The sequence below is a fragment of the Mastigoproctus giganteus genome, chromosome 3 (genome assembly GCF_048544385.1).
Source record: "Mastigoproctus giganteus isolate SK-2022 chromosome 3, ASM4854438v1, whole genome shotgun sequence".
NCBI classification, from domain to species: domain Eukaryota; kingdom Metazoa; phylum Arthropoda; class Arachnida; order Uropygi; family Thelyphonidae; genus Mastigoproctus; species Mastigoproctus giganteus.
In genome coordinates, this window is record NC_143577.1 from 39,404,775 (window position 1) to 39,548,953 (window position 144,179).

Sequence of the window (144,179 nt, forward strand, 5' to 3'; positions counted from 1 at the left end):
AAACAATGCCATTGTTTCAGACCCCCTGAATCAGGAAGTTAGGGCATATTCAAATGGGGATGAGGAGACATAGTGATGTCCACGAAAACATCCCATAAACTGTGATACCACCACCTGTTTTCATCCAACCATGCAGTCTGGTTGCAGCTGTTCATCTGCTCGCTGTTCAATGCGCACCTGTCCATCAGCATGATGGAGCTGAAACCTTGATTAATTGGACCGGGTGACTCTTTTCAATCATTCAATGTCGAGGAATGGTGCTTTCATGGCCACTGCAGACATAGGTGTCAATAACAGTCAGTGAACATAGCTTTGTCTGAATGGTGTTATCGGAAATGTTTCTCTGTGCATCCTGGTTGTAGTCTGCCGTTAATTGAGGAAACATGAGCCATCTCTTGTCCTGGACAGAATGCCAATTGTCATTCACCTCTACTGTCAACCAGTGTTGGTCTCCCCATCCCAGCACACTGAGTGGTTTTGTGTGTCCCTCTTCAGACCATTTGCGACACGCCTTCACTGCAGTGGTTCTCAAACAGCTAACAATACCTGTGGTTCCTGAGATGCTGGTCCCCACCTACCTAGCACCACAAATCATTCCCCTTTCAAACAACATCATTTCCTCCCTCCCCATTGCTTGATGAACTGACAAGCACTACCCATGCCATCACTATATATGTTGTATCAGTCAATGATGTCACTCATATATTATATATATATAATACTTGTACCCACAAGTATTATATATCGGCTATCAAGGGGTATAGGCTTATATAATTTTAATTTTATTTTAATTTAGTCTTTATTTTAGATTTAACTCTGTTTACTACATAACTGACTTAAACATTTAGGGTCAGACATGAAATATACATTCACTTTCCTGTGCTTATCACAATGTGTAGGCCTAATTTCCTTTACTGCTAAATTCAAATATTCTTATGCCACTTCAGCCGCATGCTAATGTATATTTTGTGTCAGAAACAAAGGCCCCTATTTCTTGCTGCCTTTCCTGTGATTTTGATGGTTGACCCTTAATGAAGACGTTGAAATCATAGTTTTTCAGCAATAAGTACTTCTTTTTCATTTTCCTAAATCTTTCCATGTTTTCTGTAGTTCCAGTTTCCATTTGGTAGCTCATTCTCTATTCTCATCCTCTCAACTAACAATCTACTCACTGCAGTAGATGGTAGCATAATTGTGGGCTTGGCAAACCCAGGGTCCTAAGCTGGATATCATCATTATTCTCTTTCTTGCTTTCTTGATGATTCCCTTCTACTTCTTTCTCTCTCTCTCTCTCTCTCTCTCTCAGGGTAATGCGGGAATTTTTTTTTTTTTTTTTTTTGGCTGGTGCAGCATAAGCCTTAGGCTTCCATGCACCATATGACTAATAATAATAATAATAATAATAATTGCAAAATTGTAATCATAATGGAATTTACCCCTTCCAAGAAGGTGCAGTGTGTACTTTGGTCCAACAAGCTGCAGTCTGCTATTACAGTTATATTTAAATTTCAAACATAATTTAAAAAGGGGCCACTGAGTAAACCTGCAGTTCTACAATGCAGGATGACAGTGATGGCAACTTCATTTTCCTACAAGATGGAGCTCTATCACATTAGCATTAGCATTAGCATTAGTAAAGGTATTTGATGCAAAAAAGCAAGCTTATGCAGCATCAGCCAAAAAAAAAAAAAAAAAAACCACTTCCACTTCACCCCTCTGTTCGTTCGAAATACCTGTCCAGCTGATACTTAAACTTATTTAGGCTATCAACTTCCACGATAAGGGATGGAAGTCTGTTCCACCAACCAACCACCCGCTGGTTAAAGGCAAATTTCCGCACGTCTATCCTACATCTGTCTTTCCTCAATTTGAATTTATGCCCTCTCAGGTGATTATTCTGAGGGAGAGGAAGAATCCCATCAGCATTGAGCATGCTCAAACCATTCAAGGCTTTATACACCTCTATCAGATCACCTCGCTGGTGCCTAGTCTCCAGACACTGCAATTTGCAAAACTTAAGTCTCTCTTTGTAAGAGCACCCCTTTGTTCCATTCACTAATCTTGTTGCCCTTCTCTGTACTCGTTCCAGCAACTCTACATCCTTCTTGAAATGAGGCCTCCAGACCTGTATACAGTACTCTAGGTGTGGCCTGACCATTGCCTTATACAAGGGAATAATCACCTCCTTATCCCTGCTAGAAAAATTCCTATATATCATTGACAATACACCATGAGCTACTCTTGCACCCGTCTGCACTGCTCAGAGAACTTCATATCTGCCTGCACAACCACCCCCAGGTCCCTTTCATTCTCTACCACTGTCAGTGTAGTACCACAGAGTTAATACGTTGCTCTGGGGTTGCTGTTTCCCATGTGTAGTACTTTACATTTGTCAATGTTAAACTTCATTTGCCACCTCTCAGCCCATCTGCTCAACCTTTCCAGATCCTGTTGCAGCAGCATAGTGTCAGTAGTGTCCTTGACAACCCTGCCTACCTTTGTATCGTCTGCAAACTTCGACATTAATCTTGATATACCATCATCAATATCATTTATAAATACAGAAAACAATAATGGACCCAACACTGAGCCCTGAGGGACTCCACTAATAACATTAGTCCACAACGAGCAGTGTCCATTGATTACCACTCTCTGTCTTCTCCCCCTCAGCCACCCCTTTATCCACAGCAGCAATTTGCCTCCAATGTCACACTGCTCCAATTTGTGCAGCAGTCTTCCATGTGCAACAGTATCAAAGGCCTTTCTAAGATCCATATATACGATATCAAAGTTATTCTTTGCATCCAGTTCCTTTGTGACTACATCATAGTATCCAATCAAATTGGTCAGGCAAGACTTCCCCTTAACAAAACCATGCTGTGTCCGAGCTATAACTGAAGTCTTGTCTAAATGATCCTGCAGTACTTCTTTAACCAGTGCCTCCATTAATTTTCCTGGAACAGAAGTTAAACTCACAGGTCTATAATTACTTGTGTCAGCCTTTGATCCTCCTTTGTGAATTGGGGTCACATTTGCATATCTCCAGTCTGTGGGTACCTTCCCTGAGTAGAGGGAAGCTTTCATAATTATGGCTAAGGGTATGTTTACTTCCTTTGCCACTGCCATTAATATAACTGAATTGATTCCATCCACCCGAGGTGCCTTTCTTATGTTTATCTTCAACAATTGATCCTCTACTTTATTCTCAATTATTAGAAGATTATCTAGCTTACTGACAGAGTTTAATACACCTCTGGCATTTCCCTCCCTGAATAACTCCTCATATGTGAATGTAGATGCAAAATATTCATTTAGTTTGTTAGATACCTGAGCAGGATCATCAACATTTGAACCATCGATATCAAGTGGACCAATCTGATTCATCCCCTTCCTTCGAGAGTTTACATAAGTAAAGAACTGTTTGCTGTTTTTCTTTGCATCCTTTGCCAAAGATTTCTCGTAATCTACCTTTGCCTGCCTAACCTGCTTTGTGACTTAGTTACAGACCAGCTTATATCTATCATAGGCTTTTGTGTCACCTGTTATTTTATATGTATTCCATGCATTTTTCTTCTCTGTCACATGTCTAATTAATTCATCTGACATCCATTTAGGCCTAAATCTTGAACAATATTTCTTAGTTGGCATGAAAAGCCTAGTAGCTTCCAAGATTAATTCTTTGAATGCTTCCCATTTTGAAATTGCTGTTGGTAACATCTTCAGTTGGTCCCACCATATAGAATTTAAATACTGTCTCAGACCACCATAGTCACCTTTACAAAAGCAAAAACTCCTCTCTTTACCCTTGATGATAGTTACCTCTTTGAATAAATCCCACTTCAGCACACTGTGATCACTACTACCTAGTGGTTCCTTTATGTGCAGATTCTTAATGCATGAAGGGTTGCTACTGATAATCAGATCACGAGTATTACTCCCTCTAATTGCCTCTCGGACATGCTTCTGTAGAAAACAATCATCCAATAAATCCGCAAAAGCCTTGCTAGTGTGTGAGTGACCAACTCACAAATTCCAGTCAATCTCGGGGAAATTAAAATCCCCTATTATAAGACACTCTGATTTACTGGCCCATTTGTTCCAACAATCAGTTACTCTCTGGCTGAAAGCAAATATTTACACATCTACATCTGTCTAGTAACTACCATTTTTGATTTATTTCCAAATAACAATAAGCACATGAGAAAGCAAGTATACAGTTTGTTCAATGCTTTATTACTTAGAAATCCTTACACTTCAACAATGTTAGATGTAAAACGTGTATGCCTATTTATTACGAAAATGTTAATTGTGATCTCATATTGAGTTGGTAGTTAGTCTCATTTCTAAGGTTTCAGCAATTAGCAATTTTGTATAATTTTGTTGTACGTTTAAAACCTTAGTCTCATTGACCAGGAAAGTGTTACTCTCATTTATGGCATGGAAAGTCAATTCTGACAATTCTCTTATCGACGCAGCATATTGTTTTAGGCACATACCTTATCAATACCTTATCAATCCCACATAAGAAGAATCACAATCTCTGCATGAGATCCTATATACTAGATCATGCATTTCTATGGTCTAGTGTATAGGATCTCATGCGGAGATTGTGATTCTACTTATATGGGATCGACAAGGTATCTTTTGGATACACATCTAAAAGAACATGCTGTGTCGGTAAGAGCATCATGAGCCACGGCATTAGAATTGTCTTTCCACGCCATAAATGAGTTACACTTTCCTGTTCAATGAGGCTAAGGTTTTAAACATACAACAGAATTATACAAAATTATTAATTGCTGAAACCTTAGAAATGAGGCTACATACCAACTAAATAAACGTACAGCGGCCATTTTTAATTTTGGATTCATGGACTTTGACACACATGCGTATTAACGAGTAATCTCCCATAAATATTGTGGGAACACACACATATTGCACATTAGTATTCTGGCCTGTGAACATGACGGATTTCAAAAAGCTTGGTCCCCTTAAGGAAGGAAAGTTCCTTAAATTATTTCATCGCTGAATTTTATGTAGGAGATTTATTTTATTTCATGATATATTTTTATCAGCATCTATTTTAAATATATTTTAAATACCTGGTATAACGTTTTCAGACACTCGAGGTTATGTGGAAAGTTTGATGGGTCTGGTTGGGGCTTTCAATTATGATCTCGGGACGTTGGATCATTCATGTACTAAGAGTGATGAACACATTTAATAATAATTTTTAAAGAATTTTTATGAATTTTAAATCATTTTAAATTGGACTTGGGGAGTAGAGCATAGAAGTCATCCTATGAAGAAATATTGAGGTAACTCTTTTGTAATTTTCAAGTATTAATAACATAGGATATATTGTGCCATGATTGCTCTTAGGTTTATAGTAATCTATAATGATGATATTTTATTAACACTTCCAACTTTTATTCATAGAAATCTATCATCGAGATATCAGTACCACCAACATCCTTGTTAACAGTAAGGGTAGAGCTTGGCTAAGTGATTTTGGCAATTCAACGGTATGTTTTCTTAGTAACTATACACATTCAGGCATAAAATTCAATGTTTTCTTAAGTCTGTAATTTTAAGTGAGATATTTCAATTAAAAGATTAAAATTTTTATTATTCTAATAAATATTCCCTTAAAATTTGTAGATATTATTAGTTTTACTTTTTATGTTCAAGTTGCTTAAGCAGTTATAATACAGAAAGATATTATTCCTTAGCTTCGACAAGTATCCAAAGGACCTATTGGAACAATATACTTCATGTCACCAGAAATCCTTGATGGAGATTATTATAGTAAGGAAATTATTTCCTTTGTTCATTTATTGTGTATTATGAAATATAATAAAACCATCTGATATTTTAAATCTTTCTTTCTGTCTTAGTATTAGCAACAATAGAAAGGGATAAAAACCAGAAGAGTTTAATTTTTTAATGCTTTAGGAAGCTAAAATGAATATCTTAAATTTCTATCTTGTACCGGTCTAGAAAATCTTTTTCTTGTACTAATTTTTAAACTGAAACTAAAATGTTTACCAAATCATCATTATTTCATAATAAAAACTGATATGGGTATCCCACAAGGCAAATCTAATTCTGAGTCTCTGCCACCTGCCGAGCCCTCCTTTTCATATCGATTGCATTTTCCATCATCAGTTGTTCACCTTACAGTACATATCCAATCCAATCCAATTTCTCATTACTTCTAGCTAACATCTCTTCTTACCCACCTTTCTCCAAACCCCTTTTCTCACTTTGTTGAGCCATCTTATTTTTTCCATCTTCCTCCTTACCCACATCTCAAAACTTTCTAATCTTCTGTCTTCCATTCTCTATGTATATGTCTCTGCTTCATAAAGCACCACACTGCATACCAGACATTGTACCAATATTTTCCTTAAACTGATTCCTAATCTCTCATATAATATTTTTCCTTGCTTTTCAGAAGTGTTTTTACCCATTGTTATTCATAATCTTAAATCTCTATTGCTTTTTTTGCTTCTTCCTTCATTAGACTTTCCAAATACCCATACTTTCTTACCCATTCTATTCTCCCTTCCCCTATATCAACGATTTCCTATTTCAATTTTAACTTGTGCCTCTCTCTCTCTCTCTCTTTCACCTATCATAACATTTGTCTTTTCAGTATTTGTTCTCACTGTAAATCTCTCATAACTTACCTTTAGCTTATTAATCAATTTTTGCAATCCTTCCTGAGCATCTGCCACCAATTCCACACCAATTGCATCTACAAATTGAACACTCTAAGTAACTTTTCCAATCCCCCATCTTCACCCCATACAACTCTCCCTCATTTCTCATCCATATTTCCTTTATGAAATGCCTCCTTAACCATTTCTCCTACAAATATACACTGGTGTGCAAAACTTAAGACCAGTCAGGTTTTTCACCTTTAGCCTCTCATAGGAGTGGCCTGGATATGGGAAAAGCATACCAAAAGAACCTCGTGAGGTACAGAAATGATGAAGGAAACAACACCGATACAACAATGGAAACAAAACGATACAGAGGGACTTTATTCAAAAATGGCAACATAGCACTGGCTGCCACGATACAGATGCATCACTGCCCAACATGGAACAAAGGGAAGAGGTGGTCCTCAGTAGGAGATATGGACACGCCTAATATAGTTGCAGGCTTTGCACCACCTGTCCATACTTAGAACAATGTTGTTGATAAGTTCTTGCGGTAACATCGTCCATTCCACTGTCAGCACCATCTTCAGCTGGTGATCATTTTCTGGTGGGTGTGAACGTACCGCCAGGCATCTCCCCAGACCGTCCCATATGTGTTCGATGGGATTTAGATTAGGGGGGGAACGGGCAGGCCAATCCATACAAACAATGTCCTCACTTTCCAAAAACATATTAACAGCTGCAGTGCGAGGGGTTTGGCGTTATCATCCATAAACATGAACTCGGGGCCAATGGCACCCCAGAATAGATGCACATGGGGAAGAATTACCTCAGTACAGTAGCATGCACCAGTTACAGTACTGCCTTCCAGTATTTGGAATTGTGTACGTTCATCCAAGGTAATGCCTCCCCAGACAAGAACACCTCAGCTGCCATATTGATCCCTTTCAGTGATGTTTGCAGGGTGATACCATGTGCCAACCTCCCGCCAGATCAGCTGATGTCCAGAATCGCTGCTGAGACTGAATCTACTCTCATCAGTAAAGAGTACCTTACCCCATTGCACTGCTGACCAGTCCTTGTGTTCAATGCACCACTGTAAACAGTGTCTCCAATGGGCAGGTGTTAAAGGGACACCGCTTACTGGCCATCGGGCAAACAGTCCACCTTTGTGGAGTCACCTGGTCACAGTAAACCACGATATCATGCATCCTGTGCAGTGGGTTATCCACACTTACTGATTAATTTTTGTTCATTTTCTTTACCACTATGATTAGCTCTTACTGCATTATGACTGGTTCCAAGCTATCTTGATTCATTATTCCTACATTACTAAAATTATCTCCTTCTTCTTCCTGTTGCTCGTTGGATCCGTATAACTTATATATAACCCCAGGGGCTCACATCTGGTAAGTATGGGCTTGGCACACCCAGGGTCCTGAGCTGGATATCATCATTCTTCTCTTTCTTGGTGATTCCTTTCTACTTCTCTCTCTCTCTCAGGGTAACTCTCCCACTCTTTTGTTCATCTCCCACTTTTCTTGTTTTCTTATTACTTTCCCATTCCTTCCCTCTTTAACACCCTGACCTCTTCCCTTTTTTCCATGCTCATATTCCTTACTCTCTCATATGTTAAATCATATCTTCCCAAACTTTCTAAATTCTAATTTCCTACACAACCTATTCCACCATTCCTCTCTTGCTTTATTTATTATTATTATTATTATTATTATTATTATTAGCCATATGGTGTAAGGAAGCCTGAGGCTTATGCTACACCAGGCAAAAAAAAAAAAAAAATTGAATTACCCTGAGAAAGAGAGAGAAGTAGAAGAGAATTACCAAGAAAGAGAAGAATGATGATATCCAGCTCAGGACCCTGGGTGTGTCGAGCCCATACTCACCAGATGTGAGCCCCTGAGGGAATTTTTGTCACTCTTCTAAGCCTATTGTTAATCTCTCTGCACCTCCTCCTACCACCTTCAGCATTAGTACTTTTTCTTCTTCCTCCATTTCTCTTTTCATATCCTCTGTCATTCTCGGTTTCTTAGGTCTTATCCCGACTATATCCTATTTCTTTTCAACTATTTTCTTTATATTGTCTCTTAAACTTCTCCATTTATCATTTCTACTTTAATTATCCATCCGATCATCTCTTTCCAATAGTAGCTTTTCTTTTAATTTCTCCTCTATTATATTTTTCCTTGTTGTTCTTTTTCTATCCAAGTTCCATCTCTTATCTTTTTCAAATTTAATTTTATATTCCATATCCTTTTATTACAATATTATGATCAGAATACACGTCTGGTCCTGGGTATGCATGTGAGTTCTTTGTACTGTTTCTGTATCTGTTCTGGACAAAATATATTCCATTTAGAATCTACTTTTTACCAAATAAATTTATATAATACTTTTAGGTGAATTACAAGAAATATTTTAAAAAGTGCTTTTTTCTATTACAAAACTAGCAGTTCTTCTTGTCAGCTTCTAGTTATCAAAAAAAAAGACCTTTTTTCTTTTTTCTGTGCTTTTGTTACATAATATTATCCCAGGGGCTCACATGTGGTGAGTATGGGCGTGGCACACCCAGGATCCTGAGCTGGATATCATCACTCTTCTCTTTCTTGGTGATTCCCTTTTACTTCTCTTTCTCAGGGTAACTCAGGAATTTGTTTTTTGGCATAAGCCTCAGGCTTCCTTGCACCATATAGTTAATAATAATAATAATAATAATAATAATAATAATAATAATAAGGCACAATGGCCCAGTGGTTACGACACTGGACTACCAGCGTGATGGACCCGGGTTCAAGTACCGCTTTGGGGGAAGCGAACGCTGGGAGACCGATATAATTAATAGTAATAAATTAGAATAATAATAATAAATTAATTAATAGTAATAAAAAAATTAATAAAATAAATAACCATCGTGAAAGTTGCTCCGAGGGACCTACCTACCCCAAGGTCAGACTGGCGGCTGAGGCAGATTGTGGAGCCATCTGGCATCACTCTCGAGAACTACCACTGGACATAAGCCGAAGCTAAACAGGTCCACCTCCACAGATGGATGATGTTACAGAGAAATATTAATCATACTACATCGAGTGTGGCGCAGGATAAAGTCACTCGCATTCAGGCCTTAGGCGGAGGGGTTGGTTTGAAAAATCAGAGACAGTCTCCTGAGGAAGACAGTGGAGCGAGTGGCGCTGTCCCTCGTATGGCTACCACAAGAGAAGGGCAAGACCATCCAGTCCCACCAACTGGAAGTGCTTCCTGTGCAACTTCGCTAGTGACCACCCAGGAAGGGAGAAAATGCCAACGCATTTTCTCCCTTCAAGCTTATATGAAATAACGAAGCTGGAGACCGATATGACAACTTACAGGGCGAGATTACATACCAATGATTCCCGGATATTCGGGGCAAAGGAACAGCGAATAGTGGACCAGGGAAAGACCATCTTCATGAAGAACCTGATAGCTCCTGCAATCTTGGAAAAAATCAAGCAGGACATGAGCGATCAACTTCAAATGATAAGGAATACAGAACCAGAGGAGGAAGAACATACCACCACCGAACCAGAGGAGAAAGAGCAAGAAGAAATACAACCCACAGCAGCTAAAGTGGAAACACACGAGATCATGATATTCAGAATTGAGGACGAATGGAAGAAGGCCCTAACAGAATTCGAAGGAATGGACCCCACAAAGACTCACGTGATACTGAAGCAGAGGCCGAATAGAATCTTGTGGAGAGTCACAGACCACCTGAATCAGTACATAATATCGCAGTACTTCGACAGAAATGGTGCAACACTGGAGGCTATCCACACAGCCGTGTATTGTGCTGCAGTAGCAGCCACGAGGATTAAGGGAAAAGAAGTGAGAGACCAGCAGCAGAAGAACCGAAAACAGAAGGAACCACCAGCTTGGAAAAGAAGACTTCAGCAGAAGATAGAAGAATTAAAAGTCAAGATAGGTCAATTGACCCAGTACCAATGGGACAATAGGAGTAAGAAATTAATTGGAAAAGTGAAGCGCACCCTCAAGAGAGACAGCATCCACAGCAAACATGAGACAAAAAATCAGAGAATAGGAGAGTACTTGGACACGTTGAAGCAGAACCTTCTTGCACTCAGCCAGAGACTATGCTGATACAAAGAGAGTTCCCAGAGGAAAATAAACAACCGAATCTTCGATGATGACCAAAGAGGCTTCTACAGGAATCTCAGAGACAACGGGATAGAAAGGAATGGACCACCCGAAAAGAAGGCAATTGAGGAGTTCTGGGGAAACATATGGAGCAGGGAAGTAAGACATAACAGCCGAGCCACCTGGATAGAACTAGAATGCAAGGAAACCAAGGAAGTACAAGAAAATGAGAGGGTGAGAGATTCAGGAAGAAGTAAAACAGATGATCAAGATCTCTCACAACTGGCGAACTCCAGGAATAGATAACGTCCACAACTACTGGTACAAGAAGCTGACCTGCATTGTGGTTCTGTCTAGCACTAAACCCACTATCTACCATGCTCAACAGTAGCAAGTACGGATATAACCTCAAAGAAGGAAGGAAGAACCTGTACACCCTCACCCACCTAATGTACATGGATGACATCAAGCTCTACGCGAGAACTGAGAAGCAACTCCAGATCACCGAAAAATTCAGCAATGATATTAGGATGGAATTTGGTCTAGACAAATGCAAGACCCACGGATTGTGCCAGGGAAAATTAGTCAACCAAAACTACCAGCTGCAGAGTGGTAAAGAGATCGAAGCCATGGCAGAGGGAGTGACCTACAAATACTTGGGGATGATGCAGGCTCAGCAGTTAGAGCACAAGGAAATTAAGGCCTGCTTGACCGAAAAATATCATCAGAGACTCAGACGCCTGCTGAAAGCAAAGCTGAATGGAGGAAACACAGTTAAAGCCATAAACTCCTATGCAGTCCCAGTGCTAACATACTCCTTCGGAGTCATAGATTAAACTCACACCGAGCTAGAGGATATCGTGAGAAAGACAAGGACAACGATGACCAAGAGCCGCCAACACCACCCGAAATCTGCTGTGGAGAGACTGACAATTGCCCAGGAAGGAGGCTGATAGACCACGTTGAGCAACAGAAGAGAGCGATAGTTAACCTGAAGGATTACTTCCAGAAACACACAGCAGCACTCCACCGGGCCATAAGGAAGATAGACAAGCAGTATACCCCACTCAACCTAAGCAAGGAGTTCCCCCCAACCAGGAGGTACAAACAAAGCTAGAAGATGGGCAGGGAAGGCACTCCATGGCAGACACTACAATGATCTCCATCAAGATCACATAGATAAAATTGCTTCCAATGCATGGCTCACGAGCAGGACACTCTTCCCCGAGACTGAAGGTTTCGTGCTCACCATCCAAGACCAGATAATTAACACCATGAACTATAGAAAATACATCGCCAAGGAACCCGGAGTGTCCAATGATACTTGTCAACGATGCCACCTGGCCACAGAAACGATCCAACACATCACTGCCGAATGCAAGATGATCACCCAGACTGAGTACACTCATAGACACGACCAGGTAGCCAGGATAATACATCAGAAGCTAGCCAGGAAATACCAGTTGTTCGAAGAAAGTGTACTGTACTACAAGTGCGAACCCCAGGCAATACTAGAGACCCCAACCCAGAAGCTGTACTGGGACCACACCATAATAATGGATAGGACAATCCTGCCCAACAGACCGGACATAACCCTTGTGGACAAGAAGGAAAAGGCTACCTACCTGATTGACATAGTGGTACCGAACACTGGCAACCTGCAGAAAACCCATGGGGAAAAAAATCAGGAAGTACACAAACCTAAGACAGGAGATCAAAGAGATGTGGCATATGCAACAAGTAACGACCATCCCGATCATCATGTCAACCACAGGTATGGTGTCGAAGACCCTACATAACAGCCTAGCAGCAATAGGTCTCCCAGCAAACACCTACAAGAAATTCCAGAAAGTAACAATCCTGAACACCTGTAGGATAGTCAGAGAGTTCCTCAACCAACAGTAACACCAGACCTAACAACAAACCACCCTGTGTACTTGGTAGCAATACCCGTCACGAGGTGGAACCCCCAATCAGGGAGAAATAATATATAAGAGCAATAATAATAATAATAAAATCTTGCAGATTTACTTTTGAAGTAGTATTATCTGTTATTACTACTATCATTACTATTATCAATTATAACTATTACTAGTGACTGATCAGATCTTTCCTTCAAGACCACAACATGCACAATATGATTTATTTATGAAGATACTCCATAATAATATTTTTACTTTCTCTGTGTCTTAATATACTAAATTTTCTTATTGCGACATCACAGATTTATATTATGTAGTCAATTGTGTTTTCAGCTTTCAGTGTAATAAATCTAAATGCACATTCTTCACTGCCCAAAGATTACTTTATAGATTATGATACACTTGCCTTTCTTATTAACTCCTACATCATAGCATTATTTGTTTCAAATACAATAATAAAGCTTTCATTAGAAAAACTGATATGGGAATCCCAAAAGTCATCTCATTTTGAGTCTCTGCCTCCCCCCCTTTGCATCAGTTCTTCAACCTTTCTTATAATCCAGTCCTGACATTCTTATATATATCAAATGGCTAGTTTATTAGGTACACCTACTGTTTCGATGATATGAAGTGTATCTTCAGCATCACTTGTTTGTATTATGTGATATAAAACAGGTGGGGAACATGTTGAAATACTGCATCTCTGCACTTCAGTGCAAGAATAGGCAAGATGAACGATTTAAGCCACTTTGAACATGGCATTTAATTGCCACCAGACATGGCGGCATCAGTATTTTGGACACTGCAACCCCACTGGTGTGTTCATATGTGACTGTGTTGGGTGTATCAAGATTGATGTAACCAAATAATATTGAACCAACAACGATTTCCTGGAAACAGCCAGTTGATGCAAGAGGCACATCAAGAATGACAGACTTGCACATTTTCAATTTCATTTTATTGTGACAACAAAACAACTTATATGACATAAGAAAAATATGTAATCCAGAAGAATAATTCAGAAATAATACATACACTTAAACTAATAAGTATTTTTATACAACTTTATAAGGATTTTTCATGCTTTTTGGGCTGAGAAATTGTATATCAGTTCATTATAATCAATCCTGTTTGTGATGTCATTTTCAATATTGCCAAATTACTTAATTTTTCTTGTCCAAGTGAATTTGTAATATAATTCTTAACTGTTTTAAGCATAGAATTATTGTTCTGCTGATGCGTTCAAAACAGGAATTGACAAAAATATTTTTAAAATAATGTTCACATTAGGAAAAGTTGATATTAGTTTTTCTTGAATTGCTTCGTACATTAAAGAAGGTGAATATAAATTTCAATTTTTTGCAAAATGTATAAAATGTGTTAATTCTTTAAAAACATTAGCGTCAATGTCATCTGAATAAGTATTTATTAAATTACAGTGGCAGACAAAAAAACTGCATCACTTGTGAGTTTTGTAAATAATGTGTTTTGCGCTGCATTGTGGGTTGCAGAAATGTTCGAAATGCATTTGTTACATGGGATATATATCTCTGTGAATGAAATCCAATAAAAAGACTCCACCAAAGGGGTAAAATATGTAATTAATGGAAATATGAGAAATCATGCAAATTATTATTATTATTATTATTATTATAAGAATATGGTGAAAGGAAGCCTGAAGCTTTTGCTGCACCAGCCAAAAAAAAAAAAAAAAAAATTTTCTGAGTTACTCCTGAGAGAGAGAGAGAGAGAGAGAGAAACAGAAATAGAAGAAAATCACCAAGAAAGAGAATAATAATGATATCCTGCTCAGGACCCTGGTGTGCCAAGCCCATACTCACCAGATGTCAGCCCCTGGGGCCAATGGCAGTCATAACAACCAAACATACATTTTATTGCATTTACGTGTACAAACTGAAATGACAAGTTAACGTAATAGTATTATGTTATGTACTGTAAATCAGCAAAATAAGTCCTCAATATTTTGTTCTTCCTCCTCAAGCTGCAATTATAGCCTTGCAACAATCTGGCATAGTTAATCAACTTCTGGATATACGGTTGCCCAATTTCGTGGTACCACACCCTTACAGTGCTCTCCTGCAGCTGAACCTTACTTGTTGGCTTCTTCTGAGCAATTTTAGACGATATTAGGTAACAGCAATTTTTAATAGGATTTAAATATAGACTGTTGCAGGGCCAGTCCAACACTGAGGTATGACTGCACATTAAGGGAGAAAAAAAGAGGAAAAATATTGGTGTAAGTTTTAAGCCTTGTGAGACACGAAGACACACTCATCATTAAATCTAAATAGCATAAAACTTACCAGTTTTTCTGTGTGGCAAGGTGCCGAGTCCTGTTGAAAAATGCAGTTTTGGACATCTATGTGGTGGTCCTTAATAATGGATTTCAGGCACTCCTCCAAGATCGCAGTGTAGGGTTCTGCATTCACCATTCCATTAATAAACTTAATTTGCGCCACCCCTTTGCTTGTTATGCATCCCCAGACCATCTGACTGGCGGGGAACTTTACATGCAGTGTTATGCAATCAGGATGGTATGCCTCCGATTTTCGTTTTCTGGTATATCGCTTCCCATCCGAGCCATGCAATTTGAATTTTGGGTAGCACAGTGGTATCGTCACCGTCCACGCCACATCAGGTGGAAGAGCCCCGGGTTTGACTCCCGTCGATGACACGAGAAACTTTAGTGGGCTTTTTTTCACTCCATGGCTCAGTTAGTCGGTCTCAGGTGTAGATAGCAAGGTTTTATTCCCCAGAAACTGAGATTTTTTCGTCCAGCAAACAGACAAACCGACCAGAGAACCCACACACTTTTTACAGATAAAATAAATATATGGTTAGATGTAATCATTTACAGGGGATGATATTAGGGTCCCCCTAATTATCATAATTTTTTTTTTTTTTTTTTTTTGCAGGTTGAATTTCGATTTGTTAGAAAAGGTGACGGTGTCCCATTGCTCTTTTGTCCATGAAAGACTTGTTTTAGCCCAAGCAAGTCGCTTCCTCATTTGTTGGTTCAACAAAGCCCGACTTCTTCTTGGGCCGATAGGCATTCAAACCACATTCGAAAAGCCGTCTTTGGATAGTTGGTGCACTTGTTTCAACACCATCTCAAAGTCCAGTTTTAGATTAGGAGCACTAGCATGCTGATTACGAAGTTTCAAATATCGATCTTGGGAAGGTGTACTCACTCTCTTACAGCCTGATCCAGGTCTTCTCTTCACATCACATTTCACCCTTTAATTTCAGCACTCAGGACTGGTGTTGACTGCTGGCAGCCTATTTTATCAGTGATAGCTCGTGTCGAAAGCCCTTCCTGGGCCAGAGCAACAGCTACACTTTTTTTTTCTTAGTATCAACTGAACCTATGGAGCCATGCTTACACTTCCGCAAAACAGGATACTAATTAGCATTAGTATTAACATTAGTAGAGGCATATGATTCAAGAAAACAAGCTTATGCAGTATCAGCCAAAAAAAAAAAAAAAAAAAAAAAAAAAACCACTCCCATTTCACCCCTCCGTTCGTTCGAAATACCTGTCCAGCTAAGCCTTAAATTTATTTAGGCTATCAGCTTCCACAACTAGTGATGGAAGTCTGTTCCACCAACCAACTGCCTGCTGGCTAAAGGCAAATTTCTGCACATCTATCCTACATCTGTCTTTCCTCAATTTGAATTTATGCCCTCTCAGGTGATTATTCTGAGTAAGAGGAAGAATCCCATCGGCACTGAGCATACTCAAACCATTCAAGGCTTTATACACCTCTATCAGATCACCTCGCCGGTGCCTAGTCTCCAGACACTGTAATTTACAAATCTTAAGCCTTTCTTTGTAAGAGCAACCCTTTGTTCCATTCACTAATCTTGTTGCCCTTCTCTGTACATGTTCCAGCAGCTCTACATCCTTCTTGAAATGAGGCCTCCAGACCTGTATACAGTACTCAAGGTGTGGCCTGACCATTGCCTTATACAAGGAAATAATCACCTCCTTATCCCTGCTAGAAAAATTCCTGTATTTCATTGACAAGAACACCATGAGCTACTTTTGTAGACCATCTGCACTGCTCAGAAAACTTCATATCTGCCTGCACAATTACCCCCAGGTCCTTTTCATTCTCTACCACTGTCAGTGTAGTACCACAGAGTTGATACATTGCTCTGGGGTTACTGTTTCCCATATGTAGTACTTACATTTGTCAATGTTAAACTTCATTTGCCACCTCTCAGCCCATCTGCTCAACCTTTCCAGATCCTGTTGCAGCAGCATAGCGTCAGTAGTGTCCTTAACAACCATACCAACCTTTGTATCGTCTGCAAACTTGGACATTAAGCTTGATATACCATCGTCAGTATCATTTATAAATACAGAAAACAACAATGGACCCAACATTGAACCCTGAGGGACTTCACTAATAACATTAGTCCACGATGGACAGTGTCCATTGATTACCACTCTCTGTCTTCTCCCCCTCACCATCCCTTTATCCATAGCAGCAATTTGTCTCCAGTGCCACACTGCTCCAATTTGTACAGCAGTCTTCCATGTGCAACAGTATCAAAAGCCTTTCTAAGATCCAAATATATAATATCAAAGTTATTCCCTGCATCCAGTTCTTTTGCAACTGCATCATAGTATCCAATCAAATTGGTCAGGCAAGGCTTTCCCTTAACAAAACCATGCTGTGTCCGAGCTATAACTGAAGTCTTGTCTAGATGATCCTGCAGTGCTTCTTTAACCAGTGCCTCCATTAATTTTCCTGGAACAGAAGTTCAACTCACAGGTCTATAAATACTTGTGTCGGCCTTTGATCCTCCTTTGTGAATTGGGGTCACATTTGTACATCTCCAGTCTATGGGCACCTCCCCTGAGTCCAAAAAAGCTCTCATAATTATGGCTAAGGGTTTGCTTACTTCCTTGGCTGCCTCCTTTAATATAACTGGATAGATCCCATCCACCCCGGGTGCCTTTTTTATGTTTGTCCTCAACAATTTCTCCTCCACTTTTCTCTCAGTTATTACAAAATCATCTAGCTCACTGCCAGAGTTTACTTTACCTCTGGCATTCTTCTTCCTGAATAACTCTTCATGTGTGAATGCAGATGCCAAATACTCGTTTAGTTTGTTAGCCATTCACTGTTGAACCCATCAATATCCAGTGGACCAATCTGATTCATCCCTTTTCTTCTAGAGTTTACATAAGTAAAGAACTGTTTGCTGTTTTTCTTTGCATCCTTTGCCAAGGATTTCTCATAATCTGCCTTTGCCTGCCTAATCTCCTTTGTGACTTGGTTACAGACCAGCTTATATCTGTCATAGGCTTCCATGTCACCCATTAATTTATATGTATCCCATGCATTTTTCTTCTCTTCTATATGTCTCATTAGTTCATCTGACATCCATTTAGGCCTAAACCTTGAACAATATTTCTTAGTTGGTATGTAAAGCCTAGTAGCTTCCAAGATAAGTTCTTCGAATGCTTCCCATTTTGAATTTTACGTTGGTTACATCATCAGTTGGTTCCACTGTATAGAATTTAAATATTGTCTCAGACCATCGTAGTCGCCTCTACGAAAACAAAAACTCTTTCCTTTACCCCTGATGGTAGTTACCTCTTTGAGTAAATCCCACTTCAGCACACTGTGATCACTGCCACCTGGTGGTTCCTTTATTTGCAGATTCTTAATGCATGAAAAATCACTACTGATAATCAGATCAAGAGTATTACTCCCTCTAGTTGCCTCCCGAACATGCTGATAAATGAGCGTGTATCCCTTCCAATGCTGTATTTATATAAATGGCTGATGCAATACCTTGCAATTACTGTCTGTCTGATGCAACAAACAAAATGACTGTAATCATACAATATCTTATACATTTCACTACAAATGTTACTTTTTTTAAGGTGATGCAGTTTTTTTGACCGCCACTGTATGTAATGACAGTGATTTTAAAATATTTACAGCACGTTGTAAATTTGAATCTTTATTTTGAAGATTTTCAAATTTGTTTGCATAAATATTTTTCTCTTCCACTTTCAATTATTATTGTATCCTGTGAGAAGCTTTAGATGCATTTCGTTGCTAGTTCCAAATAAGTGGTCACCTGCATTCTATATGGGCACACCCTTAAGCATAAGGCTGTCAGGGGTGCTGGTTCTATACAAGGCAGTCTTTACTTTTTCAATTAACTCAACTATTTAAGGAAGAGCTAAATATAAAATTCCATCAAAATCGGTAAAACCATTTTTGAAGAAAATGTAATTTTCAAATTAATCTTCAAGTTCATCGACCTTCAGGTAGAAAGTCAGTTTCCGATAAAAATCACTTAAAAATATTAGTAAAAAACAGCAATGAGTTTTTCAAACAGTGATTGTGCCCCCCCCTCTGATCTGGTGTCCTAGGCAGATGTCTATTAGATAATGTGCCCCTGGTTGCAAGGTTATATGTTCTACTTGATGTATAGTGTGAGCTAATTATCATTAGCTCACACTCCGTAGCCGAGTGGGCAGGAGCGGGAGTGCAGTAGCACACGCTCTTTGAGTAGACCGGGGTTCAAGCCCCTGACTGCTGAATACGGTCGATCTGCCAACCCGCACTGGACCAGCGTGGCAGATTATGGTCCATTTCCCTCAGCATGAATTGTTGAGGAGGCTTCCACCCTGCAGTGGGTTGATAATGGCTGCACTTTACTTTTACTTTTACTTATACATCAAGTAGAAAGATATATATGTAGGATGGGATATTATGATATATCACTGATCGCTGCACTTTAATCCATTAAAAAGGACATAACTTCAAAAAGTTTAATTAGATGATTTATTTAGTTGTCCAGTGAGAAACCATTTGATTATTTGAACATTCTCCAAATAAACGGATAATATCCCTGTTGAAGCAGGGAAATTACTTTGTAGCCATATTATTGTCAGATAAACAAAAGGAACTTTGGAAATCATGCACATTCTTTTTAAATCTTTGTGTTATAGATACTTAAAAATACTGCTTACTATTTTTATATGCTTACTTTTACAGCTAGGCATGCAGATTGGTACTCTCTTGGAATGGTGGTTTATGAAATGCTAATAGGTTATACCCCTTTGAGGTATTATGAGAAACATGAAAGGCTGAAACTAATATCTCTAAGATTAAAAGAGCAAATAGAAGGTAAGTGTCTTATAAATATTTATATATTATAAATCCTTATATAGACTGTAAACAACAACAAATTAACAGCATCATGATAGAAATTTTCTTTGATCCATTTTTATCAAAACTTTGTTATTGTGGCCAGATTAGTACAACTGTTATTTTTAGTTTACCTGTTTGATCACTTCGAAGTCATTTACTTCTATCAGTATTTATCTAATTTCTGGTGTTCTGCTTTAACCTCTCATTTATTTTGGGCTGCACAGGAATTCTTGCACTGCTTCTATTGGGACACAGAGCAGCCTGGAAAAAATGGCATCGGAAATTTATAACCCTGCTGTGGATCATCATGAAGCAAGTAGATACGTGGGCTGGGATAGGGTAACTACAAGCAAGAACAAATGCATGTATACTTGCATGTACACTAATACATGCAAATTAATGCATGTATGCTAATGCTAGGAGCATAGTAAATAAATTTGATGAATTTGAAGTATTAATTAAGTCATCAAATGCAAGCAGTGTGAAAATATCAAAGGCATGGTTTTAACACAGATATAAGGAATGCAGAATGCATAATTTGAATAAGGCACGTACAATGAGTTTAGAAAGGCCAGACAGGACACTGGAGGGGGATGGATTAAGCTCTTAGTTAAGAAGCATATTAAATCTAAGATAGAGCATCCAGTCAACATGGGTGGCCAGTGCAATGTTGAGTCAGTTTGGTGTGACATAAGCACTGGGAAAATAAAAATGAGAGTAAGAGTGTATTATAGGCCTAATGACTGTGATGAAATAACAAACAACTATACAAAGAAATAGTGAACTTGTTTTTTTTTTTTTTTTTTTTTTTCGGTAGTTGTTGGCGCATCGGCTTCTGTGGCCATAATGCACCTCCCAAGGTTTTTGCAGTACTTTGATCCAAGCCCGAGGCGGGATTCGAACCCGCGACCTTTGGGTTGCTAGGCAGGCACTTTACCCACCTGGCTAGCTCAGTCGGCAGTGAACTTGTAAATCAAAATGTCTTATAATGGGGATTTTAAATTTCCAGATATTGACTGGAACTTGTAGATGGGTCACTCACACACTAGCAAGCCTTTAGTGGATTTATTGGATGACTGTTTTCTACAGCAGCATGTTAGAGATGAAAGGCTTTTGGTCTGATTATCAGCAGTGATTCTTCATACATTAAGAACCTGCAGATAAAAGACCTTTTGGGCAGCAGCTGTCATGTTGTGCTGATGTGGGATTTACTTCTATAGTTAGTGGTGTCATAAGTTTTTAAATTCTATACAGAGGGACCATCTGATGATGTTGCCAATAGCAAATTCTAAATGAGAAGCATTCAGAGAAGTAATCATAGAGGTTACTGGGCTTTTCACACCAACTAAGAAATACACTGTTCAGGCTTAAACCTATATGGATGTCAGATAAACTGATGAGCCTTGTAGCACAGAAGAAAAATGCATGGAATGTATATAAATGATCAGGTGATGCAGAAGCCTATGGTAGATATAAAGTGTTCAAGTCAAAAAAGGAAGTAAGCTAAGGCAGATTACGAGAAGTCTCTGGCAAAGAATTTCAAGAAAAACAGCAAAGACTTCTTTACTTATATTAACAGTAAAAGGAAGGAGTTGAATTACATTGTTCCAATTGATAACGATGGTTTAACTTTTGAAGATCCCGCTTAAGTTGCTGACAAACTGAATAGGTATTTCATATCTACATTCATGCGCAAGGAGTTCTTTTGGGAGATGAATGCCAGAGGTTCATTAAAATATAACAAGGAGCTAAATGATTTTGTAATAACTGAAGAGGAAAGTGGAAGACAAATTGTTGAGCTTAATATTAACCAGTTAGTTTAACTTCTGTTCCGGGTAAAATAATGGAGTCGCTGGTTAAAGATGCATTGCAGGATCATCTAGACAAGACTGCAGCAATAATTCAGACACAGCATGGGTTTGTTAAGGGAAAGTCTTGTCTGACAAATTTGATAGGATATTATTATGTGGTTACAAAGGAACTGGATGCAAAAAATAATTTTGATATCATATATTTGGATTTCAGGAAAGCTTTTGACACTGTTGCGCATGGAAGACTATTGTACAAATTGGAGCAGAATGGTATTAAGGGTAAGTTGCTACAATGGATAAAAGGATGGTTAAGTGGGAGAAGACAGAGGGTGGTAATCAATGGGTGCTGCTCTTCTTGGACTAATGTTATTAGTGGAGTCCCACAGGGTTCGGTGTTGGGTCCACTGTTGTTTTGTATATTTATCAATGATATTGATGAAGGTATATCAGGCTTAGTGTCGAAGTTTGCAGATGATACAAAGGTTGGCAGGGTTGTTAATGACAGTAATGGCAGTGTGCTACTGCAACAGGATCTAGATAATTTGGGCAGATGGGCTAAGAAGTGGCAACTGAAGTTTAACCTTGACAAATGCAAAGTACTGCATATGGGTAGAAGTAACCCCAGTTGTTGTTGTTATTTGGTTTTTAGGAGCATTAGCAACTAAGGCCATATTGCTCCGGGATATGCAGTGGTCATTTCCTGACCTTTCCGCATCCTCCGTATTTGGTGGTGACGGGCTCGAACCCCGGTCTAATCAAGAAGCGTGTGCTACGCACTGCTGCTCCTTCCCACCTGGCTACGGAGGCGCCAGTAACCCCAGAGAAATGTACCAACTGTGTGGTACTACACTTAAGGTGGTAGAAAATGAAAAAGACCTGGGAGTAATTGTGCAGTGAGATATGAAGTTTTCTGAGCAATGCAGACAGGCTGCCAGGGCAGGTCATGGGGTTTTGTCAATGATATATAGGAATTTTTCTAGCAGGGAAAAGGAGGTGATTATCCCTCTGTATAAGACAATGGTCAGGCCACGCCTTGAGTACTGCGCACAGGTCTGGAGGCCTCATTTTAGGAAGGATGTAGATTTACTTGAGCGTGTACAGAGAAGGGCAACAAGATTGGTGAGGGGAATGAAGGGATCCTCTTATCAAGAGAGGCTTAAGTTCTGCAAATTGCAGTGGCTGGAGACTAGGCACCTGCACGGTGATCTGATTGAGGTGTATAAGGCCTTGAATGGGTTCAGCACGCTGAATTCTGATGGGATCCTTCCACTTGTTCAGATTACGAACCTAAGGGGGCATAAATTCAAATTAAGAAAAGACAGATGTAGATTAGATGTGCGGAAATTTGCCTTTAGCCAGCGGGTGGTTAATTGCTGGAACAAACTTCCATCTGTCGTTGTGGAAGTTGATAGGTTGAATAAATTTAAGGAGGAACTGGAGAGGCATTTGGAGGGAATGGTGTGATTTTTTTTTTTTTTTTGGCTGATGCTGCATAAGCTCATACATTTGCTTTCTTGCATCACATGCCACTACTACTACTACTACTACTACTACTATATAAAAAGGGTATCTGGAATGGATGGGATTTATCCATTTATATTAAGCGAGGCAGCAAGGGAGATATGCAAACCCTTAGCCATAATTATAAGAGCATCCTTCGATTCAGGAGAGGTCTCCTGAATGTGCAAATATATCTTGAATTCACAAAGGGAGATAAAAAGGCAGCAACGTGAGTAATAACAGACCTGTTAGCTTAACTTCTATTGCAGCAAAAATAATGAATTTTAAGGTTAAAGAAGTAATGCAGGACCATCTAGGCAGGAATGCAATTATACTGCATTCACAGCATGAATTTGTTAAGGGATGATCCTGTCTGGCCAATCTGATTGATTACTGTGATGCTTTAACAAAGGAACTGCTTGCAAAAAATAGTTTTGGTATATCATATACTGGAATTTCAGGAAGACATTAGCATTAGTAAAAGCATATGATGCAAGAAAGCAAGCTTATACAGCAACAGCCAAAAAAAAAAAACTTCTCGTTTCACCCATCCACTCACTCCAAATGTTTGTCTAGTTAGGGTGTGATACTGTTGCACATGAAAGACTGCTCTACAGATTGCAGAAGTGTGGCATTAAGGGCAAGTTGCTGCTCTGGATAAAAGGATTGTTGAGTGAAAGAAAACTGAGAGTGATTATTAATGGATGCTGTTCTTTATGGACTAATATTATTAGTGGAATACCTCAGTGTTCAGTGTTGGGCCCACTGTTATTTTCTGTATTAATGATATTGATGAAACTATATTTGATTTAATATCTGTTTGCAGGTAATACAAAGGTTGGCAGGGTGGTTAATCATAGTAATTAGGGTAAGTTACTGCAACAAGGTCAAAAATTAGGGAGAGGAGTTGAGAAATGGCAGTTTAAGTTGAACATTGACAAACAAATGTACTGCATATGGGTAGCAGTAATCCCAGTACTTATGTACCAACTGTGTGGTACTAGAAATGAAAAATGAAAATGAATTAGACATGGGAGTAATTGTACAATCAGATATGAAGTTCTCTGAGCAATGCAGACAAGTAGCCAGGACAGCTCATGTTTGGGTTTGCCTCTGATTTACAGGAACTTTGTTAGCAGGGATAAGAAGGTGATTATCCCATTGTATAAGATAATGATTAGGCCACATCTTGAATATAGCATACAAGTCTGGAGGCCTCACATTAGGAAGGATTTAGATCTGCTGGAATGGGTGCAGAGAAGGGCAACAAGATTAGCGATGGGAGCAAAAGGGTGGTCTTTTTTTTTTTTTTTTTTTTTGGTAGTTGTTGGCGCATCAGCTTCTGTGGCCATAATGCACCTCCCAAGGTTTTTGCAGTACTTTTATCCAAGCCCGAGACAGGATTCGAACCCGCGACCTTTAGGTTGCCAGGCAGGCACTTTACCCACCTGGCTAGCCCAGTCAGCAGGGTGGTCTTACCAAGAGAAAGGTTTCAATTCTGAAAACTGCAGAATCTGGAGACTAGGCACCTACAAGGTGATCTCATTGAAGTGTTTAAGGCTTTGAATGAATTGAGCAAGCTCAGTGCTGATGGCATTCTTCCTCTTGCTCAGACTACACACAGAGGGGGGCATAAATTCAAACTGAGAGGTTTGCCTTCAGCCAGTGAGTTGTTGGAACAAACTTCTATCTGTTGTCATGGAAGTGGGCAGCTTGGATAAATTCTAGGAAGACTTAGACAAATAACTGGAGGTGATGGACAGGTGATGTGAGAGGATTTTTTTTTTTTTTGCTGATGCTTTATAAGCTTACTTTCTTGCATAATAAATCACTAATGTCACCCTCCCAATAACTACAGATTCACAAAATAAGCTGCACCAGCCTGCTTTAGGAATAATAAATATGATAAATATGTAATCAAGAATAGTATTAAATAAATGATAGAATTTAATAAATATTCAGAATTGTTAGTAAATATTCTTTAATAATGTTTTTGTAATTCTAGTGGCCAGAAATATAGAAATAACCTATCCAACTTCATTATCATTGGCTGCAACCAATCTTCTTCATGCTCTGCTTAAATCAGTGAGTGTTTCTTTTTTTAGTTACAAATTATCCTCGTACTCATTGCTAGTTTCCCATAATTTTATTAATTGACACTTCTATTCAATTTATTATGACGCTACATTTTACCTCCCATACAGAAATGAAAATTTGGTGCCCCCCAACACACATACACATAGTCATGCTGCTGCAAGAATGAATTCTAAAGGTCACTACTGGACATTCTGTATTATAAGTAAAATAATTCCTGGACTAGTATCTGATTAGTCTAAAGGATATCAACTGTTCTTTAGTGATTTTGTGTTGTTTGAAATTGCTATTATCACAAAGCATATCAGTATGGTTTACCTTATTTATTTCCGTCATATAAATTAGTGCATCAGCATCATATCTGTACACAGTAAACCAACCAAAGTTGTGCTGTGGTAACTTCCAGTGGTGCACTATGAAGGCTTCCCACACTCGCACTACTAGTAGTGTGATTAGAGTGCATGACGCATTTTTCATGACCGGTATGATATCTCGAGTCGGGGCAGATTCAGGGGAGTGGACAGATGGGGCTTATTACCCCCTTAACCAGGAGTATAAGTGTATGTGTATAAGGTTCCTAGGTCTAACTAAAAAAAAAACTTAAAAACCTAGTCGCCATGCCTCCCCTTACGGTGATACCTGGATACGATAGTGTCTGCAGTTCTAACTTTTTAGAATTTTTGAATAGTATGACATCACAATCATACTTCCTAAGGTTACTACTGCAGTAAGTATGATTGCAACGATACAAGTATTCTTGTTTTTATACTCTGGCACGACCACCAGGTCAGTGGAGTTTACAAGAAATCAATCAATACAAATGTTAATCATATTTAGCAGTCATGGGCTTGAAACCCGGTCCACTCAAAGAGCATGTGCTACTGCACTCACGCTCCTGACCACTTGGCCACGTCATTTGTCATATGACTGTGACAATACAAGTGTTTATCATATGACTGCAATGATACAAATATTTATCAAAAATTTCTTTTTTTCGTCTTGCTTTTTTCATTACATTCCATTGTTAGGTGCCCCTAACAGCTGCATATGTCGCTTCAATTACAAGATCGGTACTTCAATCGATGCTGTTTTCAGGGGACATTTAGATATGTTGCAATCGCAAATACACATCTCTTACTTTAGTTATCATAAATCCAATGTATCTTGTCTTCCAGAAATTATGAAAATTTGTGATGATCAATAAAATATATACAATAAAAAAGCTCTTTTATTTCGTAATCAATATATACAGATGAAAATGCCTAAAAGAAACGCAAAGGATGTTTCACATTATTATTATTATTAGCCATATGGTGCAAGGAAGCCTGAGGCTTATGCTGCACCAGCCAAAAAAAATTTCTGAGTTACCCTGTGTGTGTGCGTGTGTGTGAGAGAGAGAGAGAAAGAGAAGTAGAAGGAAATCACCAAGAAAGAGAAGAATGATGATATCCAGCTGAGGACCCTGGGTGTGCCAAGCCCATACTCACCAGATGTGAGCCCCTGGGGTTGAACATAAACCATCTACCGCGTGTGCTCGGCACACACGCAACGTTTTTATTCGTCTTTTTCTTAACAACTAGGGAAATATAATGGATACATTTTTTTAATGATAAAATTTTAATATTGCAAATAAAAAATAACATCAAATATTTCCCATATCACAAATAACATAAAAACTATCACAAAACATTCCACAATATAAAAATAAATATTACATAAAAAACAAACTATTCCAGATCAAATTGAAGCAATGGTTTTCCATTTAGATGTATGGTCATCATAATCTGCAATGTGTTTAATTGTCAACATTATTCATTCACACAATATTATTCATTACGCTGAAAGCTTGTTCAGCTTGAGCACTGCTAATCGCAATGGTTTCAAAGATATTTCTAGCTTTCTTAATTGAAAAGGGAATTTCACTTAATTTTAAAGATAAACTGTCTTTGACAAAATCTCTAAAATCATTAATTTTTATTTCATATTTTATCAGAAAACTTAAATTTCATATTCAATTTTCACCATCTTGCCACTGAGACAAAAGTTCTTTCATATTCTACGATTTCGGGTAGCATATGTTTAAAATTTAAAATTGAAATTGAAAGAAATTTGAAATTTTAAAATTGAAAGAAATGTTTAAAATTTCTTTCAATTCCTCATCATCAATGGTATCATTATTTTCATTATTTAATTTAAAATCACTCTGTTGCATTAATAACTTATCCTTTAAGGATAAAACAATGCATTTAATATCTTTAATGAGATAATTTTTTAAATGTGTTCTTACTTACGATTTTGATTCCTTCAAATCCTTTTGACTTTAACATGTTCTCAATTTTAGCTTCATAATTTCCTACAGAATTTTTCAAATTAGCAATAGCATTGATAGTTCAAATAATTAATTTATCTGTTTTTACCATAGTGATTCTGTGAAGCTTCTGAAAGGTAAGAGATCTCCCGCAAGATGTCAATCATTGGTGCTAAATCATTAAGAAATTCCAGATTTAATAATCCGGAATATTTAACTTCTGATTCAAAATGTTTGCACAAAGTGGGATAATTCCTCCAAACCACAATTGCCATCCACAAGCTACAAGCTGCTCATTGTGGCCGAACACAAGAGCGATATTTATAGTTTCCACATCAAGTTCTTTAGCAATCATCCTTAATTCGTGCTGGTTTTTTGGAGATTGGTGATAGTTTTTTTATTTTTTTTAATTATTGCCTGTATGCCATTATATTTTAAAACATTTTCTACACAGTGAAAGTTTCGATGAAGTTTCAAAATCTGCCAACATTTCATCTTCATAAAGTTTACTTAATATCTTAGTTGCCTCAATTCCCCCCCCCCCCCCACGTTGCTACTGTCACTAGTTCTTTGAATACTGTGCAAAATGCTGGAATCAGATGACTATTCAGCTACTGTGACCATGTAAACATAGACAGGAGAAATTTACTGGAAGGCATGGATCAGGCATTTCTCGGAAAAACATATGCCCATTTGTTGGAGTAAAGAGGAACCACAACATAGGTTGACCAGAGGCTATTATCCATGTCGGGAATCTCCTTAATCCTCTGACTCGCTATGGAAAGCATATTGACTAGCGTGACTTCTTGGTATCTGACTGCATAGGTTTTACGGAAACCACAAATGGTAATCCCTTTCACCCTTAATTCATGCTTTCTAATTACCTAAACTGCCTAAAGGCCAGAGGTGAGAATGATGCATATAAAATTGTCTCTCGTCCATTCTTTACATGGAAATTTTCTTCGTTCAACAGAAACTATTTTAAACCAAGGGGAATTCAAAAAAATTCGCTATAAAGAAATTGGTTATTATTATTATTATTATTATTATTATTATTAGCCATATGGTGCAAGGAAAGCCAGAGGCTTATGCTGCACCAGCCAAAAAAAATTTCCCGAGTTACCCTGAGAGAGAGAGAGAGAGAGAGAGAGAGAGAGAGAGAGAGAGAGAGAGAGAGAGAGAGAATCAGAAGTAGAAAGGAATCACCAAGAAAGAGAAGAATGATGATATCTAGCTCAGGACCCTGGGTGTGCCAAGCCCATATTCACTAGATGTGAGCCCCCGGGGTTAAACAGAGGTCCAACTGTAATTAAATCAAAAATGAAGCAATTTTAAAATACATAACTGATCGATTGTGCCATTGAAATGCTGGGGATGGGGACCAATTTGCCCCACTCTGGATACTCAATAATTGCATTTAAGATTTCATTTGTAAAATAAATGATCGTCTGAACAATGGGCTTGCAAATTTTCAAAAAAAATAACAATGGGCTCTCGCGAGCCCACTATAGCTCACAACTGGCAACATCGCATAACTTCTCATATTGTGAATTTCTTCACAATTTGCCTATTTCATTGTACCTCAAATAAGTAATGCTTTTCCAATAAAGAAGACCATTGTTACTTATTCTCAGTGGGCACCACCACCACCCAGACAGGTGTTTCTGGGATATTTGGCCCTTCACTGGTGAATGGGTAGGTACCTCAATGGTATAACAGCTGACAATCCAGTTGTAAATTAGTTTCACAATATGAGAGATGCCAAGTGAGGTACAATTTAATACATGCAAGATTTACAACTAAAATGCCTCAGACTGTGGGAAGAGTTTACTGTCATATACATCAATGTAATAAAATCATTTCTATACACAGTAAACCAACTGATGTTGTGCAGTACGATCATTACATAACATTACAGGCACCTCCGTAGCCAGGTGGGCAGGAGCAGCAGTGCGTAGCACACGCTTCTTGATTAGACTGGGGTTCGAGCCCATGAGCCACCAAATATGGAGGATGCGGAAAGGTCAAGGAATGACCATCGCATATCCCCAGAGCAATATGGCCTTAGTTGCTAATGCTCCTAAAAACCAAATAACAACAACAACATAACATTACATACAATGCACTCGTTGTATGTATGTTATGTATTGTGATTACATTACATACAGCACACTCGTGAAGGAATTCGCAGTATGAGATGTTAGATAATGATGTCACTACACAACTTCGATTGATTTACTGTGTACAGAAATGATGCTAATATTAACTTATATGACAGTAAAGTTTTTTAACCCTAATTTTACTCTTATTTATTTTCTTTAATACACCTGTAATATATATAATTTAGTAAATTGAATGCATACTTTTACTCTCTTTTCCTACTTCATGAATCCCTCTACTTCTGAAATAGACTGTGTCTGGCTACGATCTTGAGCTCATTCCCATGGTAGCAAGACGATAAACACTTTTTTTGTTTTGTTTGTTTCCCAGCTAATAAGTCCAGTGAGAACCTTTATCATTAGATCTCTCGCCATTAGATAACCTTTATCATTGGATCAGTGACATCAAGCAGAAAGATGTGTACAGCTTGGGCTATTATGTTACTTTGTGAATAATCAGCAAAACATTTAATGAGTAAGAGCAGAGGTGTATTACTAAAAAAAATAGCACCAGAATGCTCGTAAAAAAAAATAGTACCGGAACGCTCATTCTCCAGAAGACTATATGATAATGCCACATTGACTGCACAGTAACTGAATCAGACTTCTATGATATTGTTCTATGAACTCACAGTTCATAGAACCAGTTCTAGCATTCAGCTCATGGCAAATCAAAATGCAGCGTTCACACATATCACAGTATATCTCATTCGTTGGATCTCTTGATCTAACACATTGTACTTTAGTAAGAAATGTTCAAGTTTCATTGCAAAATTCATATTTTTGTTTTTAAATACATTTTTAAAGAAATTATTAATTTTAAAGATTACTATTAATATATATTTTTAGTAGCAATGGGTAAAATAGATATTTCTCCCTCCCCTTTGATTATGCCATGGTTTCATAATATTAGGTGTATAAATTTAATGATTTTCTATTATGACATTTAGAAAAAGTACCGGAACGTTGTTCAGGTGCGTTCCATCCCGAATACACCACTGAGTAAGAGTACACTTTGTAGTGTAGTTTGCAAAATTAAGTGTATTTAATCACAAACAGCAAGATATTTCTCAATTGGAATGAGCATATACTGTCATGCTGTGGCTGCTATGGTTAAAAAGCTCTGAGTGAGAAATACTGAAAATATATAACTGTGCTCCCTAGTGCCCTTGTCACCACAGAAATTTCCTAGCCACAGCTCCCTATGTCCAGCCTAGCTGCTGTACTTTATTATTTAATGGCATTACTTTATACTTTTATTGTTGTACTGGTTAATTGGGCATTTTAAATCAGATGCAGTCATTTTTATCATCCTTGAATAAAATGTTTCAAAAGATAAAATTCACTTTAATTTCAACCATTCCACTGGCAGTACTCACAATAAATAATGTGATCAAAATGTTTGGGGACTGAACTAATATTCGAGAACTGAAGCTTATCAGCTATTCAAATGGCTACATATATGTATGTTTTGTTTTGTTTTTTTTTTGAAAATAAAAGGGGCAAAAATTGCAGTATTTTTTTAAATATTTAACTTTTTTATTAAAAAATAAAGGCTACAATAAGCATTGCCATCCACTAAAAAAAGGATGAAATATTATTGTCAAAGCAGAATTCAAAATAACCAAAAACGTTTTACCAGAAATTAAAAAAGAAAGTTAGTTACCTATCAGGTGACCCACTACTGTGGTTGCTATGAGTGGGTTGAAAAGATGTCATATTGTATATGCTAATATAAATATTATTCAACTATTTTATTATGTACACATCAGTTTTCTTCATTTCTCCTTATACCTGGCATAATCAGTTTTATTGATTATTGCTTGGCACCTAAATAAATATATATAAATAACAAGTAGTATGTGTAAATTAAGGAAATCTTAGCAAAATGGTAAGCAAGGTAAGAAGCAAACACAAAGAAATCAATATTTAATTGTGGCAACAAAAGATGATCACTGTAAAAATAAGAAACTAAACTATTTGTACATGTGACAGTATGAAAAGTGCATTAGCATCTGAGCCCTCTACTGCTATGTAAAACATAAAAAAGGATAAATTTCGATTAAATAAATAGTAAAAAAGGAATTTAAAAAAGTAAAAAAAAAATACTAAGGTGGCTGAAAAGCATTCCCTACCATATGAAAGGGAATGATGCCAGAATGAAACATGAGTAGAATATATAAATTAAGAAAATATTAACAGAATGGTTTAGTTTAAGTTCTTAGTTCCACATCTACAGTTTAGTTTCTTATTTTTACACTTTTATTTAATGTGTTTTATTTTTCTTCATTAGTGGTTAGATATTGCTTTGTAGGTGCCTTGATCTGTTATTACTATACTTTTGCACTACATAAGGGCCACCATTATTCAATGTTGCATCAGTAGGCCAATTAGTTTATCTGTCAAGTTGGTAATGCATTGATTTGTTTAACAATTGAAATGAGATGATTTCACAGCCATTTTTAGCCTGGTAGCCTTCCAATGAGATGGAGCTCAATGGTCAGTCTATTTTAACCCTCTAGCTTCCATGATACCATGGAAATGTTTGGAACAAAAGCAATAAGTGATTTAAAATTGGACACTTCCTAAAACATTCTTATCTTGACAATATAGTGGATATATGAAAACATAACACATACTTTTTTAGTTATGAATGAATTTATTTATTTTTTATAAATTAGCATTAAACCAGAATTTAAAATCATCACAACAGCTAATAGCTATTTTCATAAGCATATAAATGCACACACGAACTTATATGCACAGGAAAATATCAAGAGATATTTTGTAGAATATCTTTTAAGCATATGTGACAAAAATCTATTTTTAAAAATTTTTAAATAAAAGGGAAAAGTTTAAGAAAAACTTAAAAGAATAAAACTTTAAAATAAAAGTCTTAAGTTTTTCAATATATGTTGTTGGTTTTTTTTTTTTTTTTTTAGGAGCATTAGCAACTAAGGCCATATTGCTCCGGGAATATGCGGTGGTCATTTCTGACCTTTCCCCATCCTCCGTATTTGGTGGTGACGGGCTCGAACCCCGGTCTAATCAAGAAGTGTGTGCTACGTACTGCTGCTCCTTCCTACCTGGCTATGGAGGCGCCTTTTAAATATATGCTTTGTTTTAATTTTTTTTAAAGAATTTAAGAGCCAGATTTGCTTCCACCACTTTCCTGCTCTTGATTGAATTTCCACAATCACATGTGTAACACATGTGAATTGGATCACAAATGAAAGCCAACAATAAATATGCACTGAAATCAATAATATTGTATATCAATGTAATAATAAAGGTTTACTATTTTATTTTTTAATATTGAACAATAACGGTCACATGTGGAATTGAAGTGCCAATGTATTTATAAATTTTATGTCATATCAGCAGCCCATTAGTGACTGCACCATTTGGTATGTCAAGCTGTGCTAGCTGAACACCGGCACCGAAACAATGTCAAGAAGACTTATAAAAATTAAAAAATAATTCCACATACACAATCAGCAGTGTAAAATGTAAAGTCCACTAATAACAGTGAAATAATAGTCAACCAAATAACATTGATCAGAAAGTTGTAATTCAAATTATGCTATCTACCAGAAAACTATAACATAACTAATACACTTCAAACTGAAACAGTGACATGTAAAGTATTATTATTATTATTATTAGCCATATAAATAAATAAATTTTCTGTTTATACTCTGGGACGACCAACGGTCAGAGGAGTTCACAAGATAGACAGATTACAAGAAACAGCACCATATTCAGCAGTCACGGGCTCAAACCCCGGTCACTCAAGGCACGTGTACGTATGCACCCACGCGCCTGACCACTAGGCTACGGCGGCACCTAATATGGTGCAAGGAAGCCTGAGACTTATACTGCACCAGCCAAAAAAAAATTTCTGAATTACCCTGAGAGAGAGAGAGAGAGTCAGAAGTAGAAGAGAATCACCGAGAAAGAGAAGAATGATGATATCCAGCTGAGGACCCTGGGTGTGCCAAGCCCATACTCACCAGATGTGAGCCCCTGTATGAAATCAAAACCAAATATAAATTAATATTAGATATCTACATTGCTCTAAAAGTAATTTTTCCAAACTACAATGTTCATTTTTTGTAGAAATGTGCTCTCAACAAATACTTTAGTCTATTGTTACCTGAACCTGGTACATAGGTATATGCAGGTCAACTAATACTCAGACCTGATTTTTTACCAACATACTTTTCAAATTCCAACAAAATCAGGGATGCAGATTGAAAGTCAAAACTAAACTAACTAAAGGAATATTAAAATTCACACTTACATCACTATGTAAGTGATGTGATTGTAAATGATAGTATTTAAAATTTTTAAGTTTTTCTTTTTTTGGCATTTTGCATGTGCTGACATGGCTGTTGATGGGTTAATTCTTTTTTTTCTTTTTTTTTTTTTCACAATAATTATCACATTGTTGTCATTGGTTTTTGGTTTCCACTTATAATGACACTCTGTGCAATTCAGCCTCAGTGTAACATTTTCTTAACTTGCACTCTTGTGGCAACTTGCTGTTATCTGGCTACTTACAGTAGATAACGCGTTGCAGCCACCAGTGTATGTATTATTATCTTATATTTAATATATAATTTAATTAAAATTTATTTTTCATATATATATATATCATACACATCATGATCCTTTAGTTCATTAGATTTGTAGTTATGAATATTGGAAAGGTTTCTTTTTTGTTTATATTTGAATAAAAGTTTATATATATATAGTGTCAAGAGTCCTATAGACTGAAAAATTCTGTAAAGAGGCACTGATCCAGATCCACGGAGGATGTGGGGCTGCCTGACTGAGTAGGTTTTTCTTTCCTACCTTGCATTTTTTTTTTTTGTTTGTTTGGAACCATATGGTTTCACTCGAAGCATATTTGCATCATCTGCTTTGTTTTCTCACTTAGTTACCCACACACTGCACAGACTTTCTATTAAATTTTTCCAAACTATTTTTTACATTATTCACGAGAGCTTTATTGCTTAAATTCTTCTCCTCTTTCCCTTTGTTGTAGCATTATTTTTATCCACTTTCAATTTAGTACTGCAAATAACCATCAGCATTATCTCAGCATTACCAGCAGAACTCACAGTTCTTTAGCATTAGCAGAGGCATATGATACAAGAAAGCAAGCTTATACAGCAACAGTCAAAAAAAAAAAAAAACCTCCCATTCACCCATCCATTCTCTCCAAAAGTTTGTCTAGTTCTGCTTTGAATTTATTTAAGCTGTCAACTTCTACAACAACAGATGGAAGCTTGTTCTAACAATCAACCATCTGCTGGCTAAAGGCAAATTTCTGCACATCTAGTCTACAACTGTCTTTCCTCAGTGTGAATTTATGCCCCTCAGGTGTGTAAACTGAACAAGAGGAAGAATGACATGAGCATTGAGCTTGCTCAAACCATTGAAAGCCTTATACACCTCAATCAGATCACCTGGCACGTGCCTAGAATCCTGGCGCCTCTGTGGGAAGGAGCAGCAGTGCGTAGCACACACTTCTTGATTAGACCGGAGTTCAAGCCCGTCACCACCAAATACAGAGGATGCGGAAAGGTCAGGGAATTACCACTGCATATCCCGGAGCAATATGGCCTTAGTTGCTAATGCTCCTAAAAACCAAATAACAACCAAACAAACAAGCTTAGAATCCAGATGCTGCAGGTTGCAGAAATTAAGCCTTTCTTAGTAAGAGCATCCCTTTTTTCCCCTCACCAATCTCATTGCCCTTCTCTGTACTTTTTCCAACAGCTCTACATGCTTTCTAAAATGAGGCCTCCAGACCTTTTTTGCAGTACTCAAAAGTGTGGCCTGATCATTGCCTTATATGAGGTGATAATCACCTCCTCAGAAAACTTCATATCTGACTGTACAATTACCCCCAGATTTCCTTCATTCTCCACTACCCTGAGTGTAGTACTGCACAATTTGTACGTTACTCTGGGGTAATTGTAACCCATATGCAGTGCTTTGCATTTGTAAAGTTTAAATTTCAGTTGACAATACTCAGCCCATCTGCTCAACTTTTATAGATGAAGTTGCGGAAATGTACCATTCTTACTGTCATTAACAACCCTACCAACCTTTGTATTGTCTGCAATCTTGGACATTAAGCCTGATATACCTTCATAAATATAATTCATAAATATAGAAAACAACAATGGGCCCAACACAGACCCCTGAGAAACTCCACTATTAACAATAGTCCATGAAGAGCAGTGTCCATTGATTACCACTCTCAGTCTTCTCCCACTCAACCATCCTTTTATCCATTGAAGCAACTTGCCCTTAATGCCATACAGCTCTAAATTGTACAGTAGTCTTCCATGTACAACAGTATCAAAAGCTTTCATAAAATACAAGTATATGATATTAGCAATAGTAGAGGCATACGATGCAAGAAAGCAAGTTTATGCAGCATCAGCCAAAAAAAAAAAAAAAAAAAAAAAAACACTTCCCATTTGTTCCAAATGTCTGTCCAGCTCAGCCTTAAATTTATTTAGGCTAACTTCCACAACAAAAATAGATGTCTGTTCCACCAATCAACCACCCACTGGCTAAAGGCAAATTTCCACACATCTATTCTACAACTGTCTTTCCTCAAACATGAATCTATGCCTCCTCAGGCTCTTAATTTGAGCAAGAGGAAGAATCCCACCAGCATTCAGCTTGCTCAACTCATTCAAGGGCTCACACACTTCAATCAGATCGCCTCACAGGTGCCTACTCTACAGGCACTGCAATTTGCAGCACTTAAGCCTTTCTTGGTAAGAGCACCCCTTTCTTCCCCAAACCAATCTTGTTACCCTTCTTTGTACTCGTGCTAGCAACTCTACATCATTCCTAGAATGAGTCCTCCAGACCAGTACACAGTACTTTAGGTGTGGCCTGACCATTGCCTTGTACAATGGGATAATCACCTCCCTGTTCCTGCTAGCAAAATTCCTATATATCATTGACAAGACACCATGACTTGCTCTGGCAGCCCATCTGCACTGCTCAGTGAACTTCATATTTGACTGCACAATTACCTCCAGGTCTTTTTCACTTTTCACTTCCCTGAGTGGAAACACACTGATGGTACGTTTCTCTTGGTTTATTGCTACCCATATGCAGTACTTTGCATTTGTCAATGTTAAACTTCAGTTGCCACTTCTCAGCTCATTTGCCCAACTTATCTAGATCCAGTTGAAATAGCATACTGTCTTTACTGTCGTTAACAATCCTGCCAAACCTTGTACCATCTGCAAACCTGGACATTAATCCTGATATTCCTTCATCAATATCATTGATGAATACACAAAATAAAAATGGGCCTACCACCGAGCCCTGAGGAAATCCACTAATAGCATTTGTCCATGAAGAGCAGTGTCCATTGATTACCACTCTCTGTCATCTCCCACTCAACCATCCCTTTATCCATTGTAGCAGCTTACCCTTATTGCCATACCTCTCCAATTATTACAGCAGTCTTCCATTTGCAACAGTATCAAAAGCTTTCCTGAAATCCTAATATATCATATCAAAATTATTTTTGACATTCAGTTCTCTTGTGACCACATCATAGTATCCAATCAAATTGGTCAGACAAGACTTCCCTTTAACAAACTCATGCTGTGTCTTAACTATTACTGCAGTCTTGTCTAGATAATCCTGCAATGTTTCTTTAACACTGCAGAGGGAGTAATACTCTTGATTTGATTATCAGTAGTGATTCTTCATGCATTAAGAATCTGCAGTTAGAGGAACCACTAGGTGGCAGTAATCATAGTGTGGTGAAGTGGGATTTACTCAAAGAGGTAACTACCATCAGGGGTAAAGGAAAGGGTTATTGCTTTCGTAAAAAAGATATCGATGGTCTCAGACAGTATTTAAATTCTATACAGTGGTACCAACTGATGATGTTACCAACAGCAAATTCAAAATGGGAAGCATTCAAAGAACTTATCTTGGAAGCTACTAGGCTTTACATACCAACAATGAAATATTGTTCAAGGTTTAGGCCTAAATGGATGTCAGATGAACTAATGAGACATATGGCAGAGAAGAAAAATGCATGGAATACATACAAATTAACACGTGACACAGAAGCCTATGATAGATAGCTCGGACACAGCATGGTTTTGTTAAGGGGAAGTCTTGCCTGACCAATTTGATTGGATTCTATGATGCAGTCAAAAAAGAACTGGATGAAGGGAATAACTTTGATATTATATACTTGGATCTTAGAAAGGCTTTTGATACTGTTACACATGGAAGACTGCTGCACAAATTGGAGAAGTGTGGCATTGGAGGCAAATTGCTGCTATGGATAAAGGGGTGGTTGAGGGGGAGAAGACAGAGAGAGTGGTAATCAATGGACATTGCTCATCGTGGACTAATGTTATTAGTGGAGTCCCTCAGGGTTCAGTGTTGGGTCCATTATTGTTTTCTGTATTTATAAATAATATTGATGATGGTATATCAAGCTTAATGTCCAAGTTTGCATGATACAAAGGTTGGCAGGGTTGTTAAGGACACTACTGACGCTATGCTGCTTCAACAGGATCTGGAAAGGTTGAGTAGATGGGCTGAGAGGTGGCAAATGAAGTTTAACATTGACAAATGTAAACTATTACATATGGGAAACAGCAACCCCAGAGCAGTGTACCAACTCTGTTGTACTACACTGACAGTGGTAGAGAATGAAAAGGACCTGGGGGTAATTGTGCAGGCAGACATGAAGTTCTCTGAGCAGTGCAGACGGGCTGCAAGAGTAGCTCATGGTGTCTTATCAATGATATACAAGAATTTTTCTAGCAGGGATAAGGCGGTGATTATTCCCTTGTATAAGGCAATGGTCAGGCCACACCTTGAGTACTGTATACAGGTCTAGAGGCCTCATTTCAAGAAGGATATAGAGCTGCTGGAACAAGTACAGAGAAGGGCAACAAGATTAGTGAATGGAACAAAGGGTTGCTCTTACAAAGAAAGGCTTAAGTTTTGCAAATTACAGTGTCTGGAGACTAGTCACCGGCGAGGTGATCTGATAGAGGTGTATAAAGCCTTGAATGGTTTGAGCATGCTCAATGCTGATGGGATTCTGCCTCTTGCTCAGAATAATCACCTGAGAGGGCATAAATTCAAATTGAGGAAAGACAGATGTAGGATAGATGTGCGGAAATTTGCCTTTAGCCAGCGGGTAGTTGGTTGGTCGAACTGACTTCCATCCCTTGTTGTGGAAGTTGATAGCCCAAATAAATTTAAGGCTCAGCTGGACAGGTATTTCGAACGAACGGAGGGGTGAAGTGGAAGTTTTTTTTTTTTTTTTTATGGCTGATGCTGCATAAGCTTGCTTTCTTGCATCATATGCCTCTGCTAATGCTAATGCTAACCAGTGACTCCATTATTTTCCCCAGAACACAAGTTAAACTAACAGGTCTATAGTTACTTGTGTCACCTTTTGAACCCACTTTATGAATTGGTGAAACATTTGCATCTATCCAATCCATGGTGACCTCCCCTAAGTTCAAGGAAGCTCTCATAATTATGGCTAAGGGTTAGCTTACTTCATTTTCTGCATCCTTTGATATAACTGTATAGATCCCATCCACCCCAGGTGCCTTCCTTATGTTTAACTTCAACAATTTCTCAACTACTTTGCTCTCAGTTATTACAAAATCACTAAGCTCCCTGTTAGAGTTTGTTAAACTTCTGGCATTCCCCTCATTGAATAACTCCTCATGTGTGATTGTAGATACAAAATACTCATTCAGTTTATCAGCTACCTAAGCATGATCATCAATAGTCAACTCATCAATGTTAAGTGGTTCAATCTGATTCATCCCTTTCCATCTAGAGTTTGCATAAATAAAGAACTCTTTGCCGTTTTTCTTTGCGTCCTTAAGATTTCTCGTAATCTTCCTTCGCCTGCCTAACCTCCTTTGTGACTCAATCACAGAAAAGCTTATATCTGCCATTGGCTTCTGTGTCACTAGGTAATTTATATGCATCCCATACATATAATAGAAAAAAATGTACCATCTTGGAAGTTCAGACATTCAGCTGAATGATATTTGATGAAATTGCAAATTAGATTGGAAGTACACTGACTACACATACTTAGAACAACAGCCACTCAGCCTACAATAGTTTCAGTAATTTTCTGCAAGCCTCATATACACAAACTATCAATTCCAGAGTTCTAAGTTAATCTTTCCTGTTCTGTTTTTTTTTTTTTTTTTTTGAAATTCCTAGTGAGGATAGTTATCGCCCTTTAATCTTTCCTTTGAACCCTCCTATTTACAAATTAAATACATGCATATATTTAGATAATATTTTTCTAATAATCCATACAACTCTTTACAGGAGGCAACATTAAGAGCAAGTTATCCATTATTAAGAGTGCATCCATTTTTCGATTCAGTTGATTGGGATACTGTTGTAAGTTTTTTATTAGTTTTTATGAATGTTATATAGTAACAAATATTATACTCCTTTTCTGAAGGCATATAATTCCAAAAATTGCATTGAAAAATGTTCATTATTCTGCATGCTATATAATATATCCTTTATGAGTAGGAGACCGGCGGAATTACTTGACAAGTACAGGTCACTGATGAAAAAAAGCCGTGAATTAGGGTTGAAATTGAAAGTGTCTGCAATTCTGCCCAGACACGATAGGAGGGAGTATATGATGAGAGCCCTGCCAATCAATTCGGCCCTGGAAAGATTGTGCAGGGCTCAAGGGGTAGAATTTTTTTCAGCCTGGTCTGTACTTGTTAACAGGAGAGACTGCTTCTACAGGGATGGGATACACTTAAATAGAAAGGGTGCAAGAATGTTTGCTGATGCTATCGAGGCAGTGTTAGGTGGGTCGGAAAACTGCTAGATTGGGGGGATACAAGGACTAATAGATTAACAGTAGCCACTGGCAGAGGTGAAAGTGATTCTTGCACTGCTTCTATTGGAATGAGCCGCAGCCTGGAAAATAAGATGCAGGATATTTCAGAGACTGCTGGGAATCATTGGGGTACAAGTAAACACATGGGTTGTGTTAGGGTAGCTAAGAAAAAGAACAGGTGCATGTATACTTGCGTGTACACCAATGCTAGGAGTTTAGTAAATAAATTTGATGAATTTCAGGTATTGCTCAAAACATCAAAGGCAGATATTGTGGGGATTTCAGAGACGTGGTGTCACACAGATATAAGGAATGCAGAACTGGAATTTGGGGAGTACAATGTCTACAGAAAGGATAGACAGGATAGGAAGGGAGGAGGGGTTATGCTATTAGTTAAAAAACACATAAAATCCAAGGAAGTGAAGCCAGTCGACATCGCTGGACAGTGCAGTGTCGAGTCAGTTTGGTGTGACATAAGCATTGGGAGATCAAAATTCAGAGTAGGAGTGTGCTATAGGCCTAATGACTCTGATGAGTATAATAAGAAACTGTTCGGAGAAATAGAGTGGGCCAGTAAATCAGAGAGTCTTATAATGGGGGATTTTAATTTCCCAGATATTGACTGGAATTTGGAGGCTGGTCACTCACACAGTAGCAAGGCTTTTGTGGATTTATTGGATGATTGTTTTCTACATCAGCATGTTCGGGAGGCAACTAGAGGGAGTAATACTCTTGATTTGATTATCAGTAGAGATTCTTCATGCATTAAGAATCTGCAGATAAATGAATCACTAGGTGGCAGTGATCACAGTGTTCTGAAGTGGGAGTTACTCCAAGAGGTAACTACCATTAAGGGTAAAGGGAAGGGGTATTGCTTTCGTAAAGGCGACTACAATGGACTGAGACAGTATTTAAATTCTATACAGTGGGATCAACTGATGATATTGCCAACAGCAAATTCAAAATGGGAAGCATTCAAAGAACTTATCTTGGAAGCTACTAGGCTTTACATACCAACTAAGAAATATTGTTCAAGGTTTAGGCCTAAATGGATGTCAGATGAACTAATGAGGCATATGGCGGAGAAGAAAAATGCATGGGATACATACAAATTGTTTGTTTGTTTGTTTGTTATTTGGTTTTTAGGAGCATTAGCAACTAAGGCCATATTACTCCGGGAATATGCGGTGGTCATTCCCTTGACCTTTCCGCATCCTCCGTATTTGGTGGTGACGGGCTCGAACCCCGGTCTAATCAAGAAGCCTGTACTACGCACTGCTGCTCCTTCCCACCTGGCTACGGAGGGGCCCCATACAAATTAACACGTGACACAGACGCCTATGATAGATACAAGTTGATCTGTAACCAAGTTACAAAGGAGGTTAGGCAGGCAAAGGCAGATTACGAGAGATCCTTGGCAAGGGATACGAAGAAAAACAGCAAAGAGTTCTTTACTTATGTAAACTCTAGAAGGAAGGGGATGAATCAGATTGGTCCACTTGATATCGATGGGTCAACTGTTGATGACCCTGCTCAGGTAGCTAACAAACTAAATGAATATTTTGCATCGACATTCACACATGAGGAGTTATTCAGCGAGGGGAATGCCAGAGGTGTATTCAACTCTAGCAGTAAGCTAGAGAATCTTGTAATAACTGAGAGCAAAGTGGAGGAGAAATTGTTGAAGATAAACACAAGAAAGGCACCTGGGGTGGATGGGATCTATCCAGTTATATTAAAGGAGGCAGCAAAGGAAGTAAGCAAACCCTTAGCCATAATTATGAGAGCTTCCTTGGACTCAGGGGAGGTACCCATGGACTGGAGATGTGCAAATGTCACCCCAATTCACAAAGGAGGATCAAAGGCTGACACAAGTAATTATAGACCTGTGAGTTTAACTTCTGCTCCAGGAAAATTAATGGAGGCACTGGTTAAAGAAGCACTGCAGGATCATTTAGACAAGACTTCAGTTATAGCTCGGACACAGCATGGTTTTGTTAAGGGGAAGTCTTGCCTGACCAATTTGATTGGATACTATGATGCAGTCACAAAAGAACTGGATGCAGGGAATAACTTTGATATTATATACTTGGATCTTAGAAAGGCTTTCGATACTGTTGCACATGGAAGACTGCTGCACAAATTGGAGCAGTGTGGCATTGGAGGCAAATTGCTGCTATGGATAAAGGGGTGGTTGAGGGGGAGAAGACAGAGAGTGGTAATCAATGGACACTGCTCATCGTGGACTAATGTTATTAGTGGAGTCCCTCAGGGTTCAGTATTGGGTCCTTTATTGTTTTCTGTATTTATAAATGATATTGATGATGGTATATCAGGCTTAATGTTCAAGTTTGCAGATGATACAAAGGTTGGCAGGGTTGTCAAGGACACTACTGACACTATGCTGCTGCAACAGGATTTGGAAAGGTTGAGCAGATGGGCTTCGAGGTGGCAAATGAAGTTTAACATTGACAAATGTAAAGTACTACATATGGGAAACAGCAACCCCAGAGCAACGTATCAACTCTGTGGTACTACACTGACAGTGGTAGAGAATGAAAGGGACCTGGGGGTGGTTGTGCAGGCAGATATGAAGTTCTCTAAGCAGTGCAGACGGGCTGCAAGAGTAGCTCATGGTGTATTGTCAATGATATATAGGAATTTTTCTAGCAGGGATAAGGAGGTGATTATTCCCTTGTATAAGGCAATGGTCAGGCCACACCTAGAGTACTGTATACAGGCCTGGAGGCCTCATTTCAAGAAGGATGTAGAGCTGCTGGAACGAGTACAGAGAAGGGCAACAAGATTGGTGAATGGGACAAAGGGGTGCTCTTATGAAGAAAGGCTTAAGTTTTGCGAATTACAGTGTCTGGAAACTAGGCACCAGCGAGGTGATCTGATAGAGGTGTATAAAGGTGTATAAAGCCTTGAATGGTTTGAGCATGCTCAATGCTGATGGGATTCTTCCTCTTGCTCAGAATAATCACCTGAGAGGGCATAAATTCAAACTGAGGAAAGACAGATGTAGGATAGATGTGCGGAAATTTGCCTTTAGCCAGCGGGTGGTTGGTAGGTGGAACAGACTTCCATCCCTTGTTGTGGAAGTTGATAGCCTAAATAAGTTTAAGGCTCAGCTGGACAGGTATTTCGAACGAACAGAGGGGTGAAGTGGAAGTGGTTATTTTTTATTTATTTATGTTACTTTTTTTCTTTTTTTTTTTTTTTTTTTTTGGCTGATGCTGCATAAGCTTGCTTTCTTGCATCAAATGCCTCTACTAATGCTAATGCTAATGCTATTTTATTCATATTTATCAAGCTTTGTGCTTCCTGAAAAAAAATTGTAATATGATTTTCAAATTCTAGTTATAGTGTTTCATTTCATGAAAATATACCCAAAACTTAGTCTTATATGTTCTTTAAAAGGCATTATATAAGGAAACTAACTGAAGGATGAAAACAGCACTTCTTCTTATGTATTAGTAATGGTGGTTTACTGCTTGCCAGTTATGCAGACATTTAGCATGTCTGTTAGAGACAATGCATAAAAAAAAGGAAAATGCCAGAACTAACTGCATTAAATTAACAGATCAGGTGTTTCATTTAAAATGAAATTATCTGAACTGTTAAGTGAATAATTAAAAAAACTAATTGGCGATTTGCATACTACAGCAAAAATCTCTACGCATGACTTTATAAATTTTTATTCAATATAATGATAGCTGAAATCCAGTTTAGTTTTGAAAATGCAAAAAGTAAATTTTTGTATTATAATGGGATTCAAAATCAAATCAAATGATGATTACCCTTTTTGTCATAAAATAATTCAGCATAAAGACAGAAAGTTCCAGATAACACAGAATTTTGATTTATATCAAGATACTATATTAGATTTGCAGAAATATAAATATAAATTGCAGAAATATAATCTACAGAGAATATTACCCTTTTAAGTTTGGTATTATGCATTAAGCACTGGGGTTAACTTCAGTTTAGACTGGATAGGCTGAATTCAGCACCCAGTGTTTACCTAAATTTAAAGATGCTTCCAAGTACATTAGTTTATTTGTATATTTTTCCTTGAATTGTCCAGTTTTTCCCTAATGGAGCTTTTTCATTTAATCCTTGTTCTACCATACTTTAATCATTGTTTGAAATCTTTTTAACTGTGTATAAACAGTAAGGCTCAACAAGGCAGTATGGAAAGGTAAGCATTGCACATAAGTAAGCTTAAGTAGCATATGTTTTGAATACTGATAATTTTGATATCATATATTTGTATTTCAGGAAGGCTTTTGACACTGTTGTACATGGAAGACTGCTGTACAAATTGGAGCAGTATGGCATTAAGGGGAAGTTGCTACAATGGATAAAAGGATAGTTGAATGGGAGAAGAGAGAGAGTGGTAATCAATTGGTACTGCTCTACATGGACTAATGTTATTAGTGGTGTCCCTCAGGGTTCAGTGTTGGGCCCATTGTTGTTTTGTATATTTATCAATGATATCGATGAAGGTATATCAAGCTTAATGTCAAAATTTGCAGATGATACAAATGTTGGCAGGGTTGTTAATAACAGTAATGACAGTATGCTGCTGCAACAGGATCTAGAAAAGTTGGGTATCTGGGCCGAGAAGTGGCAACTGAAGTTTAACATTGACAAATGCAAAGTATTGCATGTGTGTAGCAGTAACCCCAGAGAAATGTACCAACTGGGTTGTGTTACACTCAGGGTAGTGGAGAATGAAAGAGACCTGGGGTAATTGTGCAGTCAGATATGAAGTGTTCTACAGTACAGACAGGCTACAAGAGTAGGTCATGGGGTCTTGTCAATGATATACAGCAATTTTGCAAGCAGGGATAAGGAGGTGATTATCCCCCTGTATAAGGCAATGGTCAGGCAACACCTTGAGTACTGCATACAGGTGTGAAAGCTTCATTTTAGGAAGGATGTAGAGTTGCTAGAACGAGTACAGAGAAGGGCAACAAGGCTGGTGAAGGAAACAAAAGGGTGTTCTTATAAAGAAAGGCTTAAGTCTGAAAATTGCACCTTTTAGAAACTAGGTACATGGGAGGCGATCTGATTGAGATGTATAAGGGCTTGAATGGATTGAGCAGGCTCAATGCTGATGGGATTCTTCCTCTTGCTCAGATTACAAACCTGAGGGGGGCATAGATTCAAATTGAGGAAAAACAGTTGTAGAATAGATGTGCAGAAGTTTGCCTTTAGCCAGCGGGTATTTGATTGCTGGAACAAACTTCCATTGTTGTGGAAGTTGATAGCTTAAATAAATTCAAGGCAGAACTAGACAAACATTTGGAATGAATGGATCAGTGAAATGGGAAGGGGTTTTTTTTTTTTTTTTTTTGGCTGATGCTGTATAAGCTTGCTTTCTTGCATCATGTGCCTCTACTAATGGTGATCTTCTCTATCAAACAGTTCAGATAAATTGTTGCTATTATAGGCTTTGATACTTTCACACTGTGACACTTTTCCCATGCCATATTTTTCTGCTCTATTAAGGGCTGCTCAGTACATAGTCGACCATCACAGCATCCTCCTTGTTCTATATTTCCTTAATACTATTAATGCATTTATGGCTTCTCTGACTATTACTTTAAAGATATTCCATAATTCTAATGTATTGGCCTTCCCTCTGCTATCTGCTGAGGCTATATATCATCTTAAACTCTCATAGTTTCCTTTAAAACCTGTGTCTTTACCTTTAACAACTGCAATCTCTTTCTTTACTTTTTAACTAAGGACTGCATGATCACTTTCTGCTAATATTTCCTGTACTCCAAGCCCTATAATGTTATCCAGTTTGTGGTTAATGATTAGGTCTAGAGATTCTTACACCTAGTATTTTTTCTAACATGCCACTACAAATAATAATTATGTAGTTAATTTGAATTTTTTGTCCTCTATGGTGAGTGGCCCTTTCATATGATCCAATCAATAAAGGGTTAAATTCCAGCGGGTAGTTGGTTGGTGGTACAGACTTCCATCCCTTTTTGTGGAAGTTGATAGCCTAAATAAATTTAAGGCTCAGCTGGACAGGTATTTCGAACGAACGGAGGGGTGAAATGGGAGTGGTTTTTTTTTTTTTTTTGTTTTTTTTGGCTGATGCTGCATAAGCTTGCTTTCTTGCATCATATGTCTCTACTAATGATAAATTGAAATCTCCCATAATAAGACATTCACGTTTGCTTGCCCATTCTATCTGCATGTAGGAGTGCACATTATACTCTTCCAACCTTCTGGTCTGTAGCATACCCCCACTTTCATTTTACCCATGCATCCTGGCACCTCCGTAGCCAGGTGGGAAGGAGCAGCAGTGCGTAGCATACGCTTCTTGATTAGACCGGGGTTCGAGCCCGTCACCACCAAATACGGAGGATGCAGAAAGGTCAGGGAATGACCACCGCATATCCCGGCACAACATGGCCTTAGTTGCTAATGCTCCTAAAAACCAAATAACAAACAAATAAACAAAACAAACCTATGCATCCAGCTATTTCACATATCACAGATTCTGTGCTGGCATGCATAAGCTGCTTTTAACAAGAATCATAACTCCACCACCACCACCTCTTCTATCTTGCTTATCCTTTCTACATACCATACATTATACATACCATAGTGAAACTCAACATCCCCTATCTCTGTGTTCCACCATATTTCTGTTAATCCTATTATGGCAGCATTAGTTACCTTAATCAAGAGCTCGAATTTACTTATACTGAAAATATAAGTGTTATTTTCATTTAAAACACATTTGAAAAACTATTCAAGAATACTTAAAATTAAGTATTATTGTATAGTTTACTACTCTGGCACACCCCTTTGTTATTTAAGCTTTCCTGGCTTTAGCTTCCTGTTAATTTGAGCATTGCTATCCTCATCACATGTTACCATTATCAAATTTTGCGGCCACTTGCAAGAAATGTTAAAGTGTATACAAGTATTACTTGAACCCATATCATAAAATAAATGTGTGTCTATATTACTGCTGTCCTCTCCACTAACTAGCAGTTCCATGAATCCTTAAGGTCTCCTCAACGATATTGGCAAAAACCTTTGCATCACCTTTATAACAGATCATCACAACAAAACAGATTCTTCCTACTTACTAGGGTGGTTCATACTGATAAAAAAACAATTTCCCTCTAAAAGCTTTGCAGATTTCCTAAAGTTTTGAGTTAAACCACACAGCTTTCAGCATATCATGTCCTCCTATTGTGTCTGGATAGAATTGTAGACATATATATTCTGACTTAACTTGCAGCACGGTCTTATATTTATTAAACAAATTATCAGTTCATGTGCTTTTAATATCATTAGTCCCCACATGAATAATAATGCACTCTTTACTCTCCCCTAAAATCTGATAATCTGTTGGTGATATCATCAGTTATTGTTTCCAGTAGACACACCCTAGATCTAATCCATACTTGTTTTCCTGACAGTGGAGTTTCCCAATAAAACTGAATTCTGTTGACTCTAACTCTTCTGTTCTGAGGCCTGAATCATAAGTACATCGTCTGGCAAGTTGCTAGATACTTGGGTTCCTGAGGAGTCCCCAGTTTTATTTGTCTCTAGGGCAATCATTTGTTTCTTCAGTGATCATATTCACATAGTAATTTACCAAGTTTTAATTTTAGATCAGTATACTCTTTACATCAGGAACAGCTTGTTGGTAATACAGTTGGTAGAATCACCATTCTCCTCACACCAAGCGGAAAAGACCCAAGTTCAAGTTCTGTTAATGATGTGAGAAATTTTTATAGGCTTTTTTGCAAGGTGGCTGAGTTAGTCAGTCTCAGGTGAAGGTAGCATAGATTTTTCTCCTGGAAACTTGAGTTTTTTGTCCAGCAAACAGAAATTCGACCATAGAACACACAAAGTTTACAGACAACACACACAGAGAAATATGGCTTTAGTCGCCGATGCTCCTAAAACCCTTCTACAACAAAATCAGGAACAAAGAAAAGAATTATCAGTTGAGTTAGGATTACATACCAGACTATCCTTGGAGTACTTCCCACAGCATATGCAAGGAATCAACTTTTGACTCATTTGATGCTTTGAGCAATACATCAAATTCATCAAATTTATTTACCAAACTTCTAGCATTGGTGTACACGCAAGTATGATGCACCTGTTCTTTTTCTTAGCTACCCTAACACAACCCATGTGTTTACTTGTACCGAAATGACTCCCAGCAGTCTCTGAAATATCCTGCATCTTGTTTTCCAGGCTTCTGCTCAGTCCAATAGAAGCAGTGCAAGAATCACTTTCACCTCTGCCAGTGGCTACTGTTAATCTATTAGTCCTTGTATCCGCCCAAGCTAGCAGTTTTCCAACCCACCTAACATTGCCTCGATAGCATCAGCAAATATTCTTGCACCCTTTCTACTTAAGTGTATCCCATTCCTGTAGAAGCAGTCCCTTCTGTTAACAAGTACAGACCAGGCTGAAAAAAAATTCTACCCCCTTGAGCCTTGCACAATCTTTCCAGGGCTGAATTGATCGACAAGACTCTCATCCTATACTCCCTCCTATCGTGTCTGCGCAGAATTGCAGACACTTTCAAATTCATCCCTAATTCACAGCTTTTTTTTCAATAGTGACCTGTACTTGTTAAGTAATTCTGCCGGTCTCCTACTCTTAATAACATTAGTGCCAACGTGTACAACTATATCACCTTTTGTGCCCTTAAAAGATGATATCTGCTCTACAACGTCATTAACCTTTGCCCCTGGCAGACATACCCTGGTCCTGTTCCACCTATCCTTTTTACAAAGCATGTTCCCCGTTTCCCTGACAATAGAGTCACCAACAACTACTAGTTCCTTTGGGACTAGCGCATTCTGCCTTGAGGGTTGCCGCTGTGTTGCTCGATGACCAAGTGCAAGCTCTGGCGTTGATGTGGGCAGCTGAGAGCTTGATGGGCTCCTCACTTTAAATCCTTTGAGAGCATCCACCCTGTCCTTCAAGCTCTCATATGTCCATAACAACGCTGAGTTGTCGCCTGATTTCGTTACACTCCTTGCATCGTGCGCACACACAAAGACATCCCCCATGGCAATATAATGTCCCGTACCCGATTGCTCCACAAACTTCATGCAAGCAGTGCATTTTAAAAGGCTGTGATTCAGAGGGCAACTACCCCCTCAGTTCTCCTCTGAGCCACAGCACTCCCATTAGCTTGAGCCTTTGCTTTGCTGCTCTGGTGTGAGTCATGATTTCGATTTAATTTCAATAAAATTTAAATTTCAGTACAAAATTATAACCCTAAACTTGTATCCTAACACAGTTATAATGCTATATATATTTTTCAGTATCAAATATTATCTACGAGTTCTGTTTATGTAACTTCCGTATCAAGTTATGTATTAATTATGTTTCGTTTGTAATCTAAGTCGTTATATGTGTTTAGTTAACAGTACAATTTAATTGACAACGAAGTTTAACAAAATTAGTAGATTTTGCTGATTAATTGACAATATTATATTATATACTATACTATGCTAACACTATCTAGTTCGGGATATACGTTGTATTGTAAACAATGGCGCAAGTTATGAACGGTAAATCTACGGACACTTAAGTATTAATTAACTTCCAAATTTCGCTGTCTCAATTCAGAATAAACTAACGATCCTGACTAGGTCTATAAGCTACTTATAGTTTTGTTAAGGGGAAGTCTTCTATGACCAATTTGATTGGATACTATGATGCAGTTACAAAAGAACTGGATGCAGGGAATAACTTTGATATTATATACTTGGATCTTAGAAAGGCTTTTGATACTGTTGCACATGGAAGACTGCTGCACAAATTGGAGCAGTGTGGCATTGGAGGCAAATTGCTGCTATGGATAAAGGGGTGGTTGAGGGGGAGAAGACAGAGAGTTGTAATCAATGGACACTGCTCATCGTGGACTAATGTTATTAGTGGAGACCCTCGGGGTTCAGTGTTGGGTCCATTATTGTTTTCTGTATTTATAAATAATATTGATGATGGTATATCAAGCTTAATGTCCAAGTTTGCAGACGATACAAAGGTTGGCAGGGTTGTTAAGGACACTACTGACGCTATGCTGCTGCAACTGGATCTGGAAAGGTTGAGCAGATGTGCTGAGAGGTGGCAAATGAAGTTTAACATTGATAAATGTAAAGTACTACCTATGGGAAACAGCAACCCCAGAGCAGCGTACCAACTCTGTGGTACTACACTGACAGTGGTAGAGAATGAAAAGGACCTGGGGGTAATTGTGCAGGCAGATATGAAGTTCTCTGAGCAGTGCAGATGGTCTACAAAAGTAGCTCATGGTGTCTTATCAATGATATACAGGAATTTTTCCAGCAGGGATAAGGAGGTGATTATTCCCTTGTATAAGGCAATGGTCAGGCCCCACCTTGAGTATTGTATACAGGTCTGGAGGCCTCATTTCAAGAAGGATATAGAGCTGCTGGAACGAGTACAGAGAAGGGCAACAAGATTAGTGAATGGAACAAAGGGTTGCTCTTACGAAGAAAGGCTTAAATTTTGCAAATTACGGTGTCAGGAGACTAGGCACCGCCGAGGTGATCTGATAGAGGTGTATAAAGCTTTTGAATGGTTTTGGCATGCTCAATACTGATGGGATTCTGCCTCTTGCTTAGAATAATCACCTGAGAGGGCATAAATTCAAATTGAGGAAAGACAGATGTACGGAAATTTGCCTTTAGCCAGCGGGTAGTTGGTTGGTGGAACAGACTTCCATCCCTTTTTGTGGAAGTTGATAGCCTAAATAAATTTAAGGCTCAGCTGGACAGGTATTTCGAACGAACAGAGGGGTGAAGTGGAAGTTTTTTTTTTTTTTTTTTGGCTGATGCTGCATAAAGCTTGCTTTCTTGCATCATATGCCTCTACTAATGCTAATGCTAATATGGATGCCCTTTGTTGATCTCCCCAGGCAAGTTGCCCATCTCTGGACCTTTTTAAAAAGCTTGATGTCTTTTTTTAGGTGTGGTCTCCACCCTTGAACACAGTATTCCAAGTGTGGTCTAACAATAGCCTTATGTAATGGGATTATGACATCCATATCTCTACTAGCAAATGTTCGATAAGTCATCGATAAGACACCATGGGCCTTCCTTGCAACCTGTCTACAATGCTTGGAGAACTTCATGTCTGACCATATTGTAACTCCAAAGTCCCTTTCTTCCACTACTGACTTTAGTTCAACTCCACCAAGTGTATAAATTTTTTTTGGGGGGGGAGGGGGAGGGTTGCTGTTCCCCAGGTGTAAGACCTTGCATTTTGCTGAATTAAAGCATAGCTGCCACTTTTCTGACCCAGGTTACTCTGATAAAGCTCTGCCCAGTTCTGATCATTAACTACTCTGCCAATGTTTATATCATCTGCAAATTTAAACATTCCACCCTCTATCACTTCATCGATGTCATTTAAGAAATTGAACAACAGTGGTCCGAATACTGATCCTTGGGGAACCACACCTCTTACATTAAGCCAATCTGAGGAATAACCATTTATTACAACCCTCTGCCTCTACCCTGAAGCCATCCTGCTATCCATATAAGGATATTCCCTGTGATTCCAACCTGTTCCAGCTTATAAAGTAACCACTTATGTGGGACTGAGTCAGATGCTTTGCTGAAATCTAAATAAACAATGTCGAAATTATTCCCTAAATTCAGTTCATGAGTGACCGTCAAAATAGCTAACCAGATTTGTTAAACATGATTTTCCCTTTACAAAATCAGGCTGTATATCCTTCAAAATTCCATTTCTATCTAAATGATTCCGAATTAAACCCTTGATCATTGCCTCCATGATTTTCCCCACTAAGTTAGACCCGGAGGTAATTTCCCACTACACTCTTAGAACTGCCATTATGTAGTGGCGATACATTGGCACTTTTCCAATCCAACAGAATCTCTCTTGAGTCTAGTGATGCTCTCATAGTTAGCTTTAATAAAGATTATTACTATATTCAATACCAGTCAGTTGCACAGTCTGATGATTGATATTGGTAAGATACCTGAAACATTACCTTATGTATAGTAGTTTAGGCGAATAACTTAATAAACTACATTATTAATTTTATATGGTATAAGAGCGGTATTAAATATAGTAATAATCTTAATGGAAAACAACCACATAATGTCCTTATCTAACTATATTAGCTTTAATTATTCAATGCACTCACTCGCCACCTCCCTTAAAATTATAGGGTATATGCCATCAACCCCAGGAGCCTTACAGACCTGTAGGCTCAAAGTTTTTTGTATTAAATAAGCATGTGAAATTTCATTATCATTAATTACATATTTTTCAACTTCACTCCTGTAATCTCTCATTGACACAAAGGGTTTTTCTTCTGTAAATATCGATGCAAAGTAACATTAGCATTAGTAGAGGGATACAATGCAAGAAAGAAAGCTTATTTAGCATGAACCAGAAAAAAAAATCTTTCCTGTTTCACCCATCCATTCACTCTAAAAGATTGTCTGGCGCCTCTGTAGGCAGGTGGGAAGGAGCAGCAGTGCGTAGCACACGCTTCTCGATTAGACCGGGGTTCGAGCCCGTCACCACCAAATACGGAGGATTCGGAAAGGTCAGGGAATGACCACCGCATATCCCGGAGCAATATAGCCTTAGTTGCTAATGCTCCTAAAAACCAAACAAACAAAAGATTATCTAGTTCAACCTTGAATTTATTTTAGCTGTCAACTTCCAACAGATGGAAGTTTGTTCCAGCAATCAACCACATGCTGGCTAAAGGCAAATTTCCACACATCTATTCTACAACTGTCTTTCCTCAATTTGAATTTATGCTCCCTCAGGTGCAGAATCTGAGCAAGAGGAAGAATTCCATGAGCACTGAGCTTGCTCAAACCATTCAAGGCCTTATACACCTCAATCAGATCACCTCACAGGTGCCTAGTCTCTAGATTTTGCAATTTGCAGAAGCTAAGCCTGTCTTTGCAACAGCAACCCTTTGTTCTTCTCATTAATCTCGCTGTCCTTCTCTGTACTCAATCTGGTAGCTCAACATATTTTTCCTAAAATGAGGCCTCCAGACCTGTATGCAGTACTAAAGGTCTGGCCTGGCTATTCCCTTATATTAGAGGATAATCACCTCCTCAGCCCTGCTGGCAAACTTTCTATATATCATTGACAAGACCCCATGAGCTACTCTTGCAGCCCATCTGCACTGCTCAGAAAACTTCATATCTGACTGCACAATTACCTACAATTACCTACAGGTCTTTTTCATTCTCCACTACCCTGAGTGTAGTACCACACAGTTGGTATGTTACTCTGGAGTTACTGCTACCCATATGTAGTACTTTGCATTTTTCAATGTTAAGATTTAATTGCCATCTCTCAGCTCATCTGCACAACTTTTCTAGATCCTGTTGCAGTAATGTACCATCCTTCCTGTCTTTAACAACCCTACCAACCTTCATATCATCTGCAAACTTTGACAGGGGCTCACATCTGGTGAGTATGGGTTAGGCACACCCAGGGTCCTGAGCTGGATATCATCATTCTTCTCTTTATTGGTGATTCCCTTCTACTTTTGACACACACACACACTCTCTCTCTCTCGCAGGGTAACTTGGTAATATTTTTTGGCTGGTGCAACATAAGCCTCAGGCTTCCTTGCACCATGTAGCTAATAATAATAATAATTAAGTCTGATATACATTAATTGGTATCATTGATAAATACAGAAAACCACAGTGGGCCCAACAGGGACTCATTGTTGTTGTTGTTATTTGGTTTTTAGGAGCATTAGCAACTAAGACCATATTGCTCCAGGGATATGCGGTGGTCATTCCCTGACCTTTCGCATCTGGTGGTCACGGGCTCAAACCCCAGTCTAATCAAGAAGCATGTGCTACGCACTACCGCTCCTGCCAACGGAGGCGCCCAGGTACCTGTGGGAACTCCACTAATAATATTAGTCCATGAAGAGCAGTGTCTATTGATTAACACTCTCTGTCTTCTCTCGCTCAACCATCCTTTTACCCATTGTAGCAATTGCCCTTAATGCCATACTGCTCCAACTCGTACAGGAGTCTTCCATGTGCAACAGTATCAAAAGTTTTCCTAAAATCCAAGTACTTTCTGTTGAGTTTATCTGTAACAACTGCTGAGGTATCTAATACTATCCCAAGTCCATTACATAAGGGTCCTATCTGATTTGTCCTTCTCTTATTTGCATTTATATATATGAAGAATTCTTTATCCCCACTCTTTGCTCTCTTTGCCAGTTTTGCAAACAGAGGCAAGGGCAGATTTCTTATAATCTGCCTTTGACAATCTAACCTTTTCTGTGGCACTATTAAAGATCAATATGTAGCTGTTATAGGTTTCAGTACTTTTTATTGTTCTGTTAACTTTCAATGCCATCTTTTTCTGTTCAAGTAATCTGGCAACTTCATTGTTCATCCAACCTGAAATCTGCCTCATGGAGTATTTTTTTTAATATACATTCAAGGCTTCTGTGATTAATGCTTTTAAAATATACGATAATTCAATTGCATTTGCTCTCTGTGAGATATCTACCCAGTTAAGAGAGGTCATATTGCACCTTAAGACGTAATTTCCTTTCCTGAATTTATAACCAATTACTTTGGCTTTAGTTACTGCTACCTCTTTCTTCATTGTCCATGAAGAACTCCGTGATCACTTCCTGCTACCAGTTCCTATACTGTCAGCCGTATTATGTCATCTGGTTCATGGGTGATGATCAGTTCTAGAATATTCTTTTCCCTCAGTACTTTCCTTGACATGTTGATATGAATAACAATCATATAGTTGATTTAAAAATTTTGTCCCTCATGATTACGGGGCTCTCATCGTAATCTTCACATTCACCTGGCCTGTAGATTACTCCCACCCTCATTATACCTTTGCTTCCAACTATCTCACACCATACAGATTCTATACTAGCGTGAGAAACATCTGAATCTGGGGAAAGTTTTCATTGCACTCAGGCTACTTTTGATGAGAAGCATGACCTCATGACCCCTTCTGTCTGCCCTATCCATCCTAAATGCATTGTACATACCATTCTGAAACTCATCATCCCCTATTTCCAGGTAGCACCATGTTTCTGTAAGCCCCTTATGTCAGCATTACTTGTCCTAACAGTTCCAGCAGTTCAAATTCACTCATTTTATTTACGACCCTTCTGACATTACTGTATAGACAATTAAGTGTTCTTGTATAGTTAACTACCTGACACACCCCTTTAAGTTATTTACACTTGCTTTCCTGGCATTAGCTACCCACTCATATCAAATGTTTCTGCCCTCAGAACATCTTGCTAATATGATCTGTTGTGGTAACAAACAAGAACTCTTGAGATATGTGAAAGTGTTACTTTGGCCAATATTATCAGATAAACGCATGTCTATATTACCCTTGTCCCCTCCAAACTAGCAGTTTCTCTGAACCTCTTGAGGCAATGGTTCTCAAACTTTTAATGTGAAGACACCCTAAATCCATTATGAAAAATTCCCGGCACCCTGAGCACTGGGTGCATGAGCACTGGCAGAATATTTTTAAGGTAATGCATGTGGAAGGGCAATGAGGGAATTTATTTTTTTAAAAATGCATGAAAAAAATGTTTAGCTTTTGGTACAGGATTTTTAAACAAAACTTTTTTATTTAAAAATTGGCCTCATACCACATTTTATCCACAATTTCTATATCTCTAAGAATAATAAATTGTATGAAAAAATCTAAATTAAAGAAATAATGTTCGATTAGAAAACCCGAGTTCACATAAGTACGAGGTAGAAAATTGTACCAACACTTGAAGTGCTTTGGCTCCTATGTTGGGATATTCCTTCTTAATTAATATCCAAAAGGATTTGAGTGAAATTTCAAAGTATTTTAATCGCAACATATGGTCATTACGAATTTGTATTAATTCCTCTTCTTCTTTAAGGCTTAAACTCCATTTTATTAGATGTCAATTCAACAAACGAATTTCGTATCCAGTCAAAACTGTCGATAGATATATCAGGAAAATAATGATAAATCTGTTCTTCTAGTGATGACGACTTTTTGTAGCGATGGCCACGATGTAAGCCGATGCTAAATTTGATGTCATGGCACCCCCAAGGCTGCATCTAGAGCTTTTCGGGCCCTAGGCATACAAATGAAAGTCAGGGCCCTTCTTATATAAACAAGAATGAGGGTGATATTTGTTAACAAATCACAATTTTTGAAGTTGTGTTAATTTATATTATTAGTTTGAGATCACAAAAAAATATAAAATGAAAATAAACAATCAATATTAAATTATTTTAATAAATTAATATAAAGGTATCTACAAATAGTATTTAAAATTATAATTATATTTAAAGAAAGTTACAAATTTATATTTTAACAATACAATAACAATAATTTAATAAATACGAAATAAAATAATATATTACGATTGATTTATTGAAAATGTTAATGTTTTTCAAATTAAGTAAATACAATCAAAAAATCAAATGTAACATAAATTCTTGTTTAAACAAAAAAATAGCAAAAAAGCAATATAAAGTAAGTAATATTTAATATACTGTAGAGAAAAAAAATGCTTCATATATGTATACCATATTTTAAAATATATCTTTGTTTAAATAGAAAATTAAAAAATTTTACAATGTAAAACATAGTTACTATCAAAAAGCAAAATGTAAGTACATCTTATCATTTATAATGGTCAGGGAATAACCACCGCATATCCCCGGAGCAATATGGCCTAGGTTGCTGATGCTATCGAGGCAGTGTTAGGTGGGGCAGAAAACTGGTAGCTTGGGGGGCACAGACTAAAAGGTTAAAAGTAGCCACAGGCAGAGGTGAAGGTGATTCTTGCACAACTTCTATTAGAATAAGTAGCAACCTAGAGCGAGGGGTGCTGGAGGTTTCAGGGACTGATGGCAGTCATTGTGAAACAGGTGGGTATATGGGATAGTAAAGTAAAGTGCAGCCATTATCAACCCACTGCAGGGTGGAAGCCTCCTCAACAATTCATGCTGAGGGAAATGGACCATAATCTGCCACGCTGGTCCAGTGCGGGTTGGCAGATCGACCGTATTCAGCAGTCAGGGGCTTGAACCCCGGTCTACTCGAAGAGCGTGTGCTACTGCACTCCCGCTCCTGCCCACTAGGATAGGTACATGTATACCAATGCTAGAAGTATAGTAAATAAATTTGATGAATTTGAAGTGTTGGTCAAGACAACAAAGGCGGATATTGTTGGGATAGCAGAGATGTGGTGTCACACAGATATAAGGAATGCAGAACTGGAATTTGGGAAGTACAATGTGTACAGAAAGGATAGACAGGATAGGAAGGAAGGAGGTGTTATGCTGTTAATTAAGAAAAACATAAAATCAAAAGAAGTGCATCCAGTGGATATAGATGAACAGTGCACTGTTGAGTCAGTTTGGTGTGACATAAGCACTGCAAAAGCAAAAATAAGAGTAGGAGTGTGTTAAAGGCCTAATGACTCAAATGAGTACAATGAACAATTGTACAGAGCAATAGAGTGGGCTAGTAAATCAGAATGTCTTATAATGGGGGAGTTTAACTTCCCAGATATTGACTGGAACTTGTGGGCTGGTCACTCACACACTAGTAAGACTTTTGTGGATTTATTGGATGATTGTTTTCTGCAGAGGCATGTTCGAGAGGCAACCAGAGAGATACTCTTGATCTGGTTATCAGCAGTGATCATTCGTGTATTAAGAATTTGCAGATAAAGAAACCACTAGGTGGCAGTGATCACAGTGTACTGATGTGGGATTTACTTAAAGATATAATTACCATCAGGGGTAAAGGAAAGGGTTTTTGCTTCCGTAAAGGTGAGTACAGTAATCTCAAACAGTTTTTAAATTCTGCACAGTGGGATCAACTGATGATGTTACCAACAGTAAATTCTAAGTGGGAAGCATTCAAAGAATTCATCGTGGATGCTACTAAAAGTTTCAAACTTATTAAGAAATATTGTTCAAGGTTTAGGCCTAAATGGTTATCAAATGAACTAATGAGACTCGTAACAGAGAAGAAAAATGGATGTGATGCATATAAATTATCAAGCGACTCAGAAGCCTATGGCAGACATAAGCTAGTCTGTAATCAGGTCACAAAGGAGGTTAGACAGGCGAAGGCAGATTACGAGAAATCTTTGGCAAAAGATGCTAAGAAAAACAGCAAGGATTTCTTTACTTATATAAACTCTAAAAGGAAGGGGATGAATGTGATTGGTCGTCCACTTGATATCGATGGTTCGACTGTTGATGATCCTGCTCAGATAGCAAACAAACTGAATGAGTATTTTGCATCTACATTCACACATGAGGAGTTATTAAGGTTTGAAAATGGCATAAGGTTATCAAATTGTAGCAGGGTGCTTAATGATTTTGTAATAACTGAGAGCAAAGTGGAGGAGAAATTGTTGAAGTTAAACATAAGAAAGGCACCTGAGGTGGATGGGATCTATCCAGTTATATTAAAGGAAGCGGCAAAGCAACTAAGCAAACCCTTAGCCATAATTATGAGAGCATTCTTGGACTCAGGGGAGGTCGCCACAAACTGGAGATGTGCAAATGTATCTCCGACTCACAGAGGGGGATCGATGGGTGACACGAGTAATTACAGACCAGTTAGTTTAACTTCTGTTCTGAGTAAAATAATGGAGTCACTGGTTAAAGATGCATTGCAGGATCATCTAGACAAGACTGCAGAAATAATTCAGACACAGCATGGGTTTGTTAAGGGAAAGTCTTGTCTGACAAATTTGATAGGATATTATGATGTGGTTACAAAGGAATTGGATGCAAAAAATAATTCTGATATCATATATTTGGATTTCAGGAAAGCTTTTGACACTGTTATGCATGGAAGACTATTGTACAAATTGGAGCAGAATGGTATTAAGAGTAAGTTGCTACAATGGATAAAAGGATGGTTGAGTGGGAGAAGACAGAGGGTGGTAATTAATGGGTGCTGCTCTTCGTGGACTAATGTTATTAGTGGAGTCCCACAGGGTTCGGTATTGGGTCCTCTGTCGTTTTGTATATTTATCAATGATATTGATGAAGGCATATCAGGCTTAGTGTCGAAGATTGCAGATGATACAAAGGTTGGCAGGGTTGTTAATGACAGTAATGGCAGTGTGCTACTGCAACAAGATCTAGATAATTTGGGCAGATGGGCTAAGAAGTGGCAACTGAAGTTTAACCTTGACAAATGCAAAGTACTGCATATGGGTAGAAGTAACCCCAGAGAAATGTACCAACTGTGTGGTACTACACTTAAGGAGGTAGAAAATGAAAAAGACCTGGGAGTAATTGTGCAGTCAGATATGAAGTTTTCTGAGCAATGCAGACAGGCTGCCAGGGCAGGTCATGGGGTTTTGTCAATGATATATTGGAATTTTTCTAGCAGGGAAAAGGAGGTGATTGTCCTTCTGTATAAGGCAATGGTCAGGCCACGCCTTGAGTGCTGTGTACAGGTCTGGAGACCTCATTTTAGGAAGGATGTAGATTTGCTTGAGCGTGTACAGAGAAGGGCAACAAGATTGGTGAGGGGAATGAAGGGATCCTCTTACCAAGAGAGGCTTATGGTCTCCAAATTGCAGTGGCTGGAGACTAGGCACCTGCGCAGTGTTCTGATTGAGGTGTATAAGGCCTTGAATGGATTGAGCACGCTGAATTCTGATAGGATCCTTCCACTTGTTCAGATTTCGAACCTAAGGGGGCATAAATTCAAATTAATAAAAGACAGAGGTAGAACAGATGTGCGGAAATTTGCCTTTAGCCAGCGGGTGGTTAATTGCTGGAACAAAGTTCCATCTATCATTGTGGAAGTTGATAGGTTAAATAAATTTAAGGAGGAACTGGACAGGCATTTGGAGGTAATGGTGTGATTTTTTTTTTTCTTTTGACTGATGCTGTATAAGCTCATACACTTGCTTTCTTGCATCACATGCCACTACTACTACTACTACTGCTCTAAAAACCAAATAACAACAACATCATTTATAATTATAAAGAAAAAAAAAATCATTTTCATACAAGTAACAAAAAATTTGTGTGAGGAACTCTCACGCGTTGGAAGTAAAACTTCTTGCCACCAATGTTCGGGGCCTTTGATGAGTGTGTTGATTTACCAATAGCGGTTTCACTGCAACTGTTTGCATTAAGCTATGTGTAGACAAACGTTTTCTCCTGCCTCCACTCACATTGTACTAGTGGTTTGTGAAAAACAATGTATACTTATGCAAAGTGCACAGCTGAGTTTTTGCGTACGTTTTCCCCTGCCACCAAAGTATCAACAAAAGATACTGCCCAAATATGACGTTGGCCTTGAAATAAGTATTACTATTGGTATATATTATTAATTAAATTTAGAAGTCGAAGCCAGTGGATTTATTTATTTCATGCAGTAATGACAAATACCTCTGTGTGGGTCCCTCTTTTCAGTGGGCCCTAGGCACATGCCTATTTTGCCTAGCGGAAAACATGGCCCTGGGCACCCCTATAAAGAGTAAGCGGCACCCACTTTGAGAACCACTGCAAGTCTAAGGTATCCTCAATGATACTGGAAAAAATGCTTACACCACCTTAGTTTAAATGTATCCACTCTCTACAAAATGGATTCCTTCTGCCTATAAGTGAGAGCCAAGCTGATAAAATTTTCCCCCCAAAAGCCTTGCGGCATCCTTCAAGTCTTGAGTTAATCCACAAAGCTTTTAGCATATAATCACTGGGCAGAACTGTAGACACATACACATTCTGACCTAATTTGTAGCATTTCTTCAGCATGGTTCTATATTTGTCTAACAAATCATCAGATCATGTATGCTTAATATCATTAGTCTCCACATGAATAATATTCTCTTTATCCCCCCTAAAATCTGGCAATCTGTTGGTGACATCATTAATTGTTGCTCCTGGCAGACATACTCTGGTTTTAGTCCACTTATCCTTATTACAAAAAATATTTCCCTTTTCCCTGACAATGGAGTCTCCTAATAGAACTAAGTCCTTTTTGACCAGAGCAGTTTGTACTTGATTATTCAGTTCTGGGGTCCGAACAGGGAGTGAACCACTTGGTAGGTTACTAGAGTCTTGAGTCCCTGACAAGCTCCCAGTTACATTATTCTCAAGGGCAAGCACCCTTTTTTCAGTGATTCTTCTAGCAATGCACCAAATTTTAACTTTACATCGGTACAAACTTTACAATGGTGACAAAGAAAACAATTGCCAGGTGAGTTATGATTATCTACTAGGTTGACCTTGGAATACATGCCACAAGTTCTGCAAACAATGAAATCATGATTCACCTGGAAATCGTCATCGGCTATTTCTATATGATTCAAGTTACCCTTTGACGAAGTGTTCAAGGTGGATCCTGTCATAACCATTGTTAAATTTATTAAATATCACAGAAAGTTACTTTTAAAAAATTAATTTATAATATTATAAAAATTTTAATTTACAAACTATTACAGGAAAAAACATATCAAAATAAACTTCACAATATATTAAAGAAATTAATTAAAAGTAATTATCTATCCTCTCTAATTTCTGTGCTCTGCCTAGTTCACAGGTGGTTTGTCAGATTTTTCCATTTCCTAGTCACAGCTGGAAAATGGGTTGTGCTAAATAATGGATTGCCAGATTTCAGAGGTGCAAATGTACTAACAGTTATAACCTACTCCTCCTCCAACTGAATTTAGAGCCTGATTAAGCAATATTGTTTTACTCATCACATAAATTTAACCAAACTTGAAAATATATACTCATCACAATCAGTTGTGTTATCAGTGCAATAATCAGTATGATTTTTTTTTTCTCATATATTCAATCTAATTATGAAATTGCCTTCATATCAAGAATGTGTAATTTGACTGGCCAAAACTAAAGTGTATTAAGGAGACTACTGCTTTTAGCAGTAGTTTCTTTGGTAAAAAAAGGAAAGAGTATATCAGCAGTAGTTACACTTTTTTTTATTTTTTAATTCCAGGAAACAGGACATATAGTTCTTGACTTAAATACAGAGTTGGCAAAAATTGATGAAGAAAAATGACATGCAAGAGATATCAGGGTTGGTTAATTTCTTCTTAGCATGTGCTATTACCAGCTTATTGTATTGCCTACTGTGATGAATGTCTCTTCATAAAGCGAGAGTTCCACCTCCTGTTACAACTACAGTCTCTGTTGATCTGAAGTATTATTAACTTTCTGATAATGAACTATTTTTTTTCCATATTGATATTTAAAAACAGACTTATGAATACAGCTACTTAAAAAAAGATGTTGCCCATTTAGAAGTTATTACAGTTTTGTAAATAAACATTCCTGTAGGCTTCTGAAATGTTATTTTAACTATTATCTAAAAAATAAGTAAAAGATAATATTCTATACTTCAAGTATTATTATCTTTCATATGATGTCGGTATGTTTGAACATACCGACATCATATGAAAGTATGTTTGAACAGGTTGTTTCTGCTTTTGAAAAACAATATGAAGAATATTAAATATCATCCTTGACATTTACAAGTGGCAAAACTTTCATGTATAAACTACACTGATCAGTTTTCACTAAGAAGGATAGATGAAAATAAGATTATCTTTTCGATATATTGTTTATACTTAGATAGTGGGAGCCTAAAAGTATATAAATAAAACTTAACACATGATGTGTGAACTAAAATTGGCATGCAAATAATATTCTTTGTTATGTCTTTACTTGTAGGCTAATTTTAATTTTCACTTTGTGGCCACTGTAAAAATAAACAATGGAGACTAAATAAATACATAATTTATCAGAAAAAGGGTGTTCTGTAATTATAACAAATGCATTGTCATATAGCAAAAGCAAATTTGTGTCTATCTCAGTTATATCAATAATCGTAACATTTTAAAATTCTATAGTCCAAAATAAGAAATGTTAAACATTACTATAAACAAGTTTTCATTTTTTTTTTCCCCAGTAAACATTTAAATGTTTACTGGAAAAATTTTTTTTTTTAAATGTTTACTGGAAAAAAAAAAAATTCAAAGCAGAAACTTTCTGAATGACCCTCATAACACCATAGGATTGGCTTAAATTGTGTGTATAAGATTTAGCCCATCAGCAATTACTGACAATTATTGATACCCTATGGTGCCCATGGTCTCACAGACTGATTTTTAAATAATTGACAACTCTGGAATTTATGAAAATTTCTGATCGATTTTATATTTGTAGCAGCATTAATCATACACACAAAAAGGCATATTCTGTTTCATTTTACTTTGACTGAAAATTTAAAAAACTTATAATGCAATTATTAATAGATAAATTTCCTTGAAATTCTGTTCCTAGATGCTGAATTTACTGAAGAAGGAATGTATAATAATTTTTTTTTCCAGAAAATAATTTTTTGTGAGAAGCATAACTTTGTTTTCCCATCCTTTACACAAATGAAAGTGGTGCAAAGATTTCAATTTGATGCCAGTTTTCAGAAGTTTATAACACAGCTTCCAAGGAAAGTTTTTTCCTTGAAATTTTGTTAAATAGGTAAAATATGGGACCATGAATGGTGCACACAAAACACAATTCTGTGTGAGTTACATAAACTTCCATTTCCTCCAGAGTGCATTGTACCATTTTCTATTTGACACCACTTTTTCCAGTAGACGAATTCCCTTGAAATTTTGTTAGTTATGCAGAACACATTGAAGAAGGCATGTATAATAATTCTGTTTTTGTTTTTTTTTTCAAAAACAATTTTTGGTGAGGTGCATGCAAAGAAACAGTTGGGCTGGTAGCATTTCATACTCGATCCTACATAAACTTCCATTTCCTCCAGAGTGCATGATAAATAATGGATAATAAATAATGTTTGCATGATAAATAATGGAAATTTCTGGAATTTTCAATGGAGGAATCAAAGAAAAACAGCTTTAAAAAGGTATTGGGAGCTTCAACTGTGTGAAAGGAGTAAAGGCAAGAAAACAAGTTCACTTGAGTTAGGTGATCAAGTTATGCATATTGGTCTATGTATAAATTGTTTTTTTTTTAAGGATGAAAATTTGTAGTCATAACACCAGATCATGTTATAATAATGATCCATTTTTTAAATTTATAATAACATAACATTTCATATACAGAGCGATTCAAAAGTCTCCATACATAGGGAATAATGTACGATGGTTAGATCAGCAGTTTCCGGGTTCCTGGATTGGTCGCAGTGTCCCCACTGAGTGACCTTCAAGGCTCTCATACCTCAGCCCACCTGATTTTTACTTGTGGAGGCACTTGAAGACCATGGTGAACCTAGAAAAGATACAAAACATGAATCACCTAAAGGAACATTTTCAAAATGCAATTTTGAAAATGTTCAAGTTTGAAAATGTTACGCACACAACACCAGATATGTTAATGCGAGTTCAACATGAGTGGGAGAGATGCATTCGTATGTGTTTTCAAAGGAATGGCAACCATGTAGAGCATGTTTTGTGAATAAAATGACAGTTTATTAAAAAAGTGACCATTTTCCCTAAGTATGGAGACTTTTGAATCACCCAGTATATAGTGATGATATCAAAATCATTTGGTTATAATATTATTATAATAGTAGTAGTAATATTAGTGTTAGTAGTGGAAAATGATGCAAGAAAGCAAACTTATATAGCATCAGCTGGAAAAAAAAAAAAAAAAAAAAAAGGAAAGAGACTTCCCACATCACCTGTCCATCCCCCCCTCCACAGTTTGTCTGGTTTTACCTTGAATTTATTCAAACCACCAGGCAAACTTATGCATATCTATCCTGCAATTATGTAGTCAGAACAAGAGGAAGAATGCCATCAGCATAGAATTTGCTCAATCCATTCAAAGCCTTAAACACCTCATTAAGATCATCTCATGGGTGTGTAGTCTCCAGAAGCTGCAATTTTGAGAACTGAAGCCTTTCTGGGTAAGCACACCCCTTTATTCCCCTCACTAATCTTGTTGCCCTTCTCTGTACTCATTCCAGCAACTCTACATCCTTCCTAAAATGAGGCCCCCAGATCTGTATGCAGTACTCAAGATGTAGCCTAACCATTGACTTATACAATTGGATAATCACCTCCTTATATCTGCTAGCAAAATTCCTCTATATCATTGACAGAACCTAACCATAAGCTGGGCTGGCAGCCTTTCTGCACTCTCAGAGAATTTCATATCTGACTGCACTATTACCTGCAAGTCCTTTTCATTTTCCACTAGCCTGAGTGTGGTACCACACAGTTGGTACATTAATCTGGGATTAGTACTACCCATATGCATTACCCTGCATTTGTCAATGTTAAACTTCAATTGCCATTTCTCAGTCCATCTACTTATTTTTTCAAGATCTTGTTGCAGTAGCTTACCTTAGTTACTATCATTAACCACCCTTCCAATCTTTGTATCATCTGCAAACTTAGACATTAAGCCTGGTATACCTTCATCAATATCACTAATAATGTAGAAAACAACAATAAGCCTGACAATGAACCCTGAGGGGTTACCACTAATGACATTAACCCACAAAGATTAATGTCCATTGATAACCACTCTCTTGTCTTTTCCCCTTCAACCATCCTTTTATCCAGCAGTGTGACAATAAGGGCAGTAATTTGCCCTTAATGTCACACTGCTCCAATTTGCACAGCAGTCTATTAGCATTAGCATTGGCATATGATGCAAGAAAGCAAGCTTATTCAGCATCAGCCAAAAAAAAAAAAAAAAACACACACCACTCCCATTTCACCCCTCCGTTCGTTCAAAATACCTGTCCAGTTGAGCTTTAAATTTGTTTAGGCTATCAACTTCAACAACAAGTGATGGAAGTCGGTTCCACCAACCAACCACCCGCTGGCCAAAGGCAAATTTCCGCACATCTATCCGACATCCGTCCTTCCTCAATTTGAATTTATGCCCTCTGAGGTGATTATTCTGAGCAAGATGAAGAATCCCATTGGCATTGAGCATGCTCAAACCATTCAAAGCCTTATACACCTCTATCAGATCACCTCGCCGGTGCCTAGTCTCCAGACTCTGTAATTTGCAAAACTTAAGCCTTTCTTCGTAAGAGCAACCCTTTGTTCCATTCACTAATCTTGTTGCCCTTCTCTGTACCCGTTCCAGCAGCTCTACATCCTTCTTGAAATGAGGCCTCCAGACCTGTATACAGTACTCAAGATGTGGCCTAACCATTGCCTTATACAAGGGAATAATCACCTCCTTATCCCTGCTAGAAAAATTCCTGTATATCATTGACAAGACACCATGAGCTACTCTTGCAGCTCGTCTGCACTGCTCAGAGAACTTCATATCTGCCTGCACAATTACCCCCAGGTCCTTTTCATTCTCCACCACTGTCAGTGTAGTACCGCAGAGTTGATACGTTGCTCTGGGGTTACTGTTTCCCATATGTAGTACTTTACATTTGTCAATGTTAAACTTCATTTGCCACCTCTCAGCCCATCTGTTCAACCTTTCCAGATCCTGTTGCAGCAGCATAGCGTCAGTAGTGTCCTTAACAACCCTGCCAACCTTTGTATCATCTGCAAACTTGGACATTAAACTTGATATCCCATCATCAATATCATTCATAAACACCGAAAACAACAACAGACCCAACACTGAACCCTGAGGAACTCCACTAATAACATTAGTCCACGTTGAGCAGTGTCCATTGATTACCACTCTCTGTCTTCTGCCACTCAACCATCCCCTTATCCATAGCAGCAATTTGCCTCCAATGCCACACTGCTCCAATTTGTGCAGCAGTCTTCCATGTGCAACAGTATCAAAAGCCTTTCTAAGATCCAAATATATAATATCAAAGTTATTCCCTGCATCCAGTTCTTTTGTGACTACATCATAGTATCCAATCAAATTGGTCAGGCAAGACCTGCCCTTAACAAAACCATGCTGCGTCTGAGCTATAACTGAATTCTTGTCTAAATGATCCTGCAGTGCTTCTTTAACCAGTGCCTCCATTAATTTACCTGGAACAGAAGTTAAACTAACAGGTCTATAATTACTTGTGTCAGCCTTTGATCCTCCTTTGTGAATTGGGGTTACATTTGCACATCTCCAGTCTATGGGTACCTCCCCTGAGTCCAGAGAAGCTCTCATAATTATGGCTAGGGGTTTGCTTACTTCCTTTGCTGCCTCCTTTAATATAACTGGATAGATCCCATCCACCCCAGGTGCCTTTTTTATGTTTATCCTCAACAATCTCTCCTCCACTTTCCTCTCAGTTATTACAAAATCATCCAGCTCACTGCCAATGTTTACTTTACCTACATCATTCTCCTTCCTGAATAACTCCTCATGCGTGAATGTAGATGTAAAATACTCGTTTAGATTGTTAGCCACCTGAGCAGGATCCTCAACTGTTGAACCATCAATATCCAGTGGACCAATCTGATTCATCCCTTTTCTTCTTGAGTTTAAATATGTAAAGAACTCTTTTCTGTTTTTCTTTGCATCCTTTGCCAAGGAATTTTCGTAGTCTGCCTTTGCCTGCCTAATCTCCTTTGTGACTTGGTTACAGACCAACTTATATCTATCATAGGCTTCCATGTCACCCATTAATTTGTATGTATCCCTTGCATTTTTCTTCTCTGCCACATGTCTCATTAGTTCATCTGACAAACATTTAGGCCTAAACCTTGAACAATATTTCTTAGTTGGTATGTAAAGCCTGGTAGCCTCCAAGATTAGTTCCTTGAATGCTTCCCATTTTGAGTTTGCTGTTGGTAACATCATCAGTTGGTCCCACTGTATAGAATTTAAATACTGTCTCAGACCATCATAGTCGCCTTTACGAAAACAAAAACCCTTCCCTTTACCTCTGATGGTAGTTACCTCCTTGAGTAAATCCCACTTCAACACACTGTGATCACTGCCACCTAGTGGTTCATTTATCTGCAGATTCTTAATGCATGAAGAATCACTACTGATAATCAGATCAAGAGTATTGCTCCCTCTTGTTGCCTCACGAACATGCTGATGTAGAAAACAATCATCCAATAAATCCACAAAAGCCTTGCTAGTGTGCGAGTGACCAACCCACAAATTCCAGTCAATATCTGGGAAATTAAAATCCCCCATTATAAGACTCTCTGATTTACTGGCCCACTCTATCTCCCTGTACAATATCTTATTATACTCATCAGAGTCAGTAGGCCTATAGCACACTCCTACTCTCAATTTTGATTTCCCTATGCTTATGTCACACCAAACTGACTCGACACTGCCCTGTCCATCGATGTCGACTGGCTTCACTTCCTTGGACTTTATGTGTTTCTTAACTAATAGCATAACCCCTCCTCCCCTCCTGTCCTGTCTTTTCTTTCTATACACATTGTATTCCCCAAATTCCAGTTCCGCATTACTTATATCTATGTGACACCATGTCTCTGATATCCCAACAATATCTGCCTTTGATGTTTTGAGCAATACCTCAAATTCATCAAATTTATTTACCAATTTATTTATCAAATTTATTTACTTTTATGTGCAACAGTGTCAAAATCTTTTCTGAAATCCAAGTATATGATATAAAAATTCTGTTTTTGCCCAGTTCCTTGGTCATTGCATTATAGTATCCAATCAGATTGGTCAGACAAGATTTCTCCTTAACAAATCTGTGCCCTGTCTAGATGGTCCTTCATTACTTCTTTAACTAGTGACTACATTATTTTCTCAGGAACAGAAGTTAAGCTAACAGGTCTTTAATTATTCGTGCCACCCTCTGATATCTCTTTGTGAATTGGAGATATGTTCACACATCTCCAGTCCACAGGGACATCCCTTGAATCCAATGATGTGCTCATAATTATGGCTAAGGTTTACTTAGCTGCCCAGCTGCCTTTTTTATGTTTAGCTTCCACAATTTCTCTTCCACTTTCCTCTCAGTTATCACTAAATCATTTACCTCCCTGTTAGAATTTGATAAACTTCTCGCATCCCCATAAAGAATTCCTCACATGTGAATGTAGATGCAAAATACCTATTCAGTTGGCGCCTCCGTAGCCAGGTGAGAAGGAGCAGCAGTGTGTAGCACACGCTTCTTGATTAGACTGGGGTTCGAGCCCGTCACCACCAAATACGGAGGATGCGGAAAGGTCAGGGAATGATCACCGCGTATCCCGGAGCAATATGGCCTTAGTTGCTAATGCTCCTAAAAAAAAAAAAAAAACCTATTCAGTTTGTCAGCAAACTGAACAGGATCAAACAGTTAAGAATGATATTAATTGTGCCAATGTGATTCATTCCCCTTTCCTTCTAGTGTTTGCATAAGTAAAGCAGTCTTTTCTGTTTTTCTTTGCATCCTTTGCAAAGACATCTCATAATGTTCCTTAGCTTACCTAATTTCCTTTTTGACTTCATTGCAGACTATTTATATCTGCCATTATTAATGGCAAATATAAATAGTCTGCAATCAAGTCAAATGGTGTTCTCCACAACTGAGTGGTCAGGAGAGGGATTGCAGTAGCACGCGCTCTTTGAGTAGACTGGGGTTCAAGCACATGGCTGCTAAAAACAGTCAATCTTCCAACTTGAACTAGACCAGCATGGCAGATTATGGTTCATTTCTCTCAACATGAATTGTTGAGGAAGCTTCTATCCTGCAGTGGATTGACAATGGCTGCAGTTTTATATCTGCCATAGGCTTCTGTATCAGCTGATAATTTATATGCATCCCATGCATTTTGATTCTCTGCCATGAGTCTCATCAGTTCATCTGACATCCAGTTAGCTCTAAGCTTTGAACAATATTGTCTTTTTAGTATAAAAAGCTTAGCATCTGCCATGATAACTTTCCTGAATGCTTTCCATTTAGGATTTGCTATTGGTAATATCATCAGTTGATCCCACTGCAAAAAATTTTAAAAATATATGAGATCACATAGTCACCTTTATGAAAGTAAAATCCCCTTTATGGTAGTTACAACTTTAAGTGAATCTCATTTCATCTTTATGTGAATCATATAGAAATACATTATTATCACTACTACCTAGCTGACTCTCTGACATGCTGATGTAGAAAACAGTCATCCAGTAAATCCCCAACAGTCCTGCTTCCACGTGTGACAAACCCAAAAGTTCCAGTCAATATCTGGAAAGTTAAAATCCCCCATTATAAGAGATTCTGATTTACTGGCCCACTCTATTTGTCTGTACAAAATAAATAAATTTTCTGTTTATGCTATAGTTGTTTGTTATACTCATCACAGTCATTATGCCTTTAACACACTCCTACTCTCATTTTTTTGTTTTACCAGTGCTTGATGTTATACCAAACTGACTCAACATTGAACTGGCCACCCATATCAACTAGACGCACTTCCTTAGATTTTATATGATTCTTAACTAAACATTACTCCTCTCCTCCCCCTCCTTTCTTGTCTTTCCTTTAATGTTATCATAAAGGTTGTATTTTTACAAATGTCATGCACCTCTATCTGAAGCATGAGCATTGTGATGCATATGGTTTTCATACAGAGGTTAATCTGTTGTCTTAACAATTTACTGAACAAAGGGAGAGTTCCAAAGGGGTAGTGCAAAAATTCAAAACTGGATGTGTTTGATGTCAATCAACATGACAAATCAGCTCCACACCCATTTCAACTGGACTTACTTCACTCATTAGTTGGGTCATCTGTTACTTGCTTTTCAAGGTCAAGAATAAATAACTGGAGCAATATGGCAGTTTTAGGGTTTCTTTAATATGTTTTCCAACCTAGTCAAGAATTATGTATCATCAGCATGGGATCTTAAAAGGTTTGCTTATCTAATAAAAACTGTTAGATTTTACTAAAATTTATCTATTGGGATTCTATATCTGAACTTAAGTAAACATGATAAAACTTTCCAGTCAACAGCCTTCATTCTCCTTGCAAGTGCTCCTTAGGCAATTTCTTCTGCCACCTTGTTGCTATATGCAAGCTTTCAGAGTGTTAATTTTTGAATAGTTCAATCATATAAATAAATTATTTAATTAAATCAAATATGATTAAATAAGTTGATTAAATAATCAACTTATTTAATCATATAAGTTCAATACACACTTTATTTTAAAATTATATTTTTGACTATTTTAGTATAGGTTATTACTAGTGGTGGATTGATATCTAGAAGGGTTCCCAGGGAAACATTTTAAGTGGATTCTCAATTGTTTTCTTTATTAAAGGTATCCTTCATCCTTTCAATAGACAAAACCACAATACCAAAACAGTAAAATGTTCCAAAAATGCCTGAAATAAATTTTGAACACATATCTTTTTACCAGGCAATCTGGAAAACAGAAACACAATTCTTAAATAATAAAAATGAGACAAATTACACATATAATGGGATGAATTATATATATAAAAATATGTTAGTGTTTAACTTAGTAGTGCTCCAAACAGAACAGACCTGACATGCTAGAAAATTATAGGAGGTAATTTGTTGATGAAAGAGTCTAATGTAGTGGAGGTAGAATCAATTTCAAGGATTATATTATTGAGATCCATTTATTTTTCTTTTTAATATTTTTAGAGTTTTTTTTATAAAGTAACACAGGCACACTCATGGGACTTTAAAAAAAAAAAAAAATTTATTTTATTTTGGAATGTATGAACCTTTCCATTCCAAACCCCTCCCCCCACAAAAAAAAATCTGGTGCACCATTGTACGGTAATTCAGGTATGAGTGTTTTAGGATCCACAGTATGCAATTAGGCCTACAAACACACACTTGTACAGACATAATACACAATAAACCATGAACCAGTATACTATGATTAAAATAGTGAAGATCCCTAAAATATCTGAAATAAGTTTCTAATGAATATCTTTTAACCATCATTTTTTCATAAATTTAAGACCAACATAAGACATTAAGTTACGTTCAGTAGGCCTTACAGCTTGTGGTCTAATCTCCTCCTGCATGTAAGCTGCACTTTCCTCAGTGGCACATTTATATCAGTATGGCCCTAAGGTGTATTGGGATTTTGGGGCCTCATACTGTTATAAATTGTTCAGATTCAAGTAATAATCCCCCTCAGGGGCTCAAATCTGGTGAGTATGGGTATGGCAAACCCAGGGTCCTGAGCTGGATATCATCATTCTTCTCTTTCTTGGTGATTCCTTTCTACTTCTGACACACACACACACACACACACACACACACACACACACACACACACACACACACACACACACACACACACACACACACACACACACACACATTCTTTCTCTCTCTCTTTTTGGTTGGAGCAGCATAAGCCTCGGGCTTCCTTGCACCACATGTCTAATAATAATAATAATAATAATAATAATAAATGAAAATAAATTATATTTAGAAAGTTTTACTGCATAGCCTTACAGTATTAATTTACACTCAGTATTGTTTTTTTTTTTTTTTTTTTACTGTAGCAATATGTTAATAAAATTCTGTAAAAGTTATTCAACTTTTGGGGTTCCAAATATTGAGGGCCCTATGTGCATATGTGCATACCTACTTCTAAAATAAATGACACATTTATACCCCTGCTAACATGTAATTATTTTAGTTTTGCATGTTTAGTAAGTTCTCTTAATTTGATGTGTAACATTTAAAAATTCTGTCATACATTACACTGAATGTGCATTTCTTTGCATTCTGTAATACGTAACAAGCGAGCGCTCTGTAATAAAAGAAAATAAAAATTTGTTATAATAATATTTACTTGAAGTTTTATTAATTTCATGCCATAAAGGGATCTGACTGCAGTTGGCATTTTTTCCTAATACAGACTTCACAGAGTACTGCTGTAATTGGTGAACCCTGCTGCCCCCATTATAGAATATAAATAAGCCAATTACTAAAGCTTTCTAATTACTTAAGTGCCAGATAACATTATTATATTTTAAAAAAATAGGTAAAATAATAATTTCATTCACAAAAAAATTATTACAAATACAAAATCAAAGAGCACATTTTAAACATTTCTGAAAATAATGATCAATAAAATTTTAGTCAGTTGCAACCCAGGTTAAAAAATGTACTGCAAACATGTCTAATTTACAGAGTAATACTAATTTCTTTTTTATTTCTATTAGCTAGACAGGAAAAAGGTTTTATTTAGTATACCAACTGTCAACACCTAATTTTAGCCATTGAAAAACAGGAATGCTCTTACTTCACTTCACCTTATTAGGGTTGTCCAAAATGCAGCCCTCAAGTTTGTTTTGCTTGGCCAGTGAGAGTATTTTTTCATTTCCAAAAATACTGTATATGCTTCCTTCCTCTTTTTAAAAAAGACAGCAATTCTTGTTAAAAATATTTTACTAGAAGTGCTGAATAAATATTGCATGTGTTTTTTCAATTGATTTTACATAGCATCTACTAAATAACTTTTTGTCAAAAGCAGATTTCTTTTTCTAATTCTGGTATGTAACATTACAATATATTAAATTTAAATAAATAGTATTGAACAACACCTTGGTCTTATGCTTGTCCTTCATAGATCTAATCATTATAGGGCAGATATTTGTATTGATGTATTGGAAAAAAATATATATTTATGATGCAGCATGTGAATAGGTTCAGAAAAGTATAGTGCAACTCCTCAGCAGTTTGAAGTAGGATAATAGTGCTGCCTTAATTATTCTTTCCAGTGGACACATTATACAATGTTATATGAGAAGGTAGAATTTATTTATCTACCAAAACGTCTCGATTAACATTGTATAATGTTATGTAACATTGTAACAATTCAATAATGATGATTACAGTTTATATACTGCAATCATATTTATGATTGCAGTTTATCAGTTGTTTCTCAGAAGTGATTAACACTTGCTAAAAGGCCAGGTCTTATTGCATAGGAGTTTACATATTTTATAAATAGATTCGAATCATATATTCATAATTTAGAGGAATTTTTTGGAAAAGTGTGAAAAATCAAATGCTTAACCTTAAAATATTATTTTAAGGCATTTAAAAACTTGTAATAACCACAAAACTTTAAATACCGTATTTCCCCATGTATAAGACGCACCTTTTTTCGAAAAATTTGGGGTCTAAAAACTGGGTGTGTCTTATACAGCGGTTGTAGATTTTTTTTACTTGCATTTCCCGCTTTTTCGCACTTGTTGTCTTTGTGCTCATTGTTTCTCACTTGTTACCGGTATATTAGGTTGCGTTTTGCCACGTTCTGCCCAGAAATGGCTCAGAAAAGATTTTCGTACAGTGCTGAATTAAAGTTAAAAGTGATCCAGTTTGCAAAAGTGAATGGAAATCGTCTGCTGAACGTAAGTTTGGTCCTCCTCCAACTGAGAAAACAATCTGAGACTGGCTACGGGAAGAAGAAACCCTACTGAAAATGCCACGGCAGAAGAAAGCCATGAGAGGCAAGTCAGCAAAATGGCCTGATTTAGAGAGGGAATTGAAGATATGGACTGAAGAGCAAAGGGCAATTGGAATTCCTCTGTCCACAAAGATGGTTCAGCATGAGGCAAGAAGAATTGCTGATGAAAAAGAAGTTACTGATTTCAAAGGAGGACACAATTGGTGCTTCAGGTTCATGAAACGAAATGGAATAAGCATGCGTACACGCACCAGACTTGCCCAAAAGATGCCTGAAAGCTATGAGCAGAAGGTCCTTGAATTTCATCGTTTTGTCATTCAATGTCGGAAGACACATCAGTTTAAGTTGGGACAGATTGCAAATATGGGCGAAGTCCCCCTTCAATTTTATGTCCCAAGTAACAGAATTGTTGATAAGAAGGGGGTGAAAACTGTAACTGTGAAGGCAGGTGGACATGAAAAGAGCCATTATACAGTTGTTCTAGCTTGTTGTCTGATGGAACCATTTTCGTGGACAATCGAGGAGTGATTGTCCATGATCATGACAAGGGTTGGATGGATCAGGATGGGATGAAGATCTGGTTTGAGAAAGTTTGGAGCAGGAGATCAGGTGGGCTCTCACGCAAACCTGCCCTATTGGTGCTTGATCAGTTCGGGGCATACATAACAAAAAATACAAAGAAGATTGCTGCAGAGCAAAAAACAAAACTTGCCATCATACCTGGAGGTTTGACATCCCAGCTCCAACCACTTGATGTCTGCATTAACAAATTAACAATTGGAATTCCTCTGTCCACAAAGATGGTTCAGCATGGTTCTTCAAAGCTGCCATGAGAGACGAATGGAACCAATGGATGAAGTCTTCTGGGGACAATTTGACACCAGCAGGAAGAGTGAAGAAACCAACTATAGGAGAAGTTTGTACCTGGGTGAAAAGATCCTGGGATAATATCAAGATTGAGATCGTTATCAAGTCATTTAAGAAGTGTGGCATTTCAAATGCCATAGATGGAACTGAGGACGAGGCAATATATGAAGATAGTGATTTGTCATCAGACACAGATGAGGACAAGCTGATGGATGGGAGTTTTGACAGTGATGAGTTGTATGAATTTTATGATGAATACAACTTGAGTTCAATAACTTTATGTAATAAATTTTTTTCAAATTTCGGGCCCAAAATTAAGGTGCATCTTATACATGGGGAAATACTGTAATTTTTATTTTCAATTGCTTATTCAATTTTGGATAACATGACAAAAAATATTTGTGGCATGAAAATCATTAAAAAATTAGATTAATATATATGATTTTTTTTTCTCATTATACTATGCACATATTACTTTTGAAAATGATAATACACATTATTATATAGGGAATCTCAGTACACATTATTATGTAATGCACATTATTATATAATGAATTTTTCAATATATTAATTTTTTTTTAACTTTAGACCACTTATCTGTGAAATAAGACAATGAACAGGCATATATACAAGGTAAAATTTTAATTTCAAAAATTTAATGATTTTATAAATTTGTTATCATTAGTTAACCTTCTCACTTGATAAAATGTCACTGAACTAATTTTTCACATGAACATGAATCTTAACCATTTTATAAGCTGCTAGTGGGAAAGGCAGTTTATTTCCCAGGAAACTTTACTGTTGTTAACTTTTATTTTGAATATATAACAATATAGAAACTTTAAATTCTTTTTGATTTCAAACACACATTTTTTTTCCATACACATAATCTGTTGCACCTTTAAGAGCTTAGTACCATTTAGAGAATGGTAAATGGAATATATCCATTTGTAATGCTAGCATTATGCATGAAATGATTCTTTTAAGGCATAGGGACATACGATGCTCTTACATTTCTGTTCTGTGTATTGTATACATGATGAAAAGTGGGTGTTTCCCTCCTCTCGCTGATTCAGATTATTATAGCATTCAGATATAAAAACTATTTATGTAAACTCTTTGCATACTTATGGTTGTCAAAGCTGCCTTTCTTGATTAGTTGCCACACAAACTGGAAAGATGGAAATATAATGTTTGAAATAAGAAATCTCCTAGACAAGATTTGAAAAATTTCTCCAGTAGTTTCATAGAAGGATATTAATGCCTAGAATCCAATAAAGGCATTTTCATTTGGACAATGACCATGTACAACAAGGTGGCTTTCAGTTTCAATTTCTATTCATATGCTTTTGTAACAAGCATTTGGATGACATCCACTTTAAGAGTTCTACAAACGAACTACATACTTGCCTCTATCCTGAGAAGAGAAAAGAACTTTGAATCTTTTCAGGTTTATCATTTTGAATTGGCAAATCTTTTACAATACAAATAAGAGAACATAAAATTAGAGATAAAATGTACAGAATCAGAGGTCATTGCATTTATGTTTTACTGTTTCTCTCTTAATATCTGAAAAAAAAATTATCAGTAACAGTGAAATTGTTGTTATTTCAGCTATCAGGATAATCAATATTCCACCAAGAGAGACAATGGAGCCCTCACTCTGTTACTGTAACATCCTAGTCCACTTTCCCTAAGCATTGTCTGCTTTTTTTTTTTGTTGCTTCGCTTGTTGCTTAACCAATTAGTGGTTATGTACATTAGGCTGACTTACAAGGACTGGTATGAAAGTAATGCCTCCTAATTTTTTGCTTTAAAATGTGGTGCACCGTAGATAATTTTGCATGTCACTGAGTTGTCACTAGAGGTCTCTAGTTTCACCATACTGAGTGCTGCTGTGATTGGTCTTGTGAGTGCAGCACATGGATAGTTCAAAATGGTGGATGTAACAGATATACATATCAAGAAAAGAGTGGTGATTGAATTTCTTACCAAGAAAGAAGTGAAGCCTATCAAAATCATAAAATACGTTTTCTCCAAAAATGTTTATGGTGACAATACTGTAGATGTGAGTACAGTTAGATGTTAGGTAAGACACTTTAAGAGTGGGGAAAGTGACATTGTTGACAAGCCCCGAAGTGGCCAGTCCTTGACAACAAGGGCCAGATCGATGCGCTGATCAAAGAGGGCTGCTGCATCACAATACAACACATGAATTGTACAATGCAATAGATATAGAGAACCCTGCTGTGGTAACCATCATAAAGGAACTAGGCTACAAGAAGGTTTGCACCCGGTAGGTCCCAAAAATGCTGACACATGAGCACAAAGAAGCCCAGAAAATCATTTGTATCGAACATCTCTGGCGCTACGAGAGTGAAGGAAAAGTTTTTCCTTCACTTTTCCAAAACCTGCGTCCACCATTATTACCTGAAATGAAGAAACAGTCAATGGAGTGGCACCATCAAAATTCACTACTCAAGAAGAAGTTCAAAAGACAGTCTTCTGTCAGTAAAGTCAAAGCGACAGTGTTTTGGGACAAAGATGGGGACTTCTTGGAGCGTGGCACCACAATGAATTCAGATCAATATGTGGAAACATTGAAAAAGTTGCAAGCCCACAAAAAAAAAGTAGAGTTCCGTAGAGTTCAACCAGACAAAAACCTTAATGAGGTTCTTCTTCTCCATGACCCCACACTAGTCTGGGCACAATGGAGGCCACTGCAAAACTGGGGTGCACTGTTCTTCCTCACCCCCTCTCATAGCCCGGGATCTTGCACATTCCAACTATCACCTCTTTGGCTTGTTGAAGGATGCACTCCATGGAACCCATTTTGCGGATGACAACAAGCTCAAGCACAGTGTTTATGAAGCCCTCCAGAGCAAGAGTAATGACTTTTACAGGACTGGAATACAGCATCTGACTCAGAGATGGTGGGAGTGCACAGAAAATGATGGTGACTTTGTAAAATAATAACAGTGTTTATTAATGATTGAGGATTAATTGATATAAAAGGCATAGTTGTAGGAATTAAATTTTCTGAGTCAAAAAATAGGAGGCATTACTTTCATACTGCTCCTTGTATATAGTAGTACTGTTATAATATATGAGAAAATACATTATTTCTAGTAGTATTTTGGTTTCATTAAAAAAAAAAAAAATGCTTAGTGATAATATCACATCCATGCATTCCTAACAAACAAATAAAAGTAGATGACTGCTATCATTTGTTACATGAAATAAATAACAAGAGCTTCTTCAAATTTCAAAACTGGTTCTCTCATAAAATATATTTTCTCTCATAAAATATGTTATCAGAGAAATTATATTTCATAAGAATGGTCTTTCTACTTCAACTGAGATTACTGGAACTTACTTAAAACAAGCTACATCTATGGAATTCACTTTTATTCAATAGAATGTCCTCCAATAACCTTTGTTCTTTTATTTTCTCTGTCTTAATTTTAGCAGAAAACACTCTATCACAGTTTCATGTACAGTATGATCCTTATTGTCTGAAGGCACAGATAATTTCAATCACAATATCAGTGCACCAAAGTCTTGTCTCTTTTTCTTAAATGATATGACACCTGGTGAATTTGAAAAGCAAACAACAGTGAATGAGAGATCTTTTAGATTGACTTCAGCAGCAGAAATTACTTCATGATGCATACTGAAATTCCAGGTGTCCTCTTTGTCCAAACTGTTCATAATATCTTTCACCTTGTGAAAATATTTTGCATTGTAAAGTGCAGCACAGATTCATGTCTGGAATTTAGTCAGAATAGATTGAGGAAGCAATGTGAGTCCAAATACAGTTTCCTGAAGACAATAGAGCATTCACAAAAATTTCCATGCAGTCTCATGCCAATAGGAAGACGTCAGGAGATTACCTATTTACTATCTTCACAACTCTGTGTAGTACATGTACTAAACAAGATGTGAAGCAATGAAGGGAAAAGAAATTTTAGGAGCTCTTCCCACTTTCTTCATGTCAGGAGCTGCATCAATTAGGAACAGTATCATTATCATGCATTATTATGGTTAATTAGGACATTATCATGTTTAATTCCATCCAAACCAAAGCATAGAAAGAGTACTTCTAAAAAGTTAAGCAACAGCTGAGTTGCTTACATTTTCACATACTTCATATCTAAGTAAATACAGTTTTGAGGGCTTATTCTATTTCATATTTCCAACAATTACATTGCCAGTATACAGAACACTGGGCAAAAATTAGCCACCTGTGTAATTTTTCAATTAATGTGTTATCCCTCCTTCAGCATGAATCACTTCATGAATTCTCATTGGTAAGAATTCAGCTAGACCCCTTTTTATTAGGCCATCCTGAAAACAAATGAGCCTGTAATTCACACAGGCTTCGTGGTTGCTACTGTTGTGTTTTAACTTTTCATTCAAAATAGTCCTATTCATTCTCTAGAATCTTTAAATCTTTAGTCTTGCCCATTCTTATGGACACTTTTTCTGGCAAATGGAAAATGCATGAGTGATTGGGTAATTTTTTAATTTTTTTTTATTTTTTTTTTTTATGGCAGATGTAGGAAATGTCCAACTGCTTGATTTAACCTTTCTAATACTAAATATGCCTTTTGTCATTACATAATATTTCAAGTTTGTATTGCTATAGGAATAAATTAATATTAAAATTTGATACTCTTCTTTAAGTTTTAACAAAATCTGTGCTATATTGTATTATGATATTAACTTAGTACAATACTGTTCAAATAGGACTCTGGGGTTGGAAAAGTTCTGATTCATGATAACCAGCAATGGAATACATCAACTGTATATGACTCAAACTTTATTAACATAAATTAAAATAGAATAAAAATAAAATAAGACAGGATAAAATTTTTTTGTAAAAATAAAATACACTGACAATTGTAGAGTTAAAAGCAATAAAATGATAGATATTATTAAAATATACAAAATAGTACAATTTAAAAGGAATAAAACAACCATAGCTTTCAAAGGTGACCGCCTCCTTTATCAACAATAAAACTTGACTATTACAGCACATCCTTAAATAACATCACTGGGATCATGGCTCATGGCACATATTACTGTAGGAGCATGGGAATCATTCTCCGCACATGCATGAAGACTAGAAATGGCTCAGGAGCTGCGATGCAAAACCATTCATCCCATCCAAGAATTACGGGTTCAAAGATGGGATGAATATAGACTCCACTATCTTTATTGATGGTATTATGTCTGAAGAACAAATCCGCAAGCTCTCAAGCTATTTTGGTTCCAATACCTAAGTAAATAATCAATAATGAGGATTTGCCTGGAGAAATTTGGTGGCTGTCCTACTAGAAATGTTTAGCCATAGCAGATTTCTCATAGTCTGCAGTCTTTATTGCACTATGTTTCCCCCCCCCCATATAATCTTTAAACCTGAATTCTATCCCTCCAACATAGCACTCACCACACAGTCCTGATATTTTACCTCATATATAACCCCGCTTGTACCCTCAATAGGTACAGGATCTTTTACCTTTGACACGACTGTGTGCAATCTCCTCCCTGGCATGCTGCACACAACATGTGTGACAGGTGCGTAATATTCTAGAGATCCACTCTGTTAATCTGGATAGTAGGGAGTGAGAACATATCTCTTTGCCCATGTTCAGCTTCTCGAATATGTGTGTCTAAGGTCTTCTGGGGGTAGCCACATTTTTGGCGATCTGCTGTAACACGTTTAATCTCCTCCATTCTATACTCTGAGGTGCTGCAGTGGGATCCAGCCCTATCCAATAGAGCCCTAATTACACTATTCTTATGATTGCCATGTTGTAATGTGTATATTGTCCCCAGCACATAGATTTCCTATATACTCTCGTTTTTACTCTGGGGCTATCCCTACAAATCAACACATCAAGAAAACATCTTCTTCTCCTTCCCTCTGTACGACAGAAAACATATCATTGACACAGCATTTCTATGCATGCATGCATGGGGGAGGTAGAATAGACCAATCAAAAATTCTAGACTCCAGCTCTTCCACTGCTAAGTTGGCAACAATACCACTAATTGAAAGCCAATAGCTACACCATGAACCTGCTTATACACAGTATCTTAATATAACATGGTAGGGTTAGAAAGGCATAATTCTACACCAATACAGCTATCTTCAATACTCAAGAAAGATCTTCTGGGAGTCATCATGGAACACGTATATACATGAACTGTGTTAGGGTAACTAAGAGTAAGAACAGGCACATGTATATATGCATGTACACCAATGCTAGGAGTACAGTAAATAAATTTGATGAATTTGAAGTGCTGGTGAAGACATCAAAGGTGAAGATATTATTGGGATAACAGAGATGTGGTGTTACCATTAGCATTAGTATAGGCATTTGATGCAAGAAAGCAAGCTTATGCAGCATCAGCCAAAAAAAAAAAAAAAAAAAAAACCACTTCCACTTCACCCCTCTGTTCGTTCAAAATACCTGTCCAGCTGAGCCTTACACTTATTTAGGCTATCAACTTCCACGACAAGGGATAGAAGTCTGTTCCACCAACCAACCACCCGCTGGCTAAAGGTAAATTTCCACACGTCTATCCTACATCTGTCTTTCCTCAATTTGAATTTATGCCCTCTCAGGTGATTATTCTGAGCGAGAGGAAGAATCCCATCAGCATTGAGCATGCTCAAACCATTCAAGGCTTTATACATCTCTATCAGATCACCTCGCTGGTGCCTAGTCCCCAGATACTGTAATTTGCAAAACTTAAGCCTTTCTTCGTAAGAGCACCCCTTTGTTCCATTCACTAATCTTGTTGCCCTTCTCTGTACTTGTTCCAGCATCTCTACATCCTTCTTGAAATGAGGCCTCCAGACCTGTATACAGTACTTTAGGTGTGGTCTGACCATTGCCTTATACAAGGGAATAATCACCTCCTTATCACTGCTAGAAAAATTCCTATATATCATTGACAATACACCATGAGCTACTCTTGCAGCCCGTCTGCACTGCTCAGAGAACTTCATATCTGCCTGCACAACCACCCCCAGGTCCCTTTCATTCTCTACCACTGTCAGTGTAGTACCACAGAGTTGATACCTTGCTCTGCGGTTGCTGTTTCCCATGTGTAGTACTTTACATTTGTCAATGTTAAACTTCATTTGCCACCTCTCAGCCCATCTACTCAACCTTTCCAGATCCTGTTGCAGCAGCATAGTGTCAGTAGTGTCCTTGACAACCCTGTCTACCTTTGTATCGTCTGCAAACTTCGACATTAAGCTTGATATACCCTCATCAATATCATTTATGAATACAGAAAACAATAATGGACCCAACACTGAGCCCTGAGGGACTCCACTAATAACATTAGTCCACGACGAGCAGTGTCCATTGATTACCACTCTCTGTCTTCTCTCCCTCAGCCACCCCTTTATCCACAGCAGCAATTTGCCTCCAATGCCACACTGCTCCAATTTGTGCAGCAGTCTTCCATGTGCAACAGTATCAAAAGCCTTTCTAAGATCCAAGTATATAATATCAAAGTTATTCCCTGCATCCAGTTTCTTTGTGACTGCATCATAGTATCCAATCAAATTGGTCAGGCAAGACTTCCCCTTAACAAAACCATGCTGTGTCCGAGCTGAAGTCTTGTCTAAATGATCCTGCAGTGCTTCTTTAACTAGTGCCTCCATTAATTTTCCTGGAGCAGAAGTTAAACTCACAGGTCTATAATTACTTGTGTCAGCCTTTGATCCTCCTTTGTGAATTGGGGTGACATTTGCACATCTCCAGTCTGTGGGTACCTCCCCTGAGTCCAAGGAAGCTCTCATAATTATGGCTAAGGGTTTGCTTACTTCCTTTGCTGCCTCCTTTAACATAACTGGATAGATCCCATCCACCCCGGGTGCCTTTCTTGTGTTTATCTTCAACAATTTCTCCTCCACTTTACTCTCAGTTATTACAAGATTCTCTAGCTTACTGCTAGAGTTGAATACACCTCTGGCTTTCCCCTCACTAAATAACTCCTCATGTGTGAATGTCGATGCAAAATATTCATTTAGTTTGTTAGCTACCTGAGCAGGATCATCAACAGTTGACCCATTGATATCAAGTGGACCAATCTGATTCATCCCCTTCCTTCTAGAGTTTACATAAGTAAAGAACTCTTTGCTGTTTTTCTTTGCATCCCTTGCCAAAGATTTCTCGTAATCTGCCTTTGCCTGCCTAACCTCCTTTGTAACTTGGTTACAGATCAACTCGTATCTATCATAGGCTTCTGTGTCACGTGTTAATTTGTATGTATCCCATGCATTTTTCTTCTCTGCCATATGTCTCATCAGTTCATCTGACATCCATTTAGGCCTAAACCTTGAACAATATTTCTTAGTTGGTATGTATAGCCAAGTAGCTTCCAAGATAAGTTCTTTGAATGCTTCCCATTTTGGATTTGCTGTTGGTAACATCATCAGTTGGTCCCACTGTATAGAATTTAAATACTGTCTCAGTCCATCGTAGTCGCCTTTACGAAAGCAATAACCCTTCCCTTTACCCCTAATGGTAGTTACCTCTTTGAGTAAATCCCACTTCAGCACACTGTGATCACTGCCACCTAGTGGTTCCTTTATCTGCAGATTCGTAATGCATGAAGAATCACTGCTGATAATCAAATCAAGAGTATTCTTCCCTCTAGTTGCCTCCTGAAATGCTGATGTAGAAAACAATCATCCAATAAATCCACAAAAGCCTTGCTAGTGTGTGAGTGACCAGCCCCCATATTCCAGTCAATATCTGGGAAATTAAAATCCCCCATTATAAGACTCTCCGATTTACTGGCCCATTGATATATTCCACTGTACAGGGAAATAGACATTTACTGGTCTATTTCCCTGTACAGTATCTTATTATACTAATCAGAGTCATTAGGCCTATAGCACACTCCTACTCTCAATTTTGATCTCCCAATGCTTATGTCACACCAAACTGACTCGACATTGCACTGTCCAGCGATGTCCACTGGCTTCACTTCCTTGGATTTTATGTATTTCTTAACTAATAGCATAACCCCTCCTCCCTTCCTATCCAGTCTATCCTTTCTGTAGACGTTGTACTCCCCAAATTCCAGTTCTGCATTCCTTATATCTGTGTGACAGCACGTCTCTGATATCCCAACAATATCTGCCTTTGATATTTTGAGCAATACCTCAAATTCATCAAATTTATTTACTAAACTCCTAGCATTGGTGTACACGCAAGTATACATGCACCTATTTCTATTCTTAGCTACCCTAACACAACCCATGTGTTTACTTGTACCGCAATGACTCCCGGCAGTCTCTGAAATATCCTGCATCTTGTTTTTCAGGCTTCTGCTTATTCCAATAGAAGCAGTGCAAGAATCTCTTTCACCTCTGCCAGTGGCTACTGTTAATCTATTCGTCTTTGTCTCCCCCCAAGCTAGCAGTTTTCCGACCCACCTAACACTGCCTCGATAGCAGCGTCACACAGATGTAAGGAATGCAGAATTTGAATTTGGGGAGTACAATGTGTAAAGAAAGAATAAAGTAAACAGGATAAGAAGGGAGGTGGGTTATGCTGTTAGTTAAGAAACACATAAAATCTAAGACAGTGAATCCAGTTGATATGGATGGACAGTGAGGTATTGAGTCACTTTGGTGTGATATAAGCACTGGTAAAGCAAAAATGAGGGTAGGAGTGTGTTATAGGCCTAATGACTCAAATGAATACAACAAAGAACTGTATAAAGAAATAGAGTGGCCCAGTAAATCAGAATGTCTTATAATGGGGGATTTTAACTTCCCAGATATTGATTGGAACATGTGGGTTGGTCACTTGCATCCTAGCAAGGCTTTTGTGGATTAATTGGATGATTGTTTTCTACAGCAGCACGTTCGAGAGGCAACCAGAGGGAGTAATACATTTGATCTGATTATCAGCAGTGATTATTCATCCATTAAGAATTTAAAAATAAAGGAACCACTTGGAGGCAGTGATCACAGTGTACTGATGTGGGATTTACTTAAAGATGTAACTACCATCAGGGGTAAAGGGAAGGGTTTTTGCTTTCATAAAGGTGACTACGGAGGTCTGAGACAGTATTAAATTCTATACGGTGGGACCAACTAATGATGTTACCAACAGCAAATTCAAAAGGGGAATAATTCAAGGAATTAATATTGAAAGCTACTAGGCTTTTCATACCAACTAAAAAATACTGATCAAGATTTAAACCTAAATGGACATAAGATGAACTAATGAGACTTGTGGCAGAGAAGAAAAATGCATAGGCTGCATATAAAGTATCAGGTGACACAGAAGCTTATGGTAGATATGGTAGTTAGTTTGTAATCAAGTCACAAAGGAGGTTAGGCAGGCAAAATAAGTCTATCAGAAATCTTTGGCAAAGGATGCAAAGAAAAATAGCAAAGACTACTTTATTTATGTAAATACTAGAAGGAAGGGGATGAATCAGATTGGTCCACTTGAGACCGATGGTTCAACTGTTGATGATCTTGCTCTGGTAGCTGACAAACTGAATGAGTATTTTGCATCTACATTCACACGTGAGGAATTCTGTAGGAAGTGGAGGCCAGAAGCTTATCAAACTCTAACAGGGAGCTAAATGATTTTGTAATAACTGAGAGCAAAGTGGAGGAGAAATTGTTGAAGTTAAACATAAGGATCCTTTAATATAAATGGATCTATCCATTTATATTAAAGGATGCAGCAAAGAAAGTAAGCAAACAGCAAGCCATAATTGTGATAGTATCCTTGGATTCAGGAGAGGTACCCAAGGTCTGGAGATGTGCGAATGTGTTCCCAATTCACAAAGGGGGATAAAAGGATGACACAAGTAATTGCGGACCTGTTAGTTTAACTTTGTTCCAGGTAAAATAATGGAGTCACTGATTAAACAAATAATGCAGGATCATCTAGACAAGACTGCAGTTATAGTTCAGACACAGCATGGATTTATTAAAGGGAAATCTTGTCTGAACAATTTGATTGGATACAAGGATGTGGTCACAAAGGGATGTGATATCATATACTTGTATTTCAGGAAAGCTTTTGATTCTGTTGCACATGGAAGACTGCCATACAAATTGGAGCAATATGGCTTTAAGGGCAAGTTTCTGAAATGGATAAAAGGATGGCTGAGTAATAGAAGTCAGAGAGTGGTAATCAATGGACAATGCTCTATGGAATAATGTTATTAGTGGAGTCTCCCAAGGTTTGGTGTTGATCCCATTGTTATTTTCTATATTTATCAATCATATTGATGAAGGTATGTTAGGCTTAATGTCCAAGTTTTCAGACGATATGAAGGTTGGCAGGGTTCTTAATAACAGTAATGATAGTATGCTCTGCAACAGGATCTAGAAAAGTTAGGCAGATGGGCTGAGAAGTGGAAACTGAAGTTTAACATTGACAAATACAAAGTACTGCATATGGATATCAGTAACCCCATTGTAACCTACCAACTGTGTGGTACTGCACTCAGCATAGTGGAGAATGAAAAGGACCTGGGGGTAATTGTGCAGTCAGATATGAAGTTTAATGAGCAGTGTAGACAGGCTGCTAGAGCAGCTCATGGGATCTTATCAATGATATACAGGAATTTTGCTAGCAGGGATAAAGAGGTGATTATCAGGCCACACCTTGAGTACTATATACAGGTCTGAAGGCCTCATTTTAGGAAGGATGTAGAGCTACTGGTACAACTACAGAGAAGGGCAATGAGATTGGTGAGGGGAACAAGGGTTTGCTCTTACCAAGAATGATTTAAGTTCTGCAAATTGCAACATCTGGAGACTAGGCACCTGTAAGGTGATCTGATTGAGGTGTATAATGCCTTAAATGGTTTGAGCAAGCTCAGTGATGGTGGGATTCTTCCTCTTGCTCAGATTATACATCTCAGGAGTCATAAATTCAAGTTCAAGAAAGACAGTTGTAGAATAGATGTGTGGTAATTTGCCTTTAGCCAGCAGGTGGTTGATTGCTGGAACAAAATTCCATCAGACATTGTGGAAGTTGATAGTTTAAATAAATTCAAGGAAGAACAGAATTAGACACACTTTTGGAGGAATGGATGGGTAAAATGGGAAGGTTTTTTTTTTTTTTTTTTTGTTTTTGTTTTGGCTGATGCTATACAAGCTTGGTTTCTCTCATTATATGCTTCCACCTAATGCTCTCCAGTGCCATGCATACACAGTTCACACCATGCTCAACACGGATGCATGTGAATAAGGACACCACATAAAATGATAGCATAGCCTCAGAGTCTTCAATTACTTAAGCATGTATAAATTGCACAAAGTTTCTACTGTCTTTGATGTTAAAGTTTGAACGTCCTACAATTGGAGATGTCAGTTTTGTTTAAAATGCAGAGTGCATGCATAGGGTTGCCCACAAATGATATAGTTAACCTAGAGGAAGGCTCTTGGGGAGATAAGACAGGATGACAGCATTGCTATTTTACCTGCAGACAAAGGGAGCTCAACAAAGTAGATTACCATCGCAAAACCTTGGAACTGTAAAACAATGACCCATAGGAATTCCTCGGTAGGATTAGAATGACACATCAACAAAATTCTGCAGGGTTTGTGGAATGCTAGGAAGGTCTCCTAGAACACCTATTGGACACTTCATGCCACAGGATGCCAATTGCCTAGATTTTATGGTCTACCGAAAATTCATAGGGCAAGAATTCCGCTTAGGCCAATTGTATCATTTGTGGGCAGCCCTAGGCATGCACTGTCTAGATTTTTAACCAAAGTGATATCTCCTATTGTAGGATGTTCGAACTTTACCATCAAAGACAGTAAAGACTTTGTGCAATTTATACATGCTCAGGTAATTGAAGACTGTGAGGCTATGGTGTCATTTGATGTGATTTCCTTATTCACATGCATCCCTACTGACCATGGTGTGAATATTGTACAGGGTGACACCTTAAGTGAAAAGACTTCCTTGAGTATGGAAGATATAGAGTATGGAAGATATTTGTAGCGGTGTCGAATTATGCTTTTCTAGTACCACCGTGTTATATCAAGATATTACATATAAGCAGGTTTTCAGTGCAGCTATGAGCTCTCCAATTAGTGATATTGTTATGAACTTAGCTATTGAACAGCTGGAGTCCAGAATTTTTCATGGGTCTGTTCTGACTCCCCCCCATGCATGCATAGAAACGCAATATCAACAATAGATTCGCTGTTGTATAGAGAGGAGGAAAGGACAATGTTCTCATCTTCCTTGATGGTTTCTCCCCTTTCATTCAGTTTACCTTGGAGATGGTACCCTACCTTTCCTCGATGTTTTGGTTTGTAGGTATGGCTCTAAAATAAAAATGAGAATGTATAGGAAACCTATGTGCCAGGGACAATTCATGGATTACAACTTGGCACAAGCCAACAATCATAAGAATAGTGTAATTAGGGCTCTATTGGATCCCACTACAGGGTCCCACTGCAGCATCTCCAAGGATAGAATGGAAGAGATTAAATGTCTGAGATTAAATTTCAGACCACAGCAGCAAAGCAAAAGGCTCAAGCTAATGGGAGTGCTGTGGCTCAGGGGAGAACTGAGGGGGGGCAGTTGCCCTCTGAATCACAGCCTATTAAAATGCACTACTTGCTTGATATTTGTGGCACAGTCGGGTATGGGACATGATACTGCCATGAGGGATGTCTTTGTGTGCGCGCGATGCAAGGAGTGTAAGGAAATCAGGCGACAACTCAGCATTGTTATGGGCCTATATGAGAGCTTGAAGGACAGGGTGGATGCCCTCGAAGGATTAAAAGTGAGGGGTCCATCAAGCTCTCAGCTGCCCACACCAATGCCAGAACTTGCACTTGGTCATCACGCAACACAGCGGCAGCCCCCAAGGCAGAATGCGCTGGTCCCAAAGGAACTAGTAGTTGTTGGTGACTCTATTGTCAGGGAAACGGGAAACATGCTTTGTAAAATGGATAGGTGGAACAGGACCAGGGTATGTCTGCCAGGGGCAAAGGTTGATGACGTTGTAGAGCAGATATCATCTTTTAAGGGCACAAAAGGTGATTTAGCATTAGCATTAGTAGAGGCATTTGATGCAAGAAAGCAAGCTTATGCAGCATCAGCCAAAAAAAAAAAAAAAAAAAGCCCACTTCCACTTCACCCCTCTGTTCGTTCAAAATACCTGTCCAGCTGAGCCTTAAACTTATTTAGGCTATCAACCTCCACGACAAGGGATGGAAGTCTGTTCCACCAACCAACCACCCGCTGGCTAAAGGCAAATTTCCGCACGTCTATCCTACATCTGTCTTTCCTCAATTTGAATTTATGCCCTCTCAGGTGATTATTGTGAGCTAGAGGAAGAATCCCATCAGCATTGAGCATGCTCAAAAGATTCAAGGCTTTATACACCTCTATCAGATCACCTCGCTGGTGCCTAGTCTCCAGACACTGTAATTTGCAAAACTTAAGCCTTTCTTCGTAAGAGCACCCCTATGTTCCATTCACTAATCTTGTTGCCCTTCTCTGTACTCGTTCCAGCAGCTCTACATCCTTCTTGAAATGAGGCCTCCAGACCTGTATACAGTACTCTAGGTGTGGCCTGACCATTGCCTTATACAAGGGAATAATCACCTCCTTATCCCTGCTGGAAAAATTCCTGTATATCATTGACAATACTCCATGAGCTACTCTTGCAGCCCGTCTGCACTGCTCAGAGAACTTCATATCTGCCTGCACAACCACCCCCAAGTCCCTTTCATTCTCTACCACTGTCAGTGTAGTACCACAGAGTTGATACGTTGCTCTGGGGTTGTTGTTTCCCATGTGTAGTACTTTACATTTGTCAATGTTAAACTTCATTTGCCACCTCTCAGCCCATCTGCTCAACCTTTCCAGATCCTGTTGCAGCAGCATAGTGTCAGTAGTGTCCTTGACAACCCTGCCAACCTTTGTATCGTCTGCAAACTTGTACATTAAGCTTCATATACCATCATCAATATCATTTATAAATACAGAAAACAATAATGGACCCAACACTGAGCCCTGAGGGACTCCACTAATAACATTAGTCCACGATGAGCAGTGTCCATTGATTACCACTCTCTGTCTTCTCCCCCTCAACCACCCCTTTATCCATAGCAGCAATTTGCCTCCAATGTCACACTGCTCCAATTTGTGTAGCAGTCTTCCATGTGCAACAGTATCAAAAGCCTTTCTAAGATCCAAGTATATAATATCAAAGCTATTCCCTGCATCCAGTTCTTTTGTGACTGCATCATAGTATCCAATCAAATTGGTCAGGCAAGACTTCCCCTTAACAAAACCATGCTGTGTCCGAGCTATAACTGAAGGCTTGTCTAAATGATCGTGCAGTGCTTCTTTAACCAGTGCCTTCATTAATTTTCCTGGAACAGAAGTTAAGCTCACAGGTCTATAATTACCTGTGTCAGCCTTTGATCCTCCTTTGTGAATTGGGGTCACATTTGCACATTTCCAGTCTATGGGTACCTCCCCTGAGTCCAAGGAAGCTCTCATAATTATGGCTAAGGGTTTGCTTACTTCCTTTGCTGCCTCCTTTAATATAACTGGATAGATCCCATCCACCCCAGGTGACTTTCTTGTGTTTATCTTCAAAAATTTCTCCTCCACTTTACTCCCAGTTATTTCAAGATTCTCTAGCTTACTGCTAGAGTTGAATACACCTCTGGCATTCCCCTCGCTGAATAACTCCTCATGTGTGAATGTCGATGCAAAATATTCATTTAGTTTGTTAGCTACCTGAGCAGGATCATCAACAGTTGACCCATCAATATCAAGTGGACCAATCTGATTCATCCCCTTCCTTCTAGAGTTTACATAAGTAAAGAACTCTTTGCTGTTTTTCTTTGCATCCCTTGCCAAGGATTTCTCGTAATCTGCCTTCGCCTGCCTAACCTCCTTTGTAACTTGGTTGCATATCAACTTGTATCTATCATGGGCTTCTGTGTCATGTGTTAATTTGTAAGTATCCCATGCATTTTTCTTCTCTGCCATATGCCTCATTAGTTCATCTGACATCCATTTTGGCCTAAACCTTGAACAATATTTCTTAGTTGGTATGTAAAGCCTAGTAGCTTCCAAGATAAGTTCTTTGAATGCTTCCCATTTTGAATTTGCTGTTGGTAACATCATCAGTTGGTCCCACTGTATAGAATTTAAATACTGTCTCAGTCCATCGTAGTCGCCTTTGCGGAAGCAATAACCCTTTCCTTTACCCCTAATGGTAGTTACCTCTTTGAGTAAATCCCACTTCAGCACACTGTGATCACTGCCACCTAGTGGTTCATTTATCTGCAGATTCTTAATGCATGAAGAATCACTGCTGATAATCAAATCAAGAGTATTACTCCCTCTAGTTGCCTCCCGAACATGCTGATGTAGAAAACAATCATCCAATAAATCCACAAAAGCCCTGCTAGTGTGTGAGTGACCAGCCCCCAAATTCCAGTCAATATCTGGGAAATTAAAATCTCCCATTATAAGACTCTCTAATTTACTGGCCCAATCTATTTCCCTGTACAGTTTCTTATTATACTCATCAGAGTCATTAGGCCTATAGCACACTCCTACTCTGAATTTTGATCTCCCAATGCTTATGTCACACCAAACTGACTCAACACTGCACTGTCCAGCGATGTCAACTGGCTTCACTTCCTTCGTTTTTATGTGTTTCTTAACTAATAGCATAACCCCTCCCCCCTTCCTATCCTGTCTATCCTTTCTGTAGACATTGTACTCCCCAAATTCCATTTCTGCATCCCTTATATCTGTGTGACACCACGTCTCTGATATCCCAACAATATCTGCCTTTGATGTTTTGAGCAATACCTCAAATTCATCAAATTTATTTACTAAACTCCTAGCACTGGTGTACACGCAAGTATACCTGCACCTGTTTCTATTCTTAGCTACCCTAACACAACCCATGTGTTTACTTGTACCGCAATGGCTCCCAGCAGTCTCTGAGATATCATGCATCTTGTTTTTCAGGCTTCTGCTCATTCTAATAGAAGCAGTGCAAGAATCTCTTTCACCTCTGCCAGTGGCTACTGTCAATCTATTGGTCTTTGTCTCTCCCCAAGCTAGCAGTTTTCCGACCCACCTAACACTGCCTCGATAGCATCAGCAAATATTCTTGCACCCTTTCTATTTAAGTGTATCCCATCCCTGTAGAAGCAATCTCTCCTGTTAACAAGTACAGTCCAGGCTGAAAAAAATTCTACCCCTTGAGCCTTGCACAATCTTTCCAGGGCCGAATTGATCGACAAGGCCCTCATCATATCTCATCGTATAGTTGTACACGTTGGCACTAATGATATTAAGAGTAGGAGACCGGCGGAATTACTTAACAAGTATAGGTCACTGTTGAAAAAAAGCCGTGAATTAGGGTTGAATTTGAAAGTGTCTGCAATTCTGCCCAGACACAATAGGAGGGAGTATATGATGAGAGCCCTGTCGATCATTTCGGCCCTGGAAAGACTGTGCAAGGCTCAAGGGGTAGAATTTTTTTCAGCCTGGTCTGTACTTGTTAACAGGAGAGACTGCTTCTACAGGGATGGGATACACTTAAATAGAAAAGGTGCAAGAATGTTTGCTGATGCTATCAAGGCAGTGTTAGGTGGGTCAGAAAACTGCTAGATTGGGGGAATACAAGGACTAATAGATTAACAGTAGCCACTGGCAGAGGTGAAAGTGATTCTTCCACTGCTTCTATTGGAATGAGCCGCAGCCTGGAAAATAAGATGCAGGATATTTCAGAGACTGCTGGGAATCATTGGGGTACAAATGAACACATAGGTTGTGTTAGGGTAGCTAAGAAAAAGAACAGGTGCATGTATACTTGCGTGTACACTAATGCTAGGAGTTTAGTAAATAAATTTGATGAATTTGAGGTATTGCTCAAAACATCAAAGGCAGATATTGTGGGGATTTCAGAGACGTGGTGTCACACAGATATAAGGAATGCAGAACTGGAATTTGGGGAGTACAATGTCTACAGAAAGGATAGACAGGATAAGAAGGGAGGAGGGGTTATGCTATTAGTTAAGAAATACATAAAATCCAAGGAAGTGAAGCCAGTCGACATTGCTGGACAGTGCAGTGTCGAGTCAGTTTGGTGTGACATAAGCATTGGGAGATCAAAATTCAGAGTAGGAGTGTGCTATAGGCCTAATGACTCTGATGAGTATAATAAGAAACTGTACAGGGAAATAGAGTGGGCCAGTAAATTAGAGAGTCTTATAATGGGAGATTTTAATTTCCCAGATATTGACTGGAATTTGGGGGCTGGTCACTCACACACTAGCAGGGCTTTTGTGGATTTATTGGATGATTGTTTTCTACATCAGCATGTTCGGGAGGCAACTAGAGGGAGTAATACTCTTGATTTGATTATCAGCAGTGATTCTTCATGCATTAAGAATCTGCAGATAAATGAACCACTAGGTGGCAGTGATCACAGTGTGCTGAAGTGGGATTTACTCAAAGAGGTAACTACCATTAGGGGTAAAGGAAAGGGTTATTGCTTCCGCAAAGGCGACTACGATGGACTGAGACAGTATTTAAATTCTATACAGTGGGACCAACTGATGATGTTATCAACAGCAAATTCAAAATGGGAAGCATTCAAAGAACTTATCTTGGAAGCTACTAGGCTTTACATAATAACTAAGAAATATTGTTCAAGGTTTAGGCCTAAGTGGATGTCGGATGAACTAATGAGACATATGGCAGAGAAGAAAAATGCATGGGATACATAAAAATTAACACGTGACGCAGAAGCCTATGATAGATACAAGTTGATCTGTAACCAAGTTACAAAGGAGGTTAGGCAGGCAAAGGCAGATTACGAGAAATCTTTGGCAAGGGATGCAAAGAAAAACAGCAAAGAGTTCTTTACTTATGTAAATTCTAGAAGGAAAGGGATGAATCAGATTGGTCCACTTGATATCGATGGGTCAACTGTTGATGATCCTGCTTAGGTAGCTAACACACTGAATGAATATTTTGCATCGACATTCACACATGAGGAGTTATTCAGCGAGGGGAATGCCAGAGGTGTATCCAACTCTGGCAGTAAGCTAGAGAATCTTGTAATAACTGAGAGTAAAGTGGAGGAGAAATTGTTGAAGATAAATACAAGAAAGTCACCTGGGGTGGATGGGATCTATCCAGTTATATTAAAGGAGGCAGCAAAGGAAGTAAGCAAACCCTTAGCCATAATTATGAGAGCATCCTTGGACTCAGGGGAAGTACCCATGGACTGGAGATGTGCAAATGTGACCCCAATTCACAAAGGAGGATCAAAGGGCGACACGAGTAATTATAGACCTGTTACTTTAACTTCTGCTCCTGGAAAATTAATGGAGGCACTGATTAAAGAAGCACTGCAGGATCATCTAGACAAGACTTCAGTTATAGCTCAGACACAGCATGGTTTTGTTAAGGGGAAGTCTTGCCTGACCACCTTGATTGGATACTATGATGCAGTCACAAAAGAACTGGATGCAGGGAATAACTTTGATATTATATACTTGGATCTTAGAAAGGCTTTTGATACTGTTGCACATGGAAGACTGCTGCACAAATTGGAGCAGTGTGGCATTGGAGGCAAATTGCTACTATGGATAAAGGGGTGGTTGAGGGGGAGAAGACAGAGAGTGGTAATCAATGGACACTGCTCATCGTGGACTAATGTTATTAGTGGAGTCCCTCAGGGTTCAGTATTGGGTCCATTATTGTTTTCTGTACTTATAAATGATATTGATGATGGTATATCAAGCTTAATGTCCAAGTTTGCAGACGATATGAAGGTTGGCAGGGTTGTCAAGGACACTACTGACACTCTGCTACTGCAACAGGATCTGGAAAGGTTGAGCAGATGGGCTGAGAGGTGGCAAATGAAGTTTAACATTGACAAATGTAAAGTACTACATATGGGAAACAGCAACCCCAGAGCAACGTATCAACTCTGTGGTACTACACTGACAGTGGTAGAGAATGAAAGGGACCTGCGGGTGGTTGTGCAGGCAGATATGAAGTTTTCCGAGAAGTGCAGACGGGCTGCAAGAGTAGCTCATGGTGTATTGTCAATGATATATAGGAATTTTTCTAGCAGGGATAAGGAGGTGATTATTCCCTTGTATAAGGCAATGGTCAGACCACACCTAGAGTACTGTATACAGGTCTGGAGGCCTCATTTCAAGAAGGATGTAGAGATGCTGGAACAAGTACAGAGAAGGGCAACAAGATTAGTGAATGGAACAACGGGGTGCTCTTACGAAGAAAGGCTTAAGTTTTGCAAATTACAGTATCTGGGGACTAGGCACCAGCGAGGTGATCTGATAGCGATGTATAAAGCCTTGAATGGTTTGAGCATGCTCAATGCTGATGGGATTCTTCCTCTTGCTCAGAATAATCACCTGAGAGGGCATAAATTCAAATTGAGAAAAGACAGATGTAGGATAGACCTGAGGAAATTTGCCTTTAGCCAGCGGGTGGTTGGTTGGTGGAATAGACTTCCATCCCTTGTCGTGGAAGTTGATAGCCTAAATAAGTTTAAGGCTCAGCTGGACAGGTATTTCGAACGAACAGAGGGCTGAAGTGGAAGTGGTTATTTTTTATTTATTTATTTTTTTTTTTTTTGGCTGATGCTGCATAAGCTTGCTTTCTTGCATCAAATGCCTCTACTAATGCTAATGCTAATGTGTCACAGAGCATCTCCAAAAATGCAGCAACCCCCAGAAGATATTGTACAAACATATTTGAAAAGCTTAACACTGGCAAAGAGAGGCATTCTGATCAGCTGCTACTCTATACATACCCTACTATCCAGGCTTAACACAGTGGATCTCTATAATATTACACACATGTCACACATGCTGTGTGCAGATGCCAGGGCAGAAATTGCACACGGTCATGTCAAAGGTAAAAGATCCTGCTCCCATTGAGGGTACAAGTGGGGGTTACATATGAGATTAAATGTCTGGACTGTGGCGAGTGCTACGTTAGAGAGGCAGAATACAGGTTTAAAGATTGTATGAGAACATATTAGTGCAATGAAAACTGCAGACTGTGGGAAATCTGCTGTGGTTAAACACTTATGGGAGGAGAACCGCCAAATTTCTCCAGATGATGGCATCATAGTTGATTAATTGCATGGGTACTGGAACTGTAAATGGGTTGAGAAAGCTTGGAGATTAGTTTTTGGAACGTAATGCCATCATTAGAGATAGGGGAGTCCATAATCATCCCATCTTTGAAACCGTAATTCTTGGATGGGATGATGAACAATTCTGCCTGGCTTGCTGTCGAGCCTTTTCTGGTCTTCATGCATGTGTGGAGAATGATTCCCATGCTCCTACAGTAACATCTGCCATGAACTGTGATCCCGGTGATGTTATTTAAGGATGTGCTGGTACAGTCAAGTTTTATTGTTGATAAAGGAGGCAGTTGCCTTTGAAAGATACACTTGTTTTATCCCTTTTAAATTGTACTATTTTGTATATTTTAATTTTATCTATCATTTTATTGCTTTTAACTCTACAGTTGTCAGTGTATTTTATTTTTACAAAAAATTTTTATCCTGTCTTATTTTATTTTTATTCTATTTTAATTTATGTTAATAAAATTTGAGTCATATACGGTTGGTGTATTCCATTGCAATTATTATGAGTACAGTTTTGACCAGAAATAAAACATCTATGTTTTTAGCCATGATACATGTGTGCAATAGTTCATTCATAAAAATTTTAAAAAAAAATGTAACTTACCACTGTTTCCCATATGATTCCAGCAAAAAATGGATGAATTCTTAGCAATTTATAAGTTGCCCTTAAGTGCACCTCCTAAAGCATAAAAGGAATTTTTGATTTTAATTTCAAGCAGAGTGGGATTTTAAGTTTCACACAATGTTTAAGAAATCCTGTTTTTTTTATTAACTCTTCTTTTCTCTTTGTCTTGTCTATAAAAATAAAAGCATGAAATTTTAAAAGTGCTTGGCTTGCTGATTTGGGCTTCTAATTGGCTAAGAATTTATTATTATCTATCCAGCTTAACAGTTCTTAACCTTTGATGACTGTGGATCTCCTTTTTTTTTTATCAGAAAATATGAGAGAGACTCCAAAAAGATCAATGCTGTTTTGGAACAGAGTTCCATCCCTTGTTGTGGAAGTTGATAGCCTAAATAAATTTAGTGCTCAGCTGGACAGGTATTTCGAACGAACGGAGGGGTGAAATGGAAGTGGTTTTTTTTTTTTTTTTTTTGGCTGATGCTGCATAAGCTTGCTTTCTTGCATCATATGCCTCTACTAATGCCAATGATAGATTTAGGTAAAATTTTTATGATTTTAAATTTCAAGTTGAGAGAAAACCTTTTAAGCCATAACCATTGAAAGATTAAATTAAAAAAAAAGGGGGGAGTGTAGGCAAAGCTTCAATAATTTTAATTTGAATAATAAAACACTATATTTATTCATTATCTTTATTAATGTGAAGGCTGTTGAATCCTAAAGAATTTTATTCTATATTTATTCAATTCCTGTCAGAAAATTTGCAACTTATTTTTTCAGCATCATTGATAAAATAAAATACATTAAAATATAAAGAAAGTGAGCACTGTAAATTTAGCATAGGTTTTGTGTAGTCATGTGACCCACCTGATTGGGTTAGTGGCCTTTTATAATGGAGTACGAGTCCCAAAATTCTTTTGATCCTTCTGTGCTGCCACACACCAAATTCTTCAAGCAGTGTGGCTCTTGAGCACAACTGCACCAGAAACTTGTCAACAGATAGTTGTACATAAAGCAGATGACATGTTTCACATTTTTAGTTGTTTAAGCTTTTTCAATAAAATAATTTCTGAACTATAAAATATACTTTCTATGAAATTTCTGTAGAGATTCACAGATCCACGGTTAGAAAACATTTATATAGTATAACACAATAACCAGAAGTTGAAGGCTCAAATCACAATTACACAAACTTAAGTAACTATGATGATCAAGCCATCACTGTTTCCACTACCATATTAAAATCAAAAAAAATCTGAAAAGCTGCCATACTAAGTATAAGAAATTTTTTAGCCATTTGAACAATTCAAGCCTTTAGATAGAACTACAATCCCTGCTGGTGAAAGACACTTTCTGCTATAACTGTAACATTATGTGGCCATGGACCTTTGTGGATTACTTAGAAGTTGGGGGGGAGGGATTGACCCTTGATAGTTCTCTCCGAATGTGGGATGCTGTTCAGACCATGTGCAAAGTCCTGGCTGGGCCTGAGTTGGTATTGGCTCTAGTGCCAATACCAACACAGGTTTCATGAAGGAGAGGGTGAACAACTCCCTGATGTTTCTCTCTGAAAGCTGGGTGCTGACACAGTCCTAAATGGAATTTTAACTTGTGTCCTACTGAATTCAGTGGGGGGGATTGAGAAGCAATCTCAAATTCCCTCTCCAAATCATTTTTTTAACATTTTAACATGTTATTTAACTTGGCCATGGTGGCTCCCCATTTGTAGCAAAGACAGTGGAAAGACATCTTACAGGTGCCAATTTTATTTTTAATTTTGAGAAACTTTTGAATTTTTAAAATTCTGCTTGAAAATATCAATATTTCATTTTTTATTAATGAATTGCAATTCTTATTGTATGTAACTTTTTAAGTTTTAAAAAGATATTAAAACTTTTAAAACACTGTGTATTTTACATCTTTTATTTCAAAAAAATAGATGGCTTTTAAAGGATGGCACACAAATTAGATGGCTTTTAAAGGATAAAATCTTTGAAACTAAACTTAATGCCACTGAAATAGCTGTAAATCCTCCAGAGCTATTATTAGTGGGCTTTTAGGGAATAAAAAAGAAGAGAACTATAGTTGATAGAACTATTGCATAACTATCAAAAGTTAGAATGTTGAATGTCGCTGAAGATACACTTTCTACATTCACACCTGGACTTCTTTTCGGACAACTTGGGTTCTGTCAGTGATGAGCAGGGGGAATGATTCCACCAAGATATCCACACTATGGAGCAGAGGTATCAAGGACGATGGGATCCAGCAATGATGGGTGCCTTTTGCGTTTCTGATAAGGGAGGACCATTCTGCTCATAAGAGGAAAAAATAACTAAGTAGTATGATTTCCTATTTTTGCCTCAGCTTTTGTGAGTTAATTGTTTACTTAAATCCAAATAGTTTATAAAGTTTAAATATGTTATTTTTTATCCATTTGGAATGCTTACTGGTCGTCATTTCTAATTTAAGCAATTAATTTATAAGAAAAGTAGTCAAGTACATTATAAAAATTCACAATTTTTGGTAAAAAGAAGCACGATGCCATAACATGAAAACGTGATGTGCTAGGAACTTTCTATTTTCATTTTCAGCATGTGATTTAGTCAAAATCAGTTGATTTCGTTCATGTTATCAAAAAAAAAGTTTTAATTGTTGGCTAGTGTAATCTACCACTATTATTCCAGGAGACAGATTATATAGCCTTGATTGCCAATGGAAGTGACTGACCTGGTCTTCAGAGTTAGTGAACTCTGGTTTTCTTATTGAGGAAGCCATGTTTGATCCATAGTTACATATCCAGCCAGAAAGTTCTCAGAACCCTGATAACAAGCAAAAATCGCTTTGAATCAAAGATATTTCTGATGATAAGGGTGTCAAAGAGTGGGGACGAGTAGGCTTATGGTGTAAGCGTTCATTATACCTAATTTATTTGACAGAATGTTTTGCATCCATTCAATTGAGATCCCATAACCTCTACTATTTCTGTAACAGTTGTTCACTGATCATCCATCATTGCAGCATGAACTTTATTAATATTTTCTGGAATGTTTGCTGTTGATTAACATCCACTGCACTGTTCATCATCAATGCTGGTTCTACCATATTTAAATTCAGCCACCCAATTTTTGACAGTTGCATATGATGGGGCAGATTCTCCTAATGTATTTACTTTGGCTTCATAAATATTCTTGCAGATAATCCCTTTTTGTAAAGATATTTTGTACAGGCTTGATGCTCAATTTTTTCTATTTATACAGACCTTGAACTTCAATGATTTAAAAAAAGGTGAAAATTATAATTATAACTTTGTATGTTGATATAAAAGTTCAAATTATTGAAGTAGTTGATGATAATTGCAACTCTATGGGTAGAAATATATTGAACAAAAGTAGAATATGTACCAACAACTTCAAGCACTGACCTGCTAAAGAAGAGTGCTGGTACAAGTATAACAATGAAAAGGGAATTTTGCCAAAGTAATAAGCTGAAATGTTCATTCTGCAAGATGGCAACCTATAAAAGGAAGAAGAAAGGGGAGGAAAGTGGAATTGTAAATGGAATTGTAAAAGGCTGAAAGAATATAATATATGCTAAAGATTTGATTAATGTAATGATATAATATATATTAAATATGATAATGAATATATATAATACTGATTACCGGCATTGATATACATTAACCTCAGGGGCTCGCATCTGGTGAGTATGGGCTTGGCACACCCAGGGTCCTAAGCTGGATACAATCATTCTTCTCTTTTTTGGTGATTCCCTTCCCTTCTACTTCTCTCTCTCTCTCTCTCTCTAACTCCCTCCCACCCCCTCCGGGGTAATTCAGAATTTTTTTTTGGCTGATGCAGCATAAGCCTCAGGCTTCCTTGCATCATATGGCTAATAATAATAATAATATAGTAACAATGTGAACATTGTTCTATAATGTGATTAAAATGCTGCCAATAATAATAAGCAATTAGCATTAGCATTAGTAGAGGCATTTGATGCAAGAAAGCAAGCTTATGCAGCATCAGCCAAAAAAAAAAAAAAAAAAAAGAAAAAAACCCACTTCCACTTCACCCCTCTGTTCGTTCAAAATACCTGTCCAGCTGAGCCTTAAACTTATTTAGGCTATCAACCTCCACCACAAGGGATGGAAGTCTGTTCCACCAACCAACCACCCGCTGGCTAAAGGCAAATTTCCGCACGTCTATCCTACATCTGTCTTTCCTCAATTTGAATTTATGCCCTCTCAGGTGATTATTGTGAGCTAGAGGAAGAATCCCATCAGCATTGAGCATGCTTAAACCATTCAAGGCTTTATACACCTCGATCAGATCACCTCGCTGGTGCCTAGTCTCCAGACACTGTAATTTGCAAAACTTAAGCCTTTCTTCGTAAGAGCGCCCCTTTGTTCCATTCACTAATCTTGTTGCCCTTCTCTGTACTCGTTCCAGCAGCTCTACATCCTTCTTGAAATGAGGCCTCCAGACCTGTATACAGTACTCTAGGTGTGGCCTGACCATCACCTTATACAATGGAATAATCACCTCCTTATCCCTGCTGGGAAAATTCCTGTATATCATTGACAATACTCCATGAGCTACTCTTGCAGCCCGTCTGCACTGCTCAGAGAACTTCATATCTGCCTGCACAACCACTCCCAAGTCCCTTTCATTCTCTACCACTGTCAGTGTAGTACCACAGAGTTGATACGTTGCTCTGGGGTTGCTGTTTCCCATGTGTAGTACTTTACATTTGTCAATGTTAAACTTCATTTGCCACCTCTCAGCCTATCTGCTCAACCTTTCCAGATCCTGTTGCAGCAGCATAGTGTCAGTAGTGTCCTTGACAACCCTGCCAACCTTTGTATCGTCTGCAAACTTGGACATTAAGCCCGATATACCATCATCAATATCATTTATAAATACAGAAAACAATAATGGACCCAACACTGAGCCCTGAGGGACTCCACTAATAACATCAGTCCACGATGAGCAGTGTCCATTGATTACCACTCTCTGTCTTCTCCCCCTCAACCATCCCTTTATCCATAGCAGCAATTTGCCTCCAATGTCACACTGCTCCAATTTGTGTAGCAGTCTTCCATGTGCAACAGTATCAAAAGCCTTTCTAAGATCCAAGTATATAATATCAAAGTTATTCCCTGCATCCAGTTCTTTTGTGACTGCATCATAGTATCCAGTCAAGGTGGTCAGGCAAGACTTCCCCTTAACAAAACCATGCTGTGTCTGAGCTATAACTGAAGTCTTGTCTAAATGATCCTGCAGTGCTTCTTTAACCAGTGCCTCCATTAATTTTCCTGGAACAGAAGTTAAGCTCACAGGTCTATAATTACTTGTGTCAGCCTTTGATCCTCCTTTGTGAATTGGGGTCACATTTGCACATTTCCAGTCTATGGGTACCTCCCCTGAGTCCAAGGAAGCTCTCATAATTATGGCTAAGGGTTTGTTTACTTCCTTTGCTGCCTCCTTTAATATAACTGGATAGATCCCATCCACCCCAGGTGCCTTTCTTGTGTTTATCTTCAACAGTTTCTCCTCCACTTTACTCCCAGTTATTTCAAGATTCTGTAGCTTACTGCTAGAGTTGAATACACCTCTGGCATTCCCCTCACTGAATAACTCCTCATGTGTGAATGTCGATGCAAAATATTCATTTAGTTTGTTAGCTACCTGAGCAGGATCATCAACAGTTGACCCATCAATATCAAGTGGACCAATCTGATTCATCCCCTTCCTTCTAGAGTTTACATAAGTAAAGAACTCTTTGCTGTTTTTCTTTGCATCCCTTGACAAGGATTTCTCGTAATCTGCCTTCGCCTGCCTAACCTCCTTTGTAACTTGGTTGCATATCAACTTGTATCTATCATAGGCTTCTGTGTCATGTGTTAATTTGTATATATCCCATGCATTTTTCTTTTCTGCCATATGCCTCATTAGTTCATCTGACATCCATTTTGGCCTAAACCCTGAACAATATTTCTTAGTTGGTATGTAAAGCCTAGTAGCTTCCAAGATAAGTTCTTTGAATACTTCCCATTTTGAATTTGCTGTTGGTAACATCATCAGTTGGTCCCACTGTATAGAATTTAAATACTGTCTCAGTCCATCGTAGTCGCCTTTACGGAAGCAATAACCCTTCCCTTTACCCCTAATGGTAGTTACCTCTTTGAGTAAATCCCACTTCAGCACACTGTGATCACTGCCACCTAGTGGTTCATTTATCTGCAGATTCTTAATGCATGAAGAATCACTGCTGATAATCAAATCAAGAGTATTACTCCCTCTAGTTGCCTCCCGAGCATGCTGATGTAGAAAACAATCATCCAATAAATCCACAAAAGCCCTGCTAGTGTGTGAGTAACCAGCCCCCAAATTCCAGTCAATATCTGGGAAATTAAAATCTCCCATTATAAGACTCTCTGATTTACTGGCCCACTCTATTTCCCTGTACAGTTCCTTATTATACTCATCAGAGTCATTAGGCCTATAGCACACTCCTACTCTCAATTTTGATCTCCCAATGTTTATGTCACACCAAACTGACTCAACACTGCACTGTCCACTGTCCGATGTCGACTGGCTTCACTTCCTTGGTTTTTATGTGTTTCTTAACTAATAGCATAACCCCTCCCCCCTTCCTATCCTGTCTATCCTTTCTGTAGACGTTGTACTCCCCAAATTCCAGTTCTGCATCCCTTATATCTGTGTGACACCACGTCTCTGATATCCCAACAATATCTGCCTTCGATGTTTTGAGCAATACCTCAAATTCATCAAATTTATTTACTAAACTCCTAGCATTGGTGTACACGCAAGTATACCTGCACCTGTTTCTATTCTTAGCTACCCTAACACAACTCATGTGTTTACTTGTACCGCAATGGCTCCCAGCAGTCTCTGAAATACCATGCATCTTGTTTTTCAGGCTTCTGCTCATTCTAATAGAAGCAGTGCAAGAATCTCTTTCACCTCTGCCAGTGGCTACTGTCAATCTACTGGTCTTTGTCTCCCCCAAGCTAGCAGTTTTCCGACCCACCTAACACTGCCTCGATAGCATCAGCAAATATTCTTGCACCCTTTCTATTTAAGTGTATCCCATCCCTGTAGAAGCAATCTCTCCTGTTAACAAGTACAGTCCAGGCTGAAAAAAATTCTACCCCTTGAGCCTTGCACAATCTTTCCAGGGCCGAATTGATCGACAAGGCTCTCATCATATACTCCCTCCTATCGTGTCTGGGCAATTCTTATGTAAGGCCTGGGATGAAAGTTAATGGGTAGAATATCACTGCTGGGAAGAAGGCAAAGTCAAGTAAAATGGAACTTCATAGCAAACTTTGTCAGAGGACAACAACTATGATGACCCATTGGGGCAATAATGTTTCATACATTTCTGCCAATGAAAGCAGATATAAATAGAAAATTAAGAAAACCAAACAAAACAAAGCAAAACTGTGATTTTAAAATAGGCATAGGCAAAAATGCTGGCCCCCAACACTATGGACTGCACATTGATATATTAATAGGTAAAATATTAAAATGTAAGTTGCAACTTACGAAGATGTCCAGACAGGAAAACGTTTGAAGGTATCCATCACCACCTTTGTGAACATTGGACCTTTACACCTCGTGCTGCCGACAGAGGATGACCAAGATCTACGACTCCTGAAGTAAAGGAGGAGATTTTGGATGTTGTGCATGCAACTCCAGGAATCAGCACACGCAGAATAGCAATGCAACTGGCTGTTCAACGTTCGACTATTTGGAAAGTGCTGCGAGAATACCAACTGTATCCTTACCATCTGCAATGGGTACAGGCCTTGTCACCAGCAGATTACCCTGCACGAGTAATGTTCTGTCAGTGGTTCTTGCAGCAGTGTGGTACAACTCCTCACTTTCCTGCCTTAGTGATATTCACAGATAAAGCACAGTTCACACGAGACGGAATCCAAAACTTTCACAATCAGCATGTATGGGCTGAGGAAAACCCACATGCAATTCTTCCATCACATCACCAACAGCAGTTCAGCCTCAATATCTGGGTCCATCACATCACCAACAACGGTTCAGCCTCAACATATGGGCAGGTGTTTTTGGTGATAAGTTATTTAGGCCCCATGTACTTCCAAACAAACTCAGAGGGCAGGCGTAGGCATACATTCAAGTTTTTCCAGAACTATGTTGATATAAAATATTTTTATTGTCTACATATGAGGAACTCATTGCTGAAGTTATGCCGTGTATTTTTGAGACACCCTGTATATAAATATATATATAAAGATAAATTATGTAAAGGACCAAATTACATGTATAAAGTGTAGAGGTAAAAAATGACAACCAATAAAGAAGGCAAAGAATTGAGAAGAGGCAATATTACTAAAGATAACAGATGGAAAGCAGTATATTGCTGAAAAACTGTAATACATGGGCAAACTGGGGTCAAATAAGCCCATCCTCCAGTGGGAAGCCCAGTCATTAACATCAGGGCCTTCCATTGAAAATTTCCTTTCAGCCAAAGTGCAATCAATTATTGGGACAAACTCCCATCTATTGTTGTGTAGGTGGGTAATTTGAATAAACTTGCTTCCCTTCATCATTTGCTGCTACTAATACTAATGATAAAAATTATTTTGCATTATCCATTTTATTTTTTATTTTTATTTTATTATTTTTTTTATTAAGATATAAATGAGCATAGCATGGAATTTTTGATGTGTTATACAAAGGTTTATGAATGTTATCTCCTCTGGAAATATGCTATCAGCAAAGAAATTCTTAGCTTTTATTGTAATTAGTTATATTTTAAATTGCATATTTTGTGCACTGCAATTATACATAAACCATTAGAGTAGATTTTATTACACAGTTATATGAGCAAACATATAATACAAATCTTTCTCTTCCTGTTTTAATTATAGCCTATCACTGATAATTAATTTTAAAATAACTGCTTATATTAAGTACTATAAACTTTCCACTCTGTTGATGTGGCTGATTAGAGACCAACAGTTGCATACAATGAATTTTTCCATATCGAAAGGGAGAAGAGTATTGAATAGAGAAGAATAAATAAACTTATTTTTCCCTTAACATTATGAAGGAGAAATAAGTTTGATTACAAGCAGTGAATGTTTTTACTCTTGTTTTGTTTTAGGATAAATTTTAGAATTGCACTATCTTGTTTGAAAGGCATAATACATGACATGTAGGATTAGAAATATCTTAAAAGAATGCACAAAACCTCATAGAAATTCATGAGAACAATTTTAATAGAGAAAAAAAGATATTATGAATGATTTTGTTGGTGGTTTAGGAGGTATTTGTTTAACATTTTGAGAGCTGCCTTTCTCCCTTCTTCTGAGGCTTAAAGCTATTTTAACTAAAGGCCTTGCCACCATAGTTACTGTGCACATTGTAAGCACAGCTGTTATTGTTATTGTTTGTTATTTGGTTTTTAGGAGCATTGCAACTAAGGCCATATTGCTCCGGGATATGCGGTGGTCATTCCTGACCTTTCCGCATCCTCCGTATTTGGTGGTGACGGGCTCGAACCCCGGTCTAATCAAGAAGCGTGTGCTACGCACTGCTGCTCCTTCCCACCTGGCTACGGAGGCGCCTTGTAAGCACAGCACCTATGGTCATGTAGATACTTTGCGCATTGTAGATACTGTGTGCATTGCACTTTCTCTTTCTTTCTTTCTTTATTAAAATTTCTTGCGAATTTTTTGCAGCCTTATATATTCTTTTAAGATAAGAAAAGTTAAATGTGGGTTCATTATCTCACCTGAGAAACAAAATTAGATTCGATGACATGAAAGTATCCTGGATCCCCATAGCCAAAAAAATGCAAGGCCATATTGACTACAAAGAAAATCATGGCAAGTGTGTTTTGAGATCACTGAGGAATTTGTTCGATTGACTTAGTGGTTCCAAAACCAGTGCTGACTAATACTATGAAACAGTGAAAAAATTTAAGTCACAAATCCACTACAGATGTCCAAGACTCCTAGCACAGAGTGGGTTGTGTTGCATAGCTATTTGTTATTGTTATTTGGTTTTTAGGAGCATTAGCAACTAAGGCCATATTGCTCTGGGATATGCGGTGGTCATTCCCTGACCTTTCCGCATCCTCCGTATTTGGTGGTGACGGGCTCGAACCCCAGTCTAATCAAGTTGCATAGCAGTGCCACCCTTGGTCCTTGAACATGTCGAAGACATACTCTCAGATATGCCAAAATATGCTTGCTACCTGGAGTTTAAAATGCTAATAGAACTGATATTCGGATGATACTCAAGTCAAGTGGACCTAATTTCAGCAAAGTGTGGTTGGTCTCTGACAGCCAAATCCTCTGCTTGCACCTTGACGATGGTGGAACTTTAGTAACCCTAGATATAACCCATAACCTGGATATAACTTCCCATGTGCAAGTCCTGAAATATGACACCTAGCACACTGTAGGTGACCACCCAAGTGCAAACCAACATAAGCAGGAGTCAAGGTGTGGCACCTGCACCACACAGAGAAATGCCACCCCTCTCTGTTACCAGGAAATACTAGGTGGTAGATGACTCTTATCAACCAGTACAATACCACCACTTTGCTTATTGGAGTCTTGAATGGGTGGAACCCATGTTTAGTCTCCAGAGCAAAGCTCTGGCAAACCCTCTCCCATCTCTTCCATCACGCTGTATGAGTGATGTCTTAGTATTAGTATTAGTACTGAAATAGTATTAGTATTAGTATTAGTAAAAGTATTAGTATTAGTATATAAAAATATTAGTAAAAGTATTAGTATTAGTATTAGTCTGAAAGAGATTCTTGCACTGCTTCTATTGGAATGAGCAGAAGCCTGAAAAACAAGATGCAGGATATTTCAGAGACTGCTGGAAGTCATTGCGGTACAAGTAAACACATGGGTTGTGTTAGGGTAGCTAAGAATAGAAACAGGTGCATGTATACTTGCGTGTACACTAATGCTAGGAGTTTAGTAAATAAATTTGATGAATTTGAGGTATTACTCAAAATATCAAAGGCAGATATTGTTGGGATATCAGAGACGTGGTGTCACACAGATATAAGGAATGCAGAACTGGAATTTGGGGAGTACAACGTCTACAGAAAGGATAGACAGGATAGGAAGGGAGGAGGGGTTATGCTATTAGTTAAAAAACACATAAAATCCAAGGAAGTGAAGCCAGTTTACATCGCTGGACAGTGCAGTGTTGAGTCAGTTTGGTGTGACATAAGCATAGGTAAATCAAAATTGAGAGTAGGAGTGTGCTATAGGCCTAATGACTCTGATGAGTATAATAAGATACTGTACAGGGAAATAGAGTGGGCCAGTAAATCAGAGAGTCTTATAATGGGGGATTTTAATTTCCCAGATATTGACTGGAATTTGTGGGTTGGTCACTCACACACTAGCAAGGCTTTTGTGGATTTATTGGATGATTGTTTTCTACACCAGCATGTTCGGGAGGCAACTAGAGGGAGTAATACTCTTGATCTGATTATCAGTAGTGATTCTTCATGCATTAGGAATCTGCAGATAAATGAACCACTGGGTGGCAGTGATCACAGTGTGCTGAAGTGGGATTTACTCAAGGAGGTAACTACCATCAGAGGTAAAGGGAAGGGTTTTTGCTTTCGTAAAGGAGACTATGCTGGTCTGAGACAGTATTTAAATTCTATACAGTGGGACCAACTGATGATGTTACCAACAGCAAATTCAAAATGGGAAGCATTCAAGGAACTAATCTTGGAAGCTACCAGGCTTTACATACCAACCAAGAAATATTGTTCAAGGTTCAGGCCTAAATGGTTGTCAGATGAACTAATGAGACATATGGCAGAGAAGAAAAATGCATGGGATACATACAAATTAATGGGTGACGTGGAAGCCTATGATAGATATAAGTTGGTCTGTAACCAAGTCACAAAGGAGATTAGGCAGGCAAAGGCAGATTATGAGAAATCCTTGGCAAAGGATGCAAAGAAAAACAGAAAAGAGTTCTTTACCTATTTAAACTCAAGAAGGAAAGGGATGAATCAGATTGGTCCACTGGATGTTGATGGTTGAGGATCCAGCTCAGGTGGCTAACAATCTAAACGAGTATTTTGCATCTACATTCACACATGAGGAGTTATTCAGGAAGGGGAATGTCGTAGGTGAAGTAAACATTGGCAGTGAGCTTGATGATTTTCTAATAACTGAGAGGAAAGTGGAGGAGAAATTGTTGAGGATAAACATAAAAAAGGCACCCGGGGTGGATGGGATCTATCCAGTTATATTAAAGGAGGCAGCAAAGGAAGTAAGCAAACCCCTAGCCATAATTATGAGAGCTTCTTTGGACTCAGGGGAGGTACCCATGGACTGGAGATGTGCAAATGTAACCCCAATTCACAAAGGAGGATCAAAGGCTGACACAAGTAATTATAGACCTGTTAGTTTAACTTCGGTTCTGGGAAAATTAATGGAGGCACTGGTTAAAGAAGCACTGCAGGATCATCTGGACAAGAATTCAGTTATAGCTCAGACACAGCATGGGTTTGTTAAGGGCAGGTCTTGTCTGACCAATTTGATTGGATACTATGATGTAGTCACAAAAGAACTGGATGCAGGGAATAACTTTGATATTATATATTTGGATCTTAGAAAGGCTTTTGATACTGTTGCGCATGGAAGACTGCTGCACAAATTGGAGAAGTGTGGCATTCGAGGCAAATTGCTGCTATGGATAAAGGGATGGTTGAGTGGCAGAAGACAGAGAGTGGTAATCAACGGACACTGCTCAACGTGGACTAATGTTATTAGTGGAGTTCCTCAGGGTTCAGTGTTGGGTCCATTGTTGTTTTCTGTATTTATAAATGATATTGATGATGGTGTATCAGGCTTAATGTCCAAGTTTGCAGACGATACAAAGGTTGGCAGGGTTGTTAAGGACACTACTGATACTATGCTGCTGCAACAGGATCTGGAAAGGTTGAGCAGATGGGCTGAGAGGTGGCAAATGAAGTTTAACATTGACAAATGTAAAGTACTACATATGGGAAACAGTAACCCCAGATCAACGTATCAACTCTGTGGTACTAGGCTGACAGTGGTAGAGAATGAAAAGGACCTGGGGGTAATTGTGCAGGCAGATATGAAGTTCTCTGAGCAGTGCAGACGAGCTGCAAGAGTAGCTCATGGTGTCTTGTCAATGATATACAGGAATTTTTCTAGCAGGGACAGGGATGTGATTATTCCCTTGTATAAGGCATTGGTCAGGCCACACCTTGAGTACTGTATACAGGTCTGGAGGCCTCATTTCAAGAAGGATGTAGAGCTGCTGGAACGAGTACAGAGAAGGGCAACAAGATTAGTGAATGGAACAAAGGGTTGCTCTTACGAAGAAAGGCTTAAGTTTTGCAAATTACAGAGCCTGGAGACTAGGCATCGCCGAGGTGATCTGATAGAGGTGTACAAGGCTTTGAATGGCTTGAGCATGCTCAATGCCGATGGAATTCTTCCTCTTGCTCAGAATAATCACCTGAGAGGGCATAAATTCAAATTGAGGAAGGACGGATGTCGGATAGATGTGCGGAAATTCGCCTTTAGCCAGCGGGCAGTTGGTTTGTGGAATAGACTTCCATTGCTTGTTGTTGAAGTTGATAGCCTAAACAAATTTAAGGCTCAGCTGGACAGGTATTTCGAACGAATTGAGGGGTGAAATGGGAGTAGTGGTTGTTTTTTTTTTTTTTTTTTTTTTTTTGGCTGATGCTGAATAAGCTTGCTTTCTTGCATCATATGCCTCTACTAATGCTAATGCTAATGCTAATGCTAATGCTAATTAGTAATAGCCATATGGTGCAAGGAAGCCTCAGGCTTATGCTGCACCATCCAAAAAAATAAAAAATAAAATTAAAATAAAATAATAATAATAAAATAAAAAAATTAATAAATAATAATAAGAGAAAAGGAAATTGACAACTAATGCATTTTTCTCCTCCCATAGGTAACTACTAGCTGACCTTTGAATTTTCCCAAACTGTCAGCCTCTACCACCAATGTAGGTAACTTATTCCAGTAATTTATAACTAACTGGATAAGATAAAACTTCCTGAAATCCAGTCTAAACATCTCACCCGTAACTTGAATTTATGGCCCCTAGTTTTCTAGAATCATTAATAACTGAAAATTTTGTCCTCATTCATTTTAATTTTGCCTCTCAGAGCCTTAAACACCTCAATCAAGTCATCTCTAAGGTGTCTAGTTTCCAAGCTGTGCAACCCACATATTTGAAGTCTTTCCTCATAAGGAACTCACCAAGTGTGAGTTCCTTATGAGTTCCTGTACCCTTTCAAGAAGCTTGATGTCTGTTTTTTAACACAGTATTCCAAGAGTGGTCTAACACTTGAACACAGTATTCCAAGAGTGGTCTAACACTTGAACACAGTATTCCAAGAGTGGTCTAGCAATAGCCTTATATAATGGGATTATCATGTCTACTAGCAACTATAAAATGTTCAATAAATCATCGATGGGACACCATGGGCCTTCTTTTCAACCTGTCTACAATGCTTGGAGAACTTCATGTCTGACCGTATCATAACTCCCAAGTCCCTTTCTTCCACTACTAACTTTAGTTCAACTCAACCAAATATATAAGTTATTTTGTGGTTACTGTTTCCCAGGTGTAAGACCTTGCACTTTGCTGCATTGCTGCCACTTTTCTGACCATCCCTGAAGTCTACCTAGGCCACTCTGAAGAAGCTCTACTTGGTGGTGAAAACTACTCAACCAATCTTTATATCAGCTGCAAATTTAGACATCACACCCTCTATCCATTCCTCGATGTCATTTAAGAAAATCAAAAACAACAGTGGTCCCAATACTGATTCTTGGGGAACCCCACTTGTTACATTAACCAAATCTGAGGAATAACCATTTATCACACCTTCTACCTCCTGCCCTGAAACCATCCTGCTATTCATCTAAGGATTTTCCCTGTGATTCATACCTGTTCCAGCTTATAAAGTAACCACTCATGTGGGACTAAGTCAAATGCTTTGCTGAAATCCAAATAAACAATATCGAAATTATACCCTAAATCCAGCTCACGAGTGACCCTGTCAAAACAGCTAACCAGATTTGTTAAATATAATTTTCCCATTGCAAAACCATGCTGCATATCCTTCCGAATTCCATTTATATCCAAATGATCCTGAATTCCACCCTTGATCATTCTTTTGAAGTTATGATGGACATCATGGCATGATCCAATCTTCCTTAATTTTGAGGGTACAGCTCTAAAACGATGTTTGCAGGCCAGCCACTAGACAGTCCACTGGATTGAATTTATTGGTAACTCTCTAGGAGGCTTCCAGATCAGCTGGTATATAATCTCGCTGCCTCTACTCTTCCAGATAGTGACTGAAGGCAGTCCCAGTAGTGTGTATGCAGGGGGCATTGTTGAGACCACATTATGTTAAGGAAATAGGTATATTCATATCATGTGTACACCATATCTAAAAATTTCATTATTTCATACAGCATGCCCCGTCACCTTTTCTTACTACTGAATATACCATGAATTGTCAAACCAATAGAACAAACTTAGCTGTGAAAAGATCTAAACCTCCCAAAGACTTCCTCATTCATTTCACAAATATACGTGGTCTCAGTTCTAATCTCAGTGATGTCTTTTTCAAATTACAGAATGCCAAAAAATGTACTTTCTCTGACAGAATCACAGTTATTGGTTGATTCAACCACTTCTCATCTCAGTTGTCCAAATTATTTTCTGTATGATTCCTTTAGCTTCAAAGGTGGTAATTGTGCATATGTCCATTCTGATATTCCCTGTTAGAGACTTAGTAATTTGGGATCTCCTCTTTTCAATCTTCTCTGGATTAAAATCTCTCTACCATGTTCTGTTAAATTTATCTGTTGCCTCTATCATTCTCCCAACTCCATTAATCACTTGGAAGTCTTTGACTTTCTCTCTTTGAAACTTGACTTGCTGCAGTCCAACTTTCCTAACAGTAAGCTAATTTTCCTTGGTGATTTTAATATTCATAACTCCAGTAGTCTTCCATTTTGTAGTCACATGGACCCAGCTAGTCAAGATGCTGAGGTTTTTGCAATTACTAATGACTTCACACAGATTGTTCATTCACCTTGAAAAATACAAGATAATCTTAGCCCTACAGCCAGCACACTTGATATTTTTCTCACAAACAACCCTTCTAAGTACACAGTTGAGGTGAGTAGTCCTTTAGGCACCTCAGATCACAACTTGGTGATGGTCTCTTCTCTAATGGAGCCTTTCTCTCATGGCCATTCTCAACCTCATGTTGTTTGGCATTACAAAAATGCAAAATGGGTGATATTACAAGATTTCTTTTCCTTGGTTGGATTACTGTTTCAAATCTTCTGTCAACATTTGCTCAGACTGTGTTAGTGAAATTATTCTTGTAGGGATGAAATCCTTTATTCTATACTGCACCTTAAAATATTGTCTTCTATCTAAACCTTGGTTTTCAAATAAAAGTGCTAAGGCTGTTCAAGAAAAGAATGTTGCATATTGTAATTGGCTTGTTTCTAAATCTCCAGGTTCATTTTCTGCCTACACCAAAGCTTGCAACAATTGTAAAGCAGTTATTAATCAGTTCAAACCAGATTTTGAACACGCTTAGAAAACTTGCTTCTTGTCCAACTGGTAGCTGAGCATTGGCTGTAACTTTTGCCAATCTCTGTTTCCACCTCTGTGAAAACCAAATTATTCTATTGCCACTTCAGCTAAAGATAAAGCTGACCTACTAGCATCCTGCCTTGGTGCTAAGGAAGCTTATGATCCTAATGGTATATCTCCACTTCTCAAAACCTGTACTCCTGAACTTACTCTTGTTCTGTGTCATCTTTTTTCACTTTCTTATTCGAAAGGCGTTTTTCCTTCTACTTGGAACTTTGCTGATATCCAGCCAGTTCCTAAAAAGAGTGACAAATCCCTGTCATCCAATATAATCCCATTGCAATTACTTCTACTCTTTCTAAAGTAATGGAGAAATCAATTAACCGCCAACTCTTAAACTATCTAAAAACCTTTCATCTGATCAACGATTACCAGTATAGATTCCATCAGTGTCGATCCACTGGTGATATTGTGGCCTATGTTATACATCTGTGGACAAATTCAATGGAAATGTTTAGTGAAACTCAAGCAGTTGCCCTTGATATTTCGAAGGCTTTTGATATGTTTGGCATAAAGGTCTTCTAAATAAGCTTCCATCTTATGGTTTGCTAACTGTTTTTTGTAATTAGGTATCCAATTTTTTCTCTGACCACTCACTGTGGGTAATGGTAGATGTCTCTGTGTCTTCTAACTTCTCCACTAATGCTGGTTTCCCCCAAGGTTCAGTTCTTTCCCCCACTCTTTTCCTCTTGTATATTAATGACCTTCTTCCACTGACCAGAAATCCTATCCATAGTTTTGCTGATGATAGCACATTGCATTTCACATTCCAGTTTAAGAAACCTTGCCCTGCACAAACAGCTTCAATTTCTTGAATATCCACTACCAATTCCTTAAATTCTGATCTCCAGGTAATTTTCCAGTAGGGCAAAGATAACTTAGTTGATTTCAATCCTTCTAAAACTCAGACCTGTCTTATATCTTGCAAAAAAGGATTATTCTACTCCTATTCTTTTTTTTCGATGACACTGATTTCTAGGCAAGATCGTATATCTCTACTGGAGAATATCCTGACTTCTAATCTTAAGCACATTACAAATATTGGCAAAAACACATTACAAATATTGCTTCCTCTGCATCTAAAAAAAACTGGGGTTTCTCTTTCACCCTTGGCATTACTTTTCCTTCAAACAGCTGTTGCAACCAGTCAACATTCTTTTACTGTTCAACTTCAACTTCTCAACAACTGTTCTCTTCAACTGTTCAACTTCTCACAGAACCAACTTTTCTTCTTCCTTATTTATTCATTCAACTTCCATTTTTTGGAACAACCTTCCTTCCTATGCATTTCCTGAAAATTACAATCTACAGAAGTTAAAGTCTAATGTCAACAATCATCTTCTTTCATCTCAATCTTCGACCAATGCATGGTACAGTCAGTCCTCGTATAACACATGTTTACGCTACATGAATTCGATCATACATGATTTATAAATAGGGGAACGATATTGTATATAACATGAACCAAATTTGCTTATGCATGATTCGCCGTTGTGTTTACAAGAAATGGCAGTCAAACGTGGAATCACCCCAACTGAACGCAACACGATAGGAATGAAGAGAAGATTCTGAAAATGTATTTGTTTTTTATATCAGTGAAGAGGAAACACATTTAACCATAATAACCTAAAAACTCACACAATTCCAACTATCGGTATTATCACAAATGCAATTAGATCGAGTTTACTACCAGTTTATAACAAATTCCATTAGCAGGAACGCAACTGGAAATTGTTTTTATTGTTTTATGGTAGTAACCCCCAGAAATGTGCTTTAGTAAAATGTGAGCTAGTGAGGTTTTCATAGTGTGTCTCTGCATTTACGGTGTTGTTTATTCAGTTGCTGTTGTTTGTTGTTGTTTGTTTGGTTGGTTTTTAGGAGCATTAGCAACTAAGGCCATATTGCTCCGGGATATGCAGTGGTCATTCCTTGACCTTTCCGCATCCTCCGTATTTGGTGGTGACGGGCTCGAACCCCGGTCTAATCAAGAAGCATGTGCTACGCACTGCTGCTCCTTCCCACCTGGCTACGAAGGCGCCTTATTCAGTTGCTACATGCATGCAACTTTGTTTGTATATCAAGCGTGTCTCCTCATTTTGTAATTGTGCTTTATTCCCTAAAAATGAGTAAAATATTTAAAAGGTGTGAAAAGGAAGCGTCCTGGTGAAGACACTACAGATTCAGAGAGAAAAAGAAAAGCAATATCGATAAACAGAGGCGGACTGGATCAAAAATTCTTACCCGGGAAAATCTGTAATCGCCTCATACTAGCGTTTATGGCCAAAATCACATCAGCCACCGGGATTTCCCTGGTAAGGCTTATGGCCAGTCCGCCTCTGCCGATAGAGAAAAAATATGAAATTGTGAAACGCTTTGAGCGAAATGAAAGACCATGTGATATTGTACGTGCTACAGCCCTAAATGAGGCAACGCCGAGAATTACAAAGAATGCAGAGAAAATAAAAACAACTTTCATAGCAGGAACAACTCAAAGAGTAATTAAAATCCATTAGATTAAAACACAAAGAATTGGAAGAGATAGAATGGCTGTCATCTGTTTGGATAGAAAATCAAACAAAAAACAAGTTTGCTTATGATAGAAGCAAAACCATTAGCAATATTTTATTACGTAATAGTAGCAATAAAATACATAAGTATTTTATTATGATAATTTATTGTGTTTGGTAATGTTTTGGTTACAAATGTGTGTTCAATCTTGGGTGGTCGGCACCTAACCCTATTTTTCCCATAGGGCCTGTTGTTTATATTGCATGAGGGTTTCTAGAACACAACTTTCGTGCTATACGAGGACTGACTGTACTAAGTACCATAGGTTCTAATACCTGTGGTGTTTAGGGTTTTGATAAAAAAAAAAAACCTTCACACTGCTGCACAGATGCATCACTGTATTTGTAGCAAATTCAGTGTAAATAGATAATCATATTAGATAATATAAAAGTATAGATAATCTCAACCCATAATGGAAACAAATGACTTTATAAGCAAGGTGGCCACATTGAAAAATATCACAGATATGTACATTTATTGTCATATATTTCAACCCATAATGGAACCCTTCTCACAAATAGATGATTAGTTTACTTTTTGGACCACCATTGCTTATGTCTTAACCTCTTTTACATAATTTTTATAGGAAAGGGTACACACCATTTTCAGCAATGCCCGAATAATATTATCAGCAGCTGGAGTTAGTGATTCTGGATATATTATCTTCACTACTCTTGCAACTGAAAATAAGAAAAACCAATGAGAAATATAATTCTGAAATTGTGAAAATCAGAGAAGCCTGAACATTTCAGATCACATCTCCATTTTTCAATCCTGCATTTAGTTTTTTATCCTTACACCTATACTGGTTCCATCTCACCAAAAATTTAATACATGTTCAGATAAACCAGCATATGAAATAAAATAAAATATTGAATATAATTTTTGTGGCATTATTTCCATCTTTTTTTTTTTTTTTTAAAGATTGTAATACTCCTAAACCTAACTCATTCTCTTTACCTTTAGCATTATCTTTACAATTTATATTTTATGTTGTCAGATCATCTTGTAATTTACTGAGTAAAATTATTATCCATTGTTTCATGAAATGTTATATTTCACAGTTATTTCATGAATGATTATTGTTACAGCTCTAAATACGTACTTTAAAATAATAATTTCAAATCTTCAGTAGTAAAAAATTCTGATCACTCCAAGGCATAAAAAAAATTAAAATCATTCATTTTTGCAGACTAGTTAGATATACAAATTTTTATCAGATGATTATACCTTTTCTAATTGTAGTTTATGCTGATGCCTTAAATCTTACAGCAAATATTCTATACAACCAAATCCAGTTTGAGAACTCAGTTTTAATATATCATATATAACAATTAAGCAAGTATGATTTTAGTTTATTACTATCCAAATTGTTGATGACGCATCATCTCATCTATGAGGGTGAGCCAATAATTAAAGTGAATTTCAATCATCAAAACAATTTATTCCAAAAACATGAGAATGCACATTTTTTTATTTTACAGCAATATCTCTATTAATGAAGTGTCTGGGAATGAAGCCCTTTTATAATGAAGTCTGCCCTTCAGATCATTTTGTTTGGCAAAAACAGAAAATATTGGTTGAAAAAAATTCAAACAAAAGATCAAACAGATTATTGTAAGCGTACACCCCAAAAATCACCTCTGTGGGAACAATTTGTTAACACTTCTCATCAGCCAAACACCAAGGAAATCAATTAGCCTCCCCCCCAAACATTTTATGAAAATCCTATCTGACGAATTATTTGTTGCTTAGCTTCATTTAATTATAGCACTGTACAATTAATAACAATGGTATCCTTAATTTCTGGAAAAAAATCTACTAGCAGAAATGATCATAATGTAGTAGCAGTAGTAGTTAAGAGTAGGAGAGGCATATGTTGCAAGAAATCAAGCTAATGTAGCATCAGGAAAAAGAAAAAAAAAAAAAACATTTCATACATCCATTCCCTATAAATGTTTGTCCAGTTCCTCCTTGAATTTATTTAAACTATCAACTTCCACACAACAGATGGAAGTTTGTTTCAGCAATCAACTAACCACTGGCTAAAGGTGAATTGCAGCACAGTTGCCCTTCTGTCGGCACGTACCATCTGGGAGAGCTCACCTCGAGCATCGATGAGCCGTGGTCGTCCAACACCTCGCCAGCAGTTTGTGGGTTTTCCCTCCTTGGACCATTTTCGGTAGGTACTAACCACGGTTGACCTTGAGTATCCCACCAGCCGTGCTATTTTGGATATGCTCTGACCAAGTCATCTGGCTATTAAAATTTGGCCGTTGTCAAACTCGTTTAAGTCTGCTGGATTTCCCATCTGAAGAACAAGAGTAACACTGATTAACGGAGCTTAGTATCAGGTGTTTTTTATACCGTGTCCCGACCTGCGCACGTGCCGTAGTTCACCTGAGGTTGCTTCGATTTGCACAACAACTCGCTGGTCATAATGTTTTGGCTTATCAGTGTATATATATTCATATATTTTACGTGCCAATTCAGTTTTTACAGTGGGGAAGGCAAGGCTCTTCTGGAAGAGCCCTGTATTGCCCTCCAGTACATTTCTCTCCAGAAAGAGAAAAACACATTGGGTTTTAAGGTCACTAAGGGTGACCCTGCTCTTAGTGACCTTCTGCTTGTAGGAATCCTTAATCTGATTTCAAGTTAAATCTCCTTTTTACCTACTGTTTTTAGACAGCCCAAGAAATGAAAAAATATTCACAAATGCATTTTCCTGTTATCTGAAGGTCAAACAGAAAACCTGACTTTTCAGTGATATCTTTATTCAGTAGTTTGAGAACCATTTTTGTCATGAGGTGCCTCCGTAGCCAGGTGGGAAGGAGCAGCAGTGCGTAGCACACGCTTCTTGATTAACCGGGGTTCGAGCCCGTCACCACCAAATACGGAGGATGTGGAAAGGTCAGGGAATGACCACCGCATATCCCAGAGCAATATGGCCTTAGTTGCTAATGCTCCTAAAAAAAAACCAAACCATTTTTGTCATGTAGTAGAGTTCTGCTGCATTTCTCATGGCATTGAACCAAGACTGTTGTTAGCATCCCTTAGACACTATGTAAATCTTACTTGTCATACTCCCATTTCAGTAGAACTGTATTCATTCCAACAAACATGACTTCCTTCCTGCAGCCCACAGATCAGTGATTGCCACCTTCAAGGATTATTATCTACAATGTACTTTCCACTAGCTGATTGAGCCTAAGGATGAACAGCAACAGTCAATTAAATACAGTCAAGTAAATAAATTTGATGAATTTGAAGTGTTGGTCAAGACATCAAAGGCAGATATTGTTGGGATAGCAGAAACGTGGTGTCACACAGATATAAGGCATGCAGAACTGGAATTTGGGGAGTACAATGTGTACAGAAAGGATAGACAGGATAGAAAGGGAGGAGGTGTTATGCTGTTAATTAAGAAAAGCATAAAATCAAAAGAAGTGCACCCAGTTGATATAGATGAACAGTGCACTGTTGAGTCAGTTTGGCGTGACATAAACACTGCAAAAGCAAAAATAAGAGTAGGAGTGTGTTACAGGCCTAATGAGTACAATGAACAATTGTACAGAGAAATAGAGTGGGCTAGTAAATCAGAATGTCTTATAATGGGGGATTTTAACTTCCCAGATATTGACTGGAACTTGTGGGTTGGTCACTCACACACTAGTCAGACTTTTGTGGATTTATTGGATGAGTGTTTTCTGCAGCAGCATGTTCGAGAAGCAACCAGAGAGAGTAATACTCTTGATCTGGTTATCAGCAGTGATAACCAGATCAAGACTATTAATCTGGTTATTGGCAGTGATCATTCGTGTATTAAGAATTTGCAGATAAAGGAACCACTAGGTGGCAATGATCACAGTGTACTGATGTGGGATATACTTAAAGATTTAATTACCATCAGGGGTAAAGGAAAGTGTTTTTGCTTCCGTAAAGGTGACTACAGTGGTCTCAGAAAGTTTTTAAATTCGGTACAGTGGGATCAACTGACAATGTTATCAACAGTAAATTCTAAGTGGGAAGAATTCAAGGAATTAATCGTGGATGCTACTAAAAGTTTCATACCTATTAAGAAATATTGTTCAAAGTTTAGGCCTAAATGGTTATCTAATGAACTAATGAGACTCATAACAGAGAAGAAAAATGCATGGGATGCATATAAATTATCAAGCGACTCAGAAGCCTAGGGCAGATATAAGCTAGTCTGTAATCAGGTCACAAAGGAGGTTAGGCAGGCAAAGGCAGATTAGGAGAAATCCTTGGCAAAAGATGCTAAGAAAAACAGCAAGGATTTCTTTACTTATATTAACTCTAAAAGGAAGGGGATGAATCTAATTGGTCCACTTGACATCGATGATTCGACTGTTGATGATTCTACTCAGATAGCAAACAAACTGAATGAGTATTTTGCATCTACATTCACACATGAGGAATTATTAAGGTTTGAAAATGGCAGAAGGTTATCAAATTGTAGCAGGATACTTAATGATTTTGTAATAACTGAGAGCAAAGTGGAGGAGAAATTGTTCAAGCTAAACATAAGAAAAGCACGTGGGGTGGATGGGATCCATCCAGTTATATTAAAGGAGGCGGCAAAGCAACTAAGCAAACCCTTAGCCATAATTATGAGAGCATCCTTGGACTCAGGGAAGGTCCCCACGAACTGGAGCAGTGCAAATGTATCCCTGATTCACAAAGAGGGATCGAAGGGTGACACAAATAATTACAGACTAGTTAGTTTAACTTCTGTTCCGGGTAAAATAATGGAGTCACTGGTTAAAGATGCACTGCAGGATCATCTAGACAAGACTGCAGCAATAATTCACACACAGCATGGGTTTGTTAAGGGAAAGTCTTGTCTGACAAATTTGATAGGATATTATGATGTGATTACAAAGGAACTGGATGCAAAAAATAATTTTAATATCATATATTTGGATTTCAGGAAAGCTTTTGACACTGTTGCGCATGGAAGACTATTGTACAAATTGGAGCAGAATGGTATTAAGGGTAAGTTGCTACAATGGATAAAAGGATGGTTAAGTGGGAAAAGACAGAGGGTGGTAATCAATGGGTGCTGCTCTTCGTGGACTAATGTTATTAGTGGAGTTCCACAGGGTTCGATGTTGGGTCCACTGTTGTTTTGTATATTTTTCAATGATATTGATGAAGGTATATCAGGCTTAATGTCGAAGTTTGCAGATGATACAAAGGTTGGCAGGGTTGTTAATGACAGTAATGGCAGTGTGCTACTGCAACAGGATCTAGATAATTTGGGCAGCTGGGCTAAGAAGTGGCGACTGAAGTTTAACCTTGACAAATGCAAAGTACTGCATATGGGTAGAAGTAATCCCAGAGAAACGTACCGTGTGGTACTACACTTAAGATGGTAGAAAATGAAAAAGACCTGGGAGTAATTGTGCAGTCAAATATGAAGTTTTATGAGCAATGCAGACAGGCTGCCAAGGCAAGTGATGGGGTTTTGTCAATGATACATAGGAATCTTGCTAGCAGGGAAAAGGAGGTGATTGTCCCTCTGTATTAGGCAATGGTCAGGTCACGCCTTGAGTACTGCATACAGGTCTGGAGCCCTCATTTTAGGAAGGATGTAGATTTACTTGAGCGTGTACAGAGAAGGGCAACAAGATTGGTGAGGGGAATGAAGGGATCCTCTTACCAAGAGATACTTAAGTTCTGCAAATTGCAGTCAGTGGCTGGAGACTAGGCACCTGCACGGTGATCTGACTGAGGTGTATAAGGCCTTGAATGGGTTGAGCACGCTGAATTCTGATGGGATCCTTCCACTTGTTCAGATTATGAACCTAAGGGGGCATAAATTCAAATTAAGAAAAGACAGATGTAGATTAGATGTGCGGAAATTTGCCTTTAGCCAGCGGGTGGTTAATTGCTGGAACAAACTTCCATTTGTCATTGTGGAAGTTGATAGGTTGAATAAATTTAAGGAGGAGCTGGACAGGCATTTGGAGGGAATGGTGTGATTTTTTTTTTTTTTTTGGCTGATGCTGCATAAGCTCATACACTTGCTTTCTTGCATCACATGCCACTACTACTACTACTACTTCTGAAAGTCCAGTAAAATTATGTAGAAAATCGACAACATTAAGCATGGCACAGAAGGAAATTAAACCCACCTGTTTGAATTGTTTGGCAGAAAATGTGATCTGAAGTCAACAATGACTTTGTGGGTGGGTTTTGTACCTGAGATTCCAATGATCTGCACTAACACTACTATCTTGGTATAGCATGGACTTTTTGCCAAGACTTTGAGATTATTACTAAGATCTCTAAATTAATGGAAGGTATCTCAGAGAATAAGCAAGACTGGTATCATAGTGGCGCTGTGAAAAGGACTGTTTTTCAAGGATATCTCCTGCTATAAAGATATCTTTCATGAGAAAAATAAAAAGAGAAAGTAATTCTCCATTCATGCATTCTTTAAGAATTCATCTAATTCAACACCAATTGGTCCACTTGGGATCCTTACCTTTATATGACTACATAATTTCTAGAAAGTGTTTCACTACATTTTAACATTCTCTTTTTATTATGCATTTATTAATGTTTAAGTAAGACTAAATGCAACTGGGCATAATATTCTTAAGAGTTATAATTATCTATATAATATCAGTGTAAAAACACCATAGACAACTCTTAAAGGAAAAACTATGATAGTAGTGTAAAAGGCATTATTTCAACTGTATCTCATATTGTGCTCCTTCTTCACAACAAGTTACCATGTATTACACTACCTCAAAGAAGTAAGAATAAGTAACGCATCATTAATAGAGAATACTACGGTTACTTATTCTGATTGGGCACCACCACCCAGACGGCACCGTTTCAAGGCTTGTTTGTATATGTGTGGGATAATAACTCTACTATCCACTTGTCCCTATTAGACTTAGAAAAACAAAAAATAGAAAGTTACAGTAGGAGTGGAAGAAGAAAAGAAATGGTGTAAAAGAATGAAAGGGACAGTAACTCCTTCAACTCAAACCACTCAAAACCTCATAAATTCCTTGAATAGGCAACTCTTTCCCAGTAGAGATGACTGTTGTTACCTAACCTCGGAAACTCTGTGAATATCAGGCTTCCCCTGGTGACTGTTTCACGGTGTGTTGGCCTTTCATCGGTGGGTGGGCAGGTACCCTGGTATTGCAAACATGACAACCAGTTGTAAAGATAATACCACAATATGAGAGATGCCAAAAGATGTACGTGATAATGTTTAAGTGCCGTAGCCTAGTGGTCAGGCGCGCGGGTGCATAAGTACACGTGCCTTGAGTGACGGGGGTTCAAGCCGGTGACTGCTGAATACGGTGCTGTTTCTTGTATTCTGTCTATCTTGTTAACTCCTCTGACTGTATGGTCATCCCGGAGTATAAACAGAAAATTTATTTATTTATTAAATGCAACTAGGCATAATATTTTTAAGAGTTATAATTATCAATATAATATTGGTGTAAAAACACCATAAACAACTCTTAAAGGAAAAACTACGATAGTAGTGTAAAAGGCATCATTTCAACTGTATCTCATTATATAGATAATTATAACTCTTAAAAATATTATGCCCAGTTGCATTTACTCTTACTTAAACATTATCACGTACACCTTTTGGCATCTCTCATATTGTGGGATTATCTTCAGAACTGGGTCATCGTGTTTGCAATACCAGGGTGTCTGCCCACCAACCAATGAAAGGCCAACAAGCCTTGAAACAGTGCCGTCTGGGTGGTGGTGCCCAATGCGAATAAATAACAACAGTCTTCACTATCAGTGAAGGTTTACTTATTCGAAGTAGTGCAATACATGGTAATTTCTTGTGAAGGAGGAGCACAATATGAGATACAATTGAAATAATGCCTTTTATACTACTATCGTAGTTTTTCCTTTAAGAGTTGTTTATGGTATTTTTACACCGATATTATATAGCATTTAGACTATAAAATATTTAAGGGCAAAGGCCTCGTGCTACAAGATAGATTGATTAACATATAGGTTAGTGCAAAAGCATCATTTTAACGTAGCCATCTACCAAAGTAGTTAAATTAATTAATTAAATTGGCATCGTTTTGGTTATATTTCATATTGTGAATTCCTTCACAATGAGTTGTCATGGTATTGTACTATCTCGAATAAGTAACACTTCACCAGCGGAGAAGACTACTGTTACTTATTCTCAGTGGATACCACCACCCAGATGGCACCGTTTTGAAAAAGGTATGGGTTAAAGATCTCAGCTGTTCTCATACTATCCCTGTGAGACTGAGCAAAGAAAGGAAGAGGTAGGAAAGTGACAGTAGGAAGAGGAAAAGATGCCGCAGAAGGATGAAAGGGATAGTTTATCCTGACCCTCACATACAGACTCAAAACTCAATTCCCTAATTAGGCAATGCATCTCACCAGAGAAAACTGTTATTACCCAATCAGGGTCTCACAATGATGACTAAATTCATCCCACCATTGCCATTTCTGGCTATTAGGCCTTCATCAGTGGGCAGGCAGGTACCCTGGTTGAACCACACATACTTTCCAGTTCCCATATGCTTCCACAAAATCAAAACCCATAAAGCATTCTATATGGGTCCTGATTCTTAGAACCAAACAGCACTCTATATGGTAAAAAAAAAAAAAAAAAAAAAAAAGTCATCCTCGTCCACATCCACTCATGTTTACATACCTTCCAACCGAATAGGGTTACTTACTCTCACACAGACTCACTCCATGGAGGGCCCAGTCCATGTGACCACCAAAGTGGCAGCTGCCTGGAGTTGGCTTGCCCTACCTGGATTCTAGGGTCATCCACCTCTTTCATGCTCCTTTTACTACATATGGTTTTCAAAGCTCAGCCACCACACATGCAGGAGAGAGACCATCTGCCTGCAGCTGACTTGGTCCCTTTCCCTCTTATAGCTAAGCTAATCAAGTTATTACATCAACTCCCCCTAACTCAGACAAGTCCTTAACATCTAAGCTGCACACATATTTTATCGTCTAGTAACCGACATAAAGGTGTGGGGTAACACTATAGTTGTAAGAATCTTTGCTTTCCAAGTTGTAGTAACTCTAGTACGAAAAACCTTCTGATGCAGCATGCATCATTCGGAGGGCAAACTGTGACATCTCCACAGCAGAGCCTCCTTCCTTTCTTTTCCTGATTTTCCAAGCCCGATACTTCCCTTCATTTAAAAGGTATATCAGAATGCTCGTTGCCCTAGAAATCGGGGCCAGAAACTGTAAAAAATAGTATTTGTTCCCTGGTCAAATGTGATATTCCCATTGTTTTGTGCACACTGATCCAGATATGCTGAATAGCCAGACAGGAGAAGAATGCATGTTCCACTGTTCATCTCTACTGGTAAATGCCCATGCATTATCCTCCAAGCCAAATCCTTATGCGACTGATAACCTATATGATGATGTAGGTTACTGAACATCTCAGTTATATCCAGTCTCAGCCAGCCTCACATTGGCGCTGGTGATACATTTATATCGAACAACTTCCGATGTATCTCTGAAACTTTAAGCTTGTTTCCCATGTCCAGATCCCCCCCCCCCCCCGCAGATAATTCATGTAGATGTTTGATTACCAACTTATACAGGGTGATTCACTACCAGTACGACAAACTTGCAGGAGGTGTAGGCGGCCTAAAGACGAATCGGAATCACAAAACATTGCAGGATCTGAAATGCCTTCGTCATGCGGTAGAGGACTTTGAACGGGAGGTCGCATGAACAGCGATCCTGCTGGAAGTCAGCATTTGCGAACCATTTCTGTTGAAGAAACCAAGTAGCAAAAGTCCTCCGGAGTGGATAATCCGCAGGCTCCAATGATTGGACGCGTTGCAGATGGTATGAACTCATTTGGTTTGATGACAGTATCCTCCACACAGTGGATTGGGAAATACCCAATCGTTGGCCTATCGCTCGAGTACTCTTACTCGGATTGCCTTCTGCAAGACGTAGGACATTCTCCTCATTGTCTGGCATCCTAGTCGTTCGCTCTCAATTCATGGTACCTCTCATGAAACAACCAGTCTCACGTAACCTTCTGTGCACACGTGCGAAAATCATATGATGAGGAGCACGCCTGTGCGCGAAACGTTCCTGGTACAAGCACAAAGTGGCGCGCCCGTTACATTCCGCAGCTCCATATGCGAGGTGCATGTCGGCCAGTTCAACATTTGAATACTCGTCCATCCTACTGCCTCGGGAACCGGTTCGCAAATGCTGACTTCCAGCGGGATCGCTGTTCACGCGACCTCCCGTTCAACGTCCTCTACCACATGATGAAGGCATTTCGGACCCTGCAATGCTATGTGATTCCAATTCGTCTTTGTGCCCCCTACACCTCCTGCAAGTTTGTCGCACTGGTAGTGAATCACCCTGTAGAATGCTGTTATTAGTTTTGCTGATGGACCAGTATGTCTATCCCCAACAAATGAACTCTGGCTTGGCAGGGTCTGGAAAATCAGTAAACCTCCCCATATGGTACTTTACCAAAGCAGCCACTGCATGCAATCCCCATAAAGCCGCTTGGATGTGCTTTAGCACATAAGCCCACCTTAACCACTTCAACTGTGGTACAGCGTAACTCCCCTCGTGCTTCCTGCAATATAACCTCTGCTGCGTTACTTCCTGCTGCCTGCTGTTCCAAAAAATTTAAATAATCTTCAAGTTAACTTTCTCCGCGCACCGTATTTGAATGATGTGACTGATACAATGTTCATCAAAATCAGTTCTGGAATCGTCCACATAATACACACTCTCCCGGAGAAAGATAACATTCCTAGATTCCACTTCCCCATAGCATTCTCCCAAGAACCCAGCAGTTGCTGCAATGTTACTGCCAGACATTTCACAAAGGGTACCTCTAGGATAGTTACGGGGGCTACTGAGACCGCGAGTCCCGCTGGCAAATGTAACAGACCCTCCATTCCCCATTTTTGACATTTTGTCTTGCTTTTGTTTAAACATAGACCACTAAATAAGCTGAAACAGCTAAAAATTTCCAGCACTTTTTGTAACGAACTGCTGTCTGCTAGAGTAAGAATCACGTCATGAGCATGCGCTACATATTTGCAGTCAGGATATGGGCCACGAAAGTGCACCCCGCTGATGTTTTTGGAATTATCCAATTGCCTTAGTATGGGCGTTAATGCCAAAGAGAATAGTGCAGGGCTCAGTGGGCACCCCTGTCTGACCCCCCCCCGTTCTAGTTTTATTTTATCTGAGCAGTAGCCATTAATTAATAGAGTAGTATGTGCCCCTTTGTACAAACTCATAATAGCCATTAGCATTAGCATTAGTAGAGGCATTTGATGCAAGAAAGCAAGCTTATGCAGCATCAGCCAAAAAACAAAAAAAAAAAAAAAAAAAAAACCCACTTCCACTTCACCCCTCTGTTCGTTCAAAATACCTGTCCAGCTGAGCCTTAAACTTATTTAGGCTATCAACCTCCACCACAAGGGATGGAAGTCTGTTCCACCAACCAACCACCCGCTGGCTAAAGGCAAATTTCCGCACGTCTATCCTACATCTGTCTTTCCTCAATTTGAATTTATGCCCTCTCAGGTGATTTTTCTGAGCTAGAGGAAGAATCCCATCAGCATTGAGCATGCTTAAACCATTCAAGGCTTTATACACCTCTATCAGATCACCTCGCTGGTGCCTAGTCTCCAGACACTGTAATTTGCAAAACTTAAGCCTTTCTTCATAAGAGCACCCCTTTGTTCCATTCACTAATCTTATTGCCCTTCTCTGTACTCGTTCCAGCAGCTCTACATCCTTCTTGAAATGAGGCCTCCAGACCTGTATACAGTACTCTAGGTGTGGCCTGACCATCGCCTTATACAATGGAATAATCACCTCCTAATCCCTGCTGGAAAAATTCCTGTATATCATTGACAATACTCCATGAGCTACTCTTGCAGCCCGTCTGCACTGCTCAGAGAACTTCATATCTGCCTGCACAACCACCCCCAAGTCCCTTTCATTCTCTACCACTGTCAGTGTAGTACCACAGAGTTGATACGTTGCTCTGGGGTTGCTGTTTCCCATGTGTAGTACTTTACATTTGTCAATGTTAAACTTCATTTGCCACCTCTCAGCCCATCTGCTCAACCTTTCCAGATCCTGTTGCAGCAGCATAGTGTCAGTAGTGTCCTTGACAACCCTGCCAACCTTTGTATTGTCTGCAAACTTGGACATTAAGCCCGATATACCATCATCAATATCATTTATAAATACAGAAAACAATAATGGACCCAACACTGAGCCCTGAGGGACTCCACTAATAACATCAGTCCACGATGAGCAGTGTCCATTGATTACCACTCTCTGTCTTCTCCCCCTCAACCACCCCTTTATCCATAGCAGCAATTTGCCTCCAATGTCACACTGCTCCAATTTGTGTAGCAGTCTTCCATGTGCAACAGTATCAAAAGCCTTTCTGAGATCCAAGTATATAATATCAAAGTTATTCCCTGCATCCAGTTCTTTTGTGACTGCATCATAGTATCCAATCAAGTTGGTCAGGCAAGACTTCCCCTTAACAAAACCATGCTGTGTCTGAGCTATAACTGAAGTCTTGTCTAAATGATCCTGCAGTGCTTCTTTAACCAGTGCCTCCATTAATTTTCCTGGAACAGAAGTTAAGCTCACAGGTCTATAATTACTTGTGTCAGCCTTTGATCCTGCTTTGTGAATTGGGGTCACATTTGCACATTTCCAGTCTATGGGTACCTCCCCTGAGTCCAAGGAAGCTCTCATAATTATGGCTAAGGGTTTGCTTACTTCCTTTGCTGACTCCTTTAATATAACTGGATAGATCCCATCCACCCCGGGTGCCTTTCTTGTGTTTATCTTCAACAGTTTCTCCTCCACTTTACTCCCAGTTATTTCAAGATTCTGTAGCTTACTGCTAGAGTTGAATACACCTCTGGCATTCCCCTCGCTGAATAACTCCTCATGTGTGAATGTCGATGCAAAATATTCATTTAGTTTGTTAGCTACCTGAGCAGGATCATCAACACGTGACCCATCGATATCAAGTGGACCAATCTGATTCATCCCCTTCCTTCTAGAGTTTACATAAGTAAAGAACTCTTTGCTGTTTTTCTTTGCATCCCTTGCCAAGGATTTCTCGTAATCTGCCTTCGCCTGCCTAACCTCCTTTGTAACTTGGTTGCATATCAACTTGTATCTATCATAGGCTTCTGTGTCATGTGTTAATTTGTATGTATCCCATGCATTTTTCTTCTCTGCCATATGCCTCATTAGTTCATCTGACATCCATTTTGGCCTAAACCTTGAACAATATTTCTTAGTTGGTATGTAAAGCCTAGTGGCTTCCAAGATAAGTTCTTTGAATGCTTCCCATTTTGAATTTGCTTAGTAGAGAGCCATTCTTAGTAGAGAGCCCATTTGAACTATATGCAGTTAAGTTACTTAAGTATTTGTGGGAAAGCTTATCAAAGACCTTAGCTAGGTCAAGAATAGCCACCACTACACTGTATCATTTTTGCTTATGATATTCTTGCAAATCTGTAAGAAACGATAGATTTGCCATCATAGATCTTGCTGGAATTGCGTACATTTGATTCAGGCTATAATGTGCTCTAAATGTCTTTTAAGTCACACATTTAGCACTTTGGCTTATAATCTATAATCTATACAACTTATAATCTATGTTGAGTAGTGACGCTGGCCTCCATTCACCCACTTCCCTTCCTGTTTTACCTTGTTTTTTAAGGAATACAGTTTGGGCTTCTAAAACCCCCTCTGGGACTATCCCCCCCTGTAAAAAACTCTGAGAAGATAGCAGCCAAATATCTTTCCAGTATTATTTGTAGAACCCTACTGTTAGTCCATCTGGACCTGGCACTCTGCCTCCTTTCATTTCTCTTAGTTCTGACAATAGCTCATTCAACGAGATACCTGCTCTTGTTTGTGTGCTGCCTGAAATCATGACATTTCCCAGCTTGCTGGTAGGGTTGGTCCTCTAAATGCTGAATACAATTGCTTGTAGGCATATGTGAAATACCTAATAATGCCTCCAGTAGTCTGACATTTGTGTGACCCTTCCCATATCTGATGAATCAGAGACTACTATCTCTATGAACTGCTTGAAGAAAAAGGTTGATGACCTATCTGCTTTTTAATAACATATATGCATTTGGACAGCTACATCTTCAGCCTGCCTCTCCAATCGCGATAGTATTTCCTTTTGCACTTCTCCTTCTCCCACTCCATCCTGACAATATTTTAAAAGCCTTCGTACTTCATAGAGATTTCTTAATTCCCTCCTGCTTACCATGTTTCTTCCCGTCCATAATTTTTGGAAAGCTGTCCTGATTGTCTGCTTATAGTTTGCCCAACTTTCCCCCGTCCAATACTTAGCATTTTTCAAATCATGCATTAGTTTCTTAATATCATGCGGGTCACCTTGTAAAAGTGCCGGTTTTAGCTCCCAAGTACCCTTTCCCTGTTCTACTGTTATGCCTTATGAGAAATCCATCATAACTAATTTATGATCCGTTATAGAATGGGTTTCAGAGATATTGATGTGTCTTACCTGTGTCACCTTTTCTACTACATCCCTTGGGACATACATCCGGTCAATACGGATCCCTACTATTTCCCTCGACCAGGTTGCTCCATGATTTGTAGGGTATTTCATTCTCCATATATCTACCAGATCATACTTTAAACACAGATTGTAGTAGTAGTAATAGTAGTAGTAGTAGTGGCATGTGATGCAAGAAAGCAAGTGTATGAGCTTATGCAGCATCAGCCAAAAAAAAAAAATCACACCATTGCCTCCAAGTGCCTGTTCAGTTCCTCCTTAAATTTATTCAACCTATCAACTTCCACAACAACAGATGGAAGTTTGTTCCAGCAATTAACCACCCGCTGGCTAAAGGCAAATTTCCGCACATCTATTCTAAATCTGCCTTTTCTTAATTTGAATTTATGCCCCCTTAGGTTCATAATCTGAACAAGTGGAAGGATCCCATCAGAATTCAGCGTGCTCAACCCATTCAAGGCCTTATATACCTCAATCAGATCACCACGCAGGTGCCTAGTCTCCAGCCACTGCAATTTGCAGAACTTAAGCCTCTCTTGGTAAGAGGATCCCTTCATTCCCCTCACCAATCTTGTTGCCCTTCTCTGTACACACTCAAGTAAATCTACATCCTTCCTAAAATGAGGCCTCCAGACCTGTACGCAGTACTCAAGGCGTGGCCTGACCATTGCCTTATACAGAGGGATAATCACCTCCTTTTCCCTGCTAGAAAAATTCCTATATATCATTGACAAAACCCCATGACCTGCCCTGGCAGCCTGTCTGCATTGCTCAGAAAACTTCATATCTGACTGCACAATTACTCCCAGGTCTTTTTCATTTTCTACCACCTTAAGTGTAATACCACACAGATGGTACGTTTCTCTGGGGTTACTTCTACCCATATGCAGTACTTTGCATTTGTCAAGGTTAAACTTCAGTTGCCACTTCTTAGCCCATCTGTCCAAATTATCTAGATCCTGTTGCAGTAGCACACTGCTATTACTGTCATTAACAACCCTGCCAACCTTTGTATCATCTGCAAACTTCCACATTAAGCCTGATATACCTTCATCAATATCATTGATAAATATGCAAAACAACAGTGGACCTAACAGCGAACCCTGTGGGACTCCACTAATAACATTAGTCCACGAAGAGCAGCACCCATTGATTACCGCCCTCTGTCTTCTCCCACTTAACCATCCTTTTATCCATTGTAGCAACTTACCCTTAATACCATTCTGCTCCAATTTGTACAATAGTCTTCCATGCGCAACAGTGTCAAAAGCTTTTCTGAAATCCAAATATATGATATCAAAATTATTTTTTGCATCCAGTTCCTTTGTAACCACATCATAATATCCTATCAAATTTGTCAGACAAGACTTTCCCTTAACAAACCAGAGAGCTCCAGAGAGCCCCCTGTGCCTCCTGCAGGGTCACCCATGCCTGTCTTGTCTAAAACCGAATCTGAAACACAGTTCCTGTCTCCTCCCAGAATAATCGTTCTGACCCCCAACATAAAAAAGTATATAAACTATTGAATGTATGTACCTGCTCAGGAGCAGTGTTTGGTGCATACACATTAATCAGTCTTATTGTTTGCACACCCAATCTCGGGTCAATGCAGATTATTCTGCCATCTATATCTCTTTGAAGATTACAGAACTTTCCTGTAATCGGTGGAAAAACTATAATACCTACCCCCCTTGGCATTCCTTGCTCCAAAGCTCCAGTAGCTTAAAACATTTAAATCTGGATATTACGTACTTAGACACTATTAAAAAAGTGCTTTCTTGAATAAATAGAATTTTCACTCCTAGCAGTGACATGCTCCTCCAAACATAGGGGTCTCCGTAGCCAGGTGGGCAGGAGCAGCAGTGTGTAGCACACGCTTCGTGATTAGACCAGGGTTCGAGCCCATGACCATCAAATACGGTGGATGCAGAGAGGTCAGGGAATGACCACTGCATATCCCCAGAGCAATATGGCCTTAGTTGCTAATGCTCCTAAAAAACCAAAACAACAATCCTCCAAACATGATGCTGAGCCTACCCTTGGGCAAAACCCTGTATATTCGAAGTGCCAATAATTACCATATTTGTACAGTTCACCTTGCCTAAGAAGTTTCAATAATAGTGTTAAGAGATATGCTTAGAGCATACAAAGATTTGCCAAGTTCTTGTTCATGCCCCAAAAGCCATGAAATTCGTGAATTACTTAACTGCTGTACTATTCTGTAAAATTTGCCCCACCAAATTTCCGGAAAATATGTCCCTCCACATAAATTGAATATTGCCTACTTTACCTTCTCGGGTGTACTCTAACATTATTCTGGGTATTCCCAGCCACTGCTCCCACTGTTAATTTTTCATTTTATGTTTCCAGTCCTACTGGTACATATTTCTTTAGATGCTCAACCCCCAATAACTTTTCCCTATCTTCACTTAATGCTCATTCTATTTCAGAATCATCTGAACTTAACTCATTCAGATCTTGTATAATATTTTTCTCCCCTCTTCCGTAATTTGCCTCTTTCTTTTTCCCTCTCCCCCTAAGCTTTCTTCTTCTTTGTTTTCACCCCTTTTCTGACCTCTCGCTAACTCCTCTGTTTCCATTAAATCAGAAGCTATCTGTGCAGGATTTGGAAGCCCTTTTGCCTCTGCTGCTTCAGTTATTGAATTCTCTTGTTCTTCTGGAATTACCTTTTTATTCACACCCTGTGGTTTTAAGATGACCATACTGTTTGGCTCTATCAGACTTCCCTCATTCTTCCTTACCTTCCCTCCTTTTGTGACATCTGCGTAAGAATGAATAGAACAGCTACCCATTTTATGGCCAGCCTCCCCGCATTTGCTGCACATTCTCAGACATTCATTGCTAATATGCCCTACCTCTTTACAACTGAAACACCGCCCACTCATGCAGTGTATGCCTAAATGGTTCAGGCTACCGCATTTCAAGCACTTTCTCACTATCCCTCTATAATTCAGAGGTAATCAGTTACCCATAACAAAAATAATGTTAAGGACTGGCTTTCTCATCTCAATTTGTACTGTAATTTTGCCTGTATAAAGCTCCGGAAAGTCCTCCCACGTATGCATATCAATTTTCGTCACCTTGCCGTATTCCTCCAGTGAATTTTTCAAATGTATATTCGGCATTTCAATCGGGTACCACTCTATAGTAATATACTTTCTAATGCTTCTCACCAGATGGGGATGTACCACCTGGTTTTCAAAAGGGAAGCCTCTCAGCAAAATGCCTCTGGTTATATAGTCTTTAGCTCAGGTAGCTAACAAACTAAATGAATATTTTGCATCTACATTCATACATGAGGAGCTTTTCAGGAAGGGGAATGCCAGAGGTGTATTAAAGTCTGGCAGTAAGCTAGATAATCTTTTAATAACTGAGAGTAAAGCGGAAGAGAAATTGTTGAAGATAAACATAAGAAAGGCACCTGGGGTGGATGGAATCTATCTAGTTATATTAAAGGAGACGGCAAAGGAAGTAAGCAAACCCTTAGCCATAATTATGAGAGCTTTCTTGGACACAGGGGAGGTACCCATGGACTGGAGATGTGCAAATGTGACTCCAATCCACAAAGGAGGATCAAAGGGAAATACAGGTATTACAGACCAGTTAGTTTAACTTCTGTTCCGGTTAAAATAATGGAATCACTGGTTAAAGATGCATTGCAAGATCATATAGACAAGATTTCAGTTATAGCTCAGACACAGCATGGGTTTGTTAAGGGGAAGTCTTGTCTGACCAATTTAATTGGATACTATGATGTAGTTGCAAAGGAACTGGATGCAAAGAATAATTTTGATATCATATATTTGGATCTTAGAAGGGCCATTGATACTGTTGCACATGGAAGACTGCTGCACAAATTGAAGCAGTGTGTCATTGTAGGCAAATTGCTGCTATGGATAAAAGGATGGTTGAGTAGGAGAAGGAAGAGAGTGGTAATCAATGGACACTGCTCTTCGTGGACTAATGTTATTAGTGGAGACCCTCAGGGTTAAGTGTTGGGTCCATCATTGTTTTCTGTATTTACAAATGATATTGATGATGGTATATCAGGCTTAATGTCCAAGTTTTCAGACGATACGAAGGTTGGCAGAGTTGTTAATGACACTAAAGAGACAGTACACTGCTGCAATAGGATCTAGAAAAGTTGAGCAGATGGGCTGAGAGCTGGCAAATGAAGTTTAACATTGACAAATGTAAAGTACTACATATGGGAAGCAGTAACCCCAGTGTAATGTATCAACTCTGTGGTACTACACTGACAGTGGTAGAGAATGAAAAGGACCTTGGGGTGATTGTGCAGGCAGATATGAAGTTTTCTGAGCAGTGCAGATGGTCTGCAAGAGTAGCTCATGAGTCTGCAAGTTAGTGCAAAACCATCAGTTTAATGTACCATCTACCAAAGTAGTTAAATTAATTAAATTGGCATCGTTTTGGTTATATCTCATATTGTGCATGCCTTCACAAAGAGTTGCCATAGTACTGTACTACCTCGAATAAGTAACACTCCACCAGAGGAGAAGACTACTCCTTCACAAAATTGGCATCGTTTTGGTTATATCTCATATTGTGAATGCCTTCAGGAGTTGCTGTGGTACTGTACTACCTTGAAAAAGTAACGCTTCACCGGTGGAGAAGACTATAGTTACTTATTCTCAGTGGACACCACCACCCAGCACTAACCTATATGTTAGTAAATCTACCTCATAGCATGAGGCCTTTGCCCTTAAATATTTTATAGCCTATATCACTGCACACCATCAGGCACCTCTCATATTGTGGAGTTATACTTCATAACTGGTTGTCACTATTGCAACACCAGGGTACCTGTCCACCCACCGAGGAGAAGCCAACAAGCCTTGAAACGGTGCCGTCTGGGTGGTGGTATCAACTGAGAATAAATAACAGTAATCTTCTCCACTGGTGAAGTGTTACTTATTTGAGGTAGTACAATACCATGGCAACTCATTGTGAAGGAATTCACTATATGAGATATAACCAAAACAATGCCAATTTAACACCATAGGCACGGTGCCTAGGGTCTAGGAAAATTTTTAGGGCCTACGAAGGAAGGCAAAAATTTAAAAAAAAAACAACAGTTCACTCTTTTCACTGTGACTAATGAAAATCGATCTGAGATTAATCAATTTAACTACTTTGGTAGATGGCTATGTTAAAATGATGATTTTGCACTAACCTATATATATAGCATTTATTAATGTAATATAGCATATGTACTAGAGAAAATATTCAGTTTGTTAGTGAAATAATAAATAAATAAATCTCTATATTCATTATTAGCTTATGTAGCATATTTTAATATATAATCGTTTATTGCAGCTAAAATTAATTATTGATCTAATGAAAAGCACAATGTATACCAACTTATTATTATTATTATTATTAGCCATAAGGTGCAAGGAAGCATGAGGCTTATGCTACACCAACCAAAAAAAAAAAAATTCTGTGTTACCCTTAGAGAGAGAGATAGAGAGAGAGAGAGAGAGAGAGAGAGAGAGAGAGAGAGTCAGAAGTAGAAGGGAATCACCAAGAAAGAAGAATGATGATATCCAGCTCAGGACCCTGGGTTTGCCAAGCCCATACTCACCAGATGTGAGCCCCTATGGTACTATATTATGAAGAACTGAAATCGTTCATACTCTATGTTTAAAGCTACCTCTGGTAAAGAAGTTTCTGATGAAGTACTTCGATGGAATGCATCCTTTTTTGATAGAGATATTACAATAATCATTTCATTGTAATACATGACTAATATATTTTAATTAGCTTTTTGATCGTAAAGTAAATGAACTATATCATGTCGGCTACAGTAATTATTAACTGAAAATAAGTTTATTACTACATTTAAAAAATTATGTTTAATAAGGAATTAAACAAGTTGCATACTTTACAACTGTTACTTTTCATTACCTTCACTGGGACTAAACCAATATACTATTAATAAGTGCCAGCTGTGTGTTACATAGATTTCCATGTCTTGATAAGCAATGTTGAATTTTGATAGTTTGGGAATACATATTTTTAGAGGCCCTAAAATGAGGTAATGGACCTTCTGGTGCAAGTGAACCACTGTGCCTTGGTAAATACAGCCTTGGTGATATGCTTGCATTCTTTATTTAATAGTTAGGGCACCCTACATGATTCATATTTACATATAAATATAAACTCAGTGATAACTGAATTATGACCACCTATCTAATACCACATTGGGCCACCGTTTGCATGGATATCAGCCACTATTCACCTAGGCATTGACTCCACTAGCTGTCTGAAGATGTCTAGGGGGATCTGCAGCCGTGCTGCCTGCAAGGCTTTCCACAGTGTCAGAATAAAGAAGGGGAGAAATGCATCCACATGCAACTCTGTATGCATATATATGATGCTGCTGAGTGCATCATTAAGAATGTATAGTGCAAACAAATTCATTCCTCTGCAATACCATGCTATCTCACTCTACAGTTGGCAAGGGATTCCTGTATTTATTTAAGTGCTGAATTGTTTCAGCACTTAAATACAGAAACATATGAGGACTATTTGAAAAGTAAAGGTTTTTTGGGAGAAACCATGCCATCCCCAGTAGCGTCACATAAAGAAAGGCACACATGTAACATTTTTCTTTTCTTGTTACAAAATGCTGGCACTTTTGTTGACATTGGACAATCAAACCTCATTTTCCCACACGTTAAGTTGGCTTTCCTATTTAACATTCTCTGAGCAGTGCAAACAATCACTAGAATAGTCCATGGAGTTCTGTCAGTGATATACAGAAACTTAGCATTAGCATTAGTAGAGGCATACGATGCAAGAAACAAGCTTATGCAGCATCAGCCAAAAAAAAAAAAAAAAAAAAAACACTCCCATTTCACCCCTCTGTTCATTCCAAATACCTGTCCAGCTCAGTCTTAAATTTATTTAGGCTATCAACTTCCACAACAAAAGATGGAAGTCTGTTCCACCTATCAACTACCTGCTGGCTAAAGGCAAATTTCCACACATCTATCCTACAACTGTCTTTCCTCAATTTGAATTTATGCCCTCTCAGGTGATTATTCTGGGCAAGAGGAAGAGGAACTTTACCAGCATAGACAAAGAGATTATTATCCCATTTTGTAAGAGGCCACATCTGGAATACTGCATAGAGATTTAGAAACCTCATTATATAAGGATGGGAGCAGAGAAGAGCAAAAAGATTGGTTGTGGGCACAAAATGATATTGTTACCAAGAAAGACTGGAGTTCTGTAAATTGCAATCTCTAGAAACTAGGCACCTGCATGATGATCTAACTGAAGTGTAAATGCTTTAAAAGGAAAAGTGAATGAAATAATGCTGATAGCATCTTTACTCTTTCTCAGATAAACACACATGGGGGCATAAATTTAAACTAGAGAAGGTTGGTTGCAGAAATCACATTCAACTAAAGAGTAATAGATTGGCGGAATTAACTTCTACCTGGTGTTGTGGAAGTGGACAGTTTTTGAATAAATTGAAGGAAAGTTTGGACAAATTATTGAAGGAGAAACAGTGTTTTTTTTTTTTTTGTCTGATTTGCACCCTTGCATTATATTGCCAGTACTAATACTAAAGAATATTAATAAAAGTACAATATTTTACCATGAAGTTGTTCTATCACAGGCATTTTCTTTAGGTATAGAGCCTTTCTTTTAACAAAAGCAGAAAAAGGTGTCTCCCCAATAAGCATTTCGTAAAGTACCATGCCAACAGACCACCAGTCAGACTGCATTACTAGAAAGAATATATTTTATTACATTATTGTAGAATAAGGGGAACAAATTGAAAATTATTTTTATTTTATATATTATCATTTTTTTTTAAATTTAAGTAATCAATATTGAACAAAATTCAATAATCTGCTTCCAAACAGTCATACATAAGATCAGTAATAGGCAAGTCATGTTTTTTCACCTATTTTGAAATTTATTTATCTGTTTTTATTTTTAATTTAGATTTTTTTATCTGTGTGTTAATGATTCATATTACAATCCTATAAATCTTAAAATTTTAACTAATAATTAATACAATTATTAACTGTTAAGTAGCTAACTATAAAATTGAAGTTAAAGTCAGATATACTATTACTGACTTTCTGAATCAGAGTTAGTTATATCAGAACTTTTCACTATGATAGAACACAGCAATCAAAACATATACTGTCTGAGATGTTGGTCAGCAAGGTTCATGCTCTGCTTGTCACAGAACCTGGATATATATGGTGTTAAATATGTTACTGGAACAGCCATCAAGACCTGTAGCCGGAATTCTGCAATGGCTACCAGGGGTCCAAGTGCATAATTGGTTTTGAGTTCCCCTTTCTTTTATTAAACATATAATTTAAGAAAGGGACACAGAAGATTCATAAGACACACATCCAGTGCATCCCATTTTGCATGGTCCTGCATACACACAGTAATAATAAACTAATTAATTCTGGATATAAGATATAGTGCAAAGAAGGTATAGCACTCTTAAATTTAAAATAGTTTGGAGAAAGTTCAATTGATTGGGAAATATTATCCAGTACAGTTGTGTAAACAAAATTTAAGATGGAACATTGAGTGATGAAATTTGTATATATATCTTAGCATAGTTAAAGATACAAAACAGATGAAGTAGAACACTTCTTCAATATTTTATAAAGTGCAATGGAAACTAGCAACAAAGAAGGAATAATAGTAATAGTTGGAGATATGAATAAAAGGGTAGGAAATAACAGTTATACCTACAGAAATATTTTATGAAAATTTGGAGGGAAAGACAAACCTATTAATAATGTTAAAAAGCTATTACTAAAATTTTGTTCCAGCTATGCACTTTTAATTGCAAATGCAGCATTTCAGCATAAATATAGCCACAAGTTTACATGAACAGAGAATAATAGAAACAAGAAAAACATAACTGACAATATCATTATAGAAAAGATTTTAACTAGTTGAAAATGGAAGGGTATATAGAGAACTTGAGATGTTAAGTGATCATCATCTTTTATTGAGTGAATTAGACATGCTAATTAGTGTCGAAAATAAGAGATATACAAAAAAAGTGTTAAAAAAGGACAAAAATCATAGTCCTCTTCCTTGCTCACATCTGGTGAGTATGGGCTTGGCAAACCCAGGGTCCTGAGCTGGATATCATTATTCTTCTCTTTCTTAGTGATGCCTTTCTACTTCTCTCTCTCTCTCTCTCTCTCTCTCTCTCTCTCTCTCTCTCTCTCTCTCTCACACACACACACACACACACACACACACACAGGAGGTAACTCAGGAATTTTTTTTTTTGGCTGGTGCAGCATAAGCCTCAGGCTTCCTTGTACCATATGGCTAATAATAATAATAATAATACAATACAATACAAATTTATTTATCATTTGAATTTGTTTACAATACAAGAACTCGTTAAGAAAAGTAAATTTCTTGACAACAAGTTGCAATTCATCAGTTAAATCAGTTTTTGCATACAAAATTGTTAGCTAACAGAAAAGACAATGAAGTCATTACACATAGTACATTCCACTCTGTAAACAGAGGTAGTGACTGATCCACATTGAAAATCTATTCTACTGTATCATTGAGTATCAAAAATTTTCTTACTAGGAATTTTAATTTGAAGATTGAATAACCTCTCCTGAGCCTGACATCAATGCTTGCCAACAAGTTATTTAATATGTTCATTGTATGCCTATCTCCAAATCTATTTAGTACTCTAGGGTGAGGCAAAACAACTTCTTTTGGATTCCTTAAGTTGTGTGAAACATTCCTTTGAAGATTCAACTCTTCATAAATAGTGTTAAGAAGAGTTGAATCTTCAAAGGAAAAGTTGAATTAAATTTCAAGAATAAATTTAAGTTCAGTTTTGAATTGGATATAGTATTTTGTATTTTAACAAAAATTGCCTTCTCTTATTCAGATCATTCCAAGAGTTTGTCCCCATTAACAGTTTCAGAATCCTGTTTAGTAAATTGTTTACAACCCTTATTTCAGTTATATCTGCTCTTGCCCATACATTTACTAAATAATTGAGTTGGGAGTCCACTAATGCATAATATAAGGTGACTTTTGTTTTTTGATTTAATTTATTTTTAATATAATAAAAGAAGTACACATAAAATCTCATTTTTTTGTACAAATTTGTTATTTGCATTGTCCAACTTAGATTATAGTCTATCCATAACCCAAGGTAACAGTGATTTGAAACTTCTTCAACTGTTAGACAATTTCTTCTTCAACTGTTAGACAAATTATAATAATAATAATAATAATAATAATAATAATAATAATAATAAAATTTAAATGAAATCTCCTGATTCTAATATTAATTTATATGAAGAATGGCAAAATTTTTAGAGAACTTTAGTGGATGTTGCAGTAGAGATACACAGAAAGGTCTGTAAAGACAAGAAATTGGTGGCCCAAGAAGTTAGAGGAAATACTATTATAGAAACCTGCACACTAATTGAGTATAACATATTTAGATGCTGATGATGTGAGCTGTTTATCATATTTATTGTTACTGAAAAAGGAATGTAGTGATGCCACATCAGTATATGTAAAATTGTTTATTCTGCACTAAGAATGTATGGATTTATTATTATTATTATTGCTCTTATATTATTTCTCCTTGAGTGGGGGTTCCACTTCGTGACGGGTATTGCTACCAAGTACACATGGTGGTTGTTGTTATGTCTAGTGTTACTGTTGGTCGAGGAACTCTCTGACTATCCTACAGGTGTTCAGGATTGCGACTTTCTGTAATTCCTTGTAGGTGCAAAAAAATTTGTGGCTAGGCCTGCACCACAACCAGGGCTCCCACTCACAAATTTTAAAAAAACTTAGATTGCAACTTAAATAAACCCAAAAAAAACCTAGTTTTCATCATATAGTATAGCAACACAAATAAGATAAAACTTACCATGCAAAAATATCTTTTATTTAATTGTAATCAGAATTTTCATCCCATTCAGTTCCCTCCACATTTATTTTTTGAAGTTCTTTCATTTTTTTCAAACGTTCTTCGTATCTTTTATGACAAGTTCCTTGTATGACTTCTTTTACCAATTCTGATTTAGGTTTCCATGTATAGCAATTTTGATTAGATCTATTTATCGCCTGTTTTGCCATTAGCCAATTTTTCACAGTTTCTGAGTTTGTGGCTTTTGATTTTATATGGTTTACTTGTGAGAAGATTCTTTCTACGCTTGCCGAAGAGTGAGGTAAAATAGTTAGACTGGTCATAAAGTTAGATAAAATCTCATATTTAGAATTATTTACGTAACAGATACCAAAACTCAGGGATGGTTTTGTAAGAGAAATCTAAATCTTGATTTAAACAAAATGATCTCCATTCATCATCTAGAAGATCTGGTTTGTCTTCAGAATGGAAAATTGAGGATGGCGAATTGGCACGATCATGTATCACTGCTGGGTCAAGAACATTGAGACTGGCGATAATTCCATCATCATTTAGAGGAAATCTTTTTCTGATTTCTATACAAAGTTCAACAAGAAATTTTAAACAATCATTTTTAAACCTGCTTTCACTGTCACCAAGTGGTGTTGAATTTAATAAGGCCATACAACGGCCTCCCAAATATATTTTATTCAGAGGCTTATGATTTATTGCATTGCTTGGATCAATTTCAACCAGCTTGCATGAAGTAATGACTTCTTCTTTTATGAAAAAACTAAGAATATTTTTATACTCAATTGAAACCACTGAATGAAGTAAGTGCAATCTGAAATGCTCAGATTGAAATTCAATATTCAGGCAGTTTATTTTCTCCAGTACATATCCTAAAAACAACAACATATGCTTAGTTCCTTTGGTGATCATAGTATTGTAAATATTCCCTGCAACATCGATTTTGTCAATTTTTGATTGAGACTGAAAATAAAGAACTAACGCATCCCACTGCTCAATAATAATTTTTATTACATTGCCACAGGATAACCAACGTGTTTGTGCTAATTTGGGGATTTTATGCTTAGCAGTATCTACAACATCTTGAATCATTTTGAACTCGTTTAATCTTTTACTACTACGGGAAAAATAACAAGAGATATCTTTTATAAATATTTCTAGATATGATGGTAGTACCTTGACTGAATGACTAGCACATAATGCAAAAGAATGGCAAACACATCCCATTATAAATACTGATGGTACATCCTTTTTTAGCAATGACTGGAACCCACTCTTAGTACCCATCATAGTTCTAAAGCCAACGAGATTACTTATTTGAATGTTTTTTCTATGAAAAGATCTTTTACAGCTTGATAAAGCCCTTCTGAAGTACCATTTTCGACACAAACAGTGTCAAGTAACATATCTACAACATCAAGTTTTTGA